The 123,205-nt window shown below is 56.2% G+C and overlaps 41 protein-coding genes across 41 annotated transcripts in view; 18 read left to right on the top strand and 23 right to left on the bottom strand.

Moving 5' to 3' along the window:
* Positions 1–1,418: 1,418 nt before the first annotated feature.
* On the top strand, positions 1,419–4,590 carry K437DRAFT_290533 (copper amine oxidase; the record flags this gene model as incomplete). Its single annotated transcript, XM_013388296.1, has 9 exons — positions 1,419–1,694; positions 1,743–1,987; positions 2,065–2,810; positions 2,900–2,964; positions 3,047–3,260; positions 3,353–3,482; positions 3,559–3,879; positions 3,944–4,419; positions 4,484–4,590. The coding sequence occupies 9 exons, from the start codon at positions 1,419–1,421 to the stop codon at positions 4,507–4,509; spliced, it is 2,499 nt and encodes an 832-aa protein (XP_013243750.1). The 3' UTR covers positions 4,510–4,590.
* A 241-nt stretch (positions 4,591–4,831) lies between these two features.
* K437DRAFT_290534 (aldolase) lies at positions 4,832–6,239 on the top strand. The gene is made up of 3 exons (XM_013388297.1): positions 4,832–5,078; positions 5,169–5,318; positions 5,389–6,239. Exons 1-3 carry the CDS (start codon positions 4,971–4,973, stop codon positions 6,178–6,180), a joined length of 1,050 nt encoding a protein of 349 aa, XP_013243751.1. The 5' UTR covers positions 4,832–4,970; the 3' UTR covers positions 6,181–6,239.
* Positions 6,240–6,299: 60 nt separating this feature from the next.
* Positions 6,300–9,303, bottom strand: K437DRAFT_267908 (uncharacterized protein; the record flags this gene model as incomplete). The annotated part of the gene is made up of 6 exons (XM_013388298.1): positions 6,300–6,712; positions 6,810–6,919; positions 6,994–7,113; positions 7,224–7,533; positions 7,618–8,874; positions 9,033–9,303. 6 exons carry the CDS (start codon positions 9,301–9,303, stop codon positions 6,300–6,302), a joined length of 2,481 nt encoding a protein of 826 aa, XP_013243752.1.
* Positions 9,304–9,805: 502 nt separating this feature from the next.
* Positions 9,806–11,810, top strand: K437DRAFT_255918 (putative sterol carrier protein). The gene is made up of 5 exons (XM_013388299.1): positions 9,806–9,848; positions 9,960–10,281; positions 10,359–11,010; positions 11,118–11,300; positions 11,412–11,810. The coding sequence occupies exons 2-5, from the start codon at positions 10,247–10,249 to the stop codon at positions 11,676–11,678; spliced, it is 1,137 nt and encodes a 378-aa protein (XP_013243753.1). The 5' UTR covers positions 9,806–9,848; positions 9,960–10,246; the 3' UTR covers positions 11,679–11,810.
* On the bottom strand, positions 11,674–16,464 carry K437DRAFT_255919 (uncharacterized protein). The gene is made up of 4 exons (XM_013388300.1): positions 16,156–16,464; positions 14,118–16,077; positions 12,296–14,056; positions 11,674–12,163 (listed from the first exon to the last, which is right to left on the bottom strand). The coding sequence occupies exons 1-4, from the start codon at positions 16,345–16,347 to the stop codon at positions 11,997–11,999; spliced, it is 4,080 nt and encodes a 1,359-aa protein (XP_013243754.1). The 5' UTR covers positions 16,348–16,464; the 3' UTR covers positions 11,674–11,996.
* A 1,967-nt stretch (positions 16,465–18,431) lies between these two features.
* Positions 18,432–21,090, bottom strand: K437DRAFT_100482 (uncharacterized protein). The gene has a single exon (XM_013388301.1). The coding sequence runs from the start codon at positions 20,873–20,875 to the stop codon at positions 18,590–18,592; it is 2,286 nt and encodes a 761-aa protein (XP_013243755.1). The 5' UTR covers positions 20,876–21,090; the 3' UTR covers positions 18,432–18,589.
* A 784-nt stretch (positions 21,091–21,874) lies between these two features.
* On the top strand, positions 21,875–23,380 carry K437DRAFT_255923 (deoxyribose-phosphate aldolase). The gene is made up of 2 exons (XM_013388302.1): positions 21,875–22,449; positions 22,517–23,380. Exons 1-2 carry the CDS (start codon positions 22,024–22,026, stop codon positions 22,943–22,945), a joined length of 855 nt encoding a protein of 284 aa, XP_013243756.1. The 5' UTR covers positions 21,875–22,023; the 3' UTR covers positions 22,946–23,380.
* A 174-nt stretch (positions 23,381–23,554) lies between these two features.
* Positions 23,555–25,343, bottom strand: K437DRAFT_255924 (uncharacterized protein). The gene is made up of 6 exons (XM_013388303.1): positions 25,236–25,343; positions 25,075–25,141; positions 24,882–24,991; positions 24,781–24,819; positions 23,940–24,697; positions 23,555–23,825 (listed from the first exon to the last, which is right to left on the bottom strand). The coding sequence occupies exons 1-6, from the start codon at positions 25,314–25,316 to the stop codon at positions 23,729–23,731; spliced, it is 1,152 nt and encodes a 383-aa protein (XP_013243757.1). The 5' UTR covers positions 25,317–25,343; the 3' UTR covers positions 23,555–23,728.
* A 1,014-nt stretch (positions 25,344–26,357) lies between these two features.
* Positions 26,358–26,678, top strand: K437DRAFT_267914 (uncharacterized protein; the record flags this gene model as incomplete). The annotated part of the gene is made up of 1 exon (XM_013388304.1): positions 26,358–26,678. The coding sequence occupies one exon, from the start codon at positions 26,358–26,360 to the stop codon at positions 26,676–26,678; it is 321 nt and encodes a 106-aa protein (XP_013243758.1).
* Positions 26,679–26,716: 38 nt separating this feature from the next.
* On the bottom strand, positions 26,717–32,388 carry K437DRAFT_100561 (uncharacterized protein). Its single transcript, XM_013388305.1, has 3 exons — positions 28,494–32,388; positions 27,399–28,428; positions 26,717–27,310 (listed from the first exon to the last, which is right to left on the bottom strand). Exons 1-3 carry the CDS (start codon positions 32,270–32,272, stop codon positions 26,756–26,758), a joined length of 5,364 nt encoding a protein of 1,787 aa, XP_013243759.1. The 5' UTR covers positions 32,273–32,388; the 3' UTR covers positions 26,717–26,755.
* A 258-nt stretch (positions 32,389–32,646) lies between these two features.
* K437DRAFT_100539 (HlyIII-domain-containing protein) lies at positions 32,647–34,988 on the top strand. Its single transcript, XM_013388306.1, has 6 exons — positions 32,647–33,381; positions 33,460–34,036; positions 34,118–34,325; positions 34,408–34,536; positions 34,624–34,640; positions 34,730–34,988. The coding sequence occupies exons 1-6, from the start codon at positions 33,021–33,023 to the stop codon at positions 34,872–34,874; spliced, it is 1,437 nt and encodes a 478-aa protein (XP_013243760.1). The 5' UTR covers positions 32,647–33,020; the 3' UTR covers positions 34,875–34,988.
* A 90-nt stretch (positions 34,989–35,078) lies between these two features.
* On the bottom strand, positions 35,079–37,108 carry K437DRAFT_267917 (DUF580-domain-containing protein; the record flags this gene model as incomplete). Its single annotated transcript, XM_013388307.1, has 7 exons — positions 35,079–35,479; positions 35,575–35,893; positions 35,957–36,216; positions 36,290–36,370; positions 36,442–36,523; positions 36,610–36,810; positions 36,896–37,108. 7 exons carry the CDS (start codon positions 37,106–37,108, stop codon positions 35,079–35,081), a joined length of 1,557 nt encoding a protein of 518 aa, XP_013243761.1.
* A 1,577-nt stretch (positions 37,109–38,685) lies between these two features.
* K437DRAFT_100642 (uncharacterized protein) lies at positions 38,686–39,693 on the top strand. Its single transcript, XM_013388308.1, has 2 exons — positions 38,686–39,616; positions 39,681–39,693. The coding sequence occupies exon 1, from the start codon at positions 39,061–39,063 to the stop codon at positions 39,490–39,492; it is 432 nt and encodes a 143-aa protein (XP_013243762.1). The 5' UTR covers positions 38,686–39,060; the 3' UTR covers positions 39,493–39,616; positions 39,681–39,693.
* A 549-nt stretch (positions 39,694–40,242) lies between these two features.
* K437DRAFT_246125 (WD40 repeat-like protein) lies at positions 40,243–44,386 on the bottom strand. Its single transcript, XM_013388309.1, has 4 exons — positions 43,778–44,386; positions 41,552–43,710; positions 40,803–41,489; positions 40,243–40,738 (listed from the first exon to the last, which is right to left on the bottom strand). Exons 1-4 carry the CDS (start codon positions 44,049–44,051, stop codon positions 40,289–40,291), a joined length of 3,570 nt encoding a protein of 1,189 aa, XP_013243763.1. The 5' UTR covers positions 44,052–44,386; the 3' UTR covers positions 40,243–40,288.
* A 1,824-nt stretch (positions 44,387–46,210) lies between these two features.
* K437DRAFT_255934 (uncharacterized protein) lies at positions 46,211–49,296 on the top strand. The gene has a single exon (XM_013388310.1). The coding sequence runs from the start codon at positions 46,327–46,329 to the stop codon at positions 49,282–49,284; it is 2,958 nt and encodes a 985-aa protein (XP_013243764.1). The 5' UTR covers positions 46,211–46,326; the 3' UTR covers positions 49,285–49,296.
* Positions 49,297–50,082: 786 nt separating this feature from the next.
* Positions 50,083–52,990, top strand: K437DRAFT_100675 (cysteine proteinase). The gene is made up of 5 exons (XM_013388311.1): positions 50,083–50,397; positions 50,465–50,763; positions 50,840–51,832; positions 51,902–52,081; positions 52,156–52,990. The coding sequence occupies exons 1-5, from the start codon at positions 50,214–50,216 to the stop codon at positions 52,954–52,956; spliced, it is 2,457 nt and encodes an 818-aa protein (XP_013243765.1). The 5' UTR covers positions 50,083–50,213; the 3' UTR covers positions 52,957–52,990.
* Positions 52,991–53,023: 33 nt separating this feature from the next.
* On the bottom strand, positions 53,024–54,088 carry K437DRAFT_223205 (ribosomal protein S5 domain 2-like protein; the record flags this gene model as incomplete). The annotated part of the gene is made up of 3 exons (XM_013388312.1): positions 53,024–53,551; positions 53,620–53,848; positions 53,919–54,088. The coding sequence occupies 3 exons, from the start codon at positions 54,086–54,088 to the stop codon at positions 53,024–53,026; spliced, it is 927 nt and encodes a 308-aa protein (XP_013243766.1).
* A 345-nt stretch (positions 54,089–54,433) lies between these two features.
* On the top strand, positions 54,434–57,860 carry K437DRAFT_294137 (uncharacterized protein). The gene is made up of 7 exons (XM_013388313.1): positions 54,434–54,612; positions 54,729–54,821; positions 54,912–55,166; positions 55,254–55,392; positions 55,475–56,550; positions 56,626–57,111; positions 57,182–57,860. Exons 1-7 carry the CDS (start codon positions 54,607–54,609, stop codon positions 57,770–57,772), a joined length of 2,646 nt encoding a protein of 881 aa, XP_013243767.1. The 5' UTR covers positions 54,434–54,606; the 3' UTR covers positions 57,773–57,860.
* K437DRAFT_100740 (uncharacterized protein) lies at positions 57,829–61,687 on the bottom strand. The gene is made up of 2 exons (XM_013388314.1): positions 59,300–61,687; positions 57,829–59,233 (listed from the first exon to the last, which is right to left on the bottom strand). The coding sequence occupies exons 1-2, from the start codon at positions 61,576–61,578 to the stop codon at positions 57,886–57,888; spliced, it is 3,627 nt and encodes a 1,208-aa protein (XP_013243768.1). The 5' UTR covers positions 61,579–61,687; the 3' UTR covers positions 57,829–57,885.
* A 3,397-nt stretch (positions 61,688–65,084) lies between these two features.
* On the top strand, positions 65,085–65,922 carry K437DRAFT_255940 (uncharacterized protein). The gene has a single exon (XM_013388315.1). The coding sequence runs from the start codon at positions 65,494–65,496 to the stop codon at positions 65,674–65,676; it is 183 nt and encodes a 60-aa protein (XP_013243769.1). The 5' UTR covers positions 65,085–65,493; the 3' UTR covers positions 65,677–65,922.
* K437DRAFT_100785 (uncharacterized protein) lies at positions 65,791–66,923 on the bottom strand. The gene has a single exon (XM_013388316.1). The coding sequence runs from the start codon at positions 66,682–66,684 to the stop codon at positions 65,905–65,907; it is 780 nt and encodes a 259-aa protein (XP_013243770.1). The 5' UTR covers positions 66,685–66,923; the 3' UTR covers positions 65,791–65,904.
* A 468-nt stretch (positions 66,924–67,391) lies between these two features.
* Positions 67,392–70,784, top strand: K437DRAFT_234834 (P-loop containing nucleoside triphosphate hydrolase protein). The gene is made up of 3 exons (XM_013388317.1): positions 67,392–68,096; positions 68,163–70,465; positions 70,543–70,784. The coding sequence occupies exons 1-3, from the start codon at positions 67,553–67,555 to the stop codon at positions 70,708–70,710; spliced, it is 3,015 nt and encodes a 1,004-aa protein (XP_013243771.1). The 5' UTR covers positions 67,392–67,552; the 3' UTR covers positions 70,711–70,784.
* Positions 70,545–72,665, bottom strand: K437DRAFT_234836 (putative xylitol dehydrogenase). The gene is made up of 5 exons (XM_013388318.1): positions 72,421–72,665; positions 72,138–72,227; positions 71,794–72,033; positions 71,243–71,694; positions 70,545–71,152 (listed from the first exon to the last, which is right to left on the bottom strand). Exons 1-5 carry the CDS (start codon positions 72,477–72,479, stop codon positions 70,872–70,874), a joined length of 1,122 nt encoding a protein of 373 aa, XP_013243772.1. The 5' UTR covers positions 72,480–72,665; the 3' UTR covers positions 70,545–70,871.
* A 282-nt stretch (positions 72,666–72,947) lies between these two features.
* K437DRAFT_234839 (mitochondrial Rho GTPase 1) lies at positions 72,948–75,923 on the bottom strand. The gene is made up of 3 exons (XM_013388319.1): positions 75,599–75,923; positions 73,928–75,522; positions 72,948–73,855 (listed from the first exon to the last, which is right to left on the bottom strand). The coding sequence occupies exons 1-3, from the start codon at positions 75,774–75,776 to the stop codon at positions 73,196–73,198; spliced, it is 2,433 nt and encodes an 810-aa protein (XP_013243773.1). The 5' UTR covers positions 75,777–75,923; the 3' UTR covers positions 72,948–73,195.
* A 246-nt stretch (positions 75,924–76,169) lies between these two features.
* Positions 76,170–78,088, top strand: K437DRAFT_255944 (putative GUA1-GMP synthase). The gene is made up of 2 exons (XM_013388320.1): positions 76,170–77,929; positions 78,007–78,088. Exons 1-2 carry the CDS (start codon positions 76,301–76,303, stop codon positions 78,013–78,015), a joined length of 1,638 nt encoding a protein of 545 aa, XP_013243774.1. The 5' UTR covers positions 76,170–76,300; the 3' UTR covers positions 78,016–78,088.
* On the bottom strand, positions 78,005–80,861 carry K437DRAFT_273738 (uncharacterized protein). Its single transcript, XM_013388321.1, has 2 exons — positions 80,745–80,861; positions 78,005–80,671 (listed from the first exon to the last, which is right to left on the bottom strand). The coding sequence occupies exon 2, from the start codon at positions 80,570–80,572 to the stop codon at positions 78,056–78,058; it is 2,517 nt and encodes an 838-aa protein (XP_013243775.1). The 5' UTR covers positions 80,573–80,671; positions 80,745–80,861; the 3' UTR covers positions 78,005–78,055.
* A 1,393-nt stretch (positions 80,862–82,254) lies between these two features.
* K437DRAFT_100831 (uncharacterized protein) lies at positions 82,255–82,762 on the bottom strand. The gene has a single exon (XM_013388322.1). The coding sequence runs from the start codon at positions 82,666–82,668 to the stop codon at positions 82,390–82,392; it is 279 nt and encodes a 92-aa protein (XP_013243776.1). The 5' UTR covers positions 82,669–82,762; the 3' UTR covers positions 82,255–82,389.
* On the top strand, positions 82,762–83,092 carry K437DRAFT_100834 (uncharacterized protein). The gene has a single exon (XM_013388323.1). The coding sequence runs from the start codon at positions 82,856–82,858 to the stop codon at positions 83,045–83,047; it is 192 nt and encodes a 63-aa protein (XP_013243777.1). The 5' UTR covers positions 82,762–82,855; the 3' UTR covers positions 83,048–83,092.
* A 1,774-nt stretch (positions 83,093–84,866) lies between these two features.
* Positions 84,867–90,282, bottom strand: K437DRAFT_100845 (P-loop containing nucleoside triphosphate hydrolase protein). Its single transcript, XM_013388324.1, has 3 exons — positions 89,732–90,282; positions 88,771–89,666; positions 84,867–88,696 (listed from the first exon to the last, which is right to left on the bottom strand). Exons 1-3 carry the CDS (start codon positions 90,053–90,055, stop codon positions 84,931–84,933), a joined length of 4,986 nt encoding a protein of 1,661 aa, XP_013243778.1. The 5' UTR covers positions 90,056–90,282; the 3' UTR covers positions 84,867–84,930.
* A 1,842-nt stretch (positions 90,283–92,124) lies between these two features.
* On the bottom strand, positions 92,125–95,496 carry K437DRAFT_255949 (uncharacterized protein). Its single transcript, XM_013388325.1, has 4 exons — positions 95,241–95,496; positions 94,337–95,078; positions 93,692–94,233; positions 92,125–93,590 (listed from the first exon to the last, which is right to left on the bottom strand). The coding sequence occupies exons 1-4, from the start codon at positions 95,284–95,286 to the stop codon at positions 92,563–92,565; spliced, it is 2,358 nt and encodes a 785-aa protein (XP_013243779.1). The 5' UTR covers positions 95,287–95,496; the 3' UTR covers positions 92,125–92,562.
* Positions 95,497–96,880: 1,384 nt separating this feature from the next.
* On the top strand, positions 96,881–97,645 carry K437DRAFT_101008 (uncharacterized protein). Its single transcript, XM_013388326.1, has one exon. The coding sequence runs from the start codon at positions 96,964–96,966 to the stop codon at positions 97,390–97,392; it is 429 nt and encodes a 142-aa protein (XP_013243780.1). The 5' UTR covers positions 96,881–96,963; the 3' UTR covers positions 97,393–97,645.
* A 63-nt stretch (positions 97,646–97,708) lies between these two features.
* K437DRAFT_223200 (Xanthine/uracil permease) lies at positions 97,709–99,628 on the bottom strand (the record flags this gene model as incomplete). The annotated part of the gene is made up of 4 exons (XM_013388327.1): positions 97,709–97,946; positions 98,027–98,361; positions 98,457–98,656; positions 98,731–99,628. 4 exons carry the CDS (start codon positions 99,626–99,628, stop codon positions 97,709–97,711), a joined length of 1,671 nt encoding a protein of 556 aa, XP_013243781.1.
* Positions 99,629–102,514: 2,886 nt separating this feature from the next.
* K437DRAFT_101060 (putative DUR3-urea permease) lies at positions 102,515–105,317 on the top strand. The gene is made up of 7 exons (XM_013388328.1): positions 102,515–102,716; positions 102,805–102,969; positions 103,057–103,172; positions 103,244–103,427; positions 103,517–104,162; positions 104,241–104,831; positions 104,910–105,317. Exons 1-7 carry the CDS (start codon positions 102,579–102,581, stop codon positions 105,134–105,136), a joined length of 2,067 nt encoding a protein of 688 aa, XP_013243782.1. The 5' UTR covers positions 102,515–102,578; the 3' UTR covers positions 105,137–105,317.
* Positions 105,318–105,341: 24 nt separating this feature from the next.
* Positions 105,342–107,183, bottom strand: K437DRAFT_267936 (nicotinate phosphoribosyltransferase; the record flags this gene model as incomplete). The annotated part of the gene is made up of 5 exons (XM_013388329.1): positions 105,342–105,405; positions 105,502–105,856; positions 105,922–106,518; positions 106,592–106,951; positions 107,030–107,183. 5 exons carry the CDS (start codon positions 107,181–107,183, stop codon positions 105,342–105,344), a joined length of 1,530 nt encoding a protein of 509 aa, XP_013243783.1.
* Positions 107,184–107,533: 350 nt separating this feature from the next.
* On the top strand, positions 107,534–110,238 carry K437DRAFT_255954 (uncharacterized protein). Its single transcript, XM_013388330.1, has 5 exons — positions 107,534–108,848; positions 108,909–109,230; positions 109,309–109,714; positions 109,801–109,985; positions 110,058–110,238. The coding sequence occupies exons 1-5, from the start codon at positions 107,914–107,916 to the stop codon at positions 110,199–110,201; spliced, it is 1,992 nt and encodes a 663-aa protein (XP_013243784.1). The 5' UTR covers positions 107,534–107,913; the 3' UTR covers positions 110,202–110,238.
* Positions 110,238–112,566, bottom strand: K437DRAFT_246163 (putative CYB2-L-lactate dehydrogenase). Its single transcript, XM_013388331.1, has 5 exons — positions 112,291–112,566; positions 112,184–112,203; positions 112,042–112,106; positions 110,773–111,955; positions 110,238–110,691 (listed from the first exon to the last, which is right to left on the bottom strand). Exons 1-5 carry the CDS (start codon positions 112,352–112,354, stop codon positions 110,488–110,490), a joined length of 1,536 nt encoding a protein of 511 aa, XP_013243785.1. The 5' UTR covers positions 112,355–112,566; the 3' UTR covers positions 110,238–110,487.
* Positions 112,567–114,913: 2,347 nt separating this feature from the next.
* On the top strand, positions 114,914–115,651 carry K437DRAFT_262515 (uncharacterized protein; the record flags this gene model as incomplete). The annotated part of the gene is made up of 2 exons (XM_013388332.1): positions 114,914–115,159; positions 115,229–115,651. The coding sequence occupies 2 exons, from the start codon at positions 114,914–114,916 to the stop codon at positions 115,649–115,651; spliced, it is 669 nt and encodes a 222-aa protein (XP_013243786.1).
* Positions 115,652–115,919: 268 nt separating this feature from the next.
* Positions 115,920–117,190, bottom strand: K437DRAFT_255959 (Ribokinase-like protein). Its single transcript, XM_013388333.1, has 2 exons — positions 117,001–117,190; positions 115,920–116,914 (listed from the first exon to the last, which is right to left on the bottom strand). The coding sequence occupies exons 1-2, from the start codon at positions 117,062–117,064 to the stop codon at positions 115,944–115,946; spliced, it is 1,035 nt and encodes a 344-aa protein (XP_013243787.1). The 5' UTR covers positions 117,065–117,190; the 3' UTR covers positions 115,920–115,943.
* Positions 117,191–117,417: 227 nt separating this feature from the next.
* K437DRAFT_255960 (actin-like ATPase domain-containing protein) lies at positions 117,418–120,461 on the bottom strand. Its single transcript, XM_013388334.1, has 2 exons — positions 119,669–120,461; positions 117,418–119,600 (listed from the first exon to the last, which is right to left on the bottom strand). The coding sequence occupies exons 1-2, from the start codon at positions 120,324–120,326 to the stop codon at positions 117,544–117,546; spliced, it is 2,715 nt and encodes a 904-aa protein (XP_013243788.1). The 5' UTR covers positions 120,327–120,461; the 3' UTR covers positions 117,418–117,543.
* Positions 120,462–120,828: 367 nt separating this feature from the next.
* On the bottom strand, positions 120,829–122,106 carry K437DRAFT_267942 (uncharacterized protein; the record flags this gene model as incomplete). The annotated part of the gene is made up of 2 exons (XM_013388335.1): positions 120,829–121,680; positions 121,753–122,106. The coding sequence occupies 2 exons, from the start codon at positions 122,104–122,106 to the stop codon at positions 120,829–120,831; spliced, it is 1,206 nt and encodes a 401-aa protein (XP_013243789.1).
* An 891-nt stretch (positions 122,107–122,997) lies between these two features.
* The window catches only part of K437DRAFT_267943 (uncharacterized protein), a gene marked incomplete at both ends in the record, with an annotated part of 4,081 nt that continues 3,873 nt past the window's right edge, over positions 122,998–123,205 (bottom strand). The window contains one exon of the mRNA XM_013388336.1: positions 122,998–123,205. This exon is cut by the window's right edge and continues 164 nt beyond it. Within this exon, the coding sequence (XP_013243790.1) occupies positions 122,998–123,205 (208 nt within the window).

A 123,205-nucleotide genomic window follows, 5' to 3' on the forward strand; every position in this document is an offset into this window, starting at 1 on the left:
AGGCTGCATGTAGCAGAGAGGTCCAAGCGTGAAAGTATTCATAAGGAGCAACGCTTGTTTTCCAATCCGGCGGTGATGTGAATGACCGACGATGGGTGGCTCCAAGAGGTGACTGGAGGGTTCTGATCTCCATCTACTTCTCCCTTCGGATCCGTCGGCCGACTGCTGGGCTGCCCCGTCCCTGCTGGCTTTCGGTCTGGTTGCCTTCCGGCCGAGAGACATCCCGCCGCAGACAAGACTCGATCAATCCCCAGGATTGTTACTGCCTAGCCTTGCATCTGTTACTCTTGTTGGGTGCTGTGCATGGCTCATCACCCGACCGACACCTCCATCGCTCGTCTTCTCTCAGCCATGTGCTTCGAGGCTCTCGCTTGTGATTGAGCAGGTGCCGCTGGTGCTAGCCAGCCACTTTGTATCCATTCGATTGGCGCGGATCATCAGCTAGCATATACATTTGGCATTTGCCAGATCTCCCATTCACCAATGATTGCTGATGATGGGCGCGACGCTGTTCGCCCCGCTGGCACGCACGTTCTACTGTCCGGGATTTACAGATATGGTCCCGCAGTCAACTTTAATGGCTCTCCTCGTAAACAAAGAATCCGTCGGCGCATGCGTGTCGATGAATACTGGAGAACCTCCTGGAATGGCACGTAATGCACAGCTGATCGCATTAAGCCATCATCAAGCACCCATCAGAAGCGATAAGATATATGTGCAAGCAGCAAATCCAAAAATGGATCATCAATTGAGCCGTTTTAACAACTTACACCATGTCTCAGGCCATCTCAGCAGGCAGAGCCGTCAGCTTCTGCGACCACACGGCGCCAGCCGCCAGATCGACGACTCCGCTCACCAAAAGCTGCATTGTCAAATGCTTCAGATCAGCGTATCGCAGTATCCCATTCATGCCTTGTTTGCTTTGTCGTCTCCGCTCACAGGTGTTCATGTACGGCTTGGCAATCAATCGAGCCCTCGGACAGCGGGACGAAGTTCTGCACAGCTGAAACATGGGGCGTTCACGCGTATGTACATACGTCTATACATGGCAAGACGTGCGCTTCATATCCAAACAGTGTTCGCTCAGTGTTCAAGGACAATGGTCGCCCCCATGGAAACATCTCGCTGCATACGCCACCTTTTCGACTGCATCCTCGGTGGCGTGGTACCCTGTTCCATCAGTTGAGAGGCTTAGTGCACCTTATCAATTTATCAAGCATCACGACGGCCGCCACCGTCCGAGCCATTCCGTGCGGCTCTTACTGACATGCCACCGGCCAGTTATAAAGGGACTGGGTGTCTTGAGCGGCTCCCCCTATCTTGTTGCATCCCTTCTATTGCATCCCGTCTTCCCTCCCTTCCTCCGTACCTCTTCACACTTTCGTTCTGCTTCCATCCGCCCCTTTCTTCTGACGAAGATGAAGGCGGTCACCTTGACAGCGCTTTCCATCTCTCTGCTGTCTCTGTTCGCAGAAGCAGCACCAAAGGTCCCACGCGTCACGAATCCTCGCGTCTATGGTCCACAGGCATTGGCCGCCGCGCGCAAGCAAGCGGCCCAATCTCACCTGCTGTCGTCCTCCTACGCCGCCGCCCCACAAGCAGCCTTCAACGAAAAATACGCTTGCTCCGATGCCGCCACATCCTCGGCTGCTGTCATTCTTGACAGCAGGACCGTCCCAACGGACCCGGATGCGGTCAATCTGGACGCAAGCAAAACTACCGATTTTTCTGCGCCGCATGAGAACATCTGGGCCAGCCTGACGAACGACGAGGCCGCGGCGGTCATCGCATTCCTGCACAGTGACAAGGCTTCGCTCAACCTGACTGCTGCAGAGAACGCGACCAGCTGGGACAACGCGATCAGCGTTGTCGATCTGCTGCTGCCCAACAAGACCGAAGCGCTAGTGTATCTCGACAAAGGCGGTCCCAGACCCGAGCGCTGGGCCAAAGTCTCGATCATGTACGGCGCGACGGAGGAACCTTACGTGTGAGTTCTCCTCTCACGCACAGAATGTGCGAGATCGCCGTGCTGAAATTTTTGAAGGCGCCTCTTTCACTTTGCAGTGAAACAATCGCCGTCGGCCCCATCAGCACGGACAACTCAACCGAGATGGCGATCGCCAATCTGGGCTGGCAGACGTCCAAAGGCGAGCACAAGATCCGGGTATGGAACATGGACGAGGACCGTTTCCACAAGTACACGCTCAACATTTCGGCGAGCATGCAGGACGTCGTGATGGATCTCATAGGGCTAAAGGCTGTCGGCGACGACGACGACACCGCTTCCACCTGGGGCACCGACCCTGTTTGGCAGCAAGGCAATGCAACAGATCCCAAGATCATCCGATGGGTTGGCTACTGGGCCAACATCGAGGGCTTCCCTTTCGACTCGCAGACCCTCCTCCCGCAGGGCATCTACTTCGAAGTCGAGACGACCGGGCGCGACCCGTCCAAGTGGAAGGAGATGGGCTGGCTTTACAACAACGTCTACTATGAGGACAAGGCCGCTTTCCGCACTGCGTGGTCGCAGCCCGGCTTCGAGAAGGCCGCGCAGCGCAACACGTACGGCACGTGGACGGCGACGGACCGTCAGGGTGAGCCGCTAGCCGAAGACGCCAAGGCGCGGCCGGTCGTCATCGCACCCGAGGGACAGCGCTTCAGCGTCGACTCCGCGCGCAAGTTCATCCAGTGGGGCAGTTTCTCCGCGTACATGGGCTTCTCAAGAGACACGGGACTGCGCCTATTCGACATTGCTTACGATGGCCAGAGGATCATCTACGAGCTCGGTCTCGATGAGGCAATCGCATCCTGTGAGTTTGCGCGCGGCCGTCTTCGCTGAGCAGCTGCTGGGTGCGCCGTAGCTTACCGGCCACCGTGTGGATCCATCGCTCCTTGGCAGACTCTGGAAACGATCCTGTGCAAGCCGGCACGAGCTACCTGGACACGTACTACTCGTTTGGCGCGGTGAGCTCTCGCGTACGCACCTGCTTGGGCAAAATCGGCAATGTGCTGATCGTGATGCTTCTTCTCCGATTTGACTCATCAGTACGCTTTCGAATTGGCGGAAGGCTACGACTGCCCAGCCGGAGCGTACTTTTTCAACAGCACCTTCCACGCTGAAGAGCAAAGCCGGACGCACCACAACTCCATTTGTGCCTTCGAGATGCCGATGGACTACCCGATTCAGCGTCACTCGTCCGGAAGCTACATTTCCATCACCTCGAATGTCGCTCTCATCATCAAGAGCGTCTCGTCTGTTGGTGAGTGAGCGGCTGCGTGCACCTCAGCGCTCTGTGTGAGTATCTTATTTCTCATTTCTCTCTCTCTCTCATGCCAACATCCTCATACACAGGCAACTACGATTACAGTTTGTCGTACATCTTCTATTTGGACGGAAGTATCGAGACTCGTGTGCAAGCGAGCGGGTACATCCAGGCCGCGTTCTATGCCCACAACGAAGACTTTGGCTACCAAATTCACGAGTGAGCCCTTTGTCCAGATCCCTTCGCGACGGCTACCTTGGTCACTCATGGGCTTTGCGCTTTCTTTAATTTTTAGTGGCCTATCCGGAAGCATGCACGACCACGTACTATCCTTCCGCCTCGACCCAGATATCCTCGGCGTCAACAACACGTTCGCGAAGCACAGCATTGTCCCGGTCAACCAAACCTATCCTTGGTCGCGCGGTATCTCACGACCCGGTATGAAGATGGTGCGCTCCGTCGTCGAGACAGAAGATGATGGTGCACTCAACTGGCCAGCGAATGGCTCGGAGATGTACGTCATCGTCAACCAGGACGAGCCAAATGCGTACGGCGAGCCACGTGGATTCAGGATCATGCCTTCGCTAGGCAGCGGGCATGTCGTCAACATCCAGGAGTAAGTCCATGTGGCCCGTAGACCCGAGACTACGGATCAGCAGCTGATTCTCACCTTCACGCAGCTCTCCGAACCTGCTCAAGTCGCAATCATTTGCCACACATCCTCTTTACGTGCTCCAAAGGAAGGACTCGGAGGCGAGCTGCGCGTCCCCTTGGAACAACTACGATACCGGGAACCCGATCATCGACTTTTCGACGTACTTCAACGGAGAGTCGCTCAATCAGACCGACTTGGTGCTGCAATTCGGCCTGGGGATGCTACACGTCCCTCACACTGGCGACTTGCCCAACACAGTCCAAACGACCGCACAGGCCTCAATCATCTTTTCGCCGCACAACTACCTGCTTAGCGACCCGTCACGGCGCACGAATCAGCAGATTCGACTCGATTACGACTCGAGCAACGCGAGGGTCGTTTCCAACATCGAGCGCTTCGGCGCGTCCCCTGCGCCGAACTGGAAGTACAACCTCAGCGACGCATACCCGACGCTGCAGAACTACCGTGGCGATGTAACGGTGCGCAAGTTCCCATACGATCGTGAGTCACAGCGAGCCAAGACGCGGAACGTGGGTGTTGCTGACGTGTGACGATGGCATTACAGCTCTGCAACCGTTTGGTGATACGTAATTGATCGTGCGAGATTCTTACATCCCTCCTTTGCACACTGTAACTACTGCAATCTGCTATAGAGATCGAACGTCTGCAATCATCGACTGGTTGGCCGTTTTCGTAGCGTACCTCACCTGGCTGGGGGAGAGCGCAGTCTCGGCCCCTCGAAGCCCTCTGTGCAGCTGACTACTATGTACAATGTGCGCGAATAACCGCTCCAAGCCTACTGTTGCTTCTCGGCCGAGATGCTTTGGTCCAATGCATCTGCTTTTGGCTGCAAGATCAACGTCTGGTACACACACTCTTTACCCCCCCCCCGCGGTACCTTCATGCTTGACCATGTATTTCGATTGCTGCAACGTGTCATTCATTGGATCCTCTTCTTTAACGTGTACCGTTAACAAAGTCTCGCCGTTGAGTCGAGCTATCTGCTCTTGTTGCATGGGTTGTCTTCGACATCTACACAGCTCGACCTGGGCATGTTGCGGCAAAGCCTCAGACGCCTAGTCGCCGATCAGCGAGGCACAGCATGCTCTCAGATCCGGCGAGGATTGGCCACTGTGGCAGGCCAAAGAAATTTCGTCAAGGTGAGAAGACGCCCAAAGCCCATGAACTGGGTACTCAGAGCGAGTAGGACTGATGGTTACGGACTTGGTATACATTCTGAACGGCCCCAGATCGTCGAGGTCTCTCCGCGAGACGGTCTGCAAAATGAGAAAGCCATCGTACCTACGGAAACGAAGGTCAAACTTGTGAATTGGCTGCTCAAAGCCGGGGTATCTGTGGTCGAGGCAGGGTCGTTTGTCAGCCCGAAATGGGTGCCGCAGGTAAGTGACTACGGAGTTTGCGACCGTGCCAACTTTCTCTCGGGCGACTTACCTCATTCGCTGTACACAGATGGCCGATACTCCACAGGTGATCCAGGAAATGCAAATCAAGTCGGGTGTCTCGTATCCAGTTCTCGTTCCGAATGCAAAAGGGCTCGATACGCTCCTATCCATTTTGTCTTCTGACAGCTGGGCTACACGCCAAAAGCCAACGGACGAAATCGCGATCTTCACCGCCGCCACCGAGTCATTCACCAAAGCGAATACCAATTGCACCATTGCCGAATCGCTTGAACGTCTCTCGCAAGTGACGCAGCGTGCGCGAGATAACCAGCTCAAAGTACGCGGATACATCTCCGTCGTTGCCGGCTGCCCGTACGAAGGTGCAGTCGACGCAAAGCGCGTGGGCCAGATCGCCAAGGAGCTGCTCCAGATGGGCTGCTACGAGGTTAGCCTGGGCGACACGGTCGGTGTTGCCACCCCGCCCGAAATGATTGCCGTCTTGGATGCGTGTGTCCAAGCGGGCGTGCCCGTGGATGCGCTCGCTGCACACTGCCACGATACCTTCGGCATGGGCTTGGCGAACGTCTTGACGATGGTGCGCGCGGGCGTGCGCACGGTCGACTCGTCCGTCGGTGGACTAGGCGGGTGTCCGTACAGCCCGGGTGCGACAGGAAACATTGACACGGAGAGTGTCGTGTATGCGCTGCACAAGGAGGGATACGAGACAGGGATTGACTTGTCAGAAGCAGCCAGAATTGGCGATTGGATCTCCAACGCAATCGGGCGCTTGAACAGCAGCAATGCGGGGAGAGCGATCATCGCCCGGGAACGATTGCAAAAGGAGAAGGCCAAGCTTTGATCACCGCTGTGGCGGGGGTTTGCTATTGTTGTACGATGAATGAAATGATATAATGCTACAAATACTGTGCTTGTTTGATTGCTGATTCTCCATCATACTCCGCTGTTCTCTGGAAAGGCTTAAGCGGGGAAAGCATTGCCACGCGTAATCGACGCAGGCTTCTTGCACACTTTGCTCCGAAGCGCTGACTCGATGGCGACCAGAGCTCGATTGAGCGTCTCGACCTCACAGCCAGCGACGTCGGCGCCAATCTCCAGCACGAGCTGCAGCTCCTCTGGGAGCTGCCCATCGTCCTCGTGCGGGACAGGCATGACGTACGCACGGTATGCCTGACCGCACTTGAGCCGCCCGTCTGCCCCAAGAGACGACGACAAAGACGCGGACGCTGGCACGGAGTGCGGTGAATCGTACAGGCTGGCCATCGCTCGTTGCAAATGCTCTTCCCGCGCTTGCAGCTCTCGCGCTGCTGTTGAGCTCGGGTCGCTCGTGCGCGAGCTGGCTGGAGATGTAAACTTGAGGAAGCTTTGCGTCTCTGTGTCCAACCATTCAGGATATGGCATGACCCACGATCAGTGAGACATCCTTGCCGAACAACCAGGAGGACAGCGTGTGTTTGCGAACGAGCTCACCATTTGCGTTGCGTGCTCGGTGCATGACAGCTTCGTTCTTGAGTACTAGAGTGTCTTCCGCGTGGTCTAAAAACGCGTCCAACTGCTCTTCGCTCATATCGAGGACATCGCTGAAGGCGCAGAAGAATTGTTGTGCAGTCAGCGATACAGCTCGGCAAACGAGGAAATGGATGCCTGTTCTCACCAAGATGGGTTATATGCCGCGCTTGGGTCCGCCTCCATCGCAGCTGTCACTTCTTGCATTGCTCGCAGCCACACATTGAGCTTCGGCATTCCTGCAGAGGGTCCGTCCTGGTGTTCATAGCTAGGAGCCGGTCGAGGGTTGAGGAGTACAAGCACAAGTGATAACAGTCAGCGTGTGGCCATGCAAGACGATAGGAGAGCAGCAGCAGTGCAAAGGTATCCAGCCCTCACCGTTTGCGGCCATCAAGCCCGTAGCGCATCTTGAGCACGACGACAATCGCAGCGACGAGCAGAACTTCTCTGGGCATCGCCCACGTCTTTTTGCTCAGCGTACTCTTGACGAGCGGTGCATTCCAACGTGTCTCCGCAGCGCTGCCCGCGGCATCCATGTTGTTCTCGCCGTTGCTGCCCACATTTTCCTTCGCTTCCGCTGCCGCGTTGGATCTGTCGAGGAGCGCTGCAGCACGCGCGAACTCGACAGAAAGATGAGGGAGAAAATCGCAAAAGATGAGCAGCGCCTTTGCCGCAACGTAGACGGAAGCTGCGAGCGAGCAGGGTCCAAGCAATGCATTGTGCGCGTAAGCCCCTCTTTGAAAAAGAAACAAACTTCTCCATTTGAACTTACGCGGCAAGAGCATGCGGCGCGTGCAGCTCCACAGTACCGGCGCGACATTCAGCGGCGGGAGGCGGATGTTGGTGACGGCAGCGATTTGGCGCGCGAAGCCGCGCACGGCGGCGTACAGCGCCTCAGAGGGAGGCACGCGCGCCGCGTCGAGGCCGAAGTGGCGCACGGCGGACGCGTTGAGTTGGTGTACCAACGCACGCGGGAGGTGCTGCTGCGCGTCGAGGTACGGGAGGCGGCGAGCCAGCAGCAGGCGCCGCAGGTCGCCCAGATGCAGCGGGATGCGCAGCGTCCAGAGCGAGAGGTACAGGATGCAGAGCGTGTTGTCGAGCAGGGCCGAGCGCTTGGCGATGCTCGCGTACTCGCCCAGTGGATGCCCGCCGCGCGCCCGGCCGCTGCTGCGTTTTTTGTTGCTGCTGCGGCGGCGGCTGCGCTCAGAATTCGTTGTTTCAGCCTCGATGGAATACGAGGAAGAAGAAGCGAAGCCACGGCTCGAGTAGCCGCCGTGCTTGGAGGAGGCACCGTCCGTTGTGGCCCCTTGGTCGACGCTGCTGTCCGTTTCTTCCGAGTTGGAGGCTGCGTCCGATTTGGCAGGAGGGCGTCGGAAGCCGGTGAAAACGGATACTCGCCGGGGTGCGCGTGCGCGCCCCTGAAGGTGTGCTGGTTTGCGTCGACGCGCGGACACATCCGAGCGTGCCTGCGACTCCAAATCCGAGTCAGGGTGCAAGTCGACATCGTCGTCTGTGTCGGGAGCGATGCTCGACTGCTGCTGCCGTTGGTTCTGGCTTTCTAGCCGCTGCTTCTGGCGAGCGTGGAGCGCCGCAAGGGTCGCCTCGATTGCGCTGCGGGACCGGCTGCGCGAGCGGCTGCGGCCGTGACTCCTTCGACTGGAGCTCGGGCTGTGCTGGCTGCTGCGGTCTGTCTCCGCTCCATGTGAGGTATAGCGCGTGGACGACGCGAAAGAGTATGCGGAGTGCCCATCGTCATCGCCGTACCCGTCGTCCACGTGATGCGGGTGCGGCGACAGCGGCGGGGAGACCGGGTCCGCGACGGGCATGGCGCTGAGGCGGTACCGCGCGGGCTCCGGCGCGTCGTCGTTCTCGATGATGTACAGGAAGAGAGTCCAGTACTCGCGTGCGGCCGCCTCGAGCTGGGCATGCGGGAGGCGCGGAAAGAGAGTGCGGAGCGCGTCGAGCTGCAGACGGAGCATCAGCTGCAGACACTGATAGCCGCGGAAGGCAGCGTGCAGGCCGTAGATCTCTGCAGGCAGGCGCCACGCGGTAGCAGATGGACGAGAACATGGGGTGTCTCAGCGTCGTTTCTCTTTTTCTTTTTGGGTTCTTTTGCGAAATGGATCCATTACGCGACGCTCTGCCGCGCAGGCGTGGAGAGAAAGGAGAAGGCGAACGAGTACGCACGTTTCGGCTGCTGCAGCGCGGCAGCGCGGCGCTTTTCGGCGCTCCTGTTGCTCCTACCCTTTCTGCGGTAGCGAATGCGCGTCGAGGCGCGCTCTGCAGCGCCGTCCTCGTCGTCTGCGAGCTCGTCACGGAAGCCCTGAAGCACGTGGCCGTCCTGACAGACGACGAGGCCGGACACGGCGTCGCGGCGGAAGCGGCGCGAGCCGCACTGCGGGCAGCGGGGGCGCATGCGGCGCGGTGGCTGAGGGGAAGGGTGAGCGTATGGGTCCATGTTGGGGCCTCGAGGGGGGCAGGGTAAGTGGCTCCTGCAAGTATGCAATGCCACCTGCACCTGGTGTTTAGAGAGAGAGAGAGAAAGAGAGTGTGAAGGGTGGTTAAATAATTGGTTAGAAATGGTCAACCCTACTTCCATGCTGCCAGTGATGCGTGGGAGCGGAACAGGCTGAGAGCCAGTTCCATGCTGTGCAGAACTAAGCTAGATGGTTGGGCAAATGCACCGATTCTCTGGCACATAGCCCGGCTATCCGGCTGTGTGCTGCCCGCCGGACCGCCAAACAGCGCCTCGACTGTTTCAACAGCCAAACATGGCTCCGCACCGACAGTCGTCAGACTGGGGTGTGCATGCTACCGTTATATACATATACATATATAGATACCATGCCTCATCTCTTCTCGCAGGCCAGCTTGCATACTCGTATAGACAGACAGACAAACAGACAAGCAGGCAAGCAGACGTAGTAGCAGCGGCAGCGGCAGAAATACCCCTCCTTGCCTCCCAAAGCAGACCCCTTTCCACCATGACGAACAAGGCTTACAGTGAGTCGCACCCAGGCTCCGTCGTTGCCCTCACAGTGCCGCCGCCGCCCTGCCTCGGCTTGAGTACTAACAAGAATCTGCATGGCCTTTCCCTCCCTTGCTGAACTCCAGTCGTCGGCGTTGGCATGAGTGAGTCGCATCCGCTCACTGATCTTCTTTCTTTTTTCTTCCACAAGTAGCCAGAGCTAGCCTCTGACAGACTGCACCCGCACCCTCACCTGTCACCAGCTAAATTCGACAAGCCGCGCGGCGAGCGCGACTACCCCGAACTCGGCCTTGAGGCCGCCGTGAAGGCGCTCATCGACGCCGGCGTGACATATGACGACGTCGAGACCGTCGCCGTCGGCTACGTCTACGGCGACAGCACCTGCGGCCAGCGCGCCGTCTACCAGCTCGGCATGACCGGTGTGCCCATCGTCAACGTCAACAACAAGTGCGTCGCATTTCCATCATTGTCGTGGCCAGAAAGACTGACACGCAACGGTGCTTTTCTTTGGCGCTCCTTTGCAGCTGCTCCACCGGCTCCTCGGCGCTGGCGCTCGCCGCGCAGGCCGTCCAGGCGGGGCAGGTCGACTGCGCCATGGCGCTCGGCTTTGAAAAGATGCAGCCCGGCTCGCTCTCCAATGCATTCAGCGACCGCGCGGCGCCCATGGAGGGCACCATTTCGCAGCTCTACGAGATTGAGGGCGAGAAGGAGTACGTCACTGAAGATTTTGGCCCATTTGCGGCGCGCATCTTTGGCGCAGCCGGCCAGGAGTACTGCGAGCGCTACGGGGCAACCTGGGACCACATCGCCGCCATCGCCGCCAAGAACCACCAGCACTCCAAACACAATCCTTACGCCCAGTTCCGTACGACGCCCTCGGCGCAGGACGTTGCCAAGGCGCGCAAGGTCACCCGCGAGGTCACGTTGCCTATGTGCAGCCCGACATCCGACGGTGGCGCCGCCGCGATCATCTGCAGCGACGCCTTTGTCCGCAGGCACAACCTCCAGGACCGCGCCATCGAGCTCGCCGGTCTCGGAATTGCGACAGACAGCGTCAGGCTCTACGAAGACCGCAGCCGCATCGAGCTCGCCGGCGCCGACATGAGCCGTCGCGCCGCTGAACGCGCGTACAAGCAGGCTAACATCGGCCCCAACGACGTCCAAGTCCTCGAGCTGGTGAGTCCGTGCGCCCCGCTCCTCATCTTCCCTCTTCTTCCCTTCACGCCGCAGTCCTGGCGCAATAGTTCCTCCCCCTCACACAGCGGTTTTCACCCTTCCTTCAGCACGACTGTTTTGCACCGAACGAGCTCGTCACTTATGAGGCCCTCGGCCTCTGCCCGAAAGGCCAGGCGCACAAAATCGTCGAGCTCGGCGACAATACACACGGTGGTAAGTGGGTCATCAACCCGTCAGGTGGCCTCGAGAGCAAGGGCCACCCGCTCGGCGCGACCGGGCTCGGGATGGCTGTGAGTAGTCTTTCCTCCTTTCCATTTCTCCCCCGCCGCCGAGTTCTTGGATAGACAGACGGGCGGACGGACTGACTGGCGCGCGCCTTGCCACCCGACCCGCCTGCGCAGTTCTATATGGTCCACCAGCTGCGGGGCACCGCCGGCCCGCTGCAGGCGAAGAACGTAGAGCACGCGCTGACGCACAACATCGGCCTTGGCGGCTCATGTGTCGTCACCGTCCTGCGCCGGCCTGCGTTCTTCCAACAGGGTGCGTACGACCCCAAGAAGCTTTTCGGCTATAATGTTGGCTACGAGACGCAGCGCCTTACCGAGGCAGAGCTCGACAGGGCCAAGAGCAAGAAGGCCTACTCGGATTACCTTCCTGCCAAGCTCTAGAACCGCGTAGACGGGTGCCGCGCGTAGAGCCAGAGAGTTATATCGTCCTGGAAGAGGAAGCAAGTGCTTCGATCCTCCGATCGGTTTCGATCAGTGTACACTAATACTTGCACGAAAATCGACATGCCTCGCATCTGTTTATTCTCCTCTGGCAGATGCTATGCGCGCTTGTGAAACGAATTGCATTGGGTTTGTAGCGTTTCTTTCATTTTGAAAAGTACCCTTTCAAAGAGATGCACGTAATCAGGCGCGCGCGCACCAATGCAGCGCGCCACCACCTCTCCTACCCCATCTCCCTTTGCGAGACACCCGTGTCTATCAATGCACGTCGCCGTTGACGAACTCCTGCTTGTAATTCACGCCCCGGGCGGCCCACATCTCCTGCCGCTCGATCGCAAGCTGCTTTGCCCATCGGCGCTGGCGCGGGTGCGAAATAAGGTTGATCGAGTTGCCAAAGAACGGCTGCAGATCTCGGATGTCGTATTCTATCGAGCAGCACGCAGGTGTGAGCGAGAGCGGCGGCCCGGGAGGGGGAGGGTTGGAGTCAGCGCAGCTGTTCAAGACACCAGAGCTATACCAACATCGCTGCGGGGCAGGGAAGCGAAGGGGACATTCACCTCTTTCATACTCGAGCGCCTGCAAACAAAGCTCGAAGCGATCCAGATCCTTGACCAGCTTGCTCTCCTTCGTAATCCGGTCCTCATACTCCTGCCACAACTTCTCGATCCGCAGCGCCGCAGGCGATGACTCGAGCAAATCATGCACGTAGTAATCGATTGCCTCGCGCTCCCGCCGCAGCTTCTCCTCCTTCGGCACGTCATCCAACGGCGTCAGGTCGCCCACCTCTGCTTCGGCAAGGTCGTGGACAAGCGCAAGCATCACGCACTTTCCAATGTCAATGTCGTCCGCAGGGCACAGCATTGCGAGCAGCGCCATCCGGTACATGTGGTCCGCGATCGACTCAGGCCTCTTCACTCGGTGGTGCAGCCAGCCGGTGCGTTTGTTGAGCTTGAGCATCTGCAGCCGGTGCATGAACTTGAGCGTCTTCTCGATATCTTCGCTTTCCTCCTCCCCTTTCTCCGAGACGGCGAAGCTTTTGTCCGGTTCAACATCGAACAGCTTCAGCGCCTTGGGCATGTGTGCTGGATCAGGCTGCAGCACGGTCGAAGACGAGGTTGGTGGCGGCGGGGGCACGTATTCCGGGCGAGGAGATCGCCGAGGCGAAGAAGAGGCACTCCCAGCGCCAGCCTGGATTCCGGCAAGGATCGCCACCGGTGCCTTGAGAGACGGCACGCTACTTTTCACCTCTGGGTCAACGCCGGAGGCCAGACAAGCACCTTGTGCGGTCAGCTGACCGAATGCAAAGCCTTTTTGAGATACGCTGCCGGGTAGCACCTGATCTGTGGCGTTTTTGACCATAGAGCGCGAATGCTCGGCTTGAGCCTGTTTGTCAGCCATGCGCTGAGCAATGCTGGCTTCCACTTGCCCCGCTCGCAGCGATCGAGGGCTCTCGTCCTCGATGCTCGGCAGCGAAGGCGCGCCTGCGGCGGATGGTTTGTCAATATGGGCTCTTCGCATCGCCTTCCGCAACGAAGGCACCATCATGCGTTCGTTACAAGGCAGGGACGTCTTTGGCTCCCTGTCAAAGCCAGAAGAACCATCGCGGATAATTGACGAGAAGCCAATGCCGCTCATCATCTGGATCGCACAACTGCCAGGCGAAGCCTCATCACCACTTGGCACTGAGTACGATACGTCTTCGTCCCCCTCCTCTTGCGCTCTCCGAGCCGCCTCTACCTCCTTTGCTTGCACACGATCTTTCCAAGCTGCCCACTTTTCTTCCTCTTCGTCGTTGAGTTCAAATTTAGCAACTTTACGACTCTTGCCCTTCTTCCAAAAGTCACGATGCGAGGGTGCGTGCGGAGCAAGCAGACCGCTCAATCGAGCTTCTGCATCCCCAATTGAAATATGTCCTTTGCTTGTGATGTTGCCTCTTTCCGTCTCTCGCCGCGGGCCGTCGTTCGCAGCGATCTGCAGGTTATGCAAAGCGACGCGCTTCGAGCTTTCGGAAGCAGAGTGTCGCGTGTGAAAGTCTTCGATGCGGAGAGAGCTCGGATCGAAGTTGGGCTCGGACCATTGCTGTTCCAGCGTAAGCTGGTGGGTCTCGCCGGCTGCAAGAGCTAATAGAGATCCTCCCATGGCTAGTGAGGCGGAGATGCTGGCAGGTTTCCCCTCCATGGATGCTGCTAGTGAAGGCTCGGCATCAGAAGATGAGGGATAGTCTTCAACAGCTTCATCCACCAAATCTTCCCCGAGCTTGCCTTCCTCAGCTGCGGCCTCTTCGCGCTCCACTTCTTCGTCAATCTCGAACACCGCGTCTAAAAACCAGGTAAAAAGTGTCAGGCCAAACGTTGACAGCTGTGTCGACTTCTCACTCACTGTCACTTTCGTCCACCAGCAACTCATTAACAATCTCTCCCTCCTCCTGCTGCTCATCTTCATCGACCGTGGGCGCCTGCACGTTCTCGGTCGTTTCCGCAAAAGCGACGCTTTTCCTGTGCTGCTGATCTTTAGCGCCACCCTTCTCAGCATTGTCCCGCGCCCTGCGCGTCGCCGGCTTGAGCGGTTCGGTGCCGCTGGGTGGCGGATCCCGCGGTTTGAGCACAATCTCGCCCGCTTGGCCCGCCTGCTTTTCCGTTTCGACATCTGCGATGCTCAGCTGAGCTTGACTCGGAGTGGTTTTCGACCCAAGGTGCGCCGAGCCTGGCGCGAACGTGGGTCCGCTCTCTTTCGCTTTGTGCTGCTGCTCGCTAGCCACATGGTGCAACTCAAGGGGTCTGGCGCTCCTCCCTCGCCCCCGCTCATCGCGACCCCGATCACGACCTCGGCCGCGTTCATCCTCCCCACCCTCGTCCTCCACTTCGCTGCTGTCCTCGCTATTGACGACAGAATTGACTTCCGAGTTCATCGCCGAATGGTCGCCCTCTGGGTATCGCTCCCTCAATCTCTTCTTTGCTGCCCAATCCTCAGCTGTGATCGTTGGTTGCATTGGCGGATCTCGGCCGCGCATCGCGAAGGAGGCAGAGAGGGCGCTTAAAGAAGAAACGGTTTGTATGCTAGTATGAGAGGAAGAGGCGGCATTAGCGCTGACCCCGTTGATCGCCCTTGCTCCTGCTGCCATGGGAGGGTTCCGACGTGGGAACACCGGCGCAGATGGCTGAATTGAAGTGTGCCCGGCGGGATCGTCGGATCGGGTGCGCCCCATTGCTGTGCCACCGATCTCATGGGGCGTGGGCGCGAAGTTGCCGCGCGATGATACCATACTGTGATCTTGGAGCACAGAGTGGGAAGGTGTCGCTGGATTCCCAGTCACAGTCGTGATGCTCTCATTGCTTCGCCGCCGACCAAGGCCGTGAGACTTTTCGAGAGTCCAGTGTGCTTGTTTGAAGCTACTTGGGGCCGAAGTACCCGCATCCGCCCTACCCTCCGCTTCTGCCATCAAGACCTTGCCTTGTAGCTGGGCCTGTGCTTGCATCCTCTGCAACACGTCGGCATGCTTTGCAATTAACGCTTGGATCTCCCGATCAGCCTCCGCCCGAGCCTGCTTTAATCGCTTAAGAGCGCGGCTCTCAAGCTGCGAGCTGAAGTCATTCTGATAACGAAAGATCTGGGCGGTAGGTGAGGCAGCAGATGCCCTTGTTGGGCTTTTGTACCTGGCGGATAGCGAGCTTGGCACCCCTGGAGCCGTGCTGAGACTTGGCGATGCTGGTGGAGAGTGCAGCAGTGAAGATGGAACTGGAGGCAGGCCGGAACTTGGCGTTGTAAATATTTTTACTGTTGCGGGGCTTATCTTCGAGCTCGAAGAGCGTCGCGCTCGCGAGCGTCCCCGTCCCAGAGGTAACTCCTCCTCTGGCTCCTCCTCGCCATCTTGCTCTGTCCTCGCTAGCGCCTCTTCCGACTGCGGTGCCAAGCAGATACCATAGATTGGCGAGTATAGGGAGGATTCCGTTGCTTGTAAAATCCCTTGCCCATCAAGACAGCCCGGTAAGATCCATACATGCCCGTCTGCCGGCTTGATGATCGCTGCAGATAGAGCGGCTGCCTCGCGCTCCTGGTCCTCCCTTTCTCTCGATGAGGAATTGGCAGATCCGACACTGGATTTCCGAAAAGGCGCCGCAGATGGGCTGATCGCAGGAGCTTGGTGTGGGTCTGCCTTCGACGAGCTGCTCTCTTGCAATATTGAACTGGAAGCGACCTGAAAGCCAAGAAGTCGACTCGGCCCTGAGCTTGCAACTTTGCGCACAGCATATATGATGGTATCGCAATGCTTGCACTTGAGCGCAGGACATGTTTGGCCTTTGATGCTGATGGACTCCCGCAACACTAGGGATGGATAAGACTGTTGTGACAAATGCGACGTTGAGAGGCAGATCAGTTGGAGCAAGACGGACAATCAGGGCCTCCTAGCATAACCCACCACCTGGAAGCTCTCTGAGTCGACTGCGAACAGCTGTGCCATTCCTGCTACGCCACCCTGAGAAGATATGCTGGCTTCTCCGACAGGAAGCCCCTGAGTGGCGAGTTGAACATTAAGGCAGAGACAACCATACTGCGGGCTTTGGGATGCGGTGGACTTTGAAGTCGACGCGATAAGTTCGTCCGAGGCCATGTCGCCCGCTGCTCGTTTGCCTTGGCTCAGCGTCAGGCTTGGCTTGACAGCCGCGCAATGGCCTTAGCAACCTTGAATGCAGCTGAGCACTGGCTTCTGGGTCCCCGATGATGCATGTAGCAACTTGTCAGTGAGGTGCGTAGAAGAGAAAAGAGTGTAGATTCGCTTCTGCTTTTGGTCACATCAGCGTTGACCGACTCTCTCACCTCTCATCTCCACGCTCCACACAGCGGCGCCATTTTTTCTTAGTAGCCAACCCTTACATGAATGGCGACCTCTGAAAAGCGAAATCACAGAACCAACAGCCACCACACAAATCAAACTATAACGCACTGATTGGATATATAGTCTATGTGCAGGTCAATAGATTACAAGCAGAGTGCAGCACGATGGCTGCCGCTGGCAAAACCAACGTACGAGTCCTTGCCGCGCCAGAATCCATCGCAGCTCGGGCTATTCTCATCTTCAGAGTCGAGCGTGCCCATCGAGTCACTGCGGAGTAGCAGGCTAGCATTCGTGATCTCCGCTGCCGCAGTGTCGATCGCCTCCTTCTTCATATTAGGCCCTGGAAGAAGGGACGCTAGGCGCATGCGGAGGTCGGCAGCGTCGAGAGCGTGCGGTGCCGGAATCTCTCGGTGCGCCGGAGGCGTCGGCAAGTCCATGTCCGGCTCGGTGCGAGCTTCAGACTTCGAAGCCGAGCTCTGACTGTATTCGGAACCCGATTCGGAGGATTGCCTGAGCAATGAAGCAACCAGTGTAGAAGCGAGGATGCCCTCTTCGGTTGTTGCGTCTGTTCGCGCAGCGTTCGCGTTCGCGTCGATACTCTCGGTCATTTCTTCCGTCGAGGAGATCGTCGAGTTGCGCTTCTGCGGGGACTCGCAGCTCCTTTCAGTAATGATGCTGAGCGACGGGTCCTTCATCACTGGACTCTGCGGCATGCTGGACGAAGGAAGCAGGCGTTGAAAGCCCGGAATGACGGAGATGGCACCGCGGCGCGGCGAGCAAGGCGGAAGCGGATCCCGTTCTCCGGGACCGCGCCGTGCATTTTTCGCAACACTTGCGGTAGGAGAACGGCTCGGGGGCAATGCTTCCTGGGGAACTTTTGGCTGCAGCTCTCCTACGCTTCGAGCTGCACGTAACTTCTCCAGGCGATGCTTCGCCAGAGGGATACGAGAAGGCGTCACAGGCAACTTGCGCGCGTGCTGCTGAGACACGCCAGTGTCGGCAGAGGCCAGGACGGGCTTGACCGCCTGCCGACCTCGTCGTTCTGCCAGCGTGGGCTTTGCCGGCAGCTTGGTTGGCAGCTTAGCACCAAGGTCGATACCGAGACGTTTCTCGAGCGACTTCCAGAGTTCACTGGCTTCGTCATCGGTGCGCAAGCTGCGATCATCCTCTTCATCTGAACCCGTGTGCGATGCTTGTCGCGGCGCACGCGCAGGCTTGGCTGAGGCAGTGGCCAAGGTGCGGTTAGTATGGGCTTTGAGCGGTGCTGTGGCGGTCTTAGATGGTTGTTGAGCCGCTGTGCAAGTCGTCTTGATCGCCGTCTTGCGCAAGGGGCTGCGCTGTCCAGAGGTATCGCGCGCGATCCTCAGTGGGTGGGCGCCAGCCTGGGCCTGAGTCTGGGGAGCTGAACGAGCCGAAGATGTCGCTTTGCAAGGAGTACCTCGAGATTGTAGTGTTGCAGCCTTGGAAGGGGCAGGTCGAGCAGGCGCCGTGTTGAGCCCCGCGTGCGGAGGGGATGAGCGAATTCCCAGCGGGCCTGTTGGGGCGGAAGCAGATGTTGATAGTGAAACAGCTGCTTCATGCATGCGATATCGCGCAGGCGTTGCAGCAACAGCAGTAGGCAGAGAACAAGTCCTATACTGCGGCCAAGTCTCTGCGACCGCAGCTTTAGGTGCAGGTGCTGCCCAGCTGGTGCGATCAGCATTCTGTATTGGTAGTTGAGCAGCCGCCATAGCAGAACAAGGCGGCCTCTGCTGTTGCTGCTGTTGCTCCTTTAGCCGATCGACATTCCGCTGGAGGGCGTCCGCGCGTAGCAATGCTCTCGCCTCTCCGGATGGAGCAGCAGCAGCAGCGCCGCGCGCAGGTGATGCGAGGAACGCTGCTGCAGGCTGCGGGCGAGGTGGCACCTGAAGTGCCGCGGAGCGAACCGCGTCGGCGTACGACTTCATCGGCGCGTACTTGCTCATGCTTGTCTTTGAAGACTGCAATCGCCATGAGAACCAGTCGAAGTCAGCTGGGGTCAAGTATGGACAGGGACACAGCCATCACTTACCTTAGTGTTCTTACTGGCATCACTGGATTTCCTACTGACGCAGACACTCGGTGGAGCACTGGCGCTCCCCGACGAGTCGCGCCTGAATTCAGCGCAGATGGCATAGCGACTGTCGCTGCTCTGGCTCGCGCTGCCGAGCGCTCGGCTGAGCTCTTGCGCTGCGGTCAGCGCGATGCGGCGGTACGAGTGGCCTGTGCTGCGCGACGAGGCTGAGACTGATGACGATGAATATGAAGATGCCGATGCGCGGGAGTGCTGCGTGTGCCGAGAGGACGCAGAGGTGATGGACGATGAAGATGCTCCCGATCGTAGCGCCCGCTTCCTGCCTTGTGAGCCAGAAATAGGCTGGTAGGCAGACAAGCTAGCTTTGGATGAGCTAGAATGCTGCGTCGAGCGGCTGCCGCTCTTGGGGCGCGACATCTCAACCGCCGCGACCGAGTTGGATGCGGGTTGCTGCGGATGCAGAAATGCAGAGCGGTCGCTGCGCCTGAGCGAGCTGGTTTGCCTCTGCTCACCGGCAAACTGTCGGCGCTGCGATCCCGCAGATTGCGCTACGCCGCCTCGCGGCCCACGAGCTGCACTCCACGGTTCTGATGGCATGGCGTGTCCGTGCGGCACCGGCGGCGCGGAGGCCGCTGCGACTGAATCAGACGCAGGGCCTTTCCGGCCGTTGCGCATCTTATACAGCAAGCTCTGCGTCCTGCTGGTCGCCTCAGTCCGAGGCGAGCTTGGCGCGTCTTGAACATGCCCCTGCGCCGGATCGTCACTCAACGAGCTGCCGCGTGCACGCCTCTGCAAGCGGCGACCGTGCTGCTGCTGCTGGCTTTTCGAAGCAACATCCCCATTTCTCTTTACTTCCCTGCTTTCGAGCTGGTTGTGCGAGAACGCAGCAGCATACTTGAAAGCAGCGGCGATTTTGAGCATCGGGCTCGATTGCGCACGTTGCCCTTGTCCCTGTTTCTGCTCCTGGCGCTGCACGGACTGGATCAGCCGCGGCTCTGCGCCGCATGCACCACCGCTGGCGTCGTCGCTGCCAGAGCAAGACCTGGAGATGCACGCGGGGGCGAGCATGCCGGGCTTCAAGACAATGTTGGCGCTCGCGGCGGGGTATTGGCGTACGAACGCCTGTGGGTGTGGAGCGGAGGGTAACGAGGACAATGACAGCGACGGGGGCGACGACGAGATGGCTCCCCTGAATGGGGCTGCGGAAACCTCGCTGCCGTCCGCGGCCATGAAGGAGCGCGTGAGCGGCGAAGGCGGCAGGCTCCTTCGGTGGCTGTTCGGTGCGATCGCTGTCGTCGGGTACCTGGCGTATTGCTGCATCGGCATTCCGGGCTGAGGTAATGACGGCGGCGCTTGGACTGGTGCGCTCCATCGCCAGTGCCGCAGGCGGTCTTGCTGCGCTTGGATCAGCGACGGCGACATGCCGGAGCGCGGGTCGTACTGGTCAAGACGAGCCGTGGCAGCGCTGACTGTGCGCATCTGGCGGGCATGCTGCGGCTGCGCGTAGTCCGTCGCCGCCGGCTGAGCGGGCGGGCCAGCCAGGAGGTGGGGGCTGCTCGCAGCAAGTGGCGCAGGCAGACGCAGAGGCGTCCGCCGCGCATCTGGCGTGCTCAGCGGTCGCATGCGCGGCAGGGCTAAGGGCGATAGCGCCGGGCCTCCCTGGAAGGCGGGAGCTGCCGAGCTGGGCGCCGGGCCAGGGAGGATTCGCGCGGCGGGCGGTGTTGTCGCTAGGGGGCGTATTGCTGCAGGTGGCGCAGGTGCCACTGCATAGTGGGTAAATGTCAAGGCTGGCGATGGGGATGGAGAGGAAGGGAAGAGCTCTGGTGTTAGTTGATAGCCGCCGAAGCCGTCCGGGACTGGCGCAGATGCAGAGCTCAAAGCCCCCTTGTCCGCGGGTGAGAATGTCCTGAGCTCCGACACAGGTGGGATCTTTGGCCCGTCTCCGCTTCCTGTATCTCTGTGGTCTTGGTCCTCAGCGCCCAATGAGTCCTTCTGCCGGCCCACGGGCGCGGAACACTTCCGAAAGCCATACAGCCCCCACGCGTCCTCTGGTTTGACGTCCTGCGTCCGGCGGATGCCCTGCCTGGCCAGGTGTTCCAGCACGCCTCCACTCCTACTCGTCGCGTTGGAAGTGGATGCAGACTCGGATGCTACCCGCACATGCGAAGTGAGAGCGTGCGGCCGCCTCGGTGAGTGTACGCGCAGGCGTGTGCTGAGTGACGAAGCAGGAGCCGAAGATGATTGCGACATGCTCGTTCTGGATGTGTATTGTGAGGATGAGTCGGAGGAATGACTCGTCCTCGATCTTTTTGAGGGTTGGGTCCGTCCAGCGGACGATTTGAGGCCGGATCAAAGGAGTGTGTGCAACGTGATTGGTTGAGCCTCGAGCAGTACCAAGTGCCAAGGGACGGGACTTTGCGCCCTGACGGGTCTGCTGAATCCGAGCCCGTAGATGGGGGGTTAGGAGGATGCTGTCAAGCAAGGAGCGCAAAGACCCAAAAGAAAGGAGCGTAGCTTTGATGCTGATGGTGGTGGATGGTGAAGCTGAACGAAGCGAGCAACAAGGGAGGGGGGGGGCAGGAACTTGCTTGGCACACGGTCGCTGCTGGCACTAGGTATGACGCTATGCAGGACCCTGATGGCGATCGATCTTTGGCCAAGCTGACTGGAGTGATGGCTGTTAGTCGACCCCGGTGGCACGCATCTTATCAACGCAGCAGAGCGTGCGCAGGTGCAGACGCCTCAAATGCTTGTTTCCTGCGTCTGTACGACGAGATGTGCGCCAGCGCGTGCGGGATGGTTGGCTCGAATGAGTCCTCCAGGGACTATCTCTGTGCTCGGCTGACCAGCAGCACGTTTTGACGAAGATGGAGGGGAGCAGCAGAATATCTCGCAAGGCCAGCCTGCGCGATGAACGATCTCCCAGCCGGCTGCGACGAGATGGAATGGTCGGCTGGCTGTATATGCCAACCTCGGCGTGTGGTGATAGCAGCAGCAATGGATGGAACATCTACTCTGTTCCAGTCGATCACTATCGCCCACAGTCAGCCGACTGGTGCCGTGCCGAGCAGATTAGACAGCCGGCCGAGCGCTTCCACTCTCTCGGCCGAGAATTGATTGTCAATCGAGCAAGTATCACAACCCTACCTTTAGTTCCACTCTTCAGACATGTATTTGTCGCCCATTCGGCTTTCTTGGCAAGAGACAGCCTGGGTAGAGCGGCAACTTCTCCAACGTCTGCTCCATCATCCGATACCCCCGAATCGAGCGCGGCTCTTCCCAGTCGACGTGCGTCGCCGGGTAGTTGGAAATTCAGAGCCAGAGGCAGAGCCACGCCATCTTCATATCCAAGCCAAAGCTCCAGGCCTTTGCGTCAAATTTTTATTTTATTTTTTACAATGACCTTTCAAGCGCCACTGCCGGCACACGTCGCAGCGCCCTCGACACTGGACGTGGACATCGGCTCGCTCACGGCGCTCGCGTTGCACACGCAGCCCTTGCCCGCGCTGTACCCTGTGCCGGTACTGCTGCAGGCGCTCGTCAGCGGCAGTGGTAGCGCCGTGGCGGCGCTCATCGATCACACGCTGCTGGCGCCCTCGTCGTCGCTGAGCGCGATCGATGCCGTGTGCGCCGACGCTGTCGCGTGCGGCGCCAAGACTGTGTGCGTGAACAGCAGCGTCGTCTCGCATGCCGTGCAGGCGCTGAAAGGCAGTGCTGTCTCCCCGATCGCCGTCGTTGGATTCCCGTTCGGCGCCGGCAACACCGCGGGGAAGGTCGCGGAGACGGTGCAGGCCGTCAAAGACGGCGCGAAAGAGATTGACATGGTACGTACGTGTGGCGCACCGCATTCACCTCAACCGGAGACTTGGCAAACTGATGCCATCTGAGAAGGTGCAAAACATCGGCCTGCTCAAGTCTGGCCTTTACGCAGCCGTCTGGGCAGATATTGCATCCGTCGTGCACGCCGCGGCGGGAAGCCCAGTCAAAGTGATCCTCGAGACAGCGCAGCTGACACCGCTCGAGATCGCCATCAGCTCGTACATCGCTGTCGGCGCTGGCGCGCGCTTCCTCAAGACGTCCACAGGGTACGGCGGCTGTGGCGCCAAGGCGGAGGACGTGCGGCTTATGTACGAGATCGCGCAGCGCTACGGAAACGGCAAGGTCGAGGTCAAAGCGAGCGGAGGCATCCGGAGCTTCGAGACGGTCAAAACGATGGTTGCGCATGGTGCGACCAGGGTCGGCGCGAGCGGGACCAAGGCAATTGTTGCAGAGGCCAACGGAGGAGAAGCCTCCCAGCTAGCTGCCGCAGGGTCATACTGAAATTATCCGGCATAGACTTGCAATACATTTTATTTCCAGACAACCATCTAGGGGATGCCAGGTATTCCATTCGGATTGCAGTCATTGCGCCTTTCCTTCCAATCAGCTGACTCGATTCTCAGAAACGAGGCAAGGCAGTCGCTGTCACCTCCTTTCCACTCCGTCGAAGCTGGAGGCGGGCTTGATATATGGAAGCGCTGACCCCGATGCCAATGAGGTTCAGAACGGTGCGCCGCGATTTGCTAGTTTCTGCTTCTATAACGCCTGACGCTGCGAATCGCCGAGAAAATTTTTCCAGTCTCCTTAAGAGCCTCCTGGAGCACGGTCTTGCTCGGAGCCGTGCGGGGCACCCGGCAAGTGGGGAGGGAGCAGCGAACAGCATGGGCCCGTTGCGCGCAATGGCGTTTCGGTAGACCTGTGCATCCTGGAAGCTGGACATGAACGTGACGGCTTTGCGTGCCCTCCGTGGCATCGACCGTCAGTGGTCTGGTGGAAGAGCGCGCATTGGAGCAAGTGCTTGGTTCACCCGCTGACCGACCAGGAGGCAGATGTCACACGCCACGCAGGTTTTCGTAGAAACGGCCACCTCACTCTGGGCTCAGCCTTCTGCCTGCCTGTATCTAGCTCACAAAAGTCCGAGAGCTACGATTACAAAGAGGAAAAAAGAGAGAGGGAACCCCTTCCCTAGCTTCATGCTATTCCTACGCCTGGCGCACGTGGTCTGCTCTGCTCTGTCCTCCACGCAGCATCCCGTACCTCTCTCCAGTCGAACGTAAGAATGAATCAATCGACATCCATGCCACCCTTCGCCGCAGCCTTCTTAGCTGCCAACTTGGCCTTGTACGCCTCGCGTTTCCGCTTCTTGGCCTCGGCGGTTGCGCTGCGAACCATGAAAAGAGAAGGGTGGGAGAGGGAAATAAAGCATGACGGTCAGCGCGACATGCTCTGACCGAAGCGACGCGCTCGCCAACCGGGATGCGAAGGCCGTACTCACGGATCCGACGCGCTCGTCGACGCAGCCGCCAGGCGCTCCGCGAGTGGTACGGCGATGCGCTCCTTGAGGCTCTTTGGCAATGCCGCTGCACCGCCTTTCTTGCCGCCACTGCCGCTGCCAGCAGCACCGGAAACAGCGACTGCGACACCTCTGGCGTTCCCGTTCCTCGTAGCGACAGTGCCCTTCTTCTGCGCCTTCTTGATCGCCTCTGTTCGCGCTTTCTCCGCTGCTGTTGGCCCGAGACCGAGGCGGTTCTGCAGACTCTTCGGCGCCGGAGCCGTTGGCACCGCTTTTGCTTTTGCTTTCGCCCCTGCTGCTCCTGCGGCCGGTGCGAAAGTCTTCCTGGCATTGCCACCGGTAAAAGGCTGTGGACCCGATGTATTCTGTCCCTTTGCTCTCCCTGAGTTGATATGGTTATTGCTGCCGCCCATCAGCTCCCTGCCCGCAGCTGGCGCAGCATGTGTGCCGACGTGGGTCCTGCTGCTGCCAGCTACCGGTGCACCGCGTGGCACGGGCGCAGGGCCGGGTACAATGTTTCCTGTCTCCCCGACGCGTTGGCGTGCCGCTGCGGAGACTTGACCGTTAAAGTTGGAAAATGCTGAGCTGACGGTCTCTGGCGTCGCCGCCGCCACGGACAGGACGCGACCATCAGCTAGACACCCGTTCAGCGAGTGACATGCCGCTTGGCCATCTTCTTTGCGCGCAAAGAAGACCTCGAAGGAAATGGAGGGGTAATTCAGCGAGGGAGGCGGCCGTTCCTGGTAGCACAAGATTAGAAAGAGGGAAGAGGAGCAGTCAGCATCGGGCGCATCTTTAGCATGTCCCCTAATGAAATTCTCACTTTTACGTATAAAACCTCTCCATATGGTTCCAAAGTCAACTACAGACACATCATCGTCAGTTGCTGCGGCCTTTCCTGCCTAGCGGTCAAGCATCGCCTACCTTGATGTCCTCCAGACTCGTCCCTTTCGCCACATTTCCCACAACCACTACATATGGACCGCCCGAGCCTTTGATGCTGATCGCCGCTGGCGGATAGGATGGTGATGTTTCTGCAGCGGTGAAGCAGAAGGGTCAGTTTTCGTGGGCTCAGTTCGTTCACGCACAGTCCGGCGCGCGTGCGATTTGCACATACCTGCTGGTACTGCATTGTCCCAAGCACTTGCCGACGCCATCCGCGACCCTTCTAGCCGCTGTGAGCGCTGTATATATACCAAAAGAAAGCGATCAGTGCTTTATCTGGAGGTGCTATGCTTTGAGCGTCACGCAGTGCATCCTTCGGTACGTCAGACTCACGTCGTAAGGGTCACTCCTTCTTGGCTGCCTGCCGGCGCCGCGGCCGCGCGAACCGGACACGTCCCGCATGCGAGAGTCCATATTGCAGTTCAACCTCGAGCGTGTGCCCTGCTTTCAGCTCAAACCTCGTCTGCTGTTCGTGGTTTGATCGTTGGGCCAGCTTGAATATGAGGTGCGTCAGAAGAGTTGCTTGCAGAGAAACACGTTGCAACCTTGTTGGAGATGCGGGCACAAGAAAGCAAGTCGTCCTTGGCTCGTCTGCGCGGCTCGCGGCGAGCGACGTGGGTGTGGGGTGGTTCAACCCTACTTTCGACCGAATGCATCGCTGTTGCTGTTGTGTTGCAAGTGTTCCGCCAGCAGTTGTACCGGATAGGCTGCTAGTGACATCTGCCGTGCACATGTGTAGGAGTATGGATGGTTCTTATGACGTGTGCAGCCCAGGGAGTCAACGCTGGGGATCAAAAGGCTGAGATGTAGCGATGCAACAGGGACATGCTGCAGAGAAGGTCCCGAGGAGTCAGCTCCCTACCGCGAAATCTCGTCTTCTGTATTCACAATAAACCAAGGCTGGAAAATGAAGACGCCGTGGGGCCAACAGTGCGTACCGCCATGTCGCAGCAGGTTGCCCCCGACGGCTGACCGCCCTCTATCAGCTCCACGGAGCTGGTCAAGTGGAAGAGCCAGCTGCATGTTGATCTCCAGCAGACGAATTGGTAGGGAGTTTTCTGCGCCCGCACCGAAAGGAATACACATTTCATTCAATGCCTGATTCAACAGCACCATCTTCAAGGCAACCTGCGCTTCCGCTCATGAGGGTTGTGCGGTCCCGGAAATCTATAAGCTTGCTACCAAATCATAGGCCTCCTGCACTTCAAAAGAAATCGATACCGAGTGTATTACAATCTCGCGGCGGATCAAAGAAACTCTGGTCAAAGGCTCGGTCCTATATGGTATTCCACCCGCGATCGAGGGCACGTTCGCTCTGACGGCGTACCTGCGCGAGGAAGCCAAAGAGCACCAGGGTCGCACCGGCGAGAAAGGCTTTTTGCACAAAAAGGCGAGACAGTCGAAAACGTCGATCAGCGCGGCGGCGAGCAGCTGCGCAAGGCGTACCAGCACAACATGGCCAGCATCGACGAAAGCTTTGGCAATTGCCAAGATCTCGTCCTGCTCACATTCCCAATCAACTACGGCCTGATCCTCAGCAATTGCAAAGTGATTGACTTGTCAGAGACGGAACTTGTCATCTTAGCAGCACTTGCATTGCAGAACCGACGTCCGGAGACGTTGTGGCATCTCAGAGGATCTCGACGGGCAGGTTCGTCGGACAAGGCGATCGAGAGCGTTCGCATAGTGTACTTGGACATCCCGAGATGCTTGAGCAAGCCAACATACAAGGCCCCCACGCTTCAAGAAGTCTCCGAGACTTCAGACGGAAAGTGACTGTGTATGCAATGGCTCTGCCATGGTCCAATGACTGGCATTGCGCATAGCTATACCTTTTGCAGTTTGTGAAATGGCTAGCGTAGGGTGGTTGTGCCCCAAGGTGCCCCTTCACAGGCGGAAACGAACATGGGCGTGACAGTGACGGTATCCTCGTCGTCTTGAACCTCGCGTGCTCGTTCCTCATCCGGCAGATCCGTGTCGATGTCGACCCGCTCATCCAGAGCTGAATCTTCGGAGAACTCTTGTGCATGCTCCCTTGCAGCCGCTTCGGACGCTGCGACCTCGTCCGGGTCGATTGAGTCGTCGACCACCTCGGAGGCAGTGATCATGCTCCAGTGCGCATCTCCAGCCGGCTGTCCGTCAGGCCGAGGCGATGGGCCCGAGATGGTGCCACGACGTGACATTTCCGCCGCGTGGCCGGGGTAACGCGGTAGGTCTTCTCCTTCATCCGCCAAGCGAGATCCATCTTCCCGGAACAGCTGCGTGTATGCTGGGAGAACCGGCGTCTGTGCGGGTAAATTCGGTGTCTGATGCACGCTGAAGGGGCTACATGTCGATGCGGCCAGTCGATTGGCCGTCGCACCAAACTGATGGCGGACTTCTGGCGGCGGAGGCTCACTGAAACGGACCTGCAAGAGTGGGTAGTAAGGCCAAGTTAGCGCATGGCGCATGGAAGCTCTCGTGGAAAGGCGGCGTCAAAAAGTCTGGAATACTAACTGGAACACACATGACAAGGGCCTGGCCCCATTCACCTTCGCCAAGAGGCTTGTCTCCAAAGCCGAAGCCAAGCTTGACTTGAAGCTTGTGTCGCACTCGAGCAAACGGTCCTTCAAAGTCAGCCATGAGCACGGCGGCTTGGAACGATCGGTCGGGGTTGCTCCTTGACGTGATGAGCGGCAAGTTGACGGTCATGCGGACCCTTCCTTTTGTCAAGTCTACACCATGCCCGTCATCGCCTGTAAAGCTGTATGTCGCATGCGGCCTCAAAGACTGCTCTCCCATCTGTCGCTCTATTTCTTCATCATGGAAGGAGTCCATGCCAGCTTCTAGAACTGCGTTGGCGAGGCCCGTCAAACGAGACCATGCGCTTTGTGCAAGGCGTCTACCTCGCCTGGAGGTGTTTGAGCCTGATGCCACAGCCTGACCCGAACCAAGGCTTGGGCCAGCAGATCTCCCAGCAGCCGCTAGTTCTGGCAAATCTCCTTCCCTGGATGCACTGGTTGGGGGCACTGGCTGCATGCCCGTGTCCGGAATCGCTGTCTGCGGTATCGCAGGCGGGCGGGCTGGGGTTGCAATGCATTCGGAGGCTGGCTCGCGAGTAAGTCTGCTCGAGCCTGATGCTGAAGGTACACCAACCCTGGAGCTTGACGACGGTCCTTGCTCTTGAACGACAGCATCTATGCCGAAGCCTGTGCCAGCCAGCTTGCTCTTCTTTCGGAGCTTCTTTGAGTGTGCAGGCTGCTCGGCATTTTCATTCTTCATCATCGAAGGAGGGCCAATCACAATGGTCCTGGCAATCTCGACATTCTTGTCTTCGCCGTCTGGCTGCTGACCCGCAGCAATAATCTTCTTGCATGTTTCAACATGTGTCCGATCGTAGCCACGTCGAAGCAACAGCTCATCAGTCGACAGATTTTGATTCTTCGGTGTATGCATAGGATCGATCAGCGAGGGAAGGTCGTGGATGTCCACTTCTGGCGAGTTCGGGAGTGGAAAGTTGAAGCAGAAACCGCGCGAGGCCAGTGTGCTTCAGATGTATGGAATGTGAGTCAAGAAGGTTCGCAACGTTTCCATTAAAGTGTACCGCCTCACCTGTGTCGTTCTGATTGCGTCAACAGCAATTCCATGTGTCGCAGTCGGAGACCACCCAATAACCGCACTTTGTTCCAGCCAAGATGCTCGTTCAGATCCACTTGAATACCAAAATTCAGAATGTCACACTGAGGCCCGCTCGTGTGGACATACGTCGGCACCGATACCGTGAGCAGAAATGGCAGTCCTTCTTCACTGCAGCCGGCCTCAATGGGAGGGTGCAAGACAGGCCGATGGAGAAAGTGCCGCATGGGCGCATGAGACGAATTGCTGCTACTATGGCAAGGCCGATCATCAGCGGGATGAGGCGGAAGATGTCCATTCGAAGATTGGTCGGTAAGAGAAGAGCGTCGGCCGTATAGCGCAGGTCGCTTTGAGTCCAGTCCTGGAATGAGAGCGAGGCTGTCGTTCCGAGCACGTGCAAGTGAGACCGGCTGCGATGGTGGAAGCAGCATCTCCGGCGTTTCCTCTGCAGAGATGCTATTGGGCGCTGCTGGCGTCGCGGGGCGTTGTGCGCCTTGAGAGTCGGGTTCACTCGAGGACGCTGGCACCTCAGACGATGACGAAGAAATGCGAGGTGGCACGACCCTACGCGCGTTGCGAGTGGCGGGCGGAGGATCGGTTGGGATGCCTTCCATCTCGCCATGCGCCATGCGAGCCACCGGGATAGGCACGACGTCCCTGCATCTGCGAACGATGATAGGAACAATCGGGCTTTCGGTGACCGTGCTTCCATCTGTTGGATGAGAGGGCAATCTCGAATTCTCCCTCATCTTGCGGTGCTTCTGTGGGGTGGATGCACTTTCGTTACTTGCGGCGCTCGGCTCGAGTGACTTGCTAGACGATGCGCCGATCAGCTTGGTCAACCAACCACCTTTGCTCTTCTGGCGTGACTCTGATGCCCCCGCATGCGCTTGAGGTTGCTGCTTTGGATCCGCCAGAGGAAGAGACATGCCAGCAGGCGCGCTAGCGGACGCGGGCATGGGCGAGGGGGACCTTGCCGAAGACAATGCGATTTTTGCGCCTCCTGAGGCCTCAAGAGCGGCGGAGGCCAAGGATGTATCCACCTCTCCGGAACCTGCAGATGAGGACCTAGTCGGCGGCGAGACGTTCAAACCAGGCGCAAGCTTGAACATGCCTGCGGGAGTCAACGTCGACGACGCTGCCATTGCCGCTTCCGTCGAGTTGAAGTACCGAACAGTGGAGCGCAACGTGTAGAATGTTGCGCCGAACGGAGTGCGGATGCTGGCTGGCAGGCAGCCAGGGATAGAGATGTCGAATTCGATCTCATACTTCAGCGGATCGTGCGATGACTCGTCAAAGTCTAGCGGGATTTTCGCGCCGGTTGGGAGCAGGTCTTGCGTCACGTCCGCTAGCTTCAGCCCCGAGAATCGTCCAGCCGGATCAAAGTATAGCGAGTAGCCGGAGAAGACGAGCTTGATAGACTTGACGTGTATTTCGTCTCTTATCGATATGTGGGCCTTTTCTTCGGCATCCGGAGAGTCGGGTAACGCAATTGATGGGACAGGGGCGTCAGATTCAGTGTTCAAGTGGCGATTAGCCGGCGACAAAGAAACCTCTCGGTTGAACGTCAGCTGCTCGCACCCTCTTGTGCCTCTCCGCTTCCTCGGGATCGTCAGCACGACCGAGCCAGAGAGGGAGTATTTGGACGTTGTCTGACTGGTACCGAACATCGTGACTGAGTCCGTCATGGGCTTAAGCGCCACGTGAACAGTCCATGTGTTTGCAGCGCCAGCCGCGGGTGACGGCCGCGCCTCGCCGGCTGCACCCGACCAGCTGGAGCCCGTCTGCCGCTGCTTGCCGGCCTTGGTCGCTGAAATTGTCTCCGGGCCACTGCTGCTGTTGAACATGATCGCCGGTCCTGCGCTACGTGGTGCAGCATCATAGGCGTCCCTCGTTGCGCGACCACCTTCGAGCCGAGCAGCGGGCTGGGAGGATGCGAACGGAGAAAAGGAAGTAGATGCGATGGGGGCACTGAATGAGCCCGAGCGATCCAGCGCACTTAGGCCATTGCCGCTGCCTGTGACCGTGTCAGTGCGCAAGAATTCCAGCATGGACATACGCTGCTTGCCGCGTCGCCTTGGCGCATCATCGAGCTTTTTGTCGTCCTCATCGTGCACACGACGACTGGCTTGGCCTGCTACATTCGGCATCGACGGGCTTGCAATGAGCGACGCGGGTCGTGGACGCATGCGCTTTGGAGTCGTGAGCGGCGAGCCCTGGAAAGAGTTGTAAGAGGACGACTGCTGCGTTGTTCGAACGAGCGTCTCATCGTTCGACTGCAGACCTTGATAGCTCTTCGGACGCAGATCTCGTACGGAGATGCCAGCCGAATGGGCGGCCTGCGACTTTGTGAAGGTTGCCGGATCGGACTGGCTCGAGGCGTTTTGCGAGATGCTGGCTGATGCACGGGTTTCAGGTCTGCCTTCTGATATGTTGGATTCGTTGATGCTGACTCCTGACGCATTGCGAGATGAGAAAGACAGCGCGGCAGGGGGTGTCGGTGCGGGTGGCGCGTCCTGCTGACCTACGCTCACCCCTTTGGCCTCATCCATTGGAGCATCGTGAGATGCCAGCTTCACGCCCAACCCAGAGTGCAAGATGCTGCCGTTGCGCCAGCGCTCGGAAGCCAGCGGCAGGCCATCTGGTTCGATGAGGGTATCCGGTGATGCAAAGTCATCGTCTGAAATGATGCGCCGCTTTCCTGCGAGAGGACCCCCAGTCGCCAACTTCTCTCCGGTCTCGGCGAGGCTCTTAAAAGCCGGTGCAGGGCTGCCCTCTCGAGAATGTGATGGTGAGGATGGCAAGGAAGCCGGAAGAGCCGCATCTTTGCCCTTTAAACTTGGGGAAGAGCCGCGGAAAAAGCCTGGTAGAAGACTGTGGCGTGATTTTGAGCTTTTTATGCTGCCTCGGCCTATAACAGCATTGGGTGACTGACTGGTAGGTGAAAGTGGCTGGGGTCCGTGCTGCGGCGAGTGTGATGCCAGCATGGTATGGGTCGGCTTACGTGGGAGTTCCTGCCTGTGGGTCAGCGAGCGCATGTTATCTTCGCTATTTTGACCGGTGAGACGCGGGGGCCTATTCGGGAACAGGTCGCTCGAAGGCGCTGAGGCAGGTATTTCTGTGCTTGCTTGAAGCGGTTGCCCTAGCGCGATGGAGGAAGACGATGCAGCCTTTCGGTGCGCCCTTGCGTTCCCGCCAGCACTTCGTGGACTGCCCGCAGCGAAAGCTGCTTCCTCTTGCAGGGCAGCGCGATTTCCAAAGAGGAGCGGATAGCCCGGGTCTGCGGGCTTCGCCTTTGATTCACCACTTCTTTGGAAATTGATCAACGAACCCAAGTCTGGAGAGCTGGTCTGTCGAAAGAGTGATGGGAAGGAATGCGCGACTGATGTCGCTTTTGACGATGGGGTTGCTCGGCGAGGCCGGGAGACAGAAGGGGACGCGAGCTCGAATGAGTCGAACTTGAGGTTGGCCTGATCCGCGTCTGTGACTGCCGAAATGGGATTTGCGAAGTCAAATGCGTATGAGGCAGTCGACTCCGTCTTCCCAGCCTCCTCGATCTGCTGCGTAACTTGCCTCCCAGAGCCATCTGCAGTATCCGAAGCGACCGCTGTATTGCTTGCGCTCGGACCTGCAGGAGGTTCGCTCTCCCACCTCCCGTGCGATAGTGACGACGACCGATTGGAAGGTGACGGACGACGGATATGGTCGCCGGGGGCCTTTGTGGCTCCGTTCATCGTTGCCGACACGCGATGCATCGCTGATAGCAGGCCATGGGCTCGGCACGCGGCAGATAGGTCTGACTACAAAGGCTGACCGCTACAGGTATCTGGCCTTCAACAATGCACCCGGCAAGCGATCTGGGCGCGCGCCACATTAATGTGCGAGGCCGCCCCCCGCCTGCAACGATTTGTTGGCAGCCCAGACTTGTCTGCAGAGATATGATAAACTCGGTCTGAGTCACGGCAATAATGTCAGGATAAGCGGTTGATCGAGAGGGAAGCGGGAGTCGTCAAGTTGCCTTTGGCGCGGCGAGGAGAATATGGGTCCCGGTCAAAGGAGGTCATTAGTACTCACCACCCGCTACTACGATCGCCGATGTTACCCACTCTTTCAAGTCCAAAGCACGGCTACTGCGCCCGTCGCTTGCAAAGAAATACATTCAGCGACGGTGGGGTCGTCCACTTTTGAAGAATTGTGAACGAGAGTCCCCTTAGAACATATCACCGCCTTGTCGACGTCGACGGCGTAGACGAGATTTTGGGTGATCATTCAGATCTTTGGACCTCCGCGCAGCACCACCCTGCCACCCGCTCCAGCAAGAGAGATCGAATTATGCTATGAGTATGCACCTGATCGTCCAAGTTCGCATCAGTCACGGCGCAAACCCTCTTCAACGTGACGAACGGTAACCAGCAGCACGAGCCAAGGCAACCCACAGACCGCAGACCTTCCTAACCGCATCGCATCGCGTCGCGTCAGCGGCGTGCCGCGTTTATTACGATCATGGGCCCTTCGGCATCCAACGAGTACCTCTGCACGCATGACGAGTTGCCAGCATGGTGCCACGACAATGACTTCGTCATTACCGGCTACCGAAGGCCGGGCGGCACGTATGCTGATGCGAAAGACAAGGGCAAGGTGACACACGGCCAGCTCAACGGCCATGCGAGCGCCGTCGCATCCGATGGCAAGTCGCTCCGCAAGCCTCGCTTGAGGGCAAAAGCATCAGAGCCATTTGCTCGAAGCGATGAGAGAAAAACTGTCACTGGTGTAGAGACAGTATCGGAAGAGACCATCCTTTTCGAGCATGATACGCTTCAAAAATGCTGGAACTCGATTTGGTTGTACTGGCACAACGAGACTGGTGAGTTCGATATCCATCCTCTCGAGTTCCGCAACACCCTATCTGACCCACTCGATGCTCCCGCCTTGTCGTTTCCAGTGAACATTCACACTCACTTATGGGGCGCACTGGCAGCCGTGCTGCTCGCCTTCCTGCATACGCTGCATTACCTCGACCTCCTACCCTCGTTCCTGAACCCACTTGCCCACCACCCCATCTTCTCGCCGCGCTCCTTCCCCGCACGGGTCCTGACGGTAACTGAGCCGACCAGCTTCGCTGGGCGCCTGCGTTCCGCAGTGTCCTTATCTTCCACGCTTGGAGCGGGCCAGGCGCATGTCGCATCAAAGGGCGCCTCGATCCTGACTAGCACTACTTCAACGCTCGTGCATCGCGGCGGCGGTGGCATGGCCGGCAGCCTGCTGCGCCGACCGGCGCCGCTGAACCAGGTCCTCCAGTTCGACATGCCGCTCACTGCGACACATATCGCAACAGCATGGTCCCGTCCACCGCATGCGCTCGACATCATCAGCTTCACCGCCTTCTTCGTCGGCGCCGCCGCGTGCCTTAGCTTCAGCGCGACATTCCACACGCTCCAGGCGCACTCGAGCGACGTCGCGAAGCGGTGCCACCAGCTCGACTACGTCGGGATTGTCGCCATGATCTGCGGCAGCTTTGTGTGAGTCTCGCACGCACGGCCGTGCTGCATAGCGTTAGATTCCACTGACTAGCACAGCGCTTCTCGGCACCATCCACCTAGGCCCGCGCTATTTTATGGCTTCCACTGCCACCCTTATCTTCAGAGGATGTACACCCTCGCCAATCTGAGCTTGGGTGCCCTGGCAACCTTCCTAGTCATAAACCCGTCCTATGCAACACCCGCTTACCGACCGGTCCGCACTACAATATTCCTTAGCCATGGGCTGAGCGCTGTCTTTCCGACTGCGCACGTCCTCATGCTGTACGGTGTAAGTATGCGTGTGATCACTCAAGCGTCGAATCTTCAGCCTTGATTGCATGTGAAGCTGAGCGTCACTTTCTCATCGTCAGCACGAAAATGTCGCCAAAATGATGGGCGTCAACTTCCTCGCCGCTAGTGGAGCGCTATACGTGGTCGGCGCCTTGCTCTACGTCTTTCGCGTGCCGGAGCGTTTTGCGCCGGGAAGGTTCGATTATATTGTGAGAATCGAAGAGGATCCAGAAGAGTTGACCGACCTCTCGACTTTCCAACTGATGCGACGCTGCTATCTAATTGCGACACACCAGGGCGCGTCTCATCAAATGTAGCTTGATCCCCAGTTTTCACCTTCTTTGAGCATCAGCTGACACTTTCCTTCCCTACCGTTTTTCGACCGACGCATCGCCGGAGCAGCTTCCACGTCTTCATCCTGCTCGCAGCTTTTGCACACTACGTATCCATTCGTCGGGGGTACGCCTTCTGGCACACCGTCGAGGCGATAGGGAGCGACAGGAGTGCTGCTGCAGTTTGTACTACCCTTGAGCAATGGCGCGGTTAAATCGTCATCCACTAGAGACCGGTAAGATATAACGCACTGGAGGCACACACACATACAGAATGCACAAATAGAGGTAGACGCGTACATGGGCATTATGAATTGCAAACGATTCTTTGATTTCTCCTTATAATTCTAAAATGCGAACATCGTTCTCGCAAGCGTCGCGTGTGCGCATCGTTGCATTCGGCAATTGCACGCATGAATTCATGCGACGGGCCGGACGACATCGGGATACGCCTGACGGATGGCCTCGAACAGCTGAGGGTCCCTATGCGCGAGCAGCTGCGGGTCCTCGCCGAGCCCAACGAAGAGCACGCTGACGCCGCTGCCGATGGAGCCTTGGCCAAGGGCGAGCGCAATGTTGATCCCGAGCCCGAACGCATAGAGCAGGATGACAGAGAAGTAGTTTCCTTGCTCCTGCACGTAGCTTGGGTTAGTCTGGCGCAGGTAGACGTACGCGAAGAGCGCCGTCAGCGTCGCGATGATGTACGCTCCGATCATGTAGACGATGTTGACAAGCGAGTCGTTGATCAGCGCGTCGATGCCCTTGTTGCGCAGCAGGTCCCACGTCTCTTTGGCCGCTTCGATGTACGAATTGCCATACACTGAGCGAAGAGATTGCATGATCGATAGATTGTCAGTACATCACCCTCAACCATCGCCTGAAGAGGTGTCTAATTGTGGTGGCAAGACGACTCACTAGCGATGTTGATGTATGCATAGCGATTGAAGTACTGTACTATCCAGTCAATGCAGCTGACACAACATTCAGCGATGCAGGTGACGATAGTGCCGATGACGTCGCCCTCCTGCGCCTGGCTCTGTTGGATAACGTTGAGGACGGCCCGGAGAAGGTCAAGCAAGGCAACAATGAGCGAGCCGAAGGCAATCGAGCCGAGCGAAAACGTTGTCGCACGCTTGAAGCTCGACAGGGCGGCACGGTTGACTTTGGCTCCTGTTTCATTGTAATACCAGGTAGCGTAAACGCCGGCGACGGTTGTAAAGAAGATGTTTTTGATCTTGTCGGAAGAAGGGCACTTTGTTCAGCTCCAGTCAAGTCTTTCACCCCAGTAGTGACTCACCACTTCGCTCAGATAATACCACGCAAAAACAAGGAAAACAACAAGGCCAGTGACAGCTCCGGAGCTGGCGCTGCTCCCGCTGGCGCTGGTACCCGGCTCAAAGCGTTGGTAGACGGCGACGAGCGTCCAGGCCCACCAGACGCTAAAGGCGGTCTGGACGACGAGGCCGAGCAGCGCGACGATGTACGTCGACTTGTATTCGTTGGACGCACGGATGATCGTGCGCAGCATTAGCTTGGCAAGCGGGATGCGCTTGCGAACTTGTGTGGTAGAGCGCGCCGTGCGTCAGTGCATTAGGAGAAGCAGGGCGGGGAAAGCAATAAAGCAACGCACTGAAGAAATACGATACGATCGAGATGACGGAAAAGATGGTGAAGATGATGGCCGCCGATGTGAAGCCACGGATCCAGAGTACTGCCAGAGGTGCAAGCAGACTTTCCAATCAGCATGAATGTTGCACTGCAGTAAGACAGTGCATCACTCACGGACTGCATATGCAACGTTTGCGAGAACGCTCAACGCCAGCGTCACTTCGAGGACGATCGTAGTGGCGAGCTTAACGAGCAGCTATATCCCCGAAAAGGATGGAGGCGTTGAGAAATCAACTGAAGTCCCTCCCCTCTTCGAAGGCTTAGAAGGACGTGCACACTTACGATGTACAAAACGCTTAACACCAACGCGACGGCGCAGCTCAGCATCAACAGGATGGCGGTATGATGATTGAGTGTGCTTCCGATGCCACCCTTGCCACCTATGCTTCCGCTGACGTCTGACGTTGAGTATGCGCGTAGTGAGATAACCGAGATTGCGACGAACCCCGCGAGGACGGCGAGGACGAGCAGGGCGAAGATGGGCTTTCGATGGAGAATTGCCATTCAATTCGCATCTTGTGAGCAGACGAGTCTGAAAGCAAGGACATGCAGGAATGCACCAACTCACGTCCCTGAACTTGGGCCTTTTCGGCTCGCACCGCTGCCCCTCGAAGCCATGTGGCGCAAGGAGCATCTTGTCATCTTTTCCGCTGAACCCGCCACCATTGTTGTAGTAGCCTGCCGGCGCCTGCTGTGTCTGGTTGTAGAACGCGGCCTGGTCGCCGCCGACATTCCCGCCGGCGTAGGGTGCCCCGCTGGCATAGGGATGCGGCGGCGCCATGTTTGGCGGGGGGTAGGAATACTGCGTGGACATGTTCACCGGGCACGGCTGAATCGATCAGTGGCAGAGACCCGGGGATTGTTGGCTGATGTTCCAAAAGAAAGATATCGGCCTTCCCTTCATTGAAGGGCGACTGAAATGCGGAGGTCACGTTCAAATACAAACGGCAGTATCCACGAAACAGCTATTAGGCTGGAAGATGGAAATGGTGCTGTCTAGGTGGTCAACTAGTGGGGGACAGGCAGTGGTCTGGGTGCACAACATACTTGCACTGTCATGGTTTTTGGCTGTTCGGTGCTTCCGAAAACGGTGTCTCATCTCGGGCTCCCACGAGCAGAATGTGTTGGATCAGATTCTATTATACGCTGCAGTCTGCTATTGCGCAAATCGGTGCAAACTGGTATGTCACGTAGTGCTGCCTCAGTCATCTAATCAGCGCCACACGACCGCGATTCGCCCGTCGATCACTTGCCGATCAGCCTTGGTTTGGCATCGTTATGCAACGCGGCGACGCCACAGAAGTGAGGTTGGTACAACACGGCGTATGCACCAGCTTCTTGTGCACCCCGCCATCCGTCGCTCATCCTTTCCGTAACTACAGTATCTATTAGCCTTCTGACAAGGATGCAACTACACATTGTTCTCCACCTGACGGACTCCCCGAACCGCGTCTCGCTTTTAGCGTAGGCGAACGGCCCACGTTAGCCCAGGTCACGCACTCGCGGAGATTCGGCAATCCTCCTAATTTCTGTCGTTGCAAGGAAAATGGGAATGTTCCCCCTAAAGCAAAAGCTGCCGCTCCGGCAGAGAGCAGCGCACCTCGAGTTCTGCACTGGTTCAGGACTGACCAGCGCCTGCATGATTCGCTTACCCCACATGCAGCCTTGGGCCTATCAAGCCGTTTGCTTTCTCCCCGTTTGCTGCTGGAACACGAATGTGACTGGAGAACCCGGCAGTCTGACTCCAATTTGAGAACTCAGCCGCGCACTACTCGTCCCCCGAACAGTACATCTACATACACTGGGTGTCTGCCAACCACTTTCGGTTCCTGTTCCAATTCATGTCGAACCTCGCCTCGATACTCGAGGCGGTCCAGCTGCTGTTGGCGCTGCTGTTGACGCTGCTTGTTATCCGTGGGGATCCGACGCAGCTGCTATCGGAGCTCGTCAAGCACTGGAATAACACGCATATCTGCTTTTAGAACGAATGCACTGGCTACTCTGCCTGTCGCGATAGGAAAGTCAAGAAAAGTATGGATAAGAGCGGCTTCAGGTCGTCAAGAAGAACAGTCGCTGGTCATACGACCCACTCGGGCATTCGCGGAGAAGCACAAGAGTGACCCCATCACGAGCATGTAACAGTCTCAGAAGGTAAGTAGTGGAGCGTTTGAGGCCGAGGCCGAGGGCATGAAGCTCTTCGCTGACTGATGCCTTTCTTCGCCTTCGTACCGCAAGCCGCTTCGCAGCTGCCGGCGACAACTGCGCTCTTTCCCTCTTTCTAAGCGGTTTGGAGAGTTCCAGGCCCTGTTTTCTCGTCACTGTTCTATTCGAGCTCGCCAAATCACTCCAAGGTCTGAATTACTGCACCGAAAAGCTAGGTGCACCCTCGGTAGATCTCAACGATGCCGGCCTGGGCGGCGAGCGCGAGCAACCAGTCAGCTGCTTGGATGCCGCGCATGCTGCCGAGGAGACAGCGACCAAGGCGGTCAAGGGAAGGGTGAATGGCGGGGAGGAATTTGGATTTGCGGTGACGACCCCCTTTAGCCTCGGAATAGATCCTGTCAAGGCAGCGTCGCGGCGACGTCATCTGTGTCCGCGGTGAGACGGAGGCACTGCGCTGGCTTGAGGGGCTCAAGAAGGACAAGTGGGTCCTCGCGACGTTTGCCAAGCCGACGATGTCGCCGTCAACCGAGTTCGCCGACCCAAGTACGATGTTGCTGTCACCCTACATTAATGTTGATTGCTTCGGCATCCATAGGCTCCTCGCTGATGTTAAGCGGGGAGTCAAAGAGGCCAAGGAGGCGGGAAAGAAGCTCATCCCTGCGCATTGCGAGGGCCAGCTCCTTTCAGAGAGATGTATGCTTGTGCGAGGTCACTGTGGATCCGGCGAAGTTTGGGCACATTTGGGGAAATACTGTGTCGAGATATGTGATTGTCGAGCAACATCGCCACGTCGATAAGAGAAGTCGCATCCTGACTCATTCGGCTCCTCGATGCCCCCCAGATGGACTGCTAACTGCTCAAACAATACGATGGAGACGGCAACGTCATGAAGCCGCGGCTGCGCAGGGGAGCTACAAGGCGGGGCAGACTGGCTTCCCCTGGATCGACGCCAGTGTGCGTTGTCTGAAGCAGACCAGCTGGATACACCACCTCGCGCGGTAATTAGTGGCTGCGTTCTTCACGCGCGGCCAAAGCTGGATCGGCTGGGAGCGCGGCGCGGAAATCGTCAAGGAGATTCTCTATTCGGACTCGAACAGCAATGCTTGTAACTGATGCGTATTGCAGAGTGTGTATCGAGCGCACTTCCCCCTGGGGGCTTAGCTGATCTGAGTGGTGTTCGCTTGCGGCAGAATTTGTCTCTCCTGCAGCGCTTTTTTCTCGCAGCGATTCCGATTGCACGGTTTCGGGTCATTGCCAGAAAGTCTGCCGCGACGAAGATGGCTCTGCCAGAGCTCCTCTGACCCTAGTTTCGTTTTCTGACCGTCGCTCTTTCCTCGACCTCACGGCGAAAAACACAGCGATTTGGCCCGTAAATGTAAGTCGGAAGATATGAGCAGCGTTGCTCCACTGTCTTTCCCGATCCGCAAGCTGGGTACTGCAGTAATGATGCAAATGTGCTTAATTGCACTGCAGTATAGGGGCTGCGAAAAAAAAAACATACAGCCAGCCTGATCCCTCATCAGAAGACGGTGACAGAGCCAACGGTGCCGGCGACAAGAAGGCAAAGTGGGCACAAGGTGGGCTTTGCGCCAGATGGTGGGGAAGATGCGAAAAAGTGTACGAAACATAAGCTGGGCCTCAGGCGGAAGGTGACCAGATCGACCAGCAAAGGAATTTTCTCAATCGGCAAACTCAATGAACGGCAGGAGGGTTTTGATAAAAGACCATAACGTAAAGCATGCATAGGAATCGCGATGGACACAGACTGCATAGTACTATATGTATTACAGAAAATTGTTCATTGCGTAAAGAACGATTGTAAGCCAATGATCGACTTGCTCTTTTGCACACCGGATGCTGTCCCGTCCGAGCCAACAGGCGAAAGCGGACCGAGCATGGGGGAGTGCGGATGACGCACTGTTACCGTCGGCGAAGGCAGTTCTCCCGAAAGCGAGAGCGACAGACTGTTGGGTCGACTGGGGATCGACATGCTGAAAGGTAGCGATGAAGAGCGTCGTCGCGAGAATGCTGTCCGCGGTGTTGGCACAATGTGCGAGACGTCGTAGATTTGCACTTGCCACGTTTGTGTGTGTAGTGTCTGTAGGGAGGTCAGATATCCCGTCGAAGCTACAGCGGTATCTTTGTGGTCTGGCTCCTGGCTAGGAGTCTGTAATGCAGGAAGTACGGCCTTCCCCAAGCTTTTTTCACGACGACTTGCGCCTGTTCTAGCCTGTTGCTGTTGTTCAGACTATAATCGAGAGAATGACCAAATTAGGGATTGAAAGAAGCTGACAATCTCTTTTCAGACTTACCCTGCGTGAGATAAAGTCTGAGCTCATGAGCTGTAAGACATCCAGCGCTTGCATGGTGCGTTGGCCTTCATTGCTTTTCTCAGCCAACCGCGTCATTGCGTTGGACAAGGCATCATATGATGTTAAAAATCGGTCCGTGGGCGCGGCGGCCGAGCGAGAAGGGCGTGAAGATGTGGAGTTGGCAGGTTGTCCCTGACGAGACCTGCTTCGTTGCCTGCTCGCATCCCTAGAAGACACATCGCGGAGCCATGGCTGCATCGTGGTCGGCGAGAATACCACAAGCTGTCCTTGCATACCAAAGCTAGCACCGCAACGGACGGGAAGCAGCTGTGGCGTTTGATAGATGGGCTCATCCTCCTCCGAAGATCCTTCATCGTCACCAAGTTCTGGTGGACGCTGAGCAGAGGTTGTCGGGTCGGATGACAGCGTCTCGCCAAGTAAAAAGCGCACGCAAGCTTCCATGCTCGGCTGTCCCTCACGTGCCTGCTCGCTGGTGATGGAGGCAAGATTGCGCAATAGGAAAGCACGTGTCTTGAGCACGATCTTGGCCGAGCGCTCCAGATCGTAGTGAAGCGGTGTGTCAGGATAGTTTGTCGGAAAAGAGAAGTTGATTCGTACGAATGCAGGTTCTCTGCTTGCCCATGGCCCATAGAGCGCGATGACGCAGTTGCGTTGCGCGATTTCCACCTGCAAAGGAAAGCCTAGATGAGCAATGAGATCGCGGTGCCTTGCAAAGTCACAACATGTACCTTCTCAAAAATGACCCGTGGAAGACGCTTGCTGAGACCCATGATTTCATCGCTCAGTGAATGTGCTCCTTTCTTTCTTGCTGCGCTCTCACCACCGCCAGCATACTCCATCACCGATCCGTCCATCTCGGAAGGGTCATCCTCCTCCCTCAGAGTATTCTTAGCAGGTGCATCTTCGCCCTCGCCTTGCATCTTCACACGCGCGATCCAGTCCAATGGATCAGCGGCGGCCGCCTGCGAGCGATGGAAGCGAAAAGGCCCTTGGCGAACACCGTTGACAGTCATAAAGCCTGTGGTCTTTGATGCTGCCTGCTGCCACTCATGTTCGCTTGTGCGACTGCGAGCTGCGTCCTTAGCAAGAAGTTCGCGAGTGGTGCGCCTTTTGCTCGTGCCAGAACGTGCGCCAGTGGCCAACTTCACGCCTGTCATGGGAGCCTGTCCGGAAGCCGGTTCATGGGAAGTCATGGAAGGTGGGAGCTTGATGGAGGAGAGGGTTTTCGCGGATCGAAGGATGCCCTTAGTAAAGTGTGCTGGCGCATGGAAGCCAGCACTGTGATGCGATGAAGGTCCGAAAGGTGAATGTGCAACCTGAAGTGGGGTCGCATTGCGAGCAGAATTGGCGCTCGCGGGCAAGCTCGCGCACGAGCTGCGCACGTCTTGGGAATTTGCCCCAGAGCTGAGGACTGGTGATGAGATCCCAGGCCCATAGTCGCTCATGATGTTGCTCGATGGCAGTAAATCGTGGTCGTGCTCAATGCGCGGAACGCGAAAGGATATATCGCGAGCGTTGTTGCGCGTGAAGCGTATCCGAATCGCAGACCCAGGCTTGTGCCCAACGGCCTTTGTGATCTGCTCGGAGACGGGCCAAAGGCGGAGCGTCTGATCTTTGCTCCAAGTGATGAGCTGGAACTGGCGATCATCATATGCGCGATCTGTGCCGCCGCGAGTGCGGAAAAGGTACTCTTTGACGATATCAGTGTGACCTTCAAATCGTGTCACAGGCTGAATTTCGGAGTCGTCAGTTTCTCCAGCTTCGCGCCGTCGCTCTTGCTGGTATGCCTCTTCTTTACTCCACATAGAGAGTGCATTGTCTCCCCGTTGCGGCAGGGTCATGACGCCTTCGCCAAAGGGCAAGTGCCGCGCTCGCCAAACTGGTGTGGGCGTTTCGATGACCCCTTCGGGGCCTGTGATCAGCTCCCTGCGTCCAATCGCGCCCTGAGCATGCTCGCTGGCGAGATTCCAAAACTTGACTGAGCCATCAAGTGAGCATGTGATCAAGCGGTCCAAACCAACCCCCATATCGCGGCTCCAGTCGATGCCGTAAATCCGCGATTCGTGCGCCTCGATCGTCGCAAGCGGGAGAGACCCTTTGCGCTCGTCCCAGATAAGCACCTTGTTGTCTACAGCAGTGGCCAGCCGATGTGGAGATGCTCGATTGTACTTAACCTGTGTGGCGCTCGCATTCCAAGCAGAGTATCCTTGGACAGGCTTGCCGCTAAGGCTGGTCCCGCCTTGTGCGTCGCTCGAAGACATTCGTAGATCCCATATCCAAGTCCATGTATCGATGCCGCAGCTTGCGAGAACGTCCGGGTTGAAGGCGCTCCAGTTGATATCAGTAATAGCACGGGTGTGATTCTGCAACACGTGCGAGATGGGCGAGAGCCTCCGTTGGACAGTCATATGGACGCCTCCGCACCTACTTGGATAGAAACTCGACTCGCCGCCAGTGGTAATAGAGCCAGTCCTATGAGTGTACTTGCTTTTCAATTGAATACTCCCCCCACCAGATTGAAGGGGATACGATGCGCGACATCCGGAAGGCTGACTTGTGCCTCCCGCAGAAACTCGTGAGAACGTTGATTGGCGATCGCCCAGGCTAGGTCGGGCAGAGGGCTGCGTCAAGCTATCGGCACCTGATAACGACGTTGCGCTTCGGTTGATGTATGATCGTGCACTGCTTGGTCTATCGAGGTTCCACACGAGCAGCTTCTGATTGGAAGTGCTTGCGACCCAGTGTGCCCGTGCCGGATGTGGGTTCCACTGTATATCTGCTACTTCCCAAGTGGTCAGGTGAGCAAGGAAACGGGGCTGATCGTACGGGTTCTCGAGATCTATAATGAATAGGCCTTTGCGGGCTCCAAGCACGACGTCACGATTGGCTTCAAAAGAGCACGGCGTGTGGATGTTAGTTTGCACATTTGCGTCCTCAAAGGTGGTACGTCTCACCTGGACTCAAGCTCATGCTCCCCACTGGTTCATGCAAGCTAATCTGCATCGACTTGAAGAAAGTTGTCTCTTTGGCATCCTTGCTCGGCTCCTCAGCAGTCTGATTGTGCCGCTCCATCGCATCGTCTCTTCGATGCTTATCGGAAAGTTCGGCGCCTTGACCTTCATCGACAGAGTTGCGGAAGATAGTCGCGGTGCTACTGGTCCGCACCTTTTCCTTTCCAAGTTGTACGCTACCATGGCGTGGAGCCTTTTCGGGGAGCCCCGTGTCCATCGTGGCGCTTTCTGAGGCGAGGCCATGGGCTGGGCGCGGTGTGACACCTGTCAGTCATGAGGATGATTTGACTCTCATATTGGCGAGGCGAGTGATGCTGGCTGCGCTATTTTCGGAGCCCTCTACGGAGCCAATGGCGCAGCACCCAGAAAAGTGCGACAGATAGATCATCGATCTGATTGAATGTCGGTGATCGAGAGAGCAGTCTGTACTTCGATGAAGGGTATGTGGCCCTGGACTCTGAAGCCTGTAGTCAATCGGTCTGACATTCGAACATTGATTGTTTAATTTCGACCATAAGGCATAATCTGAGTCAGGCTCAGCTCAGTGATATTCTACTTCTAACACATCTTGTCCACTGTTGGAATTGATGTACGAGGAGGACCTATCCCGCAGCCTGATCAAAAACACGAGCATGTGAACTTCCTTGGGCAGCTTCAGCGGCTTAGTCTAAACCTGCCACTCAAATGAAGAAGTCGCGTGGAGATACTTCCGCGGGCAGACGGAGAAGGCATCGAACGGGCTTGCCAAAAGGACCAATATCTTGCGGGTCGGGTTGATGCAATGGGTGCTTCGCTCATACTACAAACGGCCCAGAATTGATTTGAAGTCATTTGGGGCTCAAGTGGAATCAATTATTGCCTCATTGCCGATTTAGTATGATTTCGAAATCCTGGGGGTTCATTCAATTGAATTGGGCGATACTCTTACAATCCATGTCGACGAATGCATGTAATACACTGCACAAGGTACTGCGGCTGCGTCACCGTAATGATATCTCGAACTCCAGAACCTTTTCAACTATCTCCTCCATGTCCTTTTCCACTACTTCAGGCTGACCGAAGATGTTCGGGCACATGAAGTACTCCACGCAGCTAACCCAAACATTACAGAAGTTGTCCGATCACAGATTTGTCTGATCTATGAGGCTGCTGGACACGCCCGCAGAAAGCACACCCAACTTGAAATTCGAGCGGCGTACAGATCCTGGGGAAGAAAAGTTGACCCGGAAGCTCTAAGGGTATACCCAAATACGATCGATGTAAAATTTCCTTCACCCAAATGTGACTCGCAACACACCCCATTCCTCGAACACTGTTCTGCTTATCCCCACCCTTCGGCGATCGAAAACCTTCCTTGATAACCTCATAAAATCCAGGAAGAGGCTTGGTAATATGCACATCATCGCAGCTGAAGCTTCCAACTCCCGCTCCTTTACCATTTGGCCCTCCACTTGCATCGGGCGGAAGGTGTCACGGAAGGGGTTGCGGAAAAATATTTCGAGAGCACTCGCGACCCATTGGTTGCGCCCATCAACGCAACTGAATTGCACCTAGCGGGAACGAGAGTCGGATTGCGTTAGATATTCAAGAATGCGTGTCGCATGTCGGGTCGCGGCGTTAGACGCTTCAGTGCTTCCATAATGCCTCGCGCAAGCTCCGGTAAGCATTCTCGCCTCCCCGCAAACCGGCACTCCCAGAGTCGAGCTTGATACCAGCTAGCGACAAGGTCATCAAAAGCATCTCTTTAAATGCTTCGGCAATCGTCTGTAGTCGTAATTCACAGAGAGGGTCGTAAACTCCCATTACACTGCAGGGGTTATTGTGAGTGAGGTCAAGACGAGCCCCACCGTGGCGTTCTTTATCATCTGCAAAATTGGTCATTCGCTTGGTACCAATCGAATAAGATCTGGTGCGCCTTATCCTGGCTGAGCTCTGCTAGGGCTGCCCTCAGTGCCTTGATGGGCTCATGCGGTGAGAAGAATAGTGTCCCCAAGACGGACGATGCGCAGCCTATCAGACTGCATGGTTGCAGAGCTTTGAACGCAGCACTGTGATCCGATTTTCGCATTCTCTTTTTGCACGGGTTGTAGGCGCCATCCTGGGAGACAGCGAGTTTCGATGCCGCCTCGACAGGGGTGAATTGACGGTGGGCTACGCCAGACTATACAGATGCATTGCGACCGACGATGATGCTGGCCCGTGAACGGGAGGCGGCAACAACGGCATTTGCCCAAAGTCGTCGGCGTCTTTTTCGCCTTGAAGGCAAAGTCGCCGACAGTTGCCGATGCACTGTGAGTAGGGAAGATGACTTGTCGATGGGCAAAGCCCTGAACGTCTTCTCCATCCGGAGGATTCGATCGCAGCTTCAATTCACGATCACAATACACACTAGTATGCTGAGCGGTGCAGTAGTGATCATTGGTATTTAGAGAAATTCAGTGATTAGTTTTCCGTGTCTATGTGCGCTGGCAGGAGCTTCTCCTTCGCCGAAAATGTCGGGCCCGGGGCATTCGCCACAGACCCAGCAGACCCCACAGGAGTATCTTACCAACCTCCAGCGAAAAGGTTCCCTCGGAGTTGCAAGCCAGGAACACAGTCCAGAGTTAAAGCTATCTTCAGCTGACGAGCTTGAGAATGAACTATTGGAACGCCTGGAGGAGAGCACTTCGTCCATCGACTGGCTCAACGAAACTCTCTCCAACCCCCACAAAGATGCCGATGCCAGCCGCGACCATGCCAAGCCATTCGCGGAAGCTATGCAGTCGCTCGAGCGAGACTTACAGCGCGTCTCCAACTTTGTTGTACGGTCCAGCTCTGAGTCGCAACGTCAGACGGATGCCACTATGAAGCGTCTGCAGTTGTCTGTCCCTCAGCTGAAGTTTGATCTCAAACTCTTCAAAGAATCCACCCTGGTGCTTAAGACAAGTGCACAGCTCTTGCAAGAACGCTCTCGAATCCCAGCGGTGTCCGGCACCGACTCTTTGGAGAAACCTGAGACGACATCTCTCGAGCGCCTCAGTCGGTTGACCCTCCTCAAAGAACGCATGTCCGCTGCGCGAGACGTTCTCCGAGACGCTGAGTCCTGGTCCACACTCGGAGCTGACGTGACAGCTTACCTCGGCGAGGACAAGATTGCAGAAGCGTCACTGCGTCTGGCAGAAGCGCTGAGCTCATTAGCTGTATTCGAAAGGACGGAAGTATACGAGCAGCGTCGGGCATTGATGGACAGTCTGACTGCTCGGCTGGAGGACGCTGTCACAGGTCGTCTGCAGGAGGCGGTAGAGGCAAGAGATTTGAAGACATGCTCGAAACTCGAAGAAATACTGTCATGCGTAAATCGAGGACACATATTCGAGAGATGCTGGACGCAAACTAGAAGGCGAACCGTCTTTGCTGAATGGAAGTCAGTTCGACTGTTGGGAAGCGGCGAAAGCACTCCCGACGCTGCCTCGCTGGCGGATTACCTCCCTCGCTTTCACCAATTGGTTCAGAATTTGCTCAACGAAGAACGGATCTACGCGCCCACCCTCTTTCCAAAGGATCCATCGGCTCATATCACACGGTTTTTGTCTGCCTGCATGCAAGAGCTGGAGCCATCAATGGCGCAGCGGCTGGGCGAGATGGTCATCGACAAGGGCGAACTGGCGCTGGAGAGTCTTATGCGCTGCTGGGAAACAACGCAAAGCTTCGCACTCGCAACCCAGCGCCTGGTCGCAAAGGTCAAGCCCGCAGCCGACAACACGGGCGAGATCAAGGCGGGCGAGTCGCGGGTGACGCCTCCCATTCCCATGCAGAGCCCTACGGCAACGGCTAAAAAGCTTGCGCCCGAGCCGGTGGTTCTGCCATCCAATGCGAACTGGGATATTGCGCTGTTTGAGCCATTCCTCGACTTTCAGTGCAACTTTCGCCAGCTGTGCAACAGGCAAATGATGGCCAAGTGGAAGAAAGAAGCGGAGGCCTGGTCTTCACTGCGTGATGCGAAGAGTCCGGAGATCGACTCTGCAGAGCTGATCCAGCTTGGATCGTCTAGCTTCGAGCTAGTAGAAGAGACTCTGGAAGTATGCATGAGTTTCACCAAAGGCTTTGCGACGTCACTGCTGCTGGAAGCGGCAGACGACGTGGTTGCGGCTGTGTTGGCCAGCTTCGACGAGCGCGCTCGATTGAGCAATTCTACCATCGGTATCGAGCAAGGTATCTTGGAGAAAGATGTGAAATACGCTGCTCGCAAGCTCGATGCATGTCGCCAGTTGTTCGTTAAGCTACAAGAGACGGAGCAGAAAGTGGCGGAGGTCACCTCACTGACTGCTCAGTATCTCGAGAACGACGCAGATGAAGCGCGTTCCAGGCTGCTGCAGAGGTCGACACTGGGCAGCCTGAAGCTACTCGAACAAAGCGCACTAAAGTCTGCGTCACTCTCCAGGACATTGGAGCGTCTCACTCTCATCGTCCTACAAGGACCTGCCCGATCACTCTTCAGTAATGAGCTGGTCTCTCTACCAAATGCGCGACAGAAGCTCTTGCAGCTCGTCAAGACGACCCAGCTCGGCATTCAGAACATCATCTTGCAGCCGCTCGTCGCCCAGATTCTCGTCTATGCATATCTGCCCTCCTGGACGGCGCGCAACTTACCTGGCGCTGACAACGAGTACGACCTGCACATGCCGACATTCAGCTTGAGCCCGACCGAGACGATGGCGAGCCTCTGCGAAGGCCTTTTGGATCTGCCGCGTCTGTTCGAAGTGTATGCGCAGGATGAAGCATTGGCATTCTGTGTGCACGCTCTACCGTTTCTGGAGGTGCCCAAGGCGGAGGGGCAACTGCCACAGCAGCAAGCAGGTGGATCTCCCGCTACGCCGTTGCCGCCGACCACGCCGATGGGCGCGCGCCGTTCGTCCTTTCACCCAGGAGCGCCATCGCCCAGCGCTGAGCGCCGTGCGTCATTCCATGGGCGCCGTTACAGCCATGTCGCAGTGCCGCGTATATCAGACGGCCCCGAGCAAATGCCACCGATAACCACGTCTCCTACCCCCGCACGGCGTCCCTCCGCTTTCGATACTGCAGAGGGCGAAGACACGGCCAAGCTGTCGGCAGGAGAGACGCTGTCGTACTGGCTGCGCTCGCTCATCCTCACTCTAATTACGCGCATGACGACTGAGGCGCTGCCCAGCCTGCCGCGTCTCAGCCCAGCGGGCGCAAAGCAGCTCGCAACGGATCTGGAGTACCTCTGTAGCATCCTGGACGTCCTCAACGTCGATCCGAACGATGGCGGGCTTCTATCATGGAAGCAAGCGGCGAGCTTGAGCGATGAGGATGGAAAAGCACTCGCGGCTAAGACTTCGGCAGGAGCGGGCGCGAAGACAACGACGGAAGCCGCAGTGGACAGATCGCTCAGAGATTCACGGCCATTTGCAATCATGGCAAAGCTGCGAGGGTTTGGTCGTGTAATATAATTAATATCTTGCAATATTTTCCTTTGCACTGAGATATACCTCATTGGACACCGCTCAGGGGCCTAGGAAGCGCAAGAACGGCACGTGCACAAAACCCTGCTTTCTCAATTCGCAATCACCACGCCCCCTACAGCAGGGATCCATGCAGTGAGCGTTTACTACACCAAACACGCAAAAAAGAAAGGAAGTTTGCGATCTTGTGAGACTGTAGCGCGCTCTCAGACAAGTGTCCCCAAGCATGGAAACTGTGATCCGCACGAGACGTTCGATTGAGGTCGGCCGTGGTGGAGTGCGCGGGTGACCACCTCCTCCAAAGATAGGATTTAGACCTAAATTGATACCAAGCCATTTATGCAGCTCGAACTAAACACGCTTTGCAGACGCGCCGTTCGGTGCAACCTCAGTCCTTGCACGGCAGCCCAACTAGTGCGGGGCGCGCCACAGGGACCGCATCCCTGAAAGAGTGCCATGACAGCGATATTTAATTACAGAGTGAAATGCATTTAGCTGAGGTTTGTGACGTATTCACTGCGCGCTCATAAGCCGTGTTCATGGCTGGATAACCTCGACACCACTCTTGATTGCTCCCTTCAAGACATCAGTTGCTCTGTCTCTTCTGCAAAAGCAAATCTAACCTTCGACCACAGCATGCAATTAGGCAGGTGATAGCGGCAAGACTAGCTTGACGCATCTTGTGGTGCTCAAAGCAGCATGACATCTTTGAATACAACGTGGGAGTCCAAATTGGCAGAGGCAAAAGTGAGTGGGCTCAAGCTCCGTCCCATGAGCTTACTTCCACGTGGACATCTCTTTCGATACGTTATCCCTTGAAATTTTTTTAGAAAGCGGCCAAGCAAGCTACAGATCTCGAATTAGCCAAAGCCTACTCATCTGCCCTCCAAGCTTACTACAATGCGGGCGAAAAATACATGTGGTTAATTTCTCATATTGGCCAGCGCATGGACAGCGGTTCAACCGGATTGCAGCTGGAATCGGGAGTAGCCGCCAAGACTGAACTCAATGCCACGCTAAAAAAATTGATTTCTAGAGCAGAGCTGATCAAGAAATCTCGAAAGGATCTCAGAGCTCCAAAGGCAAATCCTTTGAGCGAGGGTAGGCATATACATCGCACCGGTTGCTTTTGCATGTCATTGATGGATTTGCGTTCGGTTCTTTGCAGAATCACAATCATTGGTGCTGAAGCGTTCGTCTACCATAAACAACAGCACATTTTCTATCTGGACCCCCGGTCCCGAGCCATTCGACCTATCACGGATAGCGCTGTCTGAACCGCAACCAACGCTCTCGAAGGACCAAATAGCCCATGGCGCCGAATATCGCTCAGCGCTCACGCCTGAAAGGACCGTCTACGAGCCAGGCCTGAAAGCGCAGGACATTGTTCAGGATGTTGTGTCGGACTGCAGCTTGGTGGCTGCGCTTGAGGCCATGACTGTTCACGACACGCGGTTCGGAACCATGGTGAGAGCAGGCAGCTACGTCTCAAGTCTCAAAGGTAATATGGCAGACTGATGGGAAGTATCCACGCGCCGAACAGCTCGCGCCATCTGTTCTCTATCCCCAGGTTATAGAGGGCTCTAAAAAGTCGAGCATCGATGGACGGTACAGAGTCAAGCTGCATCTGAACGGTGCCGACCGCAGCGTTACCGTCGACGATGAGCTTCCTCACGACGCGCTTGGCAGGCTAGTCTGCGCCAGAACTGCCGATGACCGACAGATCTTCCCAGGCCTCGCAGAGAAAGCATATCTCAAAGTGACCGGAGGCGGATATGAATTTTCTGGCTCGAACCCATCTGTAGACTTACATATACTTGTCGGCTGGGTCCCAGAGCAAGTTCACCTGCGCAAATCCGGCGCAGAGGGCGGTGCTTTTCAAGGCGAGAAGGGCTGGAAACGCGTGTATGCAGCTTGGAACCGAGGCCAATGCTTGCTCACCGCTGGGTCCGGCCCTTCAGAGCCTGCTGTGTCAGAATCAGCTGTGTCCGCGATCCATTTATCGCGGTCAAAGCGGACGAAAAACATCGTCCCCAGCCATGCCTACTGCATCATTGACATGTACGAGACACCCGACAAGAGGCGCTTCGTGACGCTACTCAACCCGTGGCATGAGGACAAAATCAAAGAAGTGCAACCTGGAGACGAACGTGCATTCAGCCTAACATGGGAAGATTTCTGCGCGCGCCTTGACTCGCTCTTTTTGAACTGGAATCCCGGGCAGTGGGCGCATCGTGCGCAGTTGCATTTGACGTGGGAGTCAAGTCAGGTCGGAGTCCTGCCACGCAGTAATCAAGAACCAGCGCAAGGCCAAGAGCCGCCTCGACCTGGGAGCGCCGCAACGTTTCCGCTGCTTTTAACGATCGAAAAGACTGAGAGTGCTTTGTCACAGGAGGAGGGCGATGATGACTTGTGTGTCTTGCTCGTTAGGCACATCATATCGCGAGAGGATGAACAAGCGGGCTCCAAGCACGTCACTTTGCGTCTCTCCGAGCGACATGATGTCACAGGCACTCATCCGGCTCGGAGCAGAGAGGTGAGCCATGTTTGCATGTCTGCGCTTTTCGCACAATGCACTAATTGGAACCCGATTTTCCCTCTTTAGGGTGCATGGGTTGATAGCACGCACTATCTGCTGAAGCGAAAGCTTGCGCGGCAAAAGGAGACGCTGCACCTTCATGCCGCGTGCCTTGGCTCAGTCGGCAACCCCTTTTCGCTCTACTTCTACTCGCATCATAAGATGCAAATCAGCAGCGGCTTTTGGGACCTTCCTTTCCAGCAATCGGTGAGTTTTTGTCTTAGCATTCTCGGACTTTCAACCGCGGTACCCTTAGCTGATGGTGGGTACTTGCCGCTCAGCTGGAAGACGCATGGTCGGGAAAGTCCGCAGGGGGCAGCAGTCTGCATGCGAGCTTTATGCACAACCCTCAGTATGCCGTACAGGTCCACCCGGATAATCTCAATCCCGCCTCCTGTCTCCTGGTCACCCTTCGGAGCGCGCGTCAAGACCTGCTCCTATCCGCCCAGCTCGTCTGGGGCTCAGGCATGCGTGTCACTTCTCTCTCACAGGGTGACTTGGTCGCGAGCAGCGGAGCGTACGATAACCGCATCGTGTATTGCGAAAGCACGGCAGTTAAGCCGGGCAAATACACGCTTGTTCTATCGACGTATGAGCCAGGTCAGGAGGCAGAGTACACTCTGCAGGTCGCTTGCTCGTCGCGTGTCGACATCACGTCGATCCCACAAGAGGGTTCTGGCATGTTTGCACGATCCTCTCGCAGCGCCTGGAAGGTCTTAGCGGGCACAGCGGCGGGCTCGCCCTCTCATGGACGATACGAGTGCAACCCAAGATTCTTGCTGCAGCTGTCTTCTGCTGGATCTTTCCTTGCCCGCCTTCAAGTCGGCAGTGGGGCTCGACCGCGTCCTCCGATCAACGTGAGTGTGTTTCGTCACCACGCTCCTACAATCAGTATAGCACTGGGAGCGCAAGTGGCGACAAGTGGGCCCTACGATGACGCGCTTTGCGGCGTCATGATCGATCAGAGCTGGCTGGAAGCTGGCGAGTACGTCGTGGTGGCGAGCACTTACATGCCAGGATCGGAGGCAAGCTTTGTGCTCTACGCCTATGCACAAAGCAAGTTCCAATGGACTGCACTGTAGCATCTTGCTGTCATTCGTAGTTGGTGCGTCCCATTCCATTGCTTCTCCTTTCTCTGGACTCCCTTGTCTAGAATGCGCCAAGGGCGAGCGATCGCGTCTTGAGGTCGTCTTTGAGGGCTATCTCTACTTGCTCGTGGAGCTTTTCGACACGCACGGCCGCGCGGCTCAAGAGCGCAAGGACCATGTCCGCATCGATGGGCGCGCCTCCTCCCTTTTCAAGAACGCACACTTCTCGATGCGCATTGAGGATGGCGATGAAGACCCCTTCTGCCAGCCTGTCTTCCAATAGGCTCGGATCGGGCACAGCAACGACGCGCCCTTCGCCCATTGCCGCCGATCCTTTCGTCGCGCCTGACGTTGCGGCTTTGGCACTGCGCAAGCGGAATAGCGCGTATTCCAGAGAGAACGGAAGATGATGCATTGCAAGCGGGATGGGGACTCGCTCGGAGGGTGAGTGAATCGTCACGTCCGATCCGATAACAGTGAAATCGGGACGACGGTAGTGTCGTAGGGCGACAATACCGGCAAGGACAGCGGCGGAGATGAGAGAGCCTGCTCCATTGAGAAAGTGTATCGCAAGATTTATCGCGAAAACCTAGCCGTATAGACCATAACTACAGTCAGACATTGACTATGATTGAAGACAAACGGTGCTCATCTCACCTGTTTTCCAGCCACGAGACACAAAGCTTCCTTGTCTACTACGTCGCTTCGTCGAAGTGTTTTGTCCAATACCCGTTCGAATCTTGCTTCCTCCTCCAATGAGGAGCGTGTATTTGGATCGTATTGAGCGCCCGCCATTGCGCCAAGCTCGCATTGAATGTTCAGAAAGCCTTCGTACGGCCTGCCGTCACGTGGTGTCACAACTGATGATGAGACGGCCGCGAGAACCCTGTCGACAGCGAAGGACAGCTGCGTCAGCACAGCACTCAATTATGCGCATTAAGGATTCCCCAGCTTACTTTGTCTCCCCTAGTGTCACCTCCACGTTGCCCCAACTGGAGCCAAATCGGAAGCTGGGCTGCCGAAAATCGTCGATTGCTCGGCCATCCTCGCGGATGCCTGACGCGAGCGCCGCGTACACGAAATCTACCTCAGCAAGGGAGACATCTGGGATCGTTCCGACTGGCATCTTGCACAATCGGACTCGGTCTCACGGCCAGCAGTACCCTTTGGTCCAATCTCGCGTCACAATCGATACTTCAATCGAAAGCTGCCATCAACATCAAGCGAACAAATGGGCATTGAAACGAGATCCTCATTTCATGGAATGAAGGCAACTCTGTCGATGAACGCAACGAAAATATTTTAACTCGAGGCCGAATGGTTTCCGAGTTAGGGTTGTAACCTTGTTAGGGTTGCGATGCTATGCGACGATCACAGCCACCAACACGAGAGCAGGAGCTACTCCACCCTCAACGGCAGGAGTATGTAAGACAATGACCACCACCTTGTTCAGAAGCTGAACTTCAGGCTCAGAACACCTCGCGTGCTCATGGGGCAAGGTGTCTCCAGCACACATCTGAGGCGGAGAGAAAGGCACCATGCGATATCTCAGCATCGGAGCTATCTCTCGTGCCGGTTTTATGTGAATTGAGGGCTGGATGTTATCGCATCGGGCCATCGGAAGGGAGGCCGGGACAACCCAAGATGAAGGTACGTGTCTCGTACCGGGGCTCGTGCGACCTATGGGGACATCGATGCGTGGTTGCTTCCACCCCATGTGTAAGATGAGAACCAAACTGAACTGTACCATTCGCCCTTTCCCACAGTATTTACTTCAAGCAATTCAGGCTCAGCGGGCAAGAATTGCCTTGTCCGACAACGAACTTCGCCAGCTCATCACAGATGTCCAACGGGGCAGAGTAAGTAGCTGTACTGACACAGGTTAAACACGACATGTTTTCAACCTCGTATAGCCTGACATGCCACATTATTCGATTTATGTGCTACAGGATAGTCGGGAAGAATTTCTCGAATCGATCGAGCGCGTATTGTCCGAGCTTCGCGGCTATACGGAGCACAGCGCCGCATTCCTCGCCAAAGTATCCAAGCGAGATGCGCCCGATTATTACGATGTCATCAAACACCCGATGGACTTGGGGACGATGCAAAAGAAGATCAAAGTCGGAGGCTATAAGAACAAGAGGCAATTCGCTCACGATCTTGATCTCATCTGGGACAACTGTCTCGTTTATAATAGCGATCCGGTGGGCGCACGAGCGAGGAGCTTGCACGTCGTTCACACCTAATGTGCTGACCGAAATTTCTTTTCGTTCTACTATCCACCCTTTCAGAGCCATCCACTACGGCGCAATGTTCACTTCATGCGCAAGAAAGCCAACCACTTGCTCAATTATGTGCACGACAAAAATGACGTCAATGATGCCCTACGAGAGTGGGAGGTCGTGCAACGTTCCTGGGTTGGGACTGATAGTAAGTGTCCTCAACCTTAATTTTCACTTTGCAATACTCTGACCGTCCGTCGTCTTGTCTTTATGTCCCCTCACCGACGTAGATGCGCCAGCAGGCGCAAACAACGCAGGTGTCCTCGTGCCCAACGAGGCCACGCTTGACATTCGTTCCTCGGTTCCAAGCGCGGACATACCCTTCGAGCAACGTCCAGCGTTGCTGCGAGATCCGTACGGGATGGCATCATTCACTGCTCTTGACAAGTCTCTCGCTGCTTTTGAGCGAGAGACATTAGGCACATGGCCGGACGAGCGACCACATCACGGGTGTGGAGATGCATGGAACATGTTCCAGGAGCAACAGGCAGTAGCAGGGCCTTCCAGGCTACCGATACCTGACCCGCGACCCCTTTCTAGTCCCCTGAATGGGCCTCTCGAGGAAGAGTCAATACGGACGACGCTCAAAGCATTGCGCATGCAAGGTCCCTTCCACATGGCCTTGACAACGGCCACAGTCGAGCAGCCAGAGGGAGATCAGGACGGGGGATTCACACCCAATGATCAGGATTCCGGTCCGCCTGAACCGAGCTCGAGCTCATCGGGCTCTTCAAGCCCTGGTCTGACACCCGCAAAACTCAACGGGAAGCCTCATGGGATGGGGAAAAGAACGAGTCATGCTGGCTCAGCTGCAAAGAGCACAGCGAGCATCAAAGGAAAGGAGAAAGAGACCTTTGACAGCACTGTGATTATACCCTCGCCATTCGACACAATCGATCAGCAGAGCAGTCTCGCTCGCTCCGGGCGCAAGGCCAACATAGGACCGGGAACACGTGTCAGTGGCGTGAGCGCCGATGCAAGCCGGGTCGATCCCCAAGGCTTGGTAGGATCATGGTGGGACAGCATCGTGTCTAATGATCTGATCGCAAACGGTGTTCCGGCCTTGCCGCGCTCAACGATCCTCACGCCTGCCGAGCACCAGGCACGCGTGGACCAGCTGCGAAGGCGTCAGAATGTCCTGAAGCGGAAATTGGCTCCACCATCGGGACAGGGAGAGGAAGAATTGGCGGTCAATGATCCGCGTCGACTGAAGAGGATTAGAAACAGGGTTCCGGAAAGCATCAAGAGCTTACAAAAGCTTAGAAGGACGCATATGAAGCTTGGTTTACTGGCGCATGCAAACGCTGTGAGTCCTTTCGCTAAGTTCAATATACATGCACAGGTATCAGAAGTTAATTGAAAGGACAATCTTACACGATAGAATAATGAAGACGTGCCAGAGTGGTTGCTGGCAGATTCTGCTTCAGAGGAGGAAAGCGACGAAGAAGACGACCTCGAGTCGAGAGCGCCACTGCGCCAAGATGCCGCTGCTGATGTATTCAGTAACTCAGGGGCGAATCCTTGCGTACGCATCAGTCCGCATGCCGCGAGGGAGCGTCTCTTACATGTGACACGCTTGCTCATGGCGCATCACGGCTTACAAGGCAGCACCAAGGCGCCGATGGAAGCGCTCGCGAGCATGGGCATGAACGCCATCTCCAACCTAGGTAGGGCCCTACGCAACTACAGCGATCGTTACGCGCATAAAATGTCGTCGGAGGACATGGTCAAGCATGTGCTTCGAGAGGTGACGAACACAGATGTACCCGGGCTGGAAGGGCACATACGACATAGTGTGGAACGCCACTGTGGGCGCGTGCTCGATTTGCTCAGGAAGGTCAAAGTCGCTTACGATGCCCAGTTGCAGGTGAGCCATGCCAGGGCTGTTTAAGATGTTTCTTTGCGCTTGCTGACCTTTGCCTCCCTATCGCTTCCAGCAAACCACCGAGCGAAATGCTGTGCAACACGAGGCGATGTTCGATGACGGTGCCGAAGCTCTCATGGCGGGCAATTTTGCGGACGAGATAGGCGATGACTTTTTTGGCTTCAAAGAGCTTGGCTTGGACCAGGAATTCGGCATTGGCGGGTTGTCCGTACCTGCAAGGCTCTTCCACGGGCGAGGACGCGCGGGAGGTGCGAATAGCGGACCGGCAGGTCTCGGCATCAATGGTACTGGAACAGGAAAGAATGCAGCGGATCTTCTTCCCTATGTCCCACCGGAGCCCTTCGTCTTACTTGACAGCCAGGGAGTCTCTGCGCAGATCGGGTTGCTACAGCCCTTCTTCCGAGAACGCCTGCGTGAGCACAAGCGCATCAAGAGCCGCGCGAAGGAAGAAGTTACACAGGCGGAGATGGATCATCTGCTAGATGACGAGGAGATGATCGTGGGGCCTGAGAGCAGGCTCAAGAATCTGAAGGTGCCGCCGACGGGCAAGTTGCCAAAGCGTCGCATGTGGGTGCCCAGGAGTCGTGGCGTCGCCAGCGGGCTAAGCTTGGCTAAGACGGCTGCAGGGCAGACAAAAGGATAGATAGAGGATTTTCAATACGTTTACAAGGTGCTGAACGCAAGTATCAACCTGTACTGTCTTATGACTGGGTGCGATGAGACGATGTTGCAATGCCGGAGCTTGAAGCTACCAAGTCAGGCAGAGAGTGTCTTGATGCTAGCTGTTCTAAGTACCGGTCCGCCCAGGCCTCGTACGACGGCTAAGCTGTCGGTATCTACAGGATTACGTCCCTTCCTCTTGTGCAGAGGCGCGGTCCACGTCGCATCGCGCAGCAGTATTTGCGCATAAGCTAACAGCGAAATGCTGCCTACGCCGTATCCTCGTCCTTGCGTTAGAGAGACTCCTCCGCTAGTTACAGCCCCGACTTGGCGGTTCTGATCCATTTGGCCTATTTCCAAGGCAAGCAACTCGTCCTGATGGTCGGAGAGTCCTTCGCTTGCAGCTGCGTGGAGCGTATTGCGCCAAGCGACGTCCCTCTCTGGCTTGTCGACGAAAATGCTGCTCATCTCTTCGAATTTACCACGGCGGCAGGCGGTCACTCTGACAGGCACCATAGCAGTCGACAAACGCGAAAGATCGTTGATGGTTATACGGCTCCCTGGTAGGCTGAGAACTGCGCGGACGCGAGCCGACAAGTCCTCCGCCGAGATCGTAGGCTCTTCGAGCAGAGCGCGCGCAAGACTTGTCAAAGCCTGGGTGCTCGCGCCAGCATTGATGTGGAGCAGCCAAGGCTGCGTCCTCTCGTTGATGACAATGTCGCTCAAAATCGGATGAAGCTTTGCCTCATGTTGCGCTAGCTGAAATGCATTCCGCATGCATTTCGTCCACATTTGCTTCCCTCCAAAAGGAAAGTGGACACCTAGCTTGTCAAACTCGATGCGCTTGCCTTTCGGTCGCTTTTTCCATTCTCGCTTCCGAACTTGTGCCTCTTGCTTCCAATACGAATCAAATGCAGCAGTACCGAGATAGTCATGTGGAAATGCTAAGCGACCGCCCTCGACGGCTTGCTGGCGGACTTGCGCTTGGCCCGCCACGCGGGTGCCAGGGTGCACAAGCGAATGCCAAAAGATCGACCCCCATCGGCATGGGACGAGCAAAGTGAACCCGTGAAGCGATTGCCGCTGGAGCTGATGATCGTGCGTAGTCGCAGCGTTGGACGTATGCTGGATGATGACCACCGGAACAATATCATCCATCGAAGTTGGCTCTAATCGCGAGCCTGGAATCAGTTGCTTGGACCTTCGGTGATCGATATCGCCTTTTGAGAAGACGGGTGCTGCAGGCTTACGCCGCCAAAACGAACCAACGGCAAGGTCCTGCACGTTCAGTTCAGGGATATCCGTTTGGTTTGAGCCGGGTCCCCGCTTCTTATTATGGGCATGCTTGTGCTTCCCCTTAAATGGCGCTCCGAAGTCATCTTTACTCTTAGAACAGTTGGTCACCGCAGCTACAGCATCGTTGCGAGGGAGCGAGGGAGGAAAGCTGCCAGCCGAAGATATTCAGCCAAGACTGTGCAGGATACGATCACTGGAGGCGGCATTTTCTCACCTGAGTCTTGGATCATGCACATCAAGCGACAGTACAAGTCCTGGCGGTACTTGACTCGGCGCCAAACCATGTGTGATCATTTTGAAAGCCTTTCGCTTTGCTGGCGGGGTGGTGTTAACTGGTCGCAGAACGCCACCTAACAGTCGTCCGCTGTCAGGGCCAACAAGCTCGAACGTGTTGAATCCTTCGAGGTCTACACTTGATTTGGCGTCAAGAGTCTCCGCCATCTTTACATGTAGTTCGCCTTCAAGAGATCTGGCAACTTGGGTCTCGTCCTTTGTCAGCGTCGAAGTGGTAAGAAGACCCGCCTCCTTCTGCCATGCTGAGTAGTCACAATAGAATCGCTTCAGCCGCTGGCGCACCTTCTCCGCCCGAGTGAGCCTGTTGTTCCTCCATAGTGAGGACGAACGCAGGCGAAGCTGTGCCATCAGTTTGTCTTGCTGAGTCTTGCTAATCGGGGCGCGCTCTCGCGGCTGCGTCAGCCGATGCAAAGCATCCCTTGCCATGGCAGCCAAAGAGAGCTTCTTTCGAAGCATTCTTCTGTTGGATCTGCGCCCTGAGGGTACGACAGCGTCGGAGGAAGGCGCGCTGCGCAACCGATGTACTCCCACTTCGAGTCGGAAGTCGCCTTCGGTCGCTTTTTGATTTTCAGCAGAAGAGCTGCCAGTGCCAGGAGCATCCATATCCATAGCTTGGCTATCATGATTGACGTACCTTGCAAGGCTAGAACGTCGATGCCGTGTCTTGCGCTTTTGCAACTCATTTTCTTCTTGAGCAGCTTGCAACAGAGCGTGATGCAGCACAGTGGCTGCGCTCGGATGACAGCGAATGAGGGCTTCGCGGCGGGTCGAACTAGAGTGCGGGTCTCGCGACTCGGTTTCTGGCAACCAAAAAAGCCTCAAAGGCGCAATGAGCCTTGCGTGCGAGAGAAGGGAGCCCTCGCCGGCTGAAAGCGCCTCATCTCCAAGAATGTCGACAGGGTCATCATCCTTAAAGCCACTTGGCCCCGCTCCTTTCCCAGTGTCTGCGACGTCAAGCTTTCCTTGAAGGACTGGATCATTTTCCGAGTCCATCTCCTTCCCCTTGCTGCCTCCATACCTCGATCGAATGACCCTGCCGCCGGGTTTGCCAAGAAGCACCGTGCTGCATTCTGTGCTCCCGTCCCAGTACCTGGCCGAAGAATTGTCTTCCCAACCTGCAGCAACGCCGCCCCTCTTGATCACGCGAGCCAGTACGGTCTGAGAGAAAGCTAGTGCATCAAGCACGGTGGTACCTTCCTCATCCTCTGCATTCCCTTTGCCCTTTCCCCTTCCTGCGCGTGATGGATGCAACGGAACTGCGGTGCATGCGATTTTGAACCAGCTGTCGTAGCTTGCATCATGTATGATGATCTTTTCTTGCGCGCTCCTCCAGCTGGCACGATGGGCCTTCATGTGCGGCTTCTCTGCGACAATAAAGCCGGTCTGCGGCTGGGACGGTACGAGGTGCAGATCTTTGCCGACCGACGTCGGCGGATGGGACTTGCGAGTCTTCTTCATTCCTAAAGTACCTGTCTCCAGTGACGAAGAAGGCAGATAATTGAGCCGATATCGCTTGATAACCTTGTCGTCTGGGCTGCGCGTCATGTGAAAGCGTTTTGCATGCCACATGTGCGTCTCGAGCCATCGCGCACCCTGCCTCTTGCTCCGCTCTCTCAATCGCTGCTTTCGCAAATCTGCCAGCTTGACAGTCCGGTTAACGTCGCGCTTCCGCACTTGCGACCGAGTCTTGGCGAGCGTTTTGCTTGCTTGCAACTCTCTGGCCCCTTTGCTGCGAAGCCTCGCTGGCAGGCGCAACAAATTGTGCGAAGCGGCTCGACGGCGCATGTGTCGCGGAAGGAGCTGCCAGGCGCGAGTCGTCTGTGACGAGCGGGCGGAGGCCATAGCATTGAGCATGGCGCGTACCTGGAAGGCCCGCGAGGATAAAGCAGCTTCAACACTCAACTGAGGCGGAAGATTGCGACGGCCCATACCGCCTAAGTAAGAAATCTCGGCAGCGAGAGACGGCTGAACATTCGCTGCCTGGACCGGGCCCCGCGAGCTTGCGTCTCGAGGCTGGCCAGCACCATATTTGGGGATCGGTGCTGCAAAGGTGGATGGCTGCTCTGCAGCAATGACACGCGCATCGCGCCTTTGTTGCATCCTCTGTATCTTGCGTGATGGACTCCTGGCCACCTGACCAGATCCATTGGCGGCGGAGGCATTGCCGTCGAGAGGCCCTCGTTTGCGTTTGTTTACCATAGTGGTTATCGTCAGGCCAGCGCTTCAAAAAACAAACACTTTCATCCCCGTTCGCTTCGCCCGAAAGATGTGCATATCCTATGCATGGCCGTCAGACACATCCTTGACGACAATCAAGGATTACTATCTGGAGCGATCAACCACGCGCTCGTAAGCCGGTAGCTTTCATGCTTTCTAAGGGAAGTGCCAGATCAAAATACGGAACCCGGGACTCGGAACTCGACGCTACAATGAACAGTTGCAGTTTGAACTACTTATAACCAGTTGCTGCTTGCGCTGTACGTGCCAAATCTTGATTATAGTGCGGAGATGTTGCCATAGATTGAAAAATGCAAGTATAAGCTGTCCGTAACATCGTTCTCATGGCGTTCATCCTCATGGACGAGAACTACACGCACAAAAAGACGAACAGGAGAACCAGCTTGAACGTGCGCAACTAGGCCCCTGCTTGAGGTTGCTGACCAGATTTTCATCGCGGAAGACATCCGCCAGCCAGAGCTGGAGGGTCGTGAAATACTGAGCGAAGTGTCAGAGGCAACCCAACTGCCCAACGTCTTTAACCCGAAGGATTGCGGATGAAAGAATGGAAAGAGATACAAAGGTAGATATAGCCACCTATAGGCCTTGGGCGTTGAGTGCTTGGGGACTGAGCTGCGTTTACTGCAGCTCGGTATCGCCAGAGCAATTCCTCGATCATCTGACACATTGGACATGCAGGCGATACTTATAAATGTGCAGCATTCGACCTTCTGTTGTGGATGGGTTACATCATGGGCTTTCAGATCCTCACTTCCCAAAGCACTTCACTGTATTCTATAACTACATGGCCTCACAACGCTCAGCATTCTTCCAGGCGCAGCCTATTTTCTACCCCCAAGGACTAACGAACCGCTTTTTGGCTTCGATTACAGACAATAAGGCTGTCGTGTAAATTAGAGTGTACATACAAATGGCCTTGCGCAACACACGTTAAGCCCACTTCCCAATTTTGCAGATTCAGATTCCAGAACCAATGCAAAGCTCGGCGAACGCCAGAAAGATTAATAAGATATGTACACGACGTACAGGCTTAGGGAAGTGAGCTCGGCTGAAGGCACACAGTTACCTTGCAAAAATGTGACATTTTGTAGCATCTCCTGCCTATTACCCGAGGACTATGATCCCTCTGTCCATCTGAAATGTGAGTTTCGACTAATTCACACACATTCGGCATTGTGATGCAAGTGAATCGGACGGGACGTTGCCTTGTCAAATGGCAATTGTGCATATGAATGGTGAACGGTTCACATTCATAAGGGACAAAGTGGCTGAGCGAGAATAAGTGATTATACATATATTGTTACTTGATGATCTGAAAGTGTGTGAGCCAGACCTGGCAATGTCGAAGGTGTTAATGTGTGTGCGCTTCACACATTTGCACAAGGTACTCTACTTTGTACAGTTTCAGACTATGGATCTGGAGATGCTTTTAGAGCATGAGTGGTCGTAATCAACTCTGCCACACTCTGCTTGCTTCATTCGTATATCACGGATTTTATTTAAATCTACGATGAATGGGTTACGTATTACTGCGCCGTATGGTCCATACCATGATCGTGTGGATTACCCAGACCAGTCGCCGAGCCCAGAGGCCAGAACGTATCCCACGTCATGGTCACCCCCAATTGGTCTTACATTCTACATATAGAGTGGGAACCAGTTTACCACAAGGTCAGGGTCAGTATGTGCGTAGCTCTGTACAAGAGGATCCCTCCCCATCGTTTACTCTACAACTGCCCTGCCATGCGCCACTATCTTCATGAGCCCGATCACGACTGAGCCCTGTTCATCGGCCACCACGCCTGGCGGGTGTCACAGACGCTTCATCATCTTTGCAGATCTGGGAAAATTTAGCCTTTGGACGCGGGCTACAACAAAGCAATAACACTCCAGCAACTGATCGACACTCCAACATCAACCCGTTCAATACTCGCATAGGCATGATGATGACATGCTCCTTCATCATTGCCTTTCACCAGCTAATACTCGTGATCTGAACCCCCGGCCCTGAAGTCTGAACTCGGAGCGCCCGCGAGTGGAACAGGGCCAGCATTGCGCCATGTTTGCTGCGATTCAGCCCATGTACCACATTTAGACTAACTCCGTAGGACGGCAATCCGTTTGATTCCATTGCATCAACATTTTCCGGTTCCGACTTGCGACTCAGCTTCCAGCTCTTCCAGCCTTCGACATGGGACGGCACTTTCACGCATGGAGGAGGAACGATTAGACCTCGGAGTAGCGCAGATCTGTGCAGGCTAAGGAACCAGCCACACGGAGATCGGAGATTCGCGTCCCGACGACGCCTGGCTCCCTGGAGTACTTGTCCTTGTACACAGCGTGGAATCACCTCGAGCTTCTCATCACAGCCATGTAGACCCGACTATACCATCAACCAAAGTCCATAGTTTGTACGTGGTAAAGCGCCAGTACAAGCCTCACCAACGAGTCAAATCGTTCCAGTATCTATATACCCGATCCCAACTAGATCCCGACCATCTTCATACTACTCTGCATCACATACATAGGGATTGTCTGTTGGATCGTTGAAGCTTGGCGGCCGACGCTTGAACATTGTTCAAGAAAACATGCTATATGCACAGGTCTTTGGCGCCTTCTGCTGCCTGATTTCCGAGGCTGGCTGTATGCGCCATATGCTTCGGCGCAATATGATATCTACTCGAATCGAAACGCTGCGAGGGAATGACGGAATCAGGGTATTCAATAGCTTCTTTTGAGGCCTATTCTATGACCCAGCTTCATTCAATCCTCCAAAGGATGTTTTAACATCCCCCAAATACATTTATAAGGAGAATCCCTTGGAAAAATGAGGCTGCTTCCCCACCGTCGTGCGTCCTGCAGCAGCGAGATCCGTGGCCTTGGTCCATCTGGTCTGGTTTGCTGTGGTTTTCCAGCTGTCTGCTCCTTGCAAGTCTGACCATTAGCCTGCGAGGGCGCAGCTGCTCCGATGCAAGTGAGTTCTTGCGTGTCTGTGCCAAATCCAGTCCAATGCTGGATTTCTGGTCATGATAACTGTCAGCATTCCCTCTCATTCGGCTCAGCACTATTGTAGTTCCTGCGATTGCAAGGGGGCTTCATGACCTTTGTCGTACTGGTGGAGTCGATTACCGCGAGCCCAGTAGTTGTAGACACGAAAGCGGCAATCAATGTCAACACCGCGCTCCTTAACGCGCACCAGGTCACGGACCCACCGAACATGGGGTGTAGGAATTAACCCTCAGACATTCACCAGAAGAGTCCCCGATCTGGTGCAGCGGTCGCTGCATGACTTCCCTTAGTTAAACGGCATCGGCGCATACTGTATTCGCGGTAATATTAACACGAAAGGACTAGTGCATACGGAGTCGGGGCCTTCACCTCCCTCCCAATATCAGCCAAAAGAACATTGGTCTTTGCTCATGAATCATTCCCCCTGCCTCATCCTTCCCTTTCCCAACAGGGTTCACAGTATTGGGAAAGGGATCCACCTAATCTAGTCTCCAGGTGCGTACGGCTGGGCCCAGTAGACATCGGCCTGCCGTCGTCAGTAAGAAGCATGGGTCCATCAGCACGGTCCCACCGTCGATTCTCATGCGGTAAACACTGCTTCCTTGTACACGAACTGAGGACGTCAAAACGCAGCATCCTCAACGCACTGCGGGGGTCAACGACATCTTGCGCGATGCAGGCACCTTCGACCAACATTTCGAGGGCGCTGATGTCGCGCACATGGAAGGCCATACTCAGGCCTCCTAGGAACAGTACCAAGGGACCATGGCAGCAACGCCAACAGTAGCAATAGCGGTGTCGTTAGTGGCAACGGTGGTGACAACGACAACGGAAATGGCAACGGAAACAACGGAAACAACGGTAACGATGGCAACAGCGGTGCTGCTGATTCCAACAGCTCTCCTGCTAACAACCTGCCTGCCAATCACCTGCCTGCCAATCATTTTCCCGCAAGCAATCCTCCTGCTGGAAACCCATCCTCTGGCAGCTCACCTTCCGACAGTCCGCCTACCGCGGGCGCTCCATCTGTACCCGACACAAGCCAGGTGAGGGAAGCAACCTTACGAGGAGCACCAGCCTCACCACACCAGGCGGAGACTCTTAGTCAGCAGGATGTATCTCGCATGAGCTCATCTTCTCATCCAGCGTGACAGTCCTCGCGCTCACCCACTGACGCCCATAGGTCGTGACGCTCGAAGCTGCGGCGATGGCACATTGACTCCCGGCTCTGGAACGAAAGGAATGGGCAACAACACAACAGATAGCGACAACCCAGGCTCAACGACCCCAGACGCCCAACTGCACTAGGTGCTGGCAGTGGCACTGATGGGGAGAGCCGAGCAGGCTCCTAGCGCTCCTCTTGTCGATGGCGGCACTGGTGCACCTCTTCCTACCATCCTTCCCGTAGCCAGCAGCGCCGGTCCTCCTCGCACCAATGGCAGCGCCCCTCCCTGCTGGTGACACCCCTTCTGCTACTGAATGCGGCCCTCCTACAGCCCCTCCAGCTGACGACAGCGCCTCTTCAACGGACGGTAACGCCCTTACAGCAGACGGCAGTGCACCCCTCCCGCGGAAGGTAGCCCCCCCTGCTGACGGCAGCACCCCTCCCACTGACGGTAGCGGCCTCTTGCCGGTGATGGTACATGCATCCATACATCTCCTGCACCCGGTGAAGGCGACGGTACCGGTCCGGAAAATTGTATCTCCCATGATTTGCTCTCCCGCCATTCTGTACTTTCCACATGCAAACGGTGTGCGCTGGCGGTGCGACCTGACCTCATTCCCATCCTCGGCTTCTCGTACCAACAGGTCGTCAGCGAGACAGAGAATGCGGTGATCCCCATGAACCAGCGGACCCCTATCCTCCAGCTGAACAACCTGCGATGGAGGCGCCCCTGCCCACGAACCGGAGCCGGCTCCGAGCGACTTCACTCTAGAACCTGTCAATTTACCTGACTGTGGTACGGATGATGGAGGTGATGCTGGTGGAGGGGATCTGGGCGATGGTGACTTCGAGGGTGGCGTTCTCGGAAACATCGGCGGTGACACAGGCGACATGCATGGTCACATGGATAGCAGAGACTTTTGATGGGTCGATGAAGTAAGAACCGAGTTAATAGGCGTCCCTCCATTAAAATAAGCAGAACAAGCTCTCGAGCTGATCAAGATACGAATGGCGCACGATATCTTCACTTGTTGATTCCGTTTTTTCCCCAACTCTCTCACTCTGCACACGACGCATCAGCAACGATCGGCTCACGACTTTATCAGCATCTCTCGAGAGTAATTATCCGCACGAATACCTTGCATTGGTAGTGGCGGCGCCTGCACTTCGCGTCCAACCATCGTTGAACGAGGTGTATTGGCTCCAGTATTTTAGTTTACTTTGTTCAATCCCATCTTTCATGTCGGACCGACTGAGTTCAGCTGGGCTTGACACACGATGCTCGCCAAGTCGCATCAGTGCGGTTGCAGAGCAGCGCGATATTCACTGCATGCATCTGCGTTGCTTTCGCGTTAAGCCAATGTATGGGATTGATGGCGCATTACTCTCGCATACGGCATCTTTGAGTACAATAGAAGTAGGATATGCGAGGGTTCAGTTATTTTTTTTGTGCGTTTCGGGAACGGCGGGATTCGGAATGCGCGCCAAAAATCATTTTTCTTTGCGACCATGGTCATCGCTCGAGATGAGGGACTCGGAAAGATGGTACGCCGTCATACACGCACAAAAACCGCATTTCGAGACATCAGGTACACTCCCACGGCAGACAGCGGAGTGCTGGAAAGATCGCTGAAACGAGGAAGGGTGCCTTTATTCTACCACTGAAACCTGATGCTTCCGAATCGCGCAGCTGTCTCCTTTTAGGGCAGGCACAGTGCGGCGAAGTTATCCAAGACCAGTGGAGCCAGTCATATCGACAACATGGGCAAGAAGAAACACCGCCAGGCCGATGCTGGCCCTGACAGCTACAAGCCGGTATTTGCAGGGTCTAAGTCGAACGGAGGCGCCAGTATCAACCCTGACCTCAGGTTGATTGCGCAAGAATCTGATCACGATGCGGCCAGCGCCAGCACCAATGGCGATGATTCGAGCTGCGACTTCCGGAGGAAATCACATCTAACTGCTATTAATGGTCTCCACACCGCCCGGAACTCTTCGAATGGCCAGGGTGCCCAAGGGTGGACCAACGAGGATTCTTCATCCGTTCTCAAGGCTGCGGCTCAAGCAGGCTTCGCCAACTTCAAGGCTGGTTCTTCTGGCCTCTCGCCCACGAAGAACGCGAGTGGGGCGTCGGCGAACCCCATGAAGGGCAAGTGGAAAGCGTTGGAAAGGAATGTCGACACCCGGATTCTGGAATCCAGGAAAGAGCTGCCTATTTGGGCAGGGAGAGACGCAATCGTCAAGGCTGTGCGTGAAAATGATACCGTGATTCTCCTGGGAGAGACGGGCAGCGGGAAAACGACCCGTGAGTGAAAGCTGGACGGAGACACTTGGCACATGTCCACTGACGACACTGAGTGCGGCCGGGCAGAAATACCACAGTTCTTGTATGAGGCTGGCTTCTGCGGTGCAGCTTCCAACTCCAACGACCGAAGCCAGAACCTTCTCATCGGCGTCACCCAGCCGCGTCGAGTGGCAGCCATCTCGCTGGCCCGGCGTGTCGCTCAAGAGATGGGGTGTCCTGATCCGCAAAGTCTCAGTCATGCTGTGCTTCATGGCTCCGCTAAAGGGAGCATGTGGCGAAAGAGCACTTTTACCAATGGCGGCGCCGAGACTGATGGCGCAGCTTCTGCTGCAGCACATGCTGGCCCAAGCAAAGACGATGCCCTCGTGGGCTACTCGATTCGATTCGACGATCGCACCGGTCCATCGACACGCATCAAATTCATGACGGATGGCTTTGTCCTTCGTGAGATGATGGGTCGAGGCCTGCAAACTCTTGCGCAGATGATAGAAACGAACGCCGGTTGCCGAAACCTACAACCATCGCTGTTGTCGCGCTATTCGGTTCTGATCATCGACGAAGCGCACGAAAGGACCCTCGATACCGATCTTGTCCTCGGCCTCGCCAAAAGCATTCAACGCGATCGAAAGCGCAGGCGGCTAGAATGGTTACAGTCCAAGAATAATGACGCTAGCACGGAAGTGAATGGAAAAGCACGTGACGAAGCACCGCCAGAGCTCAAGATCGTCGTCATGAGTGCTACTTTGGACGCACAAAAATTTGCCGACTTTTTTGGACAACAGAGCGCAGGAAAGATAGCGCCAGCGCCTATCCTATACGTGCAAGGCCGACAGCACGCGGTCGACATATGCCACACAGTCGACAGCTGCGAAGATTGGGCGGACGCAGCACTTCGAACAATTCTGCAGGTCCATCTGGAGAACCCTCCAGGCGATGTTCTGGTGTTCATGACTGGTCAGGAGGAGATCGAAAAGTTGCGCAGTCAGCTCGAGTCGTATGGAAAAGAGTTGAAAGCATGGCACGAGACCAAGCTGGAAGGCGCACCTGCGGAAGACGTCAATGGAGCAGGCAATCCCAATAAAAGACGACGGATTTCAAAACAGCCGCCAGATGATATGCTCGTGCTACCTATGTATGCTGCGCTTGGCTCAGACGCAAGCATGGCCGTCTTCCAACCCACGCCGCCGCGCACGCGCAAGATTGTCCTGGCGACGAACATTGCCGAAACGTCGGTCACCATCCCTGGCATCAAGTATGTCATCGATTCGGGTCTGTCTAAAGTCAAAAAATACTCACACGCGACCGGCGTCGAGATCCTCGAGTCCGAGCCCATCTCACGGTCCTCAGCGATGCAACGTGCAGGTCGTGCAGGACGTGATGGGCCGGGGACATGCTTTCATCTATACACGAAGCACGCCTTCGAAGGCCTCGCGGAGAGCCCCACGCCTGATATCCTCAAAGTCGACCTTGCAAACGCATGCCTGCAGCTCTGTGCCGTTGGCCGCAACCCGATGAGCTTCGACTGGCTCGATGCGCCCGCGGGGGATGACATTGCGCAAACCATGGTGCGGCTCATGCAGCTCGGTGCGATTATTCTGGAGAAGGCGGGCGAATCGCAGGAGGCACCTGCGATCTCTCCGCTGGGGGCCAAAATGGCTATGCTTCCGCTCTCACCGTCGTTTGCTCGTGTTTTGTTGGCGGCGGGGCAGGTCTCACCGACGGTGGCGCGACAAGCACGGGACCTTGTGGCGATCCTCAGTGCCGACCGGGGTATGTTTTTCGAGCCGAACGATTCGGAGCGGAAAGAGCAAGCATCACTTGCGCGCGCCAGCCTGGCTCATCGGAGCGGCGATCACGCGACGTTCCTCTCTGTGCTGTACCAATTCATCGCCATATCAGAGCAAGCAGTGAAGTTCGCAAAAACGCCCAAGCAAGGGCGAGAGGAGGTTCGTGCCTGGTGCGAGAAGCACTTCATCCACTATCGCACCATGTCGAACATTTTCGCCATCCGGCAGCAGCTCAAGCGCATCTGCAAGCAGCGGGGGATCGTCTGCGATGACGAGGACGGCAGCTCCTTGCATCGAAAGCGCGACGGGTCCACCGCGGGTTCTTCCTCGCAAGATTTCAACAACGACGATGATGGCGACAACGGCGACGGCCAAGATAAAGCGTTCTTCGCCGGTGCCGGCGCCGCTACTGCGGATGGCATGTTTGTCAGTCGCCCGGGCCAGCAAGCTGCTATGCGCGCCAATTGGCAGACGTTGCAGGATGAATCGTATGAGCAACTGCGCAAGGCATTGCTGCCTGCGCGCACGCACCAATGTGCTTACCGCAACCCCGAAGGGCCGGGGTACAAGCGTGGTAGTGATGTAAGTAAGAACTTGCCGAACTCACTCGCTTCTGCTACACGGCTCTGACGTGACTATCTGCTTTCCGACACTGCTAGATCGTTAAAATACACCCATCCTCTGTCCTCGCACATCGACAGCCGGATGTGATTGTGTTTGAGGAAGTGGTCTTGACGTCTCAGCTGTTTGTGCGCTGCGTCAGCGCGATCGAAGCGAGCTGGCTGTCCGAAGCGATAGCAGGCGTGAGACAGATTGTGGCAGTCTAACTTTTTATCACAATGATGTCAATGGATAGGACTTGCAAAACAGGCCGGCTTGCCTTCCTCTTGATCGATTCGCTAGCCTCAATGCGTATACTATTATTAACCCGATGTATCCATTACTGAGCATCAGCCCAATTCTGTCCTCAAGCGCTAACTTTTCTCGTTTATTCATCATCGACAATGATTGTCTTAACTGAGAACTTGGTCCGGTCAGCCGCGTGCTCGACAGCTTCCTTTGCTTTCTCGAGGGGGAAGGTAGAGGTTACAATTTGCTTGACGTTGATGACTCCGGAAGCGACGAGCCGGATGGCCTTGGGCCAGGTATCGCGGTATCGAAAGAGGAAGAGCAAAGTCTGCTCGTTGGTAGAAATGTGCATGAAATCGATCGAAATCTTAGGCTTGCCGACACCAATGACCATGATCCTTCCACCCGGAGCGACAGAGACTGCCGGGAGAACGGAGCCAAGAGAGGATTGATTTTTTCAGTGGTTTCATAAGAAGTTCGTTTGAGGTTGCACCTGAAGAGATCACTCACACGCGCAAGTAGAGATACTGGACTCAACACCAGTACATTCCATGGCGATCGAGGGCATCAATTCCTCAACGCCACCCGCCGCCTTGGTGAAGAGCGCAACAATTTCCCTTGCAGCATCCCGAGGTGTCTTGTTCACATCCACCTTGTACGTCTCCACATCCGCCACCAGCTTTCTTGCAAAGTCCAATCGGTCCTGCTGCAGATCCGTAATGACGATGGGGCTTGCGCCGGCTGCTTTTGCGCAAAGAAGCTGTACTACCCCGATAGGCCCTGCACCAGTGATCAGAACCGGGTGGCCGAGACGGATGTCGGCGCGTTGCGTGGCGTGCAAGCAGACGGACAAGGGCTCCAAGCAGGCAATCTCGGCGTAAGAGAGCGAGTCCGGCACTTTGTGAAGCCACCCAGCTGGGTGGACATGGTAGCGTGTAAGGGTGCCGTTTGCGGGCGGAACACTAGGAAAGGAAAGAGAAGAAAGGAGAGGGAAAGGGGAGTGAATCATGGGTCATTTGCATAAGTACAGCGCCAGCATTGCTTGAGCAGTAGGACCTCACCTGTAGAAATCTACCGTTGGGCAAAGGTTGTACTGGCCCGTCAGGCAATATTTGCACGTAGCTTTACCGCATGGTACACCGGGCTCGATAGCGACGCGGTCACCAGGTTTGACGTTTGTCACGCCTGCACCGACAGCAATGACGATTCCGCCTGATTCGTGTCCCAGCGCGGTCTGGTCGGTGATGGTCCAGGGGCCGAGGCAGCCGTGCTTCCAGAAGTGCACGTCAGAGCCGCAGACACTGGTCAAGAGCGAAGAAGCAAATGTCACAAAAACGGCGAGCATAAGGATGTAAGGAATCAGCAGTTTGTACTTTCCAATTGAAGGAGCTTTTCTCAAACATACCCGGTGGCACGAACGTGCACGAGAGCCTGACCAGGACCAGGCTTGGGCGCATCAGACTTGACGAGCTTGAGCTGACAATCGTGCGTGGCCCTAGAGAGCAGGTAGGCAACCAGGTGCAGAGCAGCGAGATCATACATGGAAAGGGAGCGTAGGATATCAGCAAGTTGCGCCACTCGTATCAGCACAGAGGAGCAGAGAGCAAAGCAGGCCCGACCCGTCCTACGTTTACCCCCTTCGAGGAAGCAATGTCCCCATCAAACTAGCCAACAAACATCGTACTCACATTAAGGTCAGGTTCTCCTTGAGGGAGGGCACGGCCGAGTCGGTAGCGACGGGTGCCATGCTGTCTTGCAGGTTGTCGAAGATGGAGGGCTGGGTGCAAGCGGGGCCGAATGCAAGAAGCTGGGAGGAAGAGGGCAGAGCGAGGAGCTGGGGAGATGCAATAATTCATTCCTTTGTCGCCGGATCCTCTTTATATTGATACTCTTCGCGGGGGATGCCCGAGCGAGGACAGAACCTCATCCCAACGAGGCGCAACGCAGTGCATACGGAATAGAGGAATGTCGATCGACAAGGGGAAACGCACTCTTAGCTCAGCAACTAAAAGGGCAGATTGCCGCGTTTACCGCGCGCACAAGAGATTGCCGGGGAGACATTTGGTTCAGCGATACTCTACGATCGGCTTATACAACCGCCACATTCACCAGCCACTGTCGGACTCGGTGCATGCACTTAATTCCATGTCCGTTTCGCTCTGTGTGTGCAGCCAATTGTGTCAAGCGACTGCGGGTGGAGAGAAAGAGGAACCATCTCATTTGCAGTATTACTTCTTTTGTGACCTTCGCGACTTGATGAATCGTCGGCCGTGGATCTACCCCCCACTCTTGTCGACACTCCATCGACGGCAGTCCGCAGGCAGTGATCACGACGGGAGCCAGAACCTTTCCCGGAGGGGGGGGGAGCCGTTTGGACAGCCGATGCTGATACTATGCCATTGTGCTACAGGGTCAACTAGAGAGAGCGACGAACGCAAGTGAAGAAAAAGGAAAAAAACCCGCCTACAGTTCTCGCTTGCCGCCTGCGACGTTTCCCCAGAGCGCGCCGAGCCATGCTGCGCCTGCGCCGGGCGTGCCTGCCGAAGAAGTGGAGCCGCCCGCAGAGGGCAGGGAGCCGGACGCTGACAGGCCAATCCCTCTGACGTGCACGGACCCGTACCGCTTTGCCACGAACAGCACGCCGCCAGTGCTGCACACAACGCCGAACAGGACGTACAGCCACCACCGCCCGCGCGTGAGACCAGTCAGTGCGCCGTCGGCGCGCCGGCCACCCGGTACGGCGCCGCGGCTGTCGACCGCGATGCCGACGATGCGCTGAAATAGTTCGGCCAGCTGGTCCATCCGCACGCTCACGTTCAGCGGCCCTGCGCCCAGTCCGGGGATGGCGATCCCTAGCTTGCGGCAGTACACGTCCGGTTGAACCTCGTGCCTCTGGACTGCCAGGTCCAGGTCCGCTTTCGTCGCGACAAACAGGCACGGTATGCCGCTGAGCAGGTACCCGTACGACAATGTCGACGACGAGTGCTTCTGACGCAGGTTGGAAATGTGCGAGAACGAGTTCGTGTCCGAAGAGTCGTACACGTAGACGATCACGTCCGCTGCGTTCAGCTTCGCTGTCGACCGCAGCGCCTCGGCTTCGTTGTGAGAGCCGTATTCTTGGAGCTGTGCAAGGAAAGGGGCACAAAGCAAATTCAGACCTGTCCGGCAGAAAGACGCTCACTGGAGTTCACTCACCACCAAATACTTTTCAGCACCGGCATGCTCCACCGCACTGACGGCGCTGATCGGTATCCCAGTAGGCTCGTACTCAAAGCTGAACCGCTTCCCGATCATCGCACGCAACAGACTCGTCTTCCCACTCCCCGCACCGCCAAATACAAGCGCTAAGAACACATTGCGCTGCACGCGGCCTTTCTTCTTGCGGTCCGCCCGCCGCGGGTTGGTCACCTTCAACGCCGACGTCGTGTCCGGGTGTGGCAGCGCGTCCTTGCCCTTGCGCCTCAAGAAGATCGGTGCTGGCGAGGAGGCTCCCAACGTGTTCATTCCCTTGGCTGTACTGCTGTTGCTGTGACCGCCATAGCCATTTCCGTTCGCCGCACCCGTGTTGTCCCCGCCCGCTCTGCGCGCGCCCGGCAGCTCGTCCACCGGTGACTGCAGGCTCGGAGGCGTGGACGTGCTGACGTGCATGCCGAGCGCCGAGAAGGAAGGGTAGCCGAGGTAGGCCATGTACGCCAGTGTCGTGCGGTAGTCAAGCAGTGTTGTCATGCTCCATTGCGCGAGCCAGCCTTGCAGCGTCACGGAACCGTGTTCGTTCGTGATGGTCGTCTCCTGCGGGAAGCCAGTCCCTTTCCATGGATGCGCATTGCCAGGAGCGGTGCTGAACAGATTCGCGAGCTCTTCATCCGACAGGGCACTGTCATGGTCCTTATCGTGGACCTCGAAGATGTCTGTCAGGAACTGGTACCCGTGCGGCGACAATTCCACTGAGCAGTCCGCCGAGACGTGGAAAGGCGGGTGTACGAATGAGTCGACCAGCGCCAAGTCCGAGCCGTAGCCGAATGTACGCAACGCAGTCCATGTCGTCTCTAGCCTTCCACGGCGAATGAACAGAGTATGGAGGTAGAGAAAGCCAGCGAGCGTCAAGCCATTGTCGCGTAAATGTGGGTTGTCGTAGTACGAGCTGTGGCCTCCATCGCTGCTGCTGGAGGCGCGCCCAAAGTAATCGCCATTCCCACCATTGTGGAGCCCAGGATCGCTGCCATTCCCTTCTGGACTCCATCCAATTTCGCGTGCTCCATCCGCGACGACGTCCTTAATACCTTCCAATTCCTGCGCTTGCAAAGGTGCATCAAAGCATCTCCGCTGGAAATCGTTGAGCTCGTAATCGTTCAGCAGCCCGTCCTTGTCCATGTCGCACAGCTTGAATATCCGCTTGAGCGCCTCGACGCAGGCAGGCTTGAGTGCGTGGCTCCGCGAGTCGTACAGGGGAGCAGTAGGGTATAGAACCGCTTTTTGGGCAAAGTAGAACACCTCGCTCACGTTCAGAGGGATCTTGGCGCTGCACTCGACGCACGTCTCTACCTCTTTGAACTCGGTCATGATTGGTGCCAGCTCTTCTTCCAGTGCCTTGTTTGTGACATCACCTGACCGTAGATCGATCTTGTTCCCTACGAGAATGACGGGGACATTGATGCCGAGCGATCGCAGGTAGGGCAGCCAATAGTTGGGTATTCGGTCGAACGATGCTGGAGCCTCGATGGAATAAACGATGCAAATCACGTTCGCTCGTCGTAGCTCACTCTCCATATGTGACCTTTTCTCTGGGGAGGCTGCCAGAGGGTGTATATAATCTCAGCGTCAAGCTACTTGTATCAGGTGGCCACAAATGCAAGGAGTCAAGCTCACAACTGGTATCACTGATCTTGGTCACCACCCCCTCTGGCGCAACTTCCACCGGCAGGGTGATCTCTGGTAGGACCTTCTGCACCCGGGCGACATATTGCTCCTTGATCAAGGATGTAATGAGCGTAGATTTTCCCACATTGGCATCACCGGCGAGCACGATGCGCACATCCTTGCGCATCTTGACCGCTGCCCAGTCCGACTGCTCGTCGCTTCGGCCGCCTTCCCTGGATTTGAGCGCTTCTGTCACCCAAAAACGCTGCAGCTGCTCGCGCGCGACGGCCAGGTTCCAGTCCGACGAGATGCTGGTGTCGCCAACCCACTACGCATGAAGACACGTGTCCGTAACTTAGGACCTACGACACCGACAAAGGTGATAGCCTCCAAAGCAGCCGGGTAGAAGTTTGGGTTATTTCTTTTCTCGCACGAGAATTGAAAAAGAAAGAATGCGTGTAGCAACCCTACATTGCATATCCATTTGCGTCGCGTTGAGACAAGAATTTTTTTTCTTGGGCGTCTCGTCGGAGAATCTGGAATGGAGTTCACCTCAACCTCTCAGCAAAAAAAGACTAGAGATGCTAACATCTGATCAGGGTGGTCTTTTCGGGAAGAGACCTTGTCATCCTTGAAGGTCTTCGCAGCCTGCTGGGAAGACAAAGAGATACATCGTGTGCCGATCCAGCAGCTCGCAGTATTTTGCCCAACATGGCCGACCCGTTTATCCACAGTCAGTATGACACCATTCTGATCCTCGATTTTGGCTCTCAGTACTCGCACCTCATCACGCGAAGATGCCGCGAGCTGAACGTGTACTGCGAGATGCTGCCGTGCACCCAGAAGATCAAGGACCTGGACTGGAAGCCAAAGGGGATCATCCTGTCCGGCTCCCCGTACTCGGTCTACGACGACGGTGCGCCACGTGTCGACCCAGACGTCTTTGAAGCTGGTGTCCCCGTCCTGGGCATCTGCTATGGGTTGCAAGAGATCGCATGGAACCACGGCGGTAAGGTGGACCCACATGATCACCGCGAATATGGTAGTGCTACTATTAGCATTGTCAAGACGGGAGACAAGCACATGGATGCTTTGTTCGAGGATGTCAGCGGCGAGGTACCCGTGTGGATGTCGCACGGCGATCAGCTCTCCAAGGCTCCTGTTGACTTCGAGGTCGTCGCGCGCACGCCGACGGCACCGTTCGCTGCCATCGCTCACAGGACAAAACCTATCTATGGAATCCAATTCCACCCCGAGGTGACGCATTCGCCGCGCGGCAAAGAGCTCTTCGAGTCCTTTGTTTCCAACATCTGCAAGTGCCGGCGAGACTGGACGATGGAGACATTCATCGACAAGGAGATCAAACGCATCCGGGACATCGTCGGTCCGAAAGGTCGCGTCCTCGGCGCCATTTCAGGAGGTGTGGACAGTAGTGTCGCCGCGAAGTTGATGCACGAGGCTATCGGCGACCGCTTCCACGCCGTCATGGTGGACAACGGCGTCCTGCGAGCAGACGAGGCCAAGCAGGTCGACCAGATGCTCAACAAAGATCTAGGCGTCAACGTGACCATCGTCGACGCTTCTGATCTCTTCCTCAGTCGGCTGGAGGGTGTAGAGGACCCAGAAAAAAAGCGCAAGATCATCGGCAACACCTTCATCAATGTCTTTGAAGCAGAGGTCGCCAAGCTCGAGGAGCAGGCGGAGAAAGAGGAGCTAGCGGCGCTGGCCAGCGGCAAGGCGCACGAGGCCAAGGGCAAGTTTGAGTTCTTGCTACAAGGAACGCTGTACCCGGACGTGATCGAGAGCATCAGCTTCAAGGGACCCTCGGCGACCATCAAGACGCACCACAACGTTGGCGGCTTGCTGGAAGACATGAAGCTGAAGCTCATTGAGCCGCTGCGCGAGCTGTTCAAAGACGAAGTCCGCGCTCTCGGCCGCGTCATGGGCATCCCGGAGCACCTCGTTGGGCGCCATCCGTTCCCTGGCCCCGGCCTCGCGATCCGCATCCTCGGGCCCGTCACACGCGACCAGGTCAAGATCCTGCAGCACGCCGACAAGATCTACATCGAGGAGATCCGCAATGCTGGCTTCTACGACCAGATTAGCCAGGCGTTCGCGGTGCTCCTACCGGTACGCGCCGTCGGCGTCCAAGGCGACAAGCGGACGTACGACCAGGTCATCGCCCTCCGTGCGGCGCAGACGACCGACTTCATGACTGCCACCTGGTTCCCGTTCCCATTCGACTTCCTGTGCAAAGTCTCCAATCGCATCACCAACGAGGTCGCCGGCGTCAACCGTGTCGTCCTTGACATCTCCTCCAAGCCTCCCGCAACTATCGAGGTGCGTACTCGGCCCTATCCCAGGAAGGGAGGATAATGCAGCTGACAATCACTTTCTAACTTGCTTGCGATTCACAGTGGCTATGAGCGCTTCGCGCTTCTTTCCAAATTCGCTGTACACTACATGTCACTCTTTAGACGCAAGCAACAGGTGATAGAGATGCTGATGCCGCGGAGAGACGCACAGTTTGGTTTCGATCATGCGCTCAAAGACGCGCTGAATGGTTCCGCGGATGCGTTGAAACTCCCTGCCAGTCATGCACATGTCGACCGTGACGAGCGCTTGTGCGATCACTTCGAGCACCGCATTGCAGAACGCCTGATCGACGCGGATGGCCGGCGAGTGAGCTTGCCAGTGCCTGTCCAGCATTCCAAAAGTAATGCGTGCCGTGCGGAGCGTCTGGTCAGCCCACCGTGCCGCTGATGCAGGATCGCCACGCGATTTGAGTCTGCGCTGCTTCTCCGCTCGTTCACCCAGCGCCTTGAAGAAGATCGTCGCAGGCTCCAAGGGCACCGGGCGAACGCCTGACTTGGCGCGCTTGGTAATTCGCGGCTTGAAGCGCTCCCAAATCTTGAGTGCCAGGCCGCGCTGTCCGCCCTCAACGCAGAGATGCATGCCGGCGGCCAGTACGTAGTCGTCCGCTGCACAAGCGAAATCCTGCTCACCACGCTGCGGAAAGAGGCGCGTGCGATCAGGCTGCGTCAACAGTTCGGGCCAGAGGTGGCCGAGCAGCCGTCGTAGGCGCTGCTTGCGTAAGTCAGGTACGTCGCCAGGCCATAGATTCTCATGCACGACCCATCGCATCATGATCGCCAGGCCGTGCACGTTGTTGGCCTCTATTGCATCTCCAAAAGCCTGTTCGAATGCAAGTGCTGTTTGGAAAGGTGGAGGCGGCGGCGGCGGATGCTGCCCCTCTCCCGGTGATGCCCCAAGCAGAGAGCGCTGCATTGCGATGGTCATCAGGTCTGGACTGCGCTTGGATGCAGCATGTTGGAAGAGGACGTTGCGCACAGCATTGTCCGCTACTAGCCCGGAGCGCGAAGCTGGGCCAATGTGCTGCTGGATAAGCTGCAAGGCAAGCTCGCTGTTGCCAATATGGGATAGCGTGAAAGAGAGAAGGGTGGTAAATGTGTGCAGATCCAATGAGGGAGCATCATTGCCGCACTCGAGTTCAACGAAGACTTTGAGTGCCGAAGCAAGGTCTGCATTTTCGAGCGGTGCCATCCGCACAAATCGCACGAGTGCGGGGATGAGCCAGCGCAAGTGGGAGAATGTCGGAGTGGACAGTAAACCCTGTCGAAGCATATCCGCCCACATCTGCATGATATCCCGGTATACAGACATTCCTTGAGTGCAGACCTTATCGATTTCTCGCTCGAGACACTGCGACTGTCGGAAAAGTACGTGCAGACTTGGAGCTTTGCCATTATTTTCGTTGGCCCCTCCGCTTTGAACCTGCCGCAGAGCCATGAGCCGAGCCTTAACCACGCCGGCAGCAGCCTTGGAGTCGCCAGCTTTGACGAGATAATGCGTGTATCGCGCCGCTACTGTGTCTGAGAAGTGCAATCCCGCTTCCGAGGCGACATGCCAGAGATGCAACATGATCTCTTTGTGCTCCCTCTTCGCTTTCGGTTTCGCCTTGCCCAGCCAGCTTGCCAGAACAAGATCTGCCACTGACACGAGTTCCACATCGCTCTCCTTCGCCTTTTCCTGTCGCCGTAAGACCTCATCAGTCCGGAGTCTCGGCATTTGTGCTTGATGTCCTTGTATGAGGTGGATGACCTGCTTTACTGCAGCATCCCAGGCTCTGCGCTCAACTTGCATCCTGATCTGGTCTAACGCTGAGGAGGAGCGACCGGAAACCCGCTGTGTAGTAGCTTGGCCTGTGTAAGGGCTGGCGTGCCACTCCTCGCCGCCATCAAGGTATGGGGCCCCTATTGAAGACTCGCATGTATCTGCCTGGGGTATTGAAGCCAGTGGCAACTGCTGCTGCTTCTCCCACCACGTCTCCTTCCTGTGGGAATATGCCACTGGTTCCTTTGCTCTTTCCGCAAGGCTTGGTGACAGCGACCTCTGTGGCTGGTAGTCGTACTGCATCTCTTCCCGGCCCGCCTCGGGCGACTGTGGTGCTAGTGATGAGCTGTTACGCCGACCAAGCACTACCTTGGAGCACTCCCTGACCGAAGTGAGCAAGGACGTGTTGCCGCTGCTGGTACTGGCGTGCCGCCTGGCCACAATTATCGTTCGGTCAATAGCGGGCATGAAAGGGTATGAAAAGCATGCCCGAGGATAGAGAAAGGTGAGCCGCGAGAAAAGGCCATCACTTCGAACGTCTTCGGTCTCGTTTCTCGAACCAGGATTGAGAAGCTCTTGCACCGAGAAGTCCCGCGGAGGAGGAGGTAGCATGACTTTGGAGCTTGTGGCTAGCGATGAGCAAGGAAGTGCAGTGTATTGTGAGCCAGATAAACAGCCTACCTCAGAGCTGCTGTAGCTATTGCTGTTGCTGCGGCTGCGGCTGCCTCTGCCGCTACCACTGCAGCCGCCGCCGCCGCTGCTGCTGCTGCTCCCGCCCCCGCTCCCGCTTGCGGCCCGCCTAAGCGACTCGTGGGCCTGAGAGAGTAGCGCACGCTGATGGCGACGCATGATAGCTGCTCTCCCTCCCCTTACTGAGCAGTGCTCCGCCTTTTGCACGAGCGAATTGAAAGTCTTTACCTGGAGGCCCCATCGATATATTCGGTTCTTCTGATAGGCAAGTGAGCGCGAGATGGCCTTAGCTGGGGCGACACGCGATTTTCTGTTCGGCTACGACGCTCACCGATTCGCACTCTGCCAGCTCACAGTCCCATGGAGCCCACGGAGGATCCTGCGTTCCCGGATGTTTTGTAGCCCTGCAGGCGGGTTGTCACCTTGCTGCAAATGCTTTGGGGCTGGCTTCCTTCCGGGTCGAAGTGTGACACCATACGTATGCCCAGCCAAGGCCATGAATAAAGTGGAGAGGAGACAAGTCGGCGGATGTTGATGAAAGTCCCGGAACTCGGAACCCGGAAATGGGAGCTGTTCAGAATATTGCATTTATATGCGTGCAACTTTTTTTAAAGAAGCTTTCTTCTTGACCCATTCGCTGATGCCTTTGTGACATCCCTTCTGTCAAGCTTTACACAGACAATGTGAGTACATGCTTCGTATCCGCTAGAGAGCCATCGAAAGGAACAGCGAGGGGAATATGGAACGGCGAGAGTCTTTCATGGAAGGGACCTTGCTTCTGCGAGATGGAAGGATGATAACTTTCCCAATTTTCTCGAGCGGCCTTCCTTTGGGAGGAGTTGCGAAGACCCGGAGATACAAATGTCATAGTTACACTGACCTGTCTCACTCACCAAGACCTGGCTTGGATGGAGCTTAGAGGAAGCCTGGGTGGATGTTGGAAGCTTGCTCTTCAACTCAACGCCTTCGCAGTGTCACCGCATGTTTCGGCTTGTTCGGCCTTAAGCTGACTTCTTCTCTCCATCTTTGCTCTGAACGACATACAGTGCATTCATACCATCTGTAGTATTATTATTCCATCAACAAGATTGAGATTGCGTGTATCCTACACTATATTCTACAACCTTGTATACCTTTGCGTGCATTTAGCCTCCCTGTGTCCCACTGCCTCTGCGACTCTTTGCCCACAGCAATGGTTAACGCATCGCCAGCAATGAGCTTGCGAACGCCTTGCTTCCAGTTTCTGGCGACGCCGCGCGCGGAGGTAGGCGACCAGTGCGTGAAGGCTGAGGTAAAAGCGAACGGCTTTGCTCGCACGCACAACCCGCGCCGAGTCGCGATGAGTGCGAACGCTTACGGGGGAGCTCGCACCACCAAAAAAACGCAATTCGGCGAGTTTGCGCGGTCAGGCGATCTACCGGCTTTCAGACGATTTGCGGCGGCCGCTCTGGATGCATGAGGCTCTGCTTGTCCGCTTTAAAAGCTCCTGCATCATCGACGCTTCGCGAAGTGGAAAGCAGGCACTCCATGTCCTTGCGCTCCACTTCGCCGGTTTGTTGCGCCTTCACGTACCTCTCGACGAGAGAGTTCGCGGCGAGTCCACCGAGGAGTAGGAGTGTATCGCCCTCTCGCATTAGCCTCGCACTCGACTGGTTGACTTCAAAGGCCGAAAATCCGCTGGCCAAGCTGTAGCCATATACGCCCATGTTGTTCCTGCATCGCTAACTCCCCCCAAGCCTCTTGGTCGTCGAAACGGCTTTCAGCGTGGGTTAGAAGCCATGTACGACTCGGAGCAGCGGCGAATCCTCCTCAGGGGAAGTTAAGTGTGCAACCATTCGATTGTAGATTTTGCGCAGGCGGCGGCCGGTGAAGGAAAGAACGTAGGACGATGCAAGTGCATTGAAGAGACGCTGCTGGACATGTGGGTACTCGATGATCTGCAGCTTCAGTCCGTTGGAGGATGTACGCGCCGACCATTATCTCCTGACTACGGCATAGCGGATGGCGATCAGCACGCCGTGGGAGAGAAAATGCGCCGCGATTTCGATGGGTCCAACGCGTACGAGCATCGTGATTCCTCTCGTTAGGACCTTTGCTTCCGCATTTCGTAGCTTGTATCGTCCATCGTGGTCTATGTGCTGAAAACGGGCAAGATTGGCGCACGGTATGCCAACGCGATTGAAGACGATATAACCATTGTCCATCACAAGGGCTCTACCATCTACCAGTTTGAGGCCAATTTCGATTGTTTCCATTCCTGGAAGCGTCTCATGTGTTTCGGGCGACTGAAAGGGCACTAGGAACTGGTGCAAGCTGTAGGTTCCTCTTCCTGCAGCGGGCGACTCAGTCGGAATGATCAACTGTGCCACGACGACACCGTGAGTAACCGTGACACCTGAGACTCCGATTCACGCTTGTCCTGCGCTCGGCTCTGAGGGGTGGATGATCCACTCGTCTTTTGCGCGGTCGTGCAGAGCGCCAAGAGGTTCGAGCCGTGTTAAGGATCGGTTGGACGTAGCAAGCTGGTCCAGCGGCCGGAGGGGCCCAAAGGGGTCCACGCAGCCGACTGCTCTTCCGAAGATTGGTTTTAGAGCAGCGGAGCGAACATGGACTCCATCACATATGTACAAGTAGCAAATTCCTGATATGATATGGAGACAATGCAGAAACCACAACGCCAACACGGACCTGCACGGGCAGATATTCATGGACGTATGAATGCAGCCGATCTGTAAAAGACGGAATGGGTAGCAGACACTTGTCAATCTGACGCAGCTCTCCCAGAAAAACTGCGCCGGATATTACGTATATTCGGCTTCAGAAGTGTCTCTCTGCCCCGGCGGGCCGGCACGCGCAGTACCCGAATACGCCGAAAAGGGAGAGTAGAGAAGACCCCTGATTACGTAATTGGCATTAGCAGAATGGCAACCAACGGTGTTGCGGCATTTGTTTTCATATGAGGGAAGCATTCATCGGAGGACGCTCTCGGGCTGCTGAAGCATATAACCACTGCTGCATTGGCTGGCAGCCCAGACGTGCTACCCCAGCCTGCCGCATCGGTGTTCAATAGTGCTGCCGGCGCCCGGCACGCTCTGTTATGTGCCGACATGCGCTTGGCTGTGCTGCGATGAGCTTCGTCGCCCCTTCTGCAAGTGTGCCGCCGTCAGGTCGTTGTCAGATCTCAGAGCCCAGCGCCCACCCGCGGCATGACGTGCCTGTTCTATCTCATCCGGGTTTGGGGGGGGGGTGCTTTAGTGGCGGCATGCTCTGTCTCTGGGTCATTCGATGATCTACCGCATTGCTTTATTTGCTAGACTCTGAGGCCGCGAACTTCAATCCGTGCTGGAGCCTTGGAGAGTAGATATATATCTTTCCAATAGAGTCATTCACTACATTATTATGGGTTATCTTCCACCATCGTGCAATGTGATTGACATCTATACCCATTCAGTGAATATCTACAATGGCCCTGCAATTAACCATATACCCTTACACTGGCCCGGGGAAGTCTAGCTCCCTCCCCTGGGATTGCCCTTCAGATCACCTCTCTAACGCCCCGAACCCGACAGGTGCCAACCCGCTGAAGTGGCCATTCTCCTCGAATACCGCGACCTCTCATACGAAATCTGCCGCTCGACTTTGGCAATGACCATTTTCTCCAGCGATGCCCGGTTTGCACCGTGCACAGATTGGACTCAACCGTAGTCCTCAATGTTGCTCTTGAAGGCTCTGAGGATCAGAAGCGTGCCGTTTGCTTAGAATATTTGGAATACTCGTTCATATTTTCCATTTCTGTCAGAGTTCAAACTGAAGCACAATGCGAGCCACCGATTCCCACTGCATCGTGGTAGGCCCGATGTGCGCACATCCATGAAGCCGAATTGACAACATGAGACATGTGATCTTCTCAGCGACGCGCATGGAGGTAATGTGCAGCCACTTGGCGTTCGCCGCGAGGTAAGCGCCGACCACTGCCTTGCCGAGTGGCGCCTCGCTTCTAGGGGCGTCCTTGGGTTGCTTAGTCGTGTACTCACTGACGACATCGGCGCCGTCGAACGCCTTGCACAGCGTCTCCTTGTCGGGGAGGTTGGACGCGATCGCGATGGTCTCGGTACTCTTACCGCGCAGCGCAAGGGCTAGCGATTTCTCCGGGCCACGGAAGAGCGCTCGCACTGTGCATTGGTCAGCTTGGCTGAGGAAGTAGGAGGCGGCGCTTTTCGCCTTGGGGTCCGGTGGCAACCGCAGGCCGCGAGAGCAAGAGCTGGAGGTGCAAATGCATGCGCGGCTGTCATCGTGTGGTAAGAATTTGGGCTCTCAGGTTCCTGTACGGCGGTTCACGAGTTTAATGCCATCTCCGTCTCGAAAACAGCGGTGAGATAGAATTGCGTTTGGGCCTGTGGCCCGCGGCGAGCGAGCAGGGCATGGTCAGTAGCTGCAGAGTCACCAAGACAGGCGCGTGCGCATTATGGTCATTCAATCACGTGCAACAAGAGTATATTACAGCGGTCCCTCCCAAACTAGGCACCCGATTCTGCTGCACTGGCCAGCGTCGTGAACGCGCCACCTTTTTGCTGGATCAGCTGCTGGTACGAGCCCTGCTGCGCGACAACACCGTGCTGCAGCACGATGATCCGGTCGCACATTTGCATGATCTCCTTCTTGTGCGTGATGACGACGGTCGTCATCTCGCGGCGTCTGCAGGCCTCTGCCGCATCTCGCCCCTTCGCAAACAGAGTCTCCATCACTGCCACCTGGTTCTGCGCGTCGAGCGCAGATGTGCATTCATCCAGGATGAGCACGCGCGCGCGACTGCGCACCATCGCACGGGCAATAGCCAAGCGCTGCGCTTGCCCGCCCGAGACAAGCGAGGCGCTGTTGCCAAGATCCGTCGCGTAGCCTTGTGGCAGCGAGCGCACAAATTCGTCCACATTGGCAGCGCAAGCCGCTGCTTCGATGTTCGTACGTGATGCGAGGGACGATGCAAGCTTCTCGTTGTCACCCGCTGCCCATCCGCACGGGCGAACAACGCGATTGGCACCGTAGGCGATGTTCTCTGCTACCGTTGCGTCGAAAAGGTCTGGATTCTGGTTGACGACGGCGAGGTGTTCGCGCAGATAGCCACAGTCGTACGCATTTAGCGGGCGGCCGTCGAGAAGTACGCTGCCGCTGCTGGGCTCATAGAGGCGCTGTAGAAGAGCAGCCACGGTTGATTTACCGCAGCCCGATCCGCCGACAATTGCGATGCACTCTCCTGGCTGGATGGTAAAGGTGATGCCTTTGAGGACTTCCTCCGTCTTCCGCGAAGGGTAAGCGAAACGCACGCCTTGGAAGGTGAGGGCACCCGAGACGATGAATCTCCCCTCGCCCTGTCTTTCGGGACCGTAGACGTCGAGCTCGAGTAGCCGCCTGAGATCTGAAATCGCTTGCACGGCCTTGATGAGACCCGGTAAGAAGGCGACACCTTGGCTCGAAAAGGTACATGCGAAGATGACCAAATTCAGCGTGATAGTGACGCAGGACAGGTCGTACGTGCCGGACGCGAGGAGATACGCCCCGAGCGCATAGATCGCCGCTTCAGCCAGGTACGTCAGACCTTCGCCGAGTCCGGATCCTAGGGCTTGGAGAGGTGCCATGCGCAACGCCGACACGTATGCGCTCTCGACGGACTCTTCGAACTGCTCGCAAAAGATTGGCTCGATTGCCATGGCGCGAATACCGCGCATATTGGCAGCGAGCGAATAGAAGTGCTTCACGACGGCCTCGCGATGCGCTTTGTTGATCGACTCGAGCTTGTTGAGCGCTCCCGCTTGTGCGCACAACGCAGCAATCAGCACAATGGCAAAGCCGATGCCCAGCAAGGTCAGCTGCCAGCCAAAGCCCAAAGCGCAGACGAGCCCGGCGAACAGGAGCACAAAAGACGACCAAATGTTGCCGAGCACTTGGCCGATCAGTTTTCGCGCATCCTCTCCGTCTTTTGCGATCGACTGGCAGATCCTCTGCGCCGAATTGGAAGGCTGGTCAAACCAGCTCTTCTGCTGATGCAAGACATTGTTGTATGCCTCACAGCGCAGTTTGCGGATCCAGCCGTCAGCGGCTGCCTCGAGCACAAAGTAGCGCATGTAGAGGAGCAAACCTTCCACAAGAGCAAGGGCTAGCACGATGAGCGAGAGGAGCAGCACCTGCGACTGGTCCACAGTGCTGCCCATCGTGGCGATGAGCTTCCCGAGCGCGACGGAGAAGGCTGGATTGACGGCCCCACCAATTGTCGCGATGATGAAGCCTAACACAAGCAGCGCCTTGTTCGGCACACTGGCAAATGCGTAGCGCACAGTCGGCACCAGAGCGGCACCTCGAACCTGAATAGAGACAGGAAATTCGGGCGTTTTCGTTTCAGCTGCGAGTTGGATGCTTCGGTGGTGTAATTTGGTGACAGTGAGCGGTGCAGGTCGCCGTGTAACGTGCTTCGGGCGTCGCAAGTTCGCAACCGCACCCACACGATCGAGTACTCCTCTAGGTTCGACTGAGCGGCGCTTCAAGCTTCTGGGGTCGAGGGCATGGCTGCTTACGGGTGGCATTGGCGGTACGAGGCCTGGAGCCATCGTTCCGCCTCGCCTGAGGGACATTCGCTTCAAAGTCTTGACGAAATTCCCATCTTCTGACCCACGACGCTTGTACGCGCGCAATGACTTGCGCGCATCTTGGTCGAGGCCTGTGGGCGACGGTGGTTCGCTTACGTTGACCTTGTTTTCCATCGCCTGCGCCATTTGACAGAAAGGACCTTCACAATTTTCGATATCCCTTCGATACCCTTGCTGCGCGACGGTGCCGCCGGCCATGACATAGACAAAGTCATCTTTCCCTACTTGAGAAATGTCATGCGTGATGACAATGGTTGTGCGTCCCTTTCTCCATCTCTTGAGTGCTTCGTGCACGAGCAACCTGGCCGTCAAGTCCAGCGCCGAAACTGCCTCGTCTAGGATCAAGACTGTCGGATCGCGGAGCACGGCACGCGAGATCGCGAGGCGCTGCTTCTGTCCACCGCTCAGGTTGGCTCCGCCGCTTCCAAGCTTGGTGTCGAAGCCTTGCGGTAAGTCCCTCAGAAAGCGGTGAAGCAAAGAGATTCGGCACGCCGCCCAAATGTCGTCATCCGCTACTTTGGAGAGGTCCAGCTTGCCGCCCGGCGCTCCTTTCAACTTCCCTAGGGCACCCAGCGCGATATTGTCGCGGGCGCTCATGTCAAAGATGATCGGGCTTTGGGTGACCGCTGCTATGTTTTCGCGGCACCAGTCAGGGTCGAGATAGGCGAACTCGTTCGAGTCGAGCTCGATGGAGCCGCTGTCAGGACGGTAGAGTCGCAGCAAGAGTTGGACGATGGTACTCTTGCCGCTGCCGCTGCGACCAAGGAGGAACGTCGTCTCACCAGCGGGGAAGAACATGCTGACGCCATTGAGCACCGGAACATCCGGGCGCGAGGGATAGTTAAAGCGGACGTCTCGCAGAACCACTTCGCCTCTACATGGCTGCGTCGGCCGTACTTTGCGCATGGGAGTGACTTGCCGAGCATGCGTGGAGGGATTCTTCGCAACGGTGATAGAGGCTGAGCTGGCAGAGAAAGACCGGGAATGTGGGGGCGTGCTAGGGATCTCGTCGATCCTGATAACGAACGGCGCGGTGGGCGAGGAAGCAGAATGGCAGTTCGAGTCGTCCAACAGATTCTGAATGCTGGAGTATGCAATCATGCCCTTGTCCAACACCGTCCAGCTCTGCATGATGGTCTGCATGTTAGTGCTGGCGACAAGTGCAACCCAGAAGACAGTCATGACGCCCCCTGCGGTCATGGTTCCTTTTTGTACGAGGTAGGATCCGTACCAGAAGCCTTGAACGAACATCGAAAGCGAAACGGTGCTCGTCAAACCGAGGCGTGTAGCCCAGCAGGCACAGCTGCGCATGTAGACGTTGCCGCTGGTAGCCATCATCCTTCGGAAGCGGTCATGTTCTTCCTGCTGCGCGTTGAACGCTTTGACGGTCGCGATCGCTTTGACGGTGCGCTCCACCTGGTCAGATGCTCTTTCCACAGCGGCGTATTCGGCGAGGATGAGCGGGCGGCCAATGCGCATGGTGACAGCGGTAAGGATCAGTGTTAAGGGGATGGAGGCTAGGATGACGAGCGTGAGAGACCAGGATGAAGCGAATGCCACACCCAGGCATGCGCATGTCGTTGTTGTCGCCGTGACGATTTGCCCTACATGTTGCGACACCGCGTTCCGGACCTCGTCGCTATTTCTAGTGCATCCCCACAGCAGGAGCGTCAGTATGCACAGCACAAGACTTGTACACGACCAGGCTGTATGGCTCACCTCGCGAAGCGCGCCATCAACCCAGCCGCACCGGCGCTGCTAGCCCCGCCGTCGCTGCTCGCTCCGTCATTTCGCCCAATCTCCATCCCATTGTCAAACCAGTGCATCGGCTTGGCACTCACTGCATAGAACATGCTGCGCCTTAGCTGCCTTGCGATTTGTTCGCCGACGCAGATCCACAACGTGAACATTGAGGTGCCGACCAGAAGGACACACACGCCGAGCCCGACGAGCTCAAGGGCTGCAACTTTGACGTGGCCCATCAAAGCACTTTTCGCAGACAGTAGTGCCACACCTGTAAGCGGATGCTCTGGAGGCGATGCGCGCGAGAACGTGGAATATGCGTTGAATACGCCGCCGAGGATGCGCGCCATGAGCGGTGGCGCAGCGCCGCGGGCCGCCGAGAGGACAAGGGCGGGCAGGAGCTTCAGCAGCACATCACGTTGAGAAAGGGTTCGGAGTAGCGCGATGATATGTGGTTTCTTCGGCCTCTTTGGCGGTGCTGGAGGTGGCGGGGGCCGCCCTGTACTGCTACCACGCTTGTCCGAATGGCTCGGGCACTTCTTCGCTTGGAGTCCCGTAGTTGACGGTGCGCCCGAGGAAGGATACGCCGGGGGCGGCTGCACAACTGTCCGGTCAACTTCGCTGCCTCTCTGGCCGATCGCAACGTGCGGAAATTGCAGTGAGTTGATGGATGGCGATCGAGATGTGGGCCGGCAGGCACAGGGGTGTCGAAACGCGTGGACGGTTGCATGGGTGCTCTCTGCAGCGTTGAAGGAATCGCTGAGTGGCACACAAGGTATCGAAATAGGAAGTGCAGAGGGTGGATACTCGTGAGAGTGGAGCCCTCGCCTACTTTCCTGGCGATGGTGATGCCATGGCCGCGTCGGTGATGGCTGCAGTACATAACAGTGTTCAGAACGCCACTTGAGAACCATGAGACCTACCTTGCGGCACTCACTGTCTGCCTCCAATCCTCATTGAAGCTGCGCAAGGAGCTTGTCGAGCCTTGACGAGACATGGCGGACCGCCTGGTGCTCGGAGAAGGCAGCGGCGATAAGGAGACAATCGTCTCTTGCCTCATCTGCTCCTGCTGCTCGTCATACACGGCTTGCCAGTAGCTGTCGCGATACCTGGGTGGGATGCGCGTAGCTCGTGGATACCCGGACGTCGAACTGCTGGGGCTGCAGCTGCTGCTACCGCCGATGCTGTTGACGCGAGTAGACAGGTGATCTCGTTCTTGAGGCACGGCTGTCGGTGTAGGATGTTGTGCGTACGTTGCCATGATCAAGACCAGCGCAAGTTAGTCACACAAGGGGAAATTGGTAGTCAATAACAGACCGCACGATGGAGTCTTTAGAGTCAAGCGTTCAAACTGGGTATGATTGAAGAAAATGTGAGTCAGATATCTATCTTTAAAGGATGGAGTGACCGTACTAGCCACAGTCCCACGCCAAAAGTCAGAGGTTCTCATTGACACATAGGTAGCACAACGAGCAGTAGCCAAGTAGTCGAACCATTGTGCAGCTCATGCGGCGGGGCGTGATCATTCTGCCAGGGTGCCTCCTTTGCACGGCGTAGAATGTATGAAAGCGATAAGGCATTCGGTAGCGCTCAAATGGCATATCCAATCTTCATTGCGCCGAGAACCATTCGCATTCTGGGACTTGCTGTAGATGTTGTATTATTTGTTTTAACTTTGTTGGTGATCGAGAACGTAGTCACTGTGACAAGGTGCGATCAGTAATACGAGATGCGGTCACAATCGTAGCCGACCAAAAAGGGCGAAGTATGGTGTTCGTCATCTTCAGGCTGTCCTCTGTTGCAATTAGAATTTGGATGTGTGCCGAAGTGTCTTCCTTTGCATACTGAAAGGATAGCAGACTCCAGATTCAGAGAGACACGAAAGATAACGCCAAGGTGCTGAAGCACTGAGGTCATCGTGAGTGGCTGATTCGGGTTGCAAAGAGCCGGGCGGACGATTCGGGTCCACTCTTCGATCCTATTACTTTCTTGAATGGAGGACTGTGCCGGGTAACTTTTTTGTGCACTGCATTCCCAGCCTGGAATGCGACCCCACCGATGTAGGTTATGAGTAGCCGGAGCATCTATCCTTCAAAGGAGGAATGCTCAAAGTCGCCATCGAGGCGTCCTGCTACCCTGCCACCCAGCAAGCCGGCGTTCCTGTGCAGCACGATGCATCAAGCATTTAGTCAATACGATTGGCCTGTGCCAGGGTATGCACGTAGACACGTTGCTCAACGCAAGTAAGAACAAAGACACGATGGTTGCACAATGGGGGGGGGGAGGTTCATTTGAAAGGCTTTCATGTTGCAAATAAAGAAATAAATTAGTCCATTGTCATTTCTTTCTTTTTCTTTTCCCATATTCCCATGTGTTTGGGGACATTCTACGCCCCTGCTTGACTATGCAAGGGTTTGCTGTTCGCTTGTGGAAGGAACGCCCATGTGCTCTCACCGCTGACTCCATAAACAGAACGCTCCGTCCAACACAACTCACAACTCCTCCCTGTGCTCTACGATAAGCGTGAAAAGCACGCAGTGTATGCCATCTATGCGCCTGAGCTGGCGCGCTGGTGTGTAGGCTCATCCAGGATCCCCCGTGTCCATCAGGTGCTCGGCCGGCCGGCAGGGCCTAAAAGGCCCTGGGCAGAACAGACCTCGCCGAGGGGTGTGTGGGTGCATTACAAGGTGGCCGTGAATGCCGACCGGCACAAAGGACTTTTCTTTCTTCTTCGGATAAACCGAGAGCCGGTGCAGCTGTATCGCCCTTTAACCATTTCTGAGACCTCACTGCTTCGTCTACATGTTCGAGAGAAACGTCGAAATATAAAGGGGTATTATAGACCCTCCGATCCCTATATTACATCACATCTTCCCACATCCTCTGACCGCTGGCACAGTTCATTTTTGGAAAAAAAAACACTCTTGCGTGCTTACCAATAGCACGACCGCCAGCCATATCCCGGTGGCAACTAACCGCATTGAGAACCATCTTAACGCTCTCAAGTCCGCGATTGTCACCATGCACGGTAGCCACCGTCCACTCGTTCTCCACCGCACCGTACTCGCCGCATGGCTTCTTCGTTCCAGGTGACGAGGATACCAGCCGGGTATACCAGCTCAGGCATGTCGTCCGCTCCGCCACTCCCATAAACGCCGAGTCGCTAATGACCACCCCGCCGACTGTCTGCTATGTTGCACAGTGAGTCTGCACGGAGAACGATCTTCCGCATTTCAGATTGATGCTGCACGGTGCTAACACGATGGCGTCCAGATTCTCCTGAGCTTCAGCTAGGGGTGTAGCTTTTGTCCATTTCCATTGCATTAGTTCCTAGTTCAGAAGACCGTCTATCATCGCAGTCAAGCCTTCCAACCCACCTCCAACACCACGCTGGCCGCCAGTCCCTTTGGTCCAACTGCACCACCATCGCCCGCTCAGAACCCGCGCACGTCACCGAACCGTATTGTATTTAATACTTTATGCCTCGCACAATCCGTTTCTGCATCGCTCAATTCCGCCGAAAATTGCCAACAGCCACCCGGTCATGTTTTGGCATCCTCACAACACTACACTCCACCGCAGAACACAACGGAATGGATGAAATTGTACGGTGGGGATGGGAAAGCTCCGTCGCAAGTGATAAGTAGACGAAGAAATAGTGGTGTGCTAAAGCAGGCGGCGTAATTTGGCCGTGCTGGGATGCCGCCATGCCACGACATGACATTCCAGACTGACTGACCGAATGACTGGCTGGCTGGTCAGCCAGTCTCATACGACTTCCTCCTTCTCATTCTCTCCATGCTGCTGCTGTCCACTCTGGGCGCCGCTTGTATCGATGACGCTCCCGCGCCCATTCTTTAGGCTAGCCTCGTCTCGCACGATGCGCGACAGGGACCCAGACGTGGATACTGGCTGTTCCATTACCGCACCCGAGGCGTACGCGCCGTTGCTGAGGAACGGCCCAGGCGGGCTTTCTGTATCTTCGGGGACAGCCGTATCCATTGTCGCTGCCGTTTTGGGCCTCTCGGAGGCGCTAGTGCGCTGGCGCTCACGCTCCCACTCTCGGCGCCTAGCAGCACTGCTGCTGTTGCTGCCGCCACCGGCCGCAGCCTGGCGCTGCTGTTTGCGGGCTGCCTTCTCGCTCCTGGCATGCGCCTCGGCCTCCTGCGCGGCGCACTCAGCCTGCTCGATAAGCTCGAGGCCGGCTTTGAGCACGGGCAGACTCGCATTCTTGCCGAGGAGCTGCTCCTCGACGCTCCCGTCGAGCTTGCGGTACGCCCAGCGGATGGTCCCGTCGCGGCGCATGACCCCCCAGCGGTCGTACTTGCTCGTACCGACAAAGTAGGGCCATAGTTCGAGGAAGGCGACGCGTAGCTTGGTAGCGAGCACGTCGCGTCGCCCGCGCATCTCCTGCGCGCCCTCCGGCTCGACAAAGTCAGCGGCGTCGTGGTCGTGCGTGAAGCTCGCGCTGTCCGCGCCGTCGCAGCTGCCAGAGACGTAGCTGTAGGATCCATAGCCGTTGCTGCTAGTGAGCCCGGCTCCGCCTCCGCTGCTGCTGCTAGCGCCATGACCGTTGACGTGGCTGCTGAATGAGCGTAGACGCGGGGACGTAACCGAGGAGGAAGGAGTCATGCTGCCGAACGCTTGGCGCTGCCGTGGGGAGCAGGCCTGCACGAAGAGGCGGATGTACTCGCGCGTCGCCTTCTCAAAGCGTGCAGCAGCTTCGAAGAACGCGTCCATTTTCTCGCCGGCGGTCTTTGTGTCGGCTTGCACGTCGTTCTCGCCTTCTTGCGCGGCTGCGAGGCGAGGTGGGAGTAAAGGAGTAAGGTGCAGTACCGAGAAGCGTGTTAGTGAGTCAATGGGCAGTGCACGAAAGGTATTCACGGTTACCACTCACCAGGCCACGAATACTCCCAGTCGGCCCCGCCACCGAGGGTGTCCCTAGGGAGGTGGTCCCAGGGGATGAGGTCCTCGAGCTCCTCCGAGCTACTAGTGAGGCGCACCTTGTCCCGGACGACGGGGTCGAGCAGCGGTTTGAGGATGAACCAAATCGGGCGGAAGATCCACGGTGGGCAGTGCACAAAGACGCGCGACAGGCTCTCCGGGTAGAAGCGCTCGATGGTCTTGACCATGAAAAAAACGCACCACCAGTCCATATTGCGCAGGCCGAACTTACTCATGTTGAAGATAACCACTTTGCGCTCGACCGGCGGCGGCATAAGCAGCGAGAGCCACTCCTGCAGGTAGATTACGCCGCGCTGCAGCTCCAGCTGCGTCTGATTGGACGAGTAGTGCGAGCCGACCTCGATGACGTAGACCGGCTCGCCGGCGGCTGTCGCACCGTACACGTACGAGATCCCGTTGTAGAGGATATTGTAGCCCCCACGTGTCTTGATCATCCCCAATTCGCCGTGTTTGAGCAGGGTATCGACATCGTTTCTGCGGGTGGGCAAGGGGAGGGTGGGGCGCAAGCGCATCCAGTCATCAGCACGCAGCGGATACGCATGAGACTCGACGCGTTGTTTCCTGTGTTGAGACTCACTCGACTCGGAAGCGCGCTGTGCTACCAATGACGTTCAGCGCGCGCTCCACATCCCACTTTCTGCTGCGGAGGAAGCGGAGCATGACCGCGTCCGGGTGCTCGCCTTTAACCAAGCCGCGCCAGAAGACCTCGCGCAGCTTGGCGCCGCCGTAGCGGTCGAGGAAGATGCGCATCTCCTTGGCCTCCTCAATCATGCGCAGCGTATCCTTAGCCGCGTCGTCGCGTGGTATATGTGCGCCACTCGCCAAGTCTTCGACGCCGCCTGCTTGCTCGTTATTACCCGTGCTCGTGCTCAGAGAGGCTGCCCGTCTCGCTCCCGCTGCTGCGCCGCCAAGGGAGGATCCTGGGGGCGATATGGTTAGCGCCGCCGCGTTCGCCGGTGTGGCAGAGTCATAGGTGAGAAGCTCGGGTACGCTAGCGTTGCAGCTCGAGGTTGCCGGACTGGCGGACCCTGCAGACCCCGGAGCAGATGCATTTCGCTTCCCCGGTGCGCCACTTGAAGATGACTTGACAACGGACCCGCGGACCAGCCGCTCTCGCGTGCTCGCAAAGCTGCGGTGGGAGCGGCTCTTGGGTAGCGTCCCACCTGCGCTTGCGCTCGCACTCCCTTTCGCACTTGCGCTTACGCTCTCATCGCGATGGTCGTTGACGCGCACGACCGGCACGGGTGGGACGGTGCATGCGGCAAAGAAGCGAGACCAGAGTTGAAGCAAGGCGCGAGACTGTGAGGGTGTGAGGCAGCCTGCAGTATGCAAGTAAGCAGGTGAGGGCAAGGGTTAGCGCACGTCCTAATGGGCAAGGAGGGGCGAGACGGTGCCCTTGCGTTGACCTGAGCGCTGGTGTCGTTGTCGGACCTGGCCAGCGGCTGTGGGAAGGGTGGGCGAGCTGAGGTTCATAGGCTCACCTCGATAGCCGGTGCTCAAGTCTTCCAAAGTGGGCGTGGAAGACATTGTGTCCCACGTACTGTGAACTTGGCTGGAGTCTGCTACCAGGCCGACGCTCCAGCAAACGCGGCCGACGACAATGAGGAGCTCAGAGCAAGGGGCCCGGAGCCCGGGGGAAAGTGGTCACCTGTGAACAAAGATCGAAAGCACAACGCGTTCAGGCTGAGCCGTGTGGGCAGAGTGTGCAAGGGGCAATGCGATGATATGTACGGTTGCGACGACGAGGACGATGCACGGGTAAAGGAGCTTTGCCCAGGGTATTTAACCCCCATCCCCACTGTGCTTTGTGCTCATCATTGCCACGCTTGACTTGCCTCGCCTCACCCACTCACCCACTTTCGGCTAGCTGCTCTTTCCTCGGGGGGTCACGTGCTGGGGTGCGACAGGCGGGCGGAATACAGTGGAATGGGGAATGGAAGCAGGAGCGGAACGGAACGGCAGTCTTGCTTCGGGAAAGGTAGGGTTGTGCATTCCCCCTCCCCCCCACGGCAATGACGATTATCCGTCGCTGTTGTCAGCCTCGACGCAGTCCATACATACTGACATACACACATCATGGTTCGATGAAGGACAGTCAACCCTTTGCGTCCATTCGTAGCGCATTCTGCATACGAAACAGACCGACGGGGCGGGCCGGAGGAAGGGAGAGGAGCCTGTGTTCATGCCGTGCGCCGTCCCCTGCTCGCCTTTTTTTCCAAACGGCGTGCTGTGTATCCCTCGGGGGAATCGCATCGGACGGGTCCATCTTCATCCCCGGGGTCCTACAAATAGGGTGCATCAAGGCGCAGCGGTGTGCAATCGTGGGGCAACTCGATCGATCGCCCGGATAACTGCTCTCTTTCTTTTTATCCAACACGCAGAGCCGAGCTCAGAACAAGGTCAAACATGCCATCCCCCTCAGGGGCAAGTCGCGCGCGCCCCTGCTGCCGCCCATCGCGCGGGCAACCTCGGGCGCGCTCTGCTCAACCATGAACAACACGCTCGTTTAACCGCTTGAATTGCTCTCCATGTGCTTTCAGACGCAGCCGCAGTCCAGAAAGCACAAGCTCAAGCAGACGCAGCGCCAGCCTGTGCCCCCCACCCTCACTTGCCCGCTGCAGGAGATGTAACCGAGAGGTAGCGACAAGGGGTTCTACCAAGGCTGGCAGTGTGGTACACTCAGCAACACGCTTTCTAAATGTGTCTCCACCTCAGCCGCATATTGGCTTTTTTCTCAACTCTACCTGAGGCCGCAGTGCTGACCATTCCGACGGCCCTCCACTAGCTTCCACTTCTTCCGCTTTCGCTCCTTCAGCACGCTTATCCGGTGGTAAATGACCGCGTGAGGAGGCATGCCAGCCAGTAATAGCAGCGGAAATGCCAATCAGCAGTAGCGGGTCACACTCTCTGCCACCAAAGACGTCAGCGTCGGCATCCTTTCGCGCTTTTTCCCAACGCCGTTCAGCAGCGTCACCGTTCGCAAGCAGACAAGCGCGTCTGCACTGCCCGAAACCGAGGTGCAATGGGAGAACAGGGTGAGGGCGAAGGCGAATAAGGCTGCTGGCACGAATAAAGGAGGGGGGAGTTCGCTCGTCCTCGGACGAAAAGACCACTTACAGCAACGACATTGGAGCAGGCATCGTCGATTCCCTCAAGGCGATCACGACGAGAGGAGCGTAAAAGGTCAGCAGTGCAACCCTCATAATGCACCGTCGTCTCCTTTGCCGAATCGCTCAATCCCAGCGCTGCTCACTGCCTTACAAGGCCTCTGATACGGCTTCGATAAAACGATATGCTGTCGGTCGTGCCAACGCTGAAGTTCTACCTGACCAACTTCTTTATGTGGCTGCTGATGCTCGTGCGAGCGCCGCGCCGAGTGCGTCGCAGACCTTCCTGATGGCCGCCGCGAGCAACGCATCCACCACGCTGCTCGTTTTCTCGCTCATCATATCCTCTGCACGATGCGCCTGCAGTGGAAAAGCCTCCGCAGCCGGTGCATGTATCGCGATCCCGTCGACCTCTTCATCAAGTCCGGCCGCAAGGCCGGTGACGCAGGCCTATACCATGAGCTCAACAGCCAGCTGGCCAAAGGTCTCATCGGCCAAGGCGTCACCATCGCGAGCGGGTTCATGACGACTTGTTGCTGCAGAACAAGAGCGAAAGACATACTATAGCCCACCCACCCCCGCGCACCTCCGCCTCGAAGTTGGTCAAACAGCGGATCGAAAAGCTGTTTGTCATCATTTACCTCCTCGTTCAACCTTGGTAGGTGTTGTCCCTGCGGTCATCGAAAAACCTGGTTTCATGGTGCATGTCATATATTGCAGCTTCGAGCTTGCAAGCATATACCGCACTTTCGATCTTACCCTTGTCATGAGACAGTCCTGACACTACATATAAGGTAGCCCGTGAATGTCAACCCCCCCCCCCTTTGCTTGGCGCGTGACTATCAAGCACCTTTCTCCGCTGCCACTCCCTCCGCGCTCTTCTCGAGCGACTCAATGTCCCGTTCGACGTCTGCGACTTGCTCCTGCGCCTGCTCTTGGCCCAGGTGTCCGCGCTCGACGTCCGCCTTCTTGCGCCGCGCTACCTCGACCAGGTCCTCGACGTCGTACGGCAGGAGAAAGTTCAGCACCATGCTAACTACCGCCGAGATGAGAAAAGGTGTGCTGAGGACGATGGTGATGCTACACAACGCCATGCAAACATGTGTCAGGAAGAAACCATTAGGGAACAGGAGTGAGATGTCGCGAAAAGGCGCACATACCTCGTTAGGAACCCCTCCAGCGCTTTGTTCGGCCCCGAGTAGCTGAAGAGGTACTCAAAAAAGTCGCTGACGAGCAGCACGCCGAACCCAAATGAAAGCGACGCGGCGAGGATGAATCGATTGCGGCGGGTGAACTTGACCGTGCTGATGATCTTGAGCCCGCTAACGACTACCGACGCGAACAGAAATGTCGTCACGCCGCCAAGGACACTGTTGGGGATCGCGAGGATCGCACCACTGAACTTTCCAAGAATGCCAAGCAGGATCAACCAGAAACAGCACCAGTAGCCTGCGCGTCGGTTAGCAATGCGCGTGATGGAAATGACGCCGTTGTTCTGCACATGCACGGAAGGGGGGAGGGGGGTCGAAGCGAAATGACGATCAGATGCTGCGTTCTGCCGTCAGTTCGCCATATTCTCCTGCCACTCACCTGCGCAAAGACCGACTGGGGCGTTGTTGTGAAGAGCGCAGAGAGCAATCCTCCGAGTCCATCGGATAAAACGCCGCCTTGCAAGCGGCGATTGAAACTCTCCCCGTCGACTGGGAGGCGCGACACTTCGCTTGTAGCGGTGATGTCACCGATGGCCTCCATCATCAGGCAGATGTATACTGCCAGCATAGCTAAGACGCCTGCAAGATAGCAGCATCAAGGAGTCAGCCGCGAATAAAGCAAAGTGGCACTGTAGCAACAAGCTGGCACTGACCTGGGCCGTACACCTTGAGCTTGAACGTCGTGGTCCACAGGAAGGTGATGGCAGGCGCCGAGTCGATGGACGCTCTGGACATGTAGCCCGTCGGCCCTGCGACGGCGAGCGGGAGGAGGAGTCCGATGACGATGGAGGCGTTGCGCATGACGGGGCTTCCAAAGATCTCTACGAGGACGATGGTCATGAACGATAAAAAGCCGAGGCCAATGTACTGAGGGCTGCCCCACGGCAGCGCGTGCGGGCCGCCAACGGCGGGGCAGACTGTGTACATGCCCGACGTCGGGCGGCCGTGGCAGCTGCTTCCGCCGCCCCAGTTGACGACACCCGATTCGCCGATGAGGGATGCACCGATCAACATGACTGTCACACCCGTCACGGCGGGAGGAAAGAGGCGGCGCATGATGCGCACGGGCAGAAAGCTAAGGAAAATCTCCAGCAGTGAGCACACGGCCGCCGTGCCAAGGAGGTAGCCGTACGCCTCGGGGCAGGCGCCCCGCGTCACGGTCCCGTCGGCGCTGGTCATTGACGGACACGTGCCGTCGGTGTACAGACCCTTGAAGATGCTCATCGCCGTCGTGATCGTCGTGAAGCTCGTCCCGACGACCGAGAGAAGCCCGGTGCCGAGCTGCCTGCGGATGAATGGCAGCGGGATGCCCGAGATTTGGATGGCGGAGAGGAGGCCGGAAGAAATGAGCGAAGCCGAGATCAAGTAGGACTGTATTGCCGACGGGAGGCTCAGTGACGATGCGAGGATGATTGGCGGCGTGATGATACCTGCGAGCATGGCAAGGCAGTGCTGGAAGCCGCAGATGGCCGCGAGAACAATGGGCAGCTCGTCATCCAGGCCGTAGAACGGCAGCTCGCTCGCCTCGTCCGCCTTTCTGCGTGCTGCCATCTTGTCACAGTGGTGACGACCAGCAGCAGGAGCAGCATGAAGCTCAACCTGCTCGGCAACGATGCCGTCGGCGAGATCGCGCAATTTGCGCTTGCGAGTCCGGCTCCAAGGCAGGACGCGCGGCATGAAGAGCGCCCCATAGCCCGCGTCGGCGTCATCTCCGCCGAGCCAGGCCTGACGCGTGCCCAGATGGCGCAGGGTGCGGCGGAGATGCTCCTGCACGGACGGGGGGTGGGCGTCTGGCATGTTAGCAGCGTAAGGAACGTTGTTCATGGTCGCTGTGTTGCTTGGGGTTTGGTGTTCTCACTCATGTCTCATCGCTAGCGAGGCTACTGCAACAAGTGAGGCGAAGATGGGATGGTAAGCTAACGAGAAGGTTGAGCGCGCCGAGAGGACGGCGAGCTTTGGCGATGGGGCTTATGTACCAACCACGATCCGCGATACATGTCGTGGTGACACGACTCATTCGCATGTGACTGGTACTTATTTCGCGCGTCAGTAAGCCTTTAGTTTCTTCCCGAGCGAGCAAAGAAGGCTGAGCCAGCGGCAAAAGCACAGCTGCGGGTCTCGCCTCTGCCGCTCGCGGTGAGAAGACCAACTTATCTGCCGAGAACCACCACACCTTGCCTGGGTGAAATCCTCACACGAAAGCCAGCGCTGGCAAGTCTCCATCTCGGCTAGATAAGGCGCAGTCTGTTCGTCGGTCGGAAATCCATAAATGCATGCATGCCGCCAGCGGGCGTCCACGGAGGGAACGGAACACGGGCCGGATAAGATAAAAAAGAATCCGCTCTTGATGGGGAAGTTGGAGACATCCCACCGCCCGCCGCGGTCAAAGGAGAACACTATAAAGACTCATGCTGTAGAGAAATCAATGCGGGAAACTGGCCATCGAGGACACGGACTCATCATCATCGAAGGGTAGACATGCAGCAGCGTCGTGTCCCTGGGACTTGTGAATGATTTCCAGAAGCAATCGGCCAAATGACACTCGGTGTAGAAACACCAACAGACTCAAACATAGATGGTGCTATCTTCAAATGGAAGATGCCTATGGCCAACTACGCAAAAGTGACTGTGCAGCTCGCCAATGCCCTGCGACCGAACAAGAGCCCATGTCAGGCCTGTAGCAAGGAGAGGTCAGCCGGGACAACACCCGCCAGCTGCGCTCCAGGTCGCTGAAAGTACAGTTCGCGACATTTCACTGTTTACGGAAAGACGCAAGGAGACCCAGTAAAGTGGCTAACCCCGTGCGAGGCCAAGCCCGTGCTTGTAGGACTCGGACTCTTATAGTAGTTGATTCGGAATACGCAGCTTCAGAAGTGGCGTGGCGGAAGTGTACTCCTTCGGATATCATCCAATGACAACTGCGCACACCTCATGGACTGCAGGTGCAAAGCCCAGCCGGACTGGACACTTCGCACAAAAGGAATATCATCGGTGTGTACTAGATCAGCTGTGTTTTGCCGTCGAGGGTCCGTGTGCGCGCCGTCGAAGACGTTGTCATGACATGGATCGGACATGGCATGTTCTCAGTCCGGACCTGCAGGCAACAGAGTAACCGGAAGAATGACTTTCGTGTGTAGCTGAACATCGTCAGGCACAAAGCGTTAGCCGCACAGGCGCATACGTGATGTACCGAACGCGAGGATGCGTCCAGGTAGATGAGGAGCACGGAGACCTTGAGAACGTCAAAGTTGTGGCGGAAGCGGTCGCTCAGCAATCTTTGGAAGGTCGCTGTGTGTGTTGGTCAAGCCAAAGGCCATGACGTGCGTTGTAGGTGCCGCGCAAACCAAGCTTTGTATGTCCAGACCGCTTTGCAAACCAAGCAAGGTCGCTTTGGATTGCTGAGGAAGCTCTTCTTTGTAAATCCACTCGCTTCGCTTGGCCTGACATCCGTTCCGCTGATTAGATTGTTCCTTGTTATCTATCTGTCATGTCGCTCGCACGCCATCGCACCATCGCATCGCATCACTATACTCCATGGAGTATCGAAGGCGCGATGTCGTCACGGTGACACTCTCTGTGCAACGCATATGCAGCATTCCCAGCCGTAGCAAGTGGTTCATGCCAGCTGGGTCCAATACACAACCGGATGGACGAGTGCTGTGCCCGCTAGACAAAAAGGCAAGCATTGGAGGCGGGAGGAGCTTACGCGATCAATGGAATTGTCGGTCACCCGCAGGACTAGACCCTTCTCCAGACTGGATTTCGCCATCGTCTGTTCTTCATATCACATCTTTCATCCGGAGATGTGCCTCGGATGCGCAGCGCGCCATCCCACTGTGTTCTCACTAGCTCGACTGCTCTCACCTTCCAACTCATGGCAGCTGGCCTCGAAGGTTTGAAACGCAGTTGAAAAGGCAAGCAGAGACGCTTGCTGGTCGCAACCTTGGAGGCTCGGACATGCACAGGAAAAACATCTGCAGAAACAGCAGCAGCAACCCGCGCGCAATCTTGCTCCCTCGCCCGAAACGTGACTGAGTCTAGGTGACGAGAGCCTATTCAGGAGGGACGTGGGGAGAGTGAGCTAATTGCTATACACAAGCCCAGGAATTACGCTTTTTGATTTGATCAAGTCCGAGTTGAACAAAATCTTTCTCTCCGTTCGAATGCACATGAGTCATGCTAGCAGCGGCATAATGATGGGAAATATACAAGCGGCAAAGCCACCATTCCCCCCTTCTGCTACTTAGCTTTATACTTCAACCAGTTCTGAATCTAATTTCTCCTCCGATGCTCATTCACGCGAGGTGGAAAGGCAGCGAGGAATACTGGCTGACCTGGAAGCGTGTATATATAGACGGACATCTGATTCAAACCCTATCATTCCTCCTCCCTCATCGGGATCGCAGCTGCGCTTTATCCGCGCTGCAATCCGTCCCCCCGTTCGCAAACACCACTGTTAAGCTCCTTTTCCCCCCCTCCTCAGTATATTCGCATCGGCACCATGTCACAAACCGTCCCGGCGCCACTGCCGCAGGGTGCCGGCTACGCTGTCCTCGTCGCCTTCGGCTTCGCCTTTGCGGCCGTCATGGTCTACATCACTCACCTGCTCCGGCTGTACAATAATGAGAATAACGCGAGGGTGAGCTATCTTTCTCAGCCAAAGACACTTTGTCACTCCCGCGATGCTGACATTTATCTTCGCATCTGTTCCGGTTTGATCATGCAAGTTCGAGACGTTCGCGACCGCAGGTCGGAAGATCGGCACCGGCTTGACTTGCACGGCAGTTCTCTCATCTTGGCTGTGGTCCACCGCTGTGCTCAGTAGTACAGTGGTGACGTACAACTTTGGCTTGGCTGGAAGCTACTGGTTTGGAGCTGGCTGCCTTGTGCAGGTGAGTGTGCGATCGGAGTTGGCTCTGTAGTCCTGCAAGCTGCCGAAGCTTATACACCTAATTGGTTCACTTTGCCGTTTGCCTTAGATTACCTTCTTTGCCGTCGTCGCCATCCAATCGAAACTCAAGACGCCTCATGCCCACACCATCTTGGAGGTCGTCAAGTCGCGCTATGGAACAACAGCACACGTGCTGTACACTTTGTGAGTGCTCAGTGTAATAATTTCCGGTAAGGATATTTGAGTAGCTGATGGATTTCGTGCGATGGCTTAAGCCTGTGCTTGCTCAACAACCTCATCGCATACGTCAACATGGTACTTGGCGCTTCGGCAACCATTGCTTCCGTGACGGGGATGTCAATCATTGCCGCCTTGTGGCTCCTTCCAATTAGCGTCGTTATATACACTCTGAGCGGTGGCCTGAAGAGCACGTTTTTGGCAGATTACCTGCACACAACGGTCAGTTCATCTGTTCAGTCCTCCCGCGATGAAAGTTGTCGCTGACGTCTGCGTCAGTGTCACTTCCTCACCCGCTCCCTCGAGTGCAGGCCCTGCTGATCATCGTCTGCTGGCTCTCCTTCAAGACGCTTTCCAATCCAGAGATCCAGTCGATCCACGGGTTGTACGAGCTTGCCACGGTGGCCGCAGCCAAGACGCCTGTGAAGGGCAACTACGGCGGCTCGTACCTCACGCTCGCCTCACCTTCTGCGCTGCAATTTGGCGTTCTGCACACGCTGGGAAACTTTGGTCTCGTCCTAATGGATTCATCCTACTGGCAAAAGGCGTACTCGGCAGACATCGCCGCCGCTGTGCCCGGCTACATTGCCGCCGGCGTTCTCTACTTCTCCGTCCCCGCGCTCCTCGGTGGCGTCGTCGGACTCGCAGCCGTCGGCCTCTCGAACAACAACTCGCCGATCTGGCCCACCATGGGCCGCGCCCTTACCGACACCGAGCTCAACAACGGTCTCCCGCTCGCATACTGCGCCCAGGCAGTCGCAGGAAAAGGTGGCGCCGTTGCTGTCCTCATTCTCATATTCATGGCCGTCACAAGCACGACCAGTGCCCAGCTCGTCGCTGTTGGCTCCACCTTCTCTTCCGATATCTATCACTCGTACATCAACACGAACGCAAGTGAGAAGTGGATCATCCGAATGACACACCTCGGCGTCATCCTCTTTGCTGTTCTCGCTACAGGTGAGCATGCAAGGTGTACCAACCACCCAGTGCCAGTATCCGCGCGATCTGACGTCATGTACATTGCTTCTGTTGCAGTCCTCGCTGTCGTCTTCCAAGTCATAGGCCTGAGCCTCATCTGGACGCTGTACTTTTTGGGGATCATCGTGTGCCCAGGTATGGTCACCATCTCCCTTACTGTGCTCTGGAAGCGGCAAACGTGGGCCGCCGCCGTGATCTCGCCACTCGTCGGCCTGGTCGGTGGCCTGGCAACCTGGCTCGCCACCGCGCACCACTACTACGGCACGCTGGACGTCACCACCACCGGCGAGATCTTGCCGTGCCTGTGGGGTACGATCGTCTCTGCCGTAGTCCCCACGATCTTGTCGCCTGCAATCAGCTTCACTTTCCCACGCGACAACTTTGACTGGGAGCGCTTCTCAGACATTAAGCTGATCTCCGACGACACTGCGTCAGAGATCGTCGAAAAGACTGGGGTGACCGCCTCGCAAAAGACCTTCATGCGCAAACAGTCCTTCATCGCTTCCATCGCATCGCTCGTTCTGTTCCTCGGCGTCTGGGTCATCACCCCCTTCTCCCTGTACGGGGCGCGATACGTCTTCTCAAGACCTTTCTTCACCGGCTGGGTGGTTGTAATGAGTATATGGGCGCTGTTGACTCTCCTTTTCGGTACGCATAGCTTGTTCGTGGAGCATGATGGAGTAGATACCAGCAAAACTAATTTTCAGTTAACTTTTACATCTGCAGTCGTGTTCCTGCCACCAATCGAGGGCCGCAACGTGATCATGCGCGTCTTCCTTGGGGCGATTGGCAAGGCCCCACCCGTTGCAGACGATGCCAATGTACCCGAGACGCCTGAGGGTGCGCGCAGCAGAAGCCCTGCAGCGAGCGTCGCGCCGACGCTCGACCCGGCTGCAACGGTCACACCGCCGTCACGATCCTCGCAAGATGCCAAAGTCAGCAAGGCCGCTTGAAAGCAAACAGTAGACACTTGTAAAAATGCGACTACACTTTCCTCACACACGTGATCAACTTCGGCCGGGTCTACAGGCCAAAAGTGACCTTGTGTATTGGATGTAGCGATGAGAAACCCGCAAAAAGGAGAAAGTATCCGAAACGCGCCTGTGTATATACTTCGCGCGTGCATACAGTATACGTGCTTGCCGGCTTGTGCCTTCACTATGCGTCTTCTACCTGCTGCGCCGCTTCGTGGGCATCCAGACCGAATCGCCGCTTGACGAGCCTGCAGTTGGATTAGAATGCACTTAGCAACCGCTTTGATTCCAGGAACGGGTGTTGATGTCGCGGTAAAAGACGTGAGCATTGCGCGTCTACTCACTTGACTTCCTCTGGATCACCTGTATTCTTGGTGAGCTCGTCGCTGATCTTGACTGTCGGCTTACCGTTGAGCGAATACATCTTGATGACAATATTCAGCGCCTTGCTCTTCTCCCCTTTTCCTCTGCTGTGCGCGTCCAAGATATCTTGTGTTGTTGCGATTGACGAGGAAGCCTTGTTGGAAGAACTGTCTCGTATGGCGGACGCGGCAATTTTGTTCGGTGCTGCGGCCACGGGCGAGACGGTGGACAACTTGCGAAAATCATTTGTGAGGTTCGTGCCGACGCCGAACCCGGCACCGATGCCGATCTCGTTTGCGTAGGATGCAAGCTCGATGCATCTTTCAACATCCAGGCCTGGAAAGCAGCACAGTGAGCGTTCAAGTTGTATAAGATTATAAGAACAGAGGCTTAGGGCTCACCATCGGAGAAGATGATGACTTTACTCTTCGGATCCACACCAAGACGCTGGTACTCCTGTTTGGCGCGCCTAGCGAATGCCTTGCTATCGCCACTGTCCTGCCTGACGCCTCTCCAGCGCCGCATGATCTCTTTGCCATTTTGCGCGTCACTGCTCTCGGCTTTGCCGCTATTACCATCCTCATCATCGCGGAGGAGATCCTTCCAGAATACCTCGGTGCTGAACGTATCCGTCAACGCGATAGTCAAGTCTTCGCTTGGATTGGTAGGTGTGAACGCTGGGGGGGCATATACTTCATCCCATTTCCGCAGCGACGTGAGATTGATGCGGTCGTAGCCCTCTAGCGCTGCGAGTGCCATTGTCCACTCATGTGCCACGGTCCCGACGGGAATGATGTCGAACAGCCGCGCAAAGTGGACATTGGATGTGCCGAGCATTTTCCCAGTACCGATAGATTGCGAAAGTGCCTCGCGCTCGCCGCGAAGGAGTCCTTGCATGACGCTTCGATGGGTCTCATACGATCGTCGCCGTCGAGAGCCGAATTCGGAAAACTTGATCCCGGCTGCTATCAGCCGATTTGCTTTGCTAGCAGCAAGTTCTTATCCAGCAGCACGCAGTGTATTTAGCGGTCAAGATTTAGTGGAGGTCAGCAAAATTCATATTTAGCTCACCCTCTTGCCCGTCCATTGTCCAGTCCGTGTCAACCAGCTCGAAATACGCCTGACTGACAATGGACATAAGCGGAACCTCGTAAAGGATGACGTCTTTCCATTTACCCTCGACTTTTATCTGCAAATCCACGAGATCATCTGACACATTGACTTCGCTCACGATCACCTCCTCTTCAGGCTTGAACCGAAATGCCTGTAGGTAGTCAAGGTAGCGTGGTTGCAAATAAGGGCAGCGTTCAGAAAGCCATGCTCTCTCCACTGCGGTGAGCTGTAAGGAAGACAGTGAAAATATGGAGCTGCGAATGGCGTTCACAGCTGCAGGCGTGAACTTCATGTTCATCGAGCGATTTGTGAAGCGGTCTGTGGAGGATCCGTCGTCGTCGCTCCGTAGTCAGCAGAGAGCAAGGGGCAGCCCTGTGATAAGATTCTGCTGCTCACAAGAGACATCTGCATCAGGATAATGCTCCAAGACGGCCTGCTGCATGGTCAGCTTGTACAGATCCGTGTCGATGATCGAGCGCACAGCCGGTGGTCCGCCAGCAGAGGCGGGGACTCCTTTGGAGGAGGCCGCTCCGTGCTGCGCGCTGGTCATTGTAGTCACTCTCATCCCTCGAAGGTTTCAGGGTTCGATAGCGCCAATGTGGGAAAGCAGAGCTGTGCAAAAACTTGTTGCTTCAACTCGGCGGGTGCCGATCAATGGGGTGAGGCGAAGGGATGCGAATAGCACTGCCTGATGTCTACCTTCGAGTCACCAGCCATATCAACAATCTATATCTCAATATGATGTCTTACCTAATGTTATCGTTTCCCCCACGGCGTAGAATATCGGCGAACCCATTTGGGAATGAAAAAAAAAGACGCCGATGTTGCAGATTCATCAAGGCTCGTGCAAAAACGAAGATCCCAGGCCCTGGCTGCCAGCTCTGCTAGGTAACTGGCCTACCTGCACCTCGCTGCGAACGCCTGTTGTGCTTGGTAGGGCACGGTAATTGGCGAGGCACAGTGCGTGGACGGAGAGATCAACACTAGTGGGCAATGCTGAGGTGTGCTTGCGCTGCAGACTACCTGGTACACAGCTTCTATCGGCGGTAAAATTTTTGGAACGGCGTTACTTGAACAGCGGCAGCCACCTGACTTTATTCTGCTCCCAGCACCGTCGGCCAACGACCATAGATTGCGATCTCGATCCCCGAATAGAAGGAGGGAAAATACGGAAGCGCCTCGAGCTACCGTAAAGCTTAAACCACGGTTTTGTATTAGCGCTATAACGAGGGGAAAGGAAGAAACTCAGCCTGTCTGCGCTGTCTTTGACACCCAAGACTATGCCGACTCATCTGGCTCGCTCACGAGCGCCGTTCAGCGCCTCAGCTGCTTTTCGGCTGGGATTCAGGCCATTCAGATGCCCTGCTCGATCGCGCCAGTTATTGACTGTGTCTGCTACGCGCGCAACTGAGCGTTCGGAGCGGACCGCCTCCGCCGTCTCAACCGCCGAGCGCACCGTGCACCCTTCCAACCCGCCGGGCTCGCGTCCGCTCCCACCGTTGTACATCTCCAAGCACGGTTTGGAGGTCCTCGAGGACCCCGTGTATAACTACGGCGCAGCACACTCGGCTGAAGAGAGGCGGAAGCTTAAGCTAGGGTCTTACCTGCCCTCGGCCGTACATGATCTCCGGACTCAGGTCGATCGGGCGTACAAGCAGCTCCAGCAGCGCCAGGAGATTGCCGAGCTGGGAGACGCAGAGGAGCAGGCGAGCTTGATGCAGTACACGTTCTTGCGAAGTCTCAAGGATCAGAACCAGGTGCTTTTCTACGCGTTGCTGCAAGAGAGCCTGAAAGAGACGCTCAAAATCATTTACACTCCCGTCGTCGGCGACTCGATCATCAATTTCTCGCGCCTCTTTCGCAGGCCAGACGGCATCTTTCTCTCCTACCCTTCCTACGCCGAGGAAGTCCAGAGCCGAGGAAGGGATGCAGGGAGGCAGTACATCCGCAATGCGTTGACACACTATGGCGAGCTTGGACCCAACGATGTCGACCTGCTCGTTGCTACCGACGGCGAAGGAATTTTAGGCATTGGCGACTGGGGGGTCGGTGGCATAAACATTTGCATTGGAAAGAGCTCCATCTATACCCTCGGCGCGGGCATAGACCCGAATCGGACGCTTTCCATTGCTCTAGACGTTGGAACGAACAATATGCAGCTTAGGGAGGACCCACTCTATCTCGGGTGGAGCCACGATCGCATCACAGGCGAAGAGTGAGTTTGCGAAACGAGGGAATGAACTCAAGCAGCAACACCTAAACATTTCTTCGCCAGGTATGACAACTTTGTCGACGATTATGTACACGTTGCCGCCTCCATCTTCCCACACTCTTTGCTACACTTTGAAGACTTCGGCAACGCAAACGCTTTGCGACTGCTAAACCGGTACAAGGATCAAGTAGCCTGCTTCAACGACGATGTGCAAGGCACGGGCGCTGTGGCACTTGCGGCTGTCATGAGCGTCTGTAAGGTTAAGAATGAGTATCTCAATGATCAGACCTACGTCGTATTCGGTGCTGGAACGGCTGGGCTTGGTATCACGAATCGTATCCGCGACGCGCTTTGCACCCGCGAAGGGATGACCAAAGAAGAAGCAGTGCGTGTGGGCGGGTGACATACAGTACTGCCTCAGTCTCTGTCACTAATGTGTTGCTTTTGTTCTCATTACCTCAAGAATAAACGCTTTTATTTGATCGACCGTGAAGGTCTGCTAACGAAGAGTATGCAAGGCCTACGTGAGGGCCAGGCGGAATTCGCACGCGACGAGTCGGAAGTTTCCTCATGGTCCAAATCGGTGGACACGGAGGGCTTCAGCCTCTTGGACGTTGTCAAAAATGCAAAGCCTACTATCTTGATCGGCGTATCGGGCCAGCACGGCACCTTCAACGAGCAAGTCGTCAAGGAGATGTGCAAGCACTGCAAGCGCCCTGCCATCTTTCCGCTTTCTAACCCCAGTCGCCTATCTGAAGGCGTCCCAGCGCAGATCAGTGAGTGGTCCAACGGCAAGGCACTCATGGCCACCGGCAGCCCCTTCGATCCGGTTGATATCCTTGGTAAGGAAAGGAAGTACATCGTCGCAGGTGAGCACTCTTGTTTGCATATGGTGTTTACCACCCACCCTCATTTAATGGTCACCGCTTGGCTTATTTCCTGTATTCAATTGCAGAGAGCAACAACGCCATGTTCTACCCAGCGCTAGGACTCGGTGTTGTTGTCGCCAAAGCCAATAGAGTCTCTGACGCACTTATCGTCGCTGGTGTGGAAGCCCTTGCAAGCCTCAGCCCCGCCCTCAAGGATCCAGAAGATGCACTCCTTCCGGACCTGCACGATGTGCGCAACATCTCGATGAAGGTGAGTGCTAAGCATTCGCATGCTCTCCTTTTGCAAACGACGGAAAATGACACAATTCTTCGGGCGTGCCAGGTCGCTGCTGCTGTCGTTCGGGCTGCCCAACAAGAAGGAACGGCACAGGCAAAGGGTCTTCCAGAAACGCTAGAAGGTCTGGAAGAGTACATTCGGGATCGCGCGTGGGAACCCCTTTACCGCGAACTACGTCCCAAGTCTTGAACTGGCTAGTGCTAGCGCATGCATAGAAGTGTACTCGTCATTTTTAGTCAATGCATATAGATTACTCCAAGAACAATCTTGTTTGACAGGCCCAATATTTCCAATATCGAAACGAATGGGCTGGCAGGGGCTGGTTCGACGGAGAGCGGTTGGTCTGCTAGATACATAGCAAATGAAGTTACAAAGCTGCCTGAGTTGATATGGGCCGATCTACAGGTTTTCAGTATTAAGCCATACAAAAGGTGGGTGCATGCAAGGAAGACAGGCAGGCACAAGTGGCGACAACTTATAGCTTGCTCATCTTATCAGCAATGTCGGCGATCGTAGCCGCATCACCCGCTTTACCGATGGCGGTGCTCATCTTTTCATACACCTGCGAGCCGGAGCTTTCCGGTACGGTGTTGGTATGCGTGTAGAGCGCGCGCGTGTCGACCATCTCTGGAACAACGTCCTTGAGCGTCGGCGCACCGAGGAGGCGCATGTTCATTTCCTATCGAAACAAAAAAGAAGGAATACGATGTGAGTCCATTGGGTCAACGATGTGATCTGTGCCGAGCGTTGCGCCACGTACCATCTCCGCCTTGAGCAGCTGAATAGCGTGCTGCACGCCCTGCCAACCGTACGAAGAGTACGCGTACAGGAACGGCCGACCGATGCCGACGGCAGTGGCCCCCATGGCGACAGCCTTGAGAATGTCCGTTGCGCGCCGGAAGCCTCCGTCAACAAAGATCTGGAACATGGGGTTGGGGAAGAGGCCACGCTCGCGCAGCTTTGGCACGACCTCGCCGAGCACTTCGATCCCGCTGCGCGCGTAGTCGAGCTGCCGCCCGCCGTGATTGGACAGGACGATGCCGTTGAGACCGAGCTCAGCAGCCATCACTGCGTCCTCCCACGTCTGGACGCCCTTGAGAATGATGGGCATGCGTGTGATGCTCCGGAACCAGTTCAGGTCGTCCCACGACAAGCTCGGGTCAATGAAGCTCGAGATAGCGCGCGCAGCGCCCTGGCTCCGGTCGACATTGTCCTTGTTATCATTCTGCACGCGTGAGCCGACATCATCGAACTTCATGCGCATATCTTTCTCCCTGCGTCCGAGCTGCGGCGCGTCAACGGTGATGAAGAGTGCCTTGACGCCGCGCTCCTCGGCCTTGCGCACGATCTTCTCCGTGATAGCGCGGTTCGAGTTGACGTACAGCTGGAAAAACTGGACCTGGTTCTCGTCGATGCGTGCATCGACCAGCTCGTCGAATGAACAGCTGGCGAGCGTGGGAATCATTTGGATGATCTTCTCCTTTCCTGCGGCAATGGTCAGATTCTTCTCGCCGTCCGGGTGGCCGAGCTTGCCGAGGGCGGTGGCGGTGATGTAGAGGGGCATACTGCACTTGTGGCCGAGGATGCTGGTGCTAAAGTCGATCTTGCTCACGTCTCGCAGGATGCGCGGACGGAACCAGATCCGGCCGAATGCGCCACTGTTCTCGCGCATGGTCACCTCGTCGTCTGCACCGGAAGAGTAGTATGCCCAGGCGGTAGGCTTCAGCACACGCTTGGCAACCACTTCAAAGTCGTACAGGTTGAGGCAGAGCTCCATTGGGGGGATCTTATCCTCTTTTATAGAAGGTCCGACCTCCTTCTTGTCACGCTGTAGCTGTGCGGCGCCATCCTTGAGCGTGTCCGGATCCACCTTGCCTAGGCATCTTTCCTTTGGAAGGTTCTGTTCGAGCGTTCCAGGGGGATGTATCGGGTCGTATTCTTCACTGTGGGTTAAAGATGCCGGAGAGAAATGGGTTAGCATGTGGCAAGCAGACTGAAAGACCGAATTCTAGCGCTTTTCGGAACCCACGTTGCGTCTTTGCCGGCGTATTTCAAGATGATCTTACTTCCGCCAGGGTGGTCGGGCAGAAATTCCTGCAAAACAGCCCATATGAGTTCTAAGATTCGTCAGTGAAACGTTGCTCTACTCCATTCCAATACGCGGCACCCACCGTGACGTCGTAGGCTTCACCTGAGGGGCCGAAGTATCAACGCACTGTCAGAACCTCTATCGGCTCTCGCTGTCGAGGACAGTTGGTCCAGAGATTCAGACACACACCATGAACGATGACCCAGCAGCTATCCCGGGTGTTGTGTTTCGCAACCTCCTCATATTTCAGCATCGTGTCTGTCAGCGTGTGGCGAGGGGATCCTGTGCGTTGATTGCTTGCGCGAGGGTGCCTGGTGCTCCGCGACTGGTTGGACTACGACTTTGGCTCCGGCAGCGACGACGGAAACGCGAGGTGTATCGATGAGTCGAGCGAAGGGAAAGATCTTTGGTACCAGCGGCGGGTACGGCGTATGCGGGGAATGTCGAAAATGTGCGGAAGAAAGCCCCCATCCAAGTATGTGAACGGTGATGGTGGGCAAATCAGGGATGGTGTAGATAGTATTGGTGCGCGCACTGCGAATCGCCGATGGGTCAAAAGACCTCCAAGCTCGAAACACTGCTCTCGTGCCAAGATTTGTGTCCCCCCACTCATCTCCCCCGCCCTCCCCCGCCCACTCGCAAGTTGGACTCATTGTTTCGTGGTACGGTGCAACTAGATGACTCGGTGCTCACTCTCGGCCGAGGAATTCATCCTTGCGATTCCGCATCTACCTGTGACCAGCGTCTTCGCGTGAGCGTCTGTGAACAACCTTTTGTCGGTTGACCCTCCAACTTCAGAAGGATGTCCGCGCGGACGCAGGTCGGGCGGGGTTACATCAGCGCGCTCAGACGCGTGTCTGAGCTCTTCACAAGCTGCAGCTGCTCGAAGATCATCCAGCCACACATGCATTCGCCCAAATAAAGCTCCTCCCCCAGGTGCGCAACGCCGACCGCTGCAGCATGCAACATTGGGACAGGTTGTGCCACAGGAAAGGACGCATAAACCTTCGCCTCGCATGTCGTACAGACAACGCGGTTGGTTGATCGGACTGCCACGTCTTGCTGTTGTCGGAGGGTATGCAGATCGAAGAGCTCATAGAGCCATACATAAAGCGATTTTCCGCCTAGTGATGGATTCATCCTTTCGTCTGCCCCACTGAACACACTGGCCGTCGCACAATCTCGGCAGCGACTAAACCATGATAGTACCATGTGTGCGCAAACGCTGGGGTGGAGGAAATAGAGGACAATGGAGAAAGTGTTCTCCCTCTCTCGCATTGCGCCTTGTAAACTCAACGATTGCAGTACAGCTTTGTACACGCGTGTTCAGACGATAAGTGCAGGGCAGAGCGCACCCTTTTGTCGTCTTTTTAGTCGTCTATCGTCACTTGTCATCGCTCATGCGGTGATGATCCTCGTCATACCCTCCGGTGCTAGCCGACTCGCTCTTTGTTTGCCTCGTTGGAGCCTGGACTCTGCAAGCACTTCTTGTCTGTCGTTGACGTCGTTGTCGGATCTCCAGCGCCTTGTCGCTCTCTCTGCTGGCGGCTCTCCGCGGCACCTGGCGCGACCCGCCCCGCCCACACGTGACATGTTTCAGCCATCCGGAGTTTCGGCAGACAAGCCAAAATTGCCGGATCGACAGGAACATCATTGGATCATGTGGCCTCCGGAGTACTGGTGATTTGTACGCAGTGTGACCTAGCCTAGGGCTGCCAAATAAAAGACCCTTGGCGCCATGATGCCAGTTCATCGTGAAACAGCAAAGAAACACCTCCGCATGTGTTCGTGCCTCCTAAACTATCGTCGACGCTCGAGAGGATTCCGCATGCGCAGGTACGTACTTGCTCGACACCGCAAGGAGATCACGCGTACGATGCCTTCAAAGAAACGCGAAGGTGAATTCGCGATGAGAGGATATGTTAAGCGAATTCGGCAAAGCATGGCGCATTTTGCAACATGTTGGACGATAGGTCGACGGTCTCGTGCGCATGGACACCCGGCCCGATTCGACAGCCTTAGTATGACCAGGCCCAGGCCACAAAGTCGAGAATAGTCGAGCTTGATGCCAGCTTGGTGCTCATTATTTGGCTCGTTGGTGCAGGTCAGTTCCTGCAGGTGCTGGCCAAGCGTCTGGGTCAGTAAGAGAAAGGGGGCCGGCGCAAACTTGCACAAGTTTGGACAGGGCAGCCAGGACGGGGCGGCGATGGAAACGAAAACCACATGTGCGAGTTGGGAAATTCAAGCCAGTCCAGGTACCGCTACGGCCCGCACATAGTTACCGCAAAACTCGGCGAACGGAGCAAGAGACACATCGCTGCTCGCAATGTAAGAGTAGTCAGTGGTTAGTAAAGTCAATCGTAACCAAGTCACAACAGGCCGCAACCAGCAGGCAATACAGCAACAAGCCTCTCAGCCCCTGCTCCCTCATGTGCCAAAAGGCACATGTCATAATGTCGCTCATGTACGTCCATCGACCCCGCTCACTCTGCTGCTCCGACTCCCACGGTTGCGGAACTCCGACTGTCAGATGAGCCTCACACAAGACGGCGGCGGAAGGATGATCAGGCAGGTCGCTTCTCCGGCAGCTTCTGGATTTCCGAAATGTCTCCCGATGATGTCGTCTGTTGATCTAATGTTGCTCATTGATGATGGCCAAGCTGAAGGTAGGAAGGCGCAGAAGCAGGCTGTGGTATAAATGGAGATCACACATTGGATTCGTTCAGCCCCATTTCGTCCATCATAACATCATAGGCTCCCCTCCTTTCACCTTATCGGCTCCGCAAGAATCCCTGAAATCTCAGTAATCACCATGCATTTCGCTCTCACAGCTGCAATCTCGGCTCTTCTCGTAGCGAGCGCTTCCGTCGCGGTGCCAACCAAGCGGGATCAGGTGAAGACGTATTCGACTAAATACGAAGCCCCACTGGTGCTCAGATCAACCCAGTCCGACTACAAGTCGCATTACGCATCATTCAATGGCGACAGGGATGGCTCCGGTCACCAGATTCTCGTGACGATGCACAACGGCAAGCCTGCTCCCGCGGAGACATTCAAGGTACGCGAAGACCGCAGGCAGCGCTGCCTCGCCGATTCATGCTGACAGGAGCCGCCATAACCTTTGCAGTTCCTGTCTGTCACCTCCAACGTGATCGGCTCTTCAGGCTTCCCCAGCGGCTGTTACGGTCTTGGTGACAGCGGCGGAAGTGAGTGCTACGGTATTCTGCAATCGACCAAGAACACAAATTACTGCATCGCCGCCAACGTCCTCAAGCAGAGCAACGCGCGCTTCATCGCTGTTCCATGCTCATATGCTGACGACGATAGCCAGCTGGCCCAGACTTGGAGGTTGACTTCGACCCCTGCCGGGTGGTCAAACAGCCAACCGGTCAACTTCACTACGGTCGTTGCTTTCTATGGGCACAACTTCTACAACAGCCCCAACGAATCGTACACCGTCAAGCCGGGCCAGACTCCCAATGTCAAGGTCGAGCTCGACTACACCACCACCGCCTCCGACTATAGCTTGCTCCTCTCAGACAAGCTTTAATACCACAGCGAATGTCACTATGACTTAGCTGGCACGCATTCACACGTTGTATGGAACTTTTATTGGTGTTCACTGTAGTCGCATGCTTTCTAGGATTCCAAGGGCGACGTGCTTTTCTCTCTACCTATCTGTTCGTTTGATTGGAGTCATTTGATTAGTTCGACACGGAAAAACTCGACCGTAGCTGTAGTCCTTCCAGCCGAGCGCACCATGCTTTTGCTCTGGTTGTAGCACGGAGAAGCGCCACCCGAATATCTCCAGCTCTGTGTCAGTTCAAGTTCGAGATTTCATTTCAATGCTTCCTCGCCAGTACATCATTTCTCTTAGGGATTCCCTCGAGAGCGCCAGCATTCTCCACAGCCATTGTGGCAGCTAGAGCGGCAAATTGGATCGCATCCCTCGCCCGTTGGGGCCCCAAAGAGCCCTGCCGCAGAGCATCGCTGTCAAGCTGCATGATGGATGCCACAAGGTAGCCAGCGAATGTGTCTCCCGCTCCAGTCGTGTCTAGCACTTCACGAGGTGTTGCCGCTGGAACCTCGAGGGTTGTGCGGCTCGAGTTGAACTTGATGCTTGCTGCTACGCCCTTCGCTCCGCGGGTCATCACGAGCCAAGGAATCTTTTGCAGAGATTCGAGTTGGCCCAGCGCCTGTACAACTGCAGTTCCTTCAACATCTGCTCCGTTTCCAAGCGCCTTGAGCAAATCCCTTCCTTCTCCTTCGTTGACGATGAGCACATCAACGTCTGCCCAAGGAAAACTTTGAAGCTCTCCCCTCCCGAGCATGGGAGATGGATTAAAGATGGAAATGCACGAAGGCCGCTTCTGCTTGGCAGCGTGCTCCAAGGTCCGCCGTGTCACTGTCAGCGGAATCTCGTTCTGCAAGACAACGTGAGTCACGTTCCCCTGTGCTTGTTCGCAGGCTCTAGCGAACAACTTCTCAGGTTCGTCGAGCTGCAAGCCCCTCACTTGATTCGCACCTCCAACAAGAATGATGCTGTTCTCGCCATCGGCTGCGACCTGGATGTATGCGGTTCCCGTTCTTATGTCCTGCCGTTTGACAAGAAGGGTTGTCTCGACATTGCGATCTTGAAGCTCCTGCTCCCGAGAGGCGTCCTCATGGCCCATCTGTGCTGCCAGGAAGACAGAGTAATCATCACCATCTTTTCCCAGGCCGATGGCCGCTGAAACGTTGACGCCTTTGCCGCCGAGCTTGCGTTCTACATTTAAGGAAGAAAGGGTCTCTCCAGGACGGACGATGTGTGGTACTGAAAGATGAAAGGAGTATTCCCACCAATCGTCATGTTCACGCATCTATATCGGGTCACATCACCCTCTGCTCAGAGGCGCTCACCTAACAAATACTCGTCGATATTGATGGACGAGCGCACCAAGCAGACAGCCCTTGAGTTTGGCATGGTGGCCTTCTGCCTGCAGCTAGAAGTAAAGATATATATCTGTTTTTCGGGACCACCTCAGGTTTGGTCGGGTAAATCCCGCTCATCCATACAATGGTTCTTTCGAAAGATGGAATGCCATCCCATAACATAACCAGTTTTGATGACGCGACGATGCGATGACCTCAATGATTGTATCACCCCATATGAGATTCGGAGAATCCGACAATTTGTGTTTTGTTCTCTGACTGCAGACCTTTGCTAGAAGATTGAAGTCTCGTTATTTTCTGAAGAGGAGAGAGTATTTGTTCACAGAAGCATCTACGAACTACTAGCTGGCTTCGAACCGACCTCACTCGGACCGAGCCGTCTGTGGGCAAAATATATTCTGGATTTCTTGTTGATAACACGAGAACGTGAGCTTCGTTGGGCCCGCCTTATGCCTCTTACGCGGATGACTGACCCTTCGCGCGCGGTCGCCTTTCACGTGTGTGCATAGATTACAATTCCTCGTGAAGGGGTGGAGAGTGCTTCGCTTGTGTTTGTTCAGTAGGCGGAGCAGAGCCAGCCTCTTCAGGGGGTGGCGGTACTTCGGGTTCCTTTGTGCCTGATGGCCCTTTGCTGCCCTCTGCCTCTCCTTCCTGCGTTGGTGATGCTTTCTTTGGCGGTCGGGTCTTTGCGATCTTTCGCTTCTTCAGCTTGCGGATTGTATCCGAGAACTTGCGCTGCCGTTTTTGCAGTTCCTCCACAAGAAAAACTGGATCCTCGTCTATGCGTTTCTTCTTCTGCAGAGCTGCACTGGTCTCAAACCATTTTTTGTCTTTTGCTAGCGTATTTGCCAGGGTATCGAGTTCGGCCTTGCCGTATTTGCTCGAGATGCCTTCATTCAGGGCCTGTGTCAGATTCGCTTGGGCCCCCTGGACGAATGCATCTGCATCCCCAAGTACACGCAAGAATGACTCAGATGCTTGATCTCGAAGCGAGGCTTCGGAAATGCGCGTTTCAATGGGCCGGACATGCCTCTCAAGATCGGCCCGCTTCAGCTTAAGTACGCTAATCTCTGCCTTGTCTCCCTCACTGGCGAGGTAGATCGAGATATCGTCGACCCGCTGCTTGATCTTCTCACGCTCATCCTTCTTGCTCGCCGAGAGAACGCTCTTATCCTCGAGCAAGTCACGGACCCGGTAGATGTACCCTTCGAGCAAGTTGCGAGCTTCATCGCGCTGCGCGCGCCGCTCATTGTCCTTGTCGAGAAGGTAGAGAAGATCCTTTGACGTTTTAAGTTGCCGTGACTCCATGGGCTTGTATCCGCCTTGAGGAATTGTCTCAACTGTCAATTTGATCAGCTTGTCCTTTGCCTCCGTAAGCTTCTTGGCTGCAGTCGCCGTCGAGTTATTTCCCTCTGTGGTTTCGACTTCTGAATCGTCCGAGCCTCCTCCAGCACCGAAGAAGCTCTTCAGTGCCGCAGATAGGCCGGTCTTGACTTTTGGCTTGACGTTGAGAACGGCATTCTGAACTGCATAAGTGCCGAGGGGCTTGCTGACAAATGTCACGTTCAGCTCTGTCTTCACGCCACTGATGTCGCCGTTTGCTGTGAGATGAGCGAGAGCAGAGGAGATGCCGCTAATATTGAATAGTGCGACATCCTGGCTAAAGCCGTCGACAAGACATTCAGCGTCATTCGCATACCCGACCTGCATGACAAAGTCCTCGTGCACATTCGTTCCAGTGTAGCTCTTGAGGACCAAGTCGTTCTTGAAGCTCTGGATGCCAAACAGGACTTCCTCCTTGCCCCCATTGAGCGGGTCTCGTAGTAAAACGGGATATGGATTCGCGTCGTAGCCGCGGATGTCCTTCATGCGGAATTGGGGATTGTACGATGCGCCATAGAAGGCGGCGCCCATCGCGGCTGCCTCGTCGGCATTGACATTTTGGGCAAACTTGCTTTCAGGGACACCTGCCTCTCTCAGGGCAGCTTGGACAAGGGGCACACGCGTGCTGCCACCGACCAGAATGACTGAGTCGAGATCGTGAATAGAAAGATCAGCGCGCTGGAGCGCATCGCTGATCGGTTGTGTGAACCCTTTTCCGAGACCAGAGCGACGAACAGCATCCTCGAATTCTTCTCGATCGACTTTCCCACGCCAGTCCATATCCTCCGCCAGGCCTTCGACGCTAGAAGACGCCACCGCGTTGGCGCTGAGAATCTGCTTGACTCGATTACCCTCCTTGAGCAGCTTGGCCATTGCCCGGTCGTTCTGCCTCAAAGGTGTGGAGAGCGATTGACCAGCCGCCGTCTTCTCGAATTTGTCTGCTAGAATGTCTCGCACGATTAGGTCGAGCGCAAGCCCGCCTGCTTGTCTATCCCAACCGATGGAGAGGACATCAACGATGGTGGCTTCCTTTTGCGTCGAGCCAATTAAAAGCACGCTGTCGGCTTTCACCTGCTGGGTAGAGAACTCGACGATCGTTGCACGCGTAGATCCGGCACCGGCATCGTAGAACATATGTTTTTCCGGCTTTGGGAACGTTCGACTTAGCGCATACGAAGTTGCAGCTGCATGGAAATTGCGAAAGCGTTAGCGAAGAAGCATAAAGAGCGCAGGCGGGACAGCTACAACGCACCTGCAGCACCATCGCTGACCAATCGAGGTTTCATGCCTGCTAGCTGAGCCGCATCAAAGATGGCCTGCCTCTCGGCAGCGGTAAAGTAACCTGGCACAGTAAGGACGACGTCAAGTCCGCCGAACGTGCCAATGTTGCCTGGGTAGGTCACTTTGACATCCTCTCCTGCAGTTGCTTCAGCGAGCTGCTTCATGTGTGCTAACTGCATACCGACAAGTTCTTCGATGGAGTAAACGATATCTTGATTGTCCGCTGTCTTGAGTGTACGCAGGGCGCCGATTGCCTCGGGGCGATTGTCCGCGGCGACCAAGTCTGTGTGGTAGAGCTGTGCTTGCCGCTGCTTGACTTGTTCATTGGACAGCTCTCTTCCCAATAGTAGCTTCATCGCCGCATAAGTGTCTTTTGGGAAGCGACCGGCGGCGTTCTCTGCATCGCTGCCGAAGAGGCGCTCATGCTGCTTCCATGCGACAACAGAGGGTACCTTGCGCTTACTGTCGCTGGACAACACGACATCGAATGGCATGCCCGGTTTAACCAAGGCCGCCTTCATGAACGCTGTACCATAGTCTATGGATACGACGCCCATGCCTGCAGCCATTGGCGCTATGAGGGCCGGGAGCATGAAAAGAGCGAGAAGCAGCGGTGCAAGGCGGGTCATACCTCTACTTTGCGTTCTTGGCGTCATGATGGACATGACGGCCATCTCGGCAAAGGTCTGAAAGCCGCGCAGATGCTGCTACAGATGTGATGCCAAGTAGCCCCTCTCAGATACCCTTTTCTGGAATGTTAGGAGGTGTTGCATGTCGAAGCAAGAAGTACCAGGCACCAAGGTTCGAGTCTAAGGTGCGACAAGGTATGATGCCTGTCATGTTCCAGTCGGCTTGGGAGCTCCACGGTGGCACACTTCTCGAATCTTGCGGAACGCCACCAACCCTAGTTCACCCAAAGTATCACATAAGCAAATTAGCCCCTCTCAAGTTTTGTCTATCTTCTGTGCCCTCTCTGCCAGATATAGCCAAAATCCTTTAAACTCCGTGGGATGAGTGTGCAAATATGATATGTACACTGTGAATATGAAACGTGAGGATTGACGTCGCCAAGCCCAAATCACGGGATGTACAATCTACACACGGAGGAGGCTACACAGGTTTGCGGAGTATTCAAATATCAAAAAAGTCATCCTGTAGGACTTTTTCTGATGCCTTCGCACGCTCCTTCGTAGTCCCCCGCCGTCGTCGCTTCTTGCCATCTGATACGGAGTCACTGACGGTGTGTTCCGCATTTTGCACCGTTGCTTTTTTGTCCGTACGCATATCTCCTTTTTCGACTCCACCGCCCGTGATTGCACTGCGCTTTCTCTGTCGTCTAGGCTTTGATGTCCTTAGGCCGTCGCCTTGAACTGTGGCGGCAGATTCCGAATTCGGCTCAACCTCTGGGATGCTTGCTCCAGATGCTTGATCAGAGCTGCCTCGCTGACGTTGCCTCTTCCGAGGGGGCTTGGCTCCGCTTGCAGCGACGACACTCTCAACCTGCTTCGAAGACACATTCCGCTGTCTATCATCATCTGCGATGCCGGACTCCGAGTTCGAGGAGTCGTGTTCGTCGCTCTCGCCTCCGACCATGGGAATGACATCGTCCTCATTCAAATCAGCATCAGAGACGGTTGTATTTGATGCAGCGTCTGCGAGAGATTGACCATGAGGGCCTTTGGCCAGTGATTTGCCCTTTATGGCATTGACTCGCTTTGCGCTGTGGTTGGATTCAGGTTCCGCGGCACGCAGTCTCTTCTCCTTGTAGCGCTCGGAAAGCGCTACCTCGGGCTGATCGGGGAGTTCTCCTGCTTCCATACGTTTCTCGACCTCCTCTTTGAATGCCAACGCGGCTGCAAGTGCCCTGCTTTGCGCCTGGGATGTACCAGCTGCACCTTTGCTATCGCTTTGCTCTCCCGCCGCTTCAACTTGTTCGGCGGCGGATAGGAGTAGTGATACGTATTTTTGTGAGGTCGGAAAATTCTGAAATGAAGAAGTTTCTAATGTTCAACGGGTCCATCCAGTGCACGTGTCAGTCGAGGTATTGTCACTCACGAGCACGTAATTTAGCAAAACGCGATCGTTGTATAGGTTCACTTCCGCTGCCTCCTTTGCATGCGTGTCACTCGCGAGAGTCAAAGCCTTCTTGCTCTTGCCAATTCGTCTCTCCAATTTCCGGCGCTCAAAAAATTTCACCTTGTGGTACCTTTCAGCATTCTTCTTCTCCAGCTGTACCCCTTGTGCCTTCTCCAAGTCGTTTTCCAGTGCCGCCAGGCGCCGCTCGGCCTCCAGCTTCACATTCTCGGCGAGATTCGATTTTGCAAGCAGCCTTTTTGTCTGCCGCAAGGAGGATTTGACTTGGTTGATTGATAAATGCGGCTTTGCTGCACTGCTAGCCGCAGCCGTCATCCGACCATTTTGCCCTTCGTTATATCGCCCATGATGCCGAGCGCGTTGTCCTCCACTCGGAGCAGCCTTCCAATCCCGCTTCGTACGATTTCCCCTGAATCCTGTCGATAGATGTCTGTTTGACGTTGACTTATTTGCGAGCTGGCCCTCATCTCCCTTGCCTGGATTGGAGCGGGTCACCCCAGCGCTACTGTTCACTCCTCTCTTGCGCTTTTTGCTGCTATCATCGCCCCTTTCTGTCATTGGACCTATTGATCTTTAGTGCACACAGCTACTGTCGGTCTCTTTTTCAGGTGTGATGAAGAGGGGGCACTGAAATCTGAAAGGTGGACACTGAGCATTGAGCCTCATGGAAGTGCTCATCAAGTGGCAAGCTTGCCGTGTGTACGATCGCGGTGGAACTTGACAAAATTTTGGATTCGGAGACGAGAGAGCAATGGGAACTGTGGTTTCGGTGCAATTCATATCACTAGCCATCACCACCCTTTCATTCTTTTGGCGCATCTCAGTTACTCTTTGGGGCAATGGGGGCGGCATTGGCTTACCATCATTTGAAACACCTCCATGGGGATCGTCACACCGCTAAGTGCGAGCCAGCACACATGACTGATACCGATGTTGCTTCTGTCTTCTCGGGGCTACCATCGGAAAATTGCAAGGAAGTAAATGAAAAGGCCGTCGCGTATTGCACAAGTGGCCTGTGTCGGGCTCCAAGGGTGACTGTACGCACTTGCTATCGTCTCACTAAAATACTACACATCAAAAGCGCGCCACGTGCGGTACGAGCGGCGATTATAACAGACCCATTACATATACATTGGAACAACCAACTGGTCGGCAGGGTGGCCCGCAGTCAAGTAGTTTAGGAGGCGAGGGACTCGTGGTGATTGATTACGCTCGAATGTTTTCCACATCTTCGTCGTCTTCCGCATCGTTGAGGAGCCCTTCCAGAGCCTTGAGGCCCTTTGCGACACCATAGCTTGCGCTCGCCATGTGCGTCTTGGTTGTCTTGTCAAACACTGTCAAGCTTTGCATCTCGCCGAGCTTATCGCAATTCTCCGTCAAGTTAGCAAGGATGCGCATGCCCTCCTTGTGCGTG

This window comes from Tilletiaria anomala, assembly GCF_000711695.1.
Source record: "Tilletiaria anomala UBC 951 chromosome Unknown K437scaffold_31, whole genome shotgun sequence".
Taxonomy (NCBI): domain Eukaryota; kingdom Fungi; phylum Basidiomycota; class Exobasidiomycetes; order Georgefischeriales; family Tilletiariaceae; genus Tilletiaria; species Tilletiaria anomala.

Excerpts from the sequence above, each read along its gene's own strand:
- K437DRAFT_294137 (XM_013388313.1), top strand. Across the intron at positions 55,393-55,474 it reads TTCCTGGGTTGGGACTGATA|ATGCGCCAGCAGGCGCAAAC; the intron begins GTAAGTGTCCTC and ends TCACCGACGTAG. Across the intron at positions 56,551-56,625 it reads TACTGGCGCATGCAAACGCT|AATAATGAAGACGTGCCAGA; the intron begins GTGAGTCCTTTC and ends CTTACACGATAG.
- K437DRAFT_101060 (XM_013388328.1), top strand. The coding sequence starts at position 102,579 with ATGTCACAAACCGTCCCGGCGCCACTGCCGCAGGGTGCCGGCTACGCT. Across the intron at positions 102,717-102,804 it reads ATAATGAGAATAACGCGAGG|TTCGAGACGTTCGCGACCGC; the intron begins GTGAGCTATCTT and ends TGATCATGCAAG. Across the intron at positions 102,970-103,056 it reads GAGCTGGCTGCCTTGTGCAG|ATTACCTTCTTTGCCGTCGT; the intron begins GTGAGTGTGCGA and ends CGTTTGCCTTAG.
- K437DRAFT_100482 (XM_013388301.1), bottom strand. The coding sequence starts at position 20,875 with ATGTCGCAATCATCTTCGGCTCCTGCTTCGTCACTCAGCACACGCCTG.
- K437DRAFT_255954 (XM_013388330.1), top strand. The coding sequence starts at position 107,914 with ATGCCGACTCATCTGGCTCGCTCACGAGCGCCGTTCAGCGCCTCAGCT. Across the intron at positions 108,849-108,908 it reads GATCGCATCACAGGCGAAGA|GTATGACAACTTTGTCGACG; the intron begins GTGAGTTTGCGA and ends TTTCTTCGCCAG. Across the intron at positions 109,986-110,057 it reads TGCGCAACATCTCGATGAAG|GTCGCTGCTGCTGTCGTTCG; the intron begins GTGAGTGCTAAG and ends CGGGCGTGCCAG.
- K437DRAFT_100845 (XM_013388324.1), bottom strand. The coding sequence starts at position 90,055 with ATGGCAACGTACGCACAACATCCTACACCGACAGCCGTGCCTCAAGAA. Across the intron at positions 89,667-89,731 it reads ATGAGGATTGGAGGCAGACA|CCATCACCGACGCGGCCATG; the intron begins GTGAGTGCCGCA and ends TATGTACTGCAG. Across the intron at positions 88,697-88,770 it reads TTGATGGCGCGCTTCGCGAG|AAATAGCGACGAGGTCCGGA; the intron begins GTGAGCCATACA and ends GGGATGCACTAG.
- K437DRAFT_100785 (XM_013388316.1), bottom strand. The coding sequence starts at position 66,684 with ATGTCGCCTGTGTCACCGCCGATGTTTCCGAGAACGCCACCCTCGAAG.
- K437DRAFT_255918 (XM_013388299.1), top strand. The coding sequence starts at position 10,247 with ATGACCGGTGTGCCCATCGTCAACGTCAACAACAA. Across the intron at positions 10,282-10,358 it reads ATCGTCAACGTCAACAACAA|CTGCTCCACCGGCTCCTCGG; the intron begins GTGCGTCGCATT and ends GCTCCTTTGCAG. Across the intron at positions 11,011-11,117 it reads ACGTCCAAGTCCTCGAGCTG|CACGACTGTTTTGCACCGAA; the intron begins GTGAGTCCGTGC and ends CCCTTCCTTCAG.
- K437DRAFT_255924 (XM_013388303.1), bottom strand. The coding sequence starts at position 25,316 with ATGGACTCTCGCATGCGGGACGTGTCCGGTTCGCGCGGCCGCGGCGCC. Across the intron at positions 25,142-25,235 it reads GAAGGAGTGACCCTTACGAC|CGCTCACAGCGGCTAGAAGG; the intron begins GTGAGTCTGACG and ends GTATATATACAG. Across the intron at positions 24,992-25,074 it reads GGACAATGCAGTACCAGCAG|AAACATCACCATCCTATCCG; the intron begins GTATGTGCAAAT and ends TCACCGCTGCAG.
- K437DRAFT_255934 (XM_013388310.1), top strand. The coding sequence starts at position 46,327 with ATGTCGGGCCCGGGGCATTCGCCACAGACCCAGCAGACCCCACAGGAG.
- K437DRAFT_255944 (XM_013388320.1), top strand. The coding sequence starts at position 76,301 with ATGGCCGACCCGTTTATCCACAGTCAGTATGACACCATTCTGATCCTC.
- K437DRAFT_100834 (XM_013388323.1), top strand. The coding sequence starts at position 82,856 with ATGATCCACTCGTCTTTTGCGCGGTCGTGCAGAGCGCCAAGAGGTTCG.
- K437DRAFT_255949 (XM_013388325.1), bottom strand. The coding sequence starts at position 95,286 with ATGTCTTCCACGCCCACTTTGGAAGACTTGAGCACCGGCTATCGAG. Across the intron at positions 95,079-95,240 it reads CTTGAGCACCGGCTATCGAG|GCTGCCTCACACCCTCACAG; the intron begins GTGAGCCTATGA and ends TGCATACTGCAG. Across the intron at positions 93,591-93,691 it reads CTGGGAGTATTCGTGGCCTG|CCGCGCAAGAAGGCGAGAAC; the intron begins GTGAGTGGTAAC and ends CTCGCCTCGCAG.
- K437DRAFT_255940 (XM_013388315.1), top strand. The coding sequence starts at position 65,494 with ATGGCAACAGCGGTGCTGCTGATTCCAACAGCTCTCCTGCTAACAACC.
- K437DRAFT_100831 (XM_013388322.1), bottom strand. The coding sequence starts at position 82,668 with ATGGAAACAATCGAAATTGGCCTCAAACTGGTAGATGGTAGAGCCCTT.
- K437DRAFT_273738 (XM_013388321.1), bottom strand. The coding sequence starts at position 80,572 with ATGCGTCGCCATCAGCGTGCGCTACTCTCTCAGGCCCACGAGTCGCTT.
- K437DRAFT_255923 (XM_013388302.1), top strand. The coding sequence starts at position 22,024 with ATGACCTTTCAAGCGCCACTGCCGGCACACGTCGCAGCGCCCTCGACA. Across the intron at positions 22,450-22,516 it reads GCGCGAAAGAGATTGACATG|GTGCAAAACATCGGCCTGCT; the intron begins GTACGTACGTGT and ends CCATCTGAGAAG.
- K437DRAFT_234834 (XM_013388317.1), top strand. The coding sequence starts at position 67,553 with ATGGGCAAGAAGAAACACCGCCAGGCCGATGCTGGCCCTGACAGCTAC. Across the intron at positions 68,097-68,162 it reads GGGCAGCGGGAAAACGACCC|AAATACCACAGTTCTTGTAT; the intron begins GTGAGTGAAAGC and ends GCGGCCGGGCAG. Across the intron at positions 70,466-70,542 it reads GGTACAAGCGTGGTAGTGAT|ATCGTTAAAATACACCCATC; the intron begins GTAAGTAAGAAC and ends CGACACTGCTAG.
- K437DRAFT_234839 (XM_013388319.1), bottom strand. The coding sequence starts at position 75,776 with ATGCGCAAGGATGTGCGCATCGTGCTCGCCGGTGATGCCAATGTGGGA. Across the intron at positions 75,523-75,598 it reads CAAGATCAGTGATACCAGTT|CCTCCCCAGAGAAAAGGTCA; the intron begins GTGAGCTTGACT and ends ACCCTCTGGCAG. Across the intron at positions 73,856-73,927 it reads GTGCTGAAAAGTATTTGGTG|CTCCAAGAATACGGCTCTCA; the intron begins GTGAGTGAACTC and ends TTCCTTGCACAG.
- K437DRAFT_100539 (XM_013388306.1), top strand. The coding sequence starts at position 33,021 with ATGGGCCCTTCGGCATCCAACGAGTACCTCTGCACGCATGACGAGTTG. Across the intron at positions 34,037-34,117 it reads ATGATCTGCGGCAGCTTTGT|GCCCGCGCTATTTTATGGCT; the intron begins GTGAGTCTCGCA and ends CCATCCACCTAG. Across the intron at positions 34,326-34,407 it reads ACGTCCTCATGCTGTACGGT|CACGAAAATGTCGCCAAAAT; the intron begins GTAAGTATGCGT and ends TCTCATCGTCAG.
- K437DRAFT_255919 (XM_013388300.1), bottom strand. The coding sequence starts at position 16,347 with ATGGCCTCGGACGAACTTATCGCGTCGACTTCAAAGTCCACCGCATCC. Across the intron at positions 16,078-16,155 it reads ACTCAGAGAGCTTCCAGGTG|TCTTATCCATCCCTAGTGTT; the intron begins GTGGGTTATGCT and ends TTGTCACAACAG. Across the intron at positions 14,057-14,117 it reads GCTGGTGGACGAAAGTGACA|ACGCGGTGTTCGAGATTGAC; the intron begins GTGAGTGAGAAG and ends CCTGGTTTTTAG.
- K437DRAFT_290534 (XM_013388297.1), top strand. The coding sequence starts at position 4,971 with ATGTTGCGGCAAAGCCTCAGACGCCTAGTCGCCGATCAGCGAGGCACA. Across the intron at positions 5,079-5,168 it reads GCCAAAGAAATTTCGTCAAG|ATCGTCGAGGTCTCTCCGCG; the intron begins GTGAGAAGACGC and ends GAACGGCCCCAG. Across the intron at positions 5,319-5,388 it reads GCCCGAAATGGGTGCCGCAG|ATGGCCGATACTCCACAGGT; the intron begins GTAAGTGACTAC and ends CGCTGTACACAG.
- K437DRAFT_100642 (XM_013388308.1), top strand. The coding sequence starts at position 39,061 with ATGTTGATTGCTTCGGCATCCATAGGCTCCTCGCTGATGTTAAGCGGG.
- K437DRAFT_246163 (XM_013388331.1), bottom strand. The coding sequence starts at position 112,354 with ATGCTGAAATATGAGGAGGTTGCGAAACACAACACCCGGGATAGCTGC. Across the intron at positions 112,107-112,183 it reads GTGAAGCCTACGACGTCACG|GAATTTCTGCCCGACCACCC; the intron begins GTGGGTGCCGCG and ends GCTGTTTTGCAG. Across the intron at positions 111,956-112,041 it reads TACGCCGGCAAAGACGCAAC|TGAAGAATACGACCCGATAC; the intron begins GTGGGTTCCGAA and ends TTTAACCCACAG.
- K437DRAFT_100740 (XM_013388314.1), bottom strand. The coding sequence starts at position 61,578 with ATGGTAAACAAACGCAAACGAGGGCCTCTCGACGGCAATGCCTCCGCC. Across the intron at positions 59,234-59,299 it reads GTGCATGATCCAAGACTCAG|CTTTCCTCCCTCGCTCCCTC; the intron begins GTGAGAAAATGC and ends TTCGGCTGGCAG.
- K437DRAFT_255959 (XM_013388333.1), bottom strand. The coding sequence starts at position 117,064 with ATGCCAAACTCAAGGGCTGTCTGCTTGGTGCGCTCGTCCATCAATATC. Across the intron at positions 116,915-117,000 it reads TATCGACGAGTATTTGTTAG|TACCACACATCGTCCGTCCT; the intron begins GTGAGCGCCTCT and ends TTCATCTTTCAG.
- K437DRAFT_100675 (XM_013388311.1), top strand. The coding sequence starts at position 50,214 with ATGTGGTTAATTTCTCATATTGGCCAGCGCATGGACAGCGGTTCAACC. Across the intron at positions 51,833-51,901 it reads ATCCGGCTCGGAGCAGAGAG|GGTGCATGGGTTGATAGCAC; the intron begins GTGAGCCATGTT and ends TTCCCTCTTTAG. Across the intron at positions 52,082-52,155 it reads ACCTTCCTTTCCAGCAATCG|CTGGAAGACGCATGGTCGGG; the intron begins GTGAGTTTTTGT and ends CTTGCCGCTCAG.
- K437DRAFT_101008 (XM_013388326.1), top strand. The coding sequence starts at position 96,964 with ATGCACCGTCGTCTCCTTTGCCGAATCGCTCAATCCCAGCGCTGCTCA.
- K437DRAFT_234836 (XM_013388318.1), bottom strand. The coding sequence starts at position 72,479 with ATGGCACCCGTCGCTACCGACTCGGCCGTGCCCTCCCTCAAGGAGAAC. Across the intron at positions 72,034-72,137 it reads GTGCACGTTCGTGCCACCGG|TGTCTGCGGCTCTGACGTGC; the intron begins GTATGTTTGAGA and ends GCTCTTGACCAG. Across the intron at positions 71,695-71,793 it reads CCAACGGTAGATTTCTACAG|TGTTCCGCCCGCAAACGGCA; the intron begins GTGAGGTCCTAC and ends TTCCTTTCCTAG.
- K437DRAFT_246125 (XM_013388309.1), bottom strand. The coding sequence starts at position 44,051 with ATGGACACGGGGCTCCCCGAAAAGGCTCCACGCCATGGTAGCGTACAA. Across the intron at positions 43,711-43,777 it reads GAGCATGAGCTTGAGTCCAG|CCAATCGTGACGTCGTGCTT; the intron begins GTGAGACGTACC and ends GCTCTTTTGAAG. Across the intron at positions 40,739-40,802 it reads CAGACTTTATCTCACGCAGG|TCTGAACAACAGCAACAGGC; the intron begins GTAAGTCTGAAA and ends TCTCGATTATAG.
- K437DRAFT_255960 (XM_013388334.1), bottom strand. The coding sequence starts at position 120,326 with ATGACCCGCCTTGCACCGCTGCTTCTCGCTCTTTTCATGCTCCCGGCC. Across the intron at positions 119,601-119,668 it reads GGTCAGCGATGGTGCTGCAG|CTGCAACTTCGTATGCGCTA; the intron begins GTGCGTTGTAGC and ends ATTTCCATGCAG.
- K437DRAFT_100561 (XM_013388305.1), bottom strand. The coding sequence starts at position 32,272 with ATGCATCGCGTGTCGGCAACGATGAACGGAGCCACAAAGGCCCCCGGC. Across the intron at positions 28,429-28,493 it reads ACGCAATCAGAACGACACAG|CACACTGGCCTCGCGCGGTT; the intron begins GTGAGGCGGTAC and ends ATACATCTGAAG. Across the intron at positions 27,311-27,398 it reads CCCTTGTCATGTGTGTTCCA|GTCCGTTTCAGTGAGCCTCC; the intron begins GTTAGTATTCCA and ends CCACTCTTGCAG.